This window comes from Hyperoodon ampullatus (assembly GCF_949752795.1).
Source record: "Hyperoodon ampullatus genome assembly, chromosome: 18".
In the NCBI taxonomy this organism is placed as follows: domain Eukaryota; kingdom Metazoa; phylum Chordata; class Mammalia; order Artiodactyla; family Ziphiidae; genus Hyperoodon; species Hyperoodon ampullatus.
The window spans coordinates 58,705,427-58,848,006 of NC_136931.1; the positions used below are offsets into that span (position 1 = coordinate 58,705,427).

Sequence of the window (142,580 nt, forward strand, 5' to 3'; positions counted from 1 at the left end):
GCAAAGTGATTCAACTATCTACATTCTTTTCTATTACAGGGTGTTACAAGATAGTAAACATTTCCCTGGGCTGTACAGTAAATCCTTGCTCTTTATCTATTTTATATATGAGTGGTTATCTACCAATCCCAAATTACTCATTTATCCCTCCCTCCTTCCGCTTTTGTACCATAAATTTATGTTCTATGTGTAGGAGGCTGATTCTCTTTTGTATATACATTCGTTTGTACTGTTTTTTTAGCTTCCACAAGCAGGCGATATCATATATTATTTGTCTTTTTCTGTCTGTCTGTCTTTATGTAGTATGATAATGTCTTGGTCCATCCATGTTGCTGCAAATGGCAATGTTTCATTCTTTTTTATGACTGAGGAATATTCCATTGTACATATATACCACACCTCCTTTATCCATTCATTCATCTATGAAGACATTTCAGTTGCTTCCCTGCCTTTATGGCCACTCCTTCTTCAACCCCAGTACTAATATACCTTCAGTAACAAGATGCATCCCAATTTTAGAAATGCTGACGTGTGAGGAAAATGTGCATGTAGAATAACTCTCCCATCAGTTAGTTTTAGGAGAAATTCTTCTGGGCAAAGTTCGTACTTACTCTTGGGGCCAGTGCTAGCTCTCCTGATAACTCTAATGACCCACACGTGAATGTAGTCGAGAGAGTTGATGAAAACGCGAGGGAATCAAGGCATCAGCTTTTCCATGTGAGCAGATGGAGGCTGAAGTTGCCTAGTTAACAGATCAGAAATTTTGGAAATGCTAAAGTTGAAAAAAAATTGTGCATGTAGAAAAGTTTTCCATCCAGTTAGTTTTAGGAGAAACTCTGCTGGTCAAAGTGAGTACTTAAGACTCTTCGGACCAGTGCCAGCCCTCCTGGTAACTCTCTAAATCCCCACACGTGCATGTAGTCAAGAGAGTTAATGAAAACGGGAGGGAATGTAGGAGTCAGCTTTTCCATGTGAGCAGATGGAGGCTGAAGTTACCTACTTAACAGAACCTGCAAATCAGAAAGAATTTTATCTTAATTGTCCAGCAGTCGATTAGGGCAAGAGAAACTTTTTTCTTTTAACTTGGAGCTTCCTCGGACGGTGGTAATCCAATTTTGAATCATTTTCCAAGGGCACTGTAAAAAGTGGCCCTATTTTGAGCTTTACCGAGGGACCTCTGACCTCGTCTCAGGGCGCCAAACCAGGACTGACCCGAGACTGCAGGGGATTAGTATCACCACGAGAGGGCGCTCCAACACCACAGGAGCAGGCACAGCCAGCCTTGCAGCAGGAGGAAGGGAACCTAACCAAGGATTGCCCCATGTTCTTTCTTTGTTAAATGAAGTGTAGTTGCTATGCAATATAGTGATAGTTACAGGTGTCAGCAGGTTACTTCACTTTTAATATATACGCCTCTATATTCTTTCATTTTTGATTCCTTTTCATTATAAGGTTATCGCAAGATATTGAATACAGGCCCCTGTGCTCTACAGTAAATCCTTCTTGTTTATTTATTTTATAGATGATAATAGCGTGTATCTGTGAAACCCAAACTCCTAAATTGTCCCTCCATCCCTTTCCCCTTTGGTAACCATATGTTGTATGTTTGTGACTGTTTTGGTTTTCTGCATAGGTTCATTTGCATTAGTTTTAGACCACACACTTATGTGATATCATATAATATTTGACTTTCCCTGTCTGCCTTACTTCACATACTATAAAAATCTCTAGTTCCATCCATGTTGCTGCAAAAGGCAATATTTTGTTCTTTCTTATGAATGAGGAATATCCCATTGTACATATGTACCATACCTTCTGTACCTATTCATCTATGAAGGGCGTGTTAGTTGCTTCCCTGCCTTTATGGCCACTCCTTCTTGAACCCCAATAGTAATAAGCCCTCAGGGACAACATGCATCCCAAGTTTAGAAATGCAATATCTGAAAACAAAAAGTTCATGTACAAGAACTTCCCATGCAGTTAGTTTTAGAAGAAATTGTACTCTTTAGAGTGAGTGCTTAGGACTCTTCGGACCAGTGCCAGCCCTCCTGGTAACGCTCTAATTCCCCACACGTGAATGTAGTCAAGAGCGCTGATGAAAACGCGAGGGAATGTAGGAGTCAGCTTTTCCATAGGAGCAGATGGAGGCTGAAGTTATCTAGTTAACAGAACCTGCAAATCAGAAAGAATTTTACATAATTGCCCAGCAATCGATTAGGGCAAGAGAAACTTTTTTTAGTTTGGAGCTTCCTCGGATGGTGGTAATCAAATTTTGAATTATTTTCCAAGGGGACTGTGAAAAGTGGCCCTATTTTGAGCTTTATCGAGGGACCTCTGACCTGTGTGTCAGAGCTCCAGGCCAGGACTGGCCCCGGCCTGCAGGGAATTAGTGTTACCACGAGATGGCGCTCCAACACCACAGGAGCGGACACAGTCAGCTTTGCACCATGAGGAAGGGAAACTAACCAAGCGTTTCTCGTAATATTTGTTTTTTAATTGAAGTGTAGTTGATTTACAACATTATGTTAGTTTCTGGTATACAGCAAAGTGATCCAACTATCTACATGCTTTTCCATTACAGGTTGTTACAAGATAGTAAACATTTCCCTGGGCTGTACAGTAAATCCTTGCTGTTTATCTATTTTATATATGAGTGGTTATCTACTAATCCCAAATTACTCATTTATCCCTTCCTCCTTCCGCTTTTGTACCATAAATTTATGTTCTATGTGTGGGAGGCTGATTCTCTTTTGTATATACATTCGTTTATACTGTTTTTTTAGATTCCACAAGTAGGTGACATCATATATTATTTGTCTTTTTCTGTCTGTCTTTATGTAGTATGATAATGTCTTGGTCCATCCACGTTGCTGCAAATGGCAATGTTTCATTCTTTTTTATGACTTAGGCATATTCCATTGTACATACATACCACACCTCCTTTATCCATTCATTCATCTATGCAGACATTTCAGTTGCTTCCCTGCCTTTATGGCCACTCCTTCTTCAACCCCAGTTCTAATATACCTTCAGTAACAAGATGCATCCCAATTTTAGAATGCTGACGTGTGAGGGAAATGTGCATGTAGAATAACTCTCCCATCAGTTAGTTTTAGGAGAAATTCTTCTGGGCAAAGTTCGTACTTACTCTTGGGGCCAGTGCCAGCCCTCCTGATAACTCTAGTGACCCACACGTGAATGTAGTCGAGAGAGTTGATGAAAACGCGAGGGAATGTAGGCCTCAGCTTTTCCATGTGAGCAGATGGAGGCTGAAGTTGCCTAGTTAACAGAACCTGTAAATCACAAAGAATTTTATCTTAATTTCCCAGCTGTCGATTAGGGCAAGATCATTTTTTTTTAATTTAGAGCTTCCTTGGATGGTGGTAATCCAATTTTGAATCATTTTCCAAGGGGACTGTGAAAAGTTGCCCTATTTTGAGTTTTAGAGGGACATCTGACCTCGTCTCAGGGCGCCAAACCAGTTCTGGCCCGAGACTGCAGGGGATTAGTGTCACCACGAGAGGGCGCTCCAACACCACAGGAGCAGGCACAGCCAGCCTTGCAGCCGGAGGAAGGGAACCTAACCAAGGGTTGCCTCATGTTCTTTCTTTGTTAAATGAAGTGTAGTTGCTGTACAATATGGTGATAGTTACAGGTGTCAGCAGGTTACTTCACTTTTACATTGGTATATACATGCCTCTATGTTGTTTCATTTTTTATTCCTTTTCATTATAATATTATCGCAAGATACTGAATACAGGTCCCTGTGCTCTACAGTAAATCCTTCTTGTTTATCTATTTTATATATGATAATAACGTGCATCTGTGAAACCCAAACTCCTAATTTGTCCCTCCCTCCCTTTCTACTTTGGTAAACATATGTTGTATGTATGTGACTCTGTTTTAGTTTTCTGTATAGATTCATTTGCATTAGTTTTAGACCACACATTTATGTGATATCATATAATATTTGACTTTCCCTGTCTGCCTTACTTCACATACTATAAAAATCTCTAGTTCCATCCATGTTGCTGCAAATGGCAATATTTTATTCTTTCTTATGACTGAGGAATATCCCATTGTACATATATACCACACCATCTGTACCTATTCATCTATGAAGGACATTTTAGTTGCTTCCCTGCCTTTATAGCCACCCCTTCTTGAACCCCAGTAGTAATAAGCCTTCAGTGACAACATGCATCCCAATTTTGGAAATGCTAAAGTTGAAAACAAATGTGCATGTAGAAAAGTTTTTCATCCAGCTAGTTTTAGGAGAAATTCTGCTGGTCAAAGTGAGTACTTAAGACTGCAGTGCCAGCCCTCCTGGTAACTCTCTAATTCCCCACACGTGAATGTAGTCAAGAGAGTTGATGAAAACGCGAGGGAATGTAGGAGTCAGCTTTTCCATAGGAGCAGATGGAGGCTGAAGTTACCTAGTTAACAGAACCTGCAAATCAGAAAGAATTTTACATAATTGCCCAGCAATCAATTAGGGCAAGAGAATTTTTTTTAGTTTGGAGCTTCCTCGGATGGTGGTAATCAAATTTTGAATTATTTTCCAAGGGGACTGTGAAAAGTGGCCCTATTTTGAGCTTTATCGAGGGACCTCTGACCTGTGTGTCAGAGCTCCAGGCCAGGACTGGCCCCGGCCTGCAGGGGATTAGTGTTACCACGAGATGGCGCTCCAACACCACAGGAGCGGACACAGTCAGCTTTGCACCATGAGGAAGGGAAACTAACCAAGTGTTTCTCGTAAAAATCGTTTTTTAACTGAAGTGTAGTTGATTTACAACATTATGTTAGTTTCTGGTATACAGCAAAGTGATTCAACTATCTACATGCTTTTCCATTACAGGTTGTTACAAGATAGTAAACATTTCCCTGGGCTGTACAGTAAATCCTTGCTCTTTATCTATTTTATATATGAGTGGTTATCTACCAATCCCAAATTACTCATTTATCCCTCCCTCCTTCCCCTTTGTACCATAAATTTATGTTCTATGTGTGGGAGGCTGATTCTCTTTTGTATATACATTCGTTTGTACTGTTTTTTTAGATTCCACAAGTAGATGACATCATATATTATTTGTCTTTTTCTGTCTGACTGTCTTTATGGAGTATGATAATGTCTTGGTCCATCCATGTTGCTGCAAATGGCAATGTTTCATTCTTTTTTATGACTGAGGAATATTCCATTGTACATATATACCACACCTCCTTTATCCATTCATTCATCTATGAAGACATTTCAGTTGCTTCCCTGCCTTTATGACCACTCCTTCTTCAACCCCAGTACTAATATACGTTCAGTAACAAGATGCATCCCAATTTTAGAAATGCTGACGTGTGAGGAAAATGTGCATGTAGAATAACTCTCCCATCCAGTTAGTTTTAGGAGAAATTCTGCGGGCAAAGTTCATACTTACTCTTGGGATCAGTGACAGCCCTCCTGATAACTCTCTAATGACCCACACGTGAATGCACTCAAGAGAGTTGATGAAAACATGAGGAATGTAGGCCTCAGCTTTTCCATGTGAGCAGATGGAGGCTGACGTTACCTAGTTAACAGAACCTGCAAATGAGAAAGAATTTTATCTTAATTGCCCAGCAATTGATTAGGGCAAGAGAATTTTATTTTATTTTGGAGCTTCCTTGGATGGTGGTAATCCAATTTTGAATCATTTTCCAAGGGCACTGTGAAAAGTGGCCCTATTTTGAGTTTTAGAGAGGGACCTCTGACGTCTGTCTCAGGGCGCCAAACCAGGACTGACCCGAGAGTGCAGGGGATTAGTATCACCACGAGAGGGCGCTCCAACACCACAGGAGCGACACAGCCAGCCGTGCTCCAGGCGGAAGGGAAACTGATTTAGTGTTGCCTGTAATGTTTTATTCATTTATTTATTTTTTCCTACTTGGTCAACAAGTTTATTATTTTCTTTATCTGAAAAATCTTCACAGAAATTGTGGTTTGGTTTATTAACTCTCAGCAGCCCTTTCCTGAACTCTAAGGAAGCTTGCCGCCTTCTGAGCCACCCTATCTTTCTTCTGGGCAAGTGACATTTTTGGACGGTTCCACCTCTTCTCTTTAACTTCTTTCTCAGGCTTCTTCTCATTCACTGATTCTCTCGTCTTGCAGCATGAGCTTTCTTATCCATCTCCTCCATCGTGTCTGGAGTTATGCTGTTCTTTATGTATTGAGAGAATTGTTTTTTGTAAGCGTCTCATCTCCTTCAATCAGTTAACACGTATCATCTGCAACTTTCTGCCCCAGGATGTGCTTTCGGTGTACCTCAGCAGTGAATTCTTTGCTTTCTGAACCATAACCAGGGTACCCTTTGGTACTGTGAGGGATAGACCAGCCTCCATTTACAGCTCCCTTCAGGGCCCCCAAAACTTTATCCCCAGTAGTAGTCCTGGGAAGCCCTGCATCCAAGTCACAGGTGAAGGCACCAGGTTGACCATCAATGCTTTCCACATTGTATTCATCTCCAGCCACCTCGACTTGGCCTTCATAAAGTTTGTCCATACCAAACCTATTAAGAAGGCTGCGGGCCAACAGCAGGCCAGTACAACATGGTGCAGCATAAGTTGTCCGGCCAACCTTCACGCCATACTTTGGGAGCTCGCAAGCATAAGCTGCACAGACTATAAGATCTCCTTCTATACGGGCACAAGCAATCTGACAAATGATGTCTCTATTGGCTACGCGTACTATCCTTCTGTATCTGGGTGTGTTGTACTTATTTTTATCTTGGATTACCAATCGTTTCCAAGCATAGTAGTCAGTTTTGCCCTCTCGCCGTCTTCTAAATTCCACTTGCTATCTCTTGAAGTAGGCCTTATTCTTGACAACTTTAACAGACCCCATCCTGTAGAACAGAGGCCCTAGGCGCCACGGAGCCGCAGAAGCAGCACGGCCTGGGGTGGGGGAGGGGAGAGCGCCTGTAATCTTTTAAATGACTCACCCCTGAGTAAAGCTGAGTAATTGAGAGCCAATCGAAATAATCTCAACAAACCATGGCATTACTCGCCACCTAGCAGAGTAGAAAAGTTCGGATATCTTAGTAAAGCACTGAGAAATACAAGTTTTAAGGACTGCAATGTTCTCTTAGAGGGCAAAAAAAAAAAAAAAACCCTTCTTAATTGTTAAAACCCAGTGATTACCAGCAGAGCAAAGCAAGTTCACAGGGTCAGGTGGCAGTTTGGAAATCAAGGTGGTCACATGTTTAAGATCTTCAGCAGGGCTTCAATACCTCTTCAGCCAGCTTTTTGTGTACTTGATTCTGGTAAGTGGTTCAACACTTTACTAAGGGGACAGATGGTTTCAATGCTACTGGATAGAATGTATCTTTAAAGGCAAGGCGAGCATTTAACGTCTTAGTTTGGAAGGAGGAAGGGGGAGGAAGAAAACCTCAGCTAAGGAAGTGTCCTCTCTTCCCTCCCCTAGTTCATAGCTGTATCAAATTGTGCATTGTGGTACCTTGAGAGTAACCCCACAGGTCTGCGTCTGGGTCAGAGAAAGGAATAGGTTTATGCTCCCTGCATGGTTTTCCTCAGACAATGCCAACTGGAGTCAGGAAGAAAGTCACAGCTATTCATCCTGGCAGGAAACAAAATGGAATGTGGGGTACAACTGTCAACCTGACCACAGGATCATCTTCTATTCCAGCTCACTGTGTTATCGCTTGTACCTAAAAGAATGCCTGAAAACTGTAGGCATGTAAAGAATATTTGGCAAATGAATGTGCTGAGTCACTTAAAACTGAATTCCTTTCACCTGTTGGCTGTGTGATACCCAGAACAATCTCAGGGCAGGTGAGTGAGATCTCATTAGATTTTTGCACAGTGAAAAACATGTTCTCTGTGGTAAACAGCAGTGAAAATAGTGGGCATTCTTGTCCCTGATTGAAATGTAGACACTAGTGTCTTTTGTATTACAGCCTCTAATATTTGCTCATTGAGATCCTGAATTTTGGGCTATCTATCAATATTTTAAAGAACTATCACTTCATATTTAATTGCATGTTAAAGTGAACAGTTATTCAATTTTGTCAAATGTCCTTTTAGCATATTGGGGATGATCATGTGATTTTTTTCTTCTTAGCTCTGTTAAGATGATAAATTTTATTAATGATGTCCTAATTTTGACCATCTTTGCATTGCTAGAATAAACCCCACTTGGTCAAGATCTTTTTTTTTAATATGCTGCTAAGTATCATACAATTGTTAAACCACTCTCTCCTAGAACATCAAAAAATCTGTTGCTAATCTGCTTTTCTTTCCCTTCTAAGTTAATGTGATCTATTGCTCAGATGTGCAAATAATTATTTTCCCCTTAAAAAAACCCCAATAAACTAGTAGTTCTCCTAGAGTGTGTCTTACGGATGACTCTTTTTAGCCAATTTCCTAGTTATATTCTTGGCCCTTCAATTTCAAATTCTTTCTTTCAGGAAAGTTTATTAAATTATGATTTTTATGACTTGTCTTGTTCCATTGTTTTGGTTTTCTTCTTCAGCTATTTCTTTCTTTTTTTTTGGCTGTGTCTTCATTGCTCTGTGTGGGCTTTCTCTAGTTGCGGAAAGCAGGGGCTACTCTTTGCTGCGGTGTGAAGGTTTCTCATAGCAGTGGTTTCTCTTGCTGCAGAGCACAGGCTCTAGGTGTGCCGCTTCAGTAGTTGTGGCACGTGGGCTCAGTAGTTGTGACTCACAGGCTGTAGAGTGCAGGCTCAGTAGTTGTGGCACATGGGCTTAGTTGCTCGGTGGCATGTGGGATCTTCCTGGACCAGGGCTCGAACCTGTGTCCCTTGCACTGGCAGGCGGATTCTTAACCACTGTACCACCAGGGAAGTCCCTTCAGCTATTTCTGTTATGGTATTTTGGGATATTCTTTGTCTCTCCCTTATTTCTATCACTTTCCCTTGAATAGTTTTAATCTCTTCATTCATATTGGATTGTTCTTCTTTCTGACATCAGTTTCACTTACTCTATTTTCTGTGCGTCTGTTCATTCTCGTGCTTCCTATAGTTTGCCTGGCATTTTGTAAAATGTCTTTTTTAAAGTTTCTAGTCCTTTTCTGACCCTTGTCATCTCCTGTTTATGTCATTTCCCCCCCCCACCCATCTCCTTTCTGAGATTTCTTAATTTTACATATTTGTTTGCTCATAACTGCTATTATTTTATTTGTGATTTAGAATAAGAAATATGTATTTGGTTGAGCCCATCTGCTTGTATTCTAGGGTTCACTGGGGTTCACCTAGTTTTACCGAAAATGTTGTCTGTAGGTCTTTTTACTTGCTATGTTTGCTGGGTTTTTTTTTTTTAAGGGGGGTGGTGTTTTTTTTTTAATTTTTTAACATCTTTATTGGAGTATAATTGCTTTACAATGGAGTGTTAGTTTCTGCTTTATAACAAAGTGAATCAGCTATACATATACATATGTCCCCATATCTCTTCCCTCTTGCATCTCCCTCCCTTGGTGTTTGGATTTTAATGAAGGAATTAGGAAGATTCAAAAACAAGTCACCCTTATTTTTCAAAATATTTTTAATTGTTAAAATGTATTTTATTGAAGTATAGTTGATTTACAATGTTGTATTAATTTATGCTGTATAGCAAAGTGATTGAGTTATACATTCTTTTTCATATTCTTTTCCATTATGGTTTCTCACAGGATATTGAATATAGTTCCCTGTGCTATCCAGTAGGACCCTGTTGTTTCTCCATCCTATGTATGATAATTTGCGTCTGCTAATCCCAACCTCCCCGTCCATCCTTCCCCCACCCCTCCCCCCTTGGCAACCACAAGTCTGTTCTCTGTGTCTGTGAGTCTGTTTCTGTTTCGTAGATAAGTTCACTTGTGTCATATTTTAGATTCCACATATACATGATATCACATGCTATTTGTCTTTCTCTGTCTGACTTACTTCACTTAGTGTGATCATCTCTAGGTCCATCCATGTTGCTGCAAATGGTATTAAAAAACAGGTCATTCTTACCTCTCTTTAAATGTATTCATAATTCCTCGAAAATATATTCATGATTTCCATTCATTCATTCAATTGTTTATTCATCAAATACTCATGCACTTACTGGATGCACAGTCATTCATATAGGCATATATGATTTGATCGACAAATGTGTATGGAATGCTCACAAGATCTGGGCAGGGGCTTGGAACATATAGCAGATGCCGCCTATGTGTTGCAGAGCAAAACAATTACTCATGTTTTCTCATCAAATCAAAGACCCAGGAAGAGGAATATAAACAGTTGGCATGTGGAACCCTCACTCCATTCCGCTCTTTCTAGAGCTTTTCTCACAGTGCATTTTGAACATCTGGGTCTTGAGTCAGCCAGTTATATCAGATCAAATGCCCACCCCCCACATCCATCCAGGTTGCATCTGCCCCCGTGTTCCGTTGCAAGGTCTGGAACAAGAAAAGTCTACTGAATCAGGAAACTATTTATTTAATTAATCAACTGTTAATTGGGGAAATAAGGCTTTGCATTTTGCTCTGAACCAGTATTTCTCAACCTCAGCACAACTGACGTTTGGGGCTCGCTCATCCGCAGTTGGGGGAGGAGGGCCGTCCTGGGCATTGTGGGACGTTGAGCGACATCCCGGGTTTCCACCCGCTAGACACCAATAGCACCCCTCGTCCCTCCTCTAAATGGCACCAACCAAAAATGTCTCGTGACATTGAACGTGTCTCCTGGTGGGGGGAGGATGTGTATTAATTCTCTCTGTTTTTTCTGTGATTTTGATGCTTTGACGTGTTGGGGTCTTGCTGACCCTGGAGGGACTGCCCATGTCAGGACTAGCTAATTCCTAGAGATAGCAAACAACCTGCCTTTGTGCATGTCTTTTGTATGCAAACCATCCAATCCAGAGCCCCAACCCTCAACCGCCTCCTTTATTAGGCTATTATACCCTGGGCCACTATTTCCCTGTCCTAGTCACCCCAGGGCCAGGTACCAGACAGCTAAGGGCTGTCCCTATGCCATAGAGTCTGCTGCAGTTATTCAAACTAGACAATCCTAAATCTATTTACCCTGACTTACCTGTTCCTTCCCATGGAAACCACAGTAAGGGCACTTGCCCTGTCTTCCCCTTGCTCCCCTCTGCCTCCTGGCTGCCCCTGGGGCTGCCCCAGGGCATGGCGGGCCCCCTCCTCTTGGGATCTGTGACTATAACCCTACTTTTTTTTTTTATATAAATTTTTTAATTTATTTATCTTGGTTGCATTGGGTTTTCGTCGCTGTGCACAGGCTCTCTCTAGTTGTGACAAGATGGGCATACTCTTCCTTGTGGTGAGCGGGCTTCTCGTTGTGGTGGCTTCTCTTGTTGCAGAGCATGCGCTCTAGGTGTGCGGGCTTCAGTAGTTGTGGCTTGCAGCCTCAGTAGTTGTGGCACACGAGCTCAGTAGTTGTGGCGCATGGGCTTAGTTGCTCCACGGCATGTGGGAATCTTCCTGGACCAGGGCTCGAACCCCTGTCCCCTGCATTGCTAGGCGGATTCTTAAGCACTGCACCACCAGGGAAGTCCCCAAAAAGGCATTCTTATGACTCTGGAGGGTCCAGGGTTTTATGAGCTGTCTTGGACAAAGACCAAATATTAAAACAAATGATGCACCTCTCACCCCCATCACTCAGGAAATTACAAGGGTTTCAGAAGCTATGTGTCAGGAACTGGGGACAAACATCAAATACATATTTCTTACTGTATCACCATAACAAGCTGTGTTTTCAGTGGCAGTGGTACCCTGATCTGTTGGCCTCACCATACCTGGATAATAACAAAGCCTATATTTTTAAAACAGGGAACAAAATTATCCCCAGTTGAGAACCATTGTTCTAAACTTACCTGTCAGTCATTTATTTATTCTACGCACAGAATAACTTTGCAAGGAAGAATGACTTTATATTTGTTCCAAATTCTAAGATAATCTATGCAGTCTTTTTTTCTTTTTTCTTTTTTTTTTTTTTTTGCGATACGTGGGCCTCTCACTGTTGTGGCCTCTCCCGTTGCGGAGCACAGGCTCCGGACGCACAGGCTCAGCGGCCATGGCTCACGGGCCCAGCCGCTCCGTGGCATGCGGGATCCTCCCGGGCCGGGGCACGAACCCATGTCCTCTGCATCGGCAGGCGGACTCTCAACCACTGCGCCACCAGGGAAGCCCTATGCAGTCTTTTATACCGGTTAAGATACTTAAAACTATATCAGCAATGTTCTAGAATGACAGCAGGCAGTGGTGCGTTGTCACAAGTTTGTTTAGCAAACTTACCTTCATTTCACAGGCATGGTTCACAGCCTTTCATCAGCAGAATATTTCACAACAAACATCTTAACATATTTCATTACTAAAAGTCATAGTTTCAAGGTTTCAAGTTTATAATCCTTGGGACTGTTAAAAAATCTATGCATGTTGTAAAAGTATTATCTTTTGTGATGGCAGCTATGGAAGAAATGTGTTTTGGACTCTAATTTTAAGACATTGGGTATATAAATATCTGCAAACATTTTTCTTTGCTATCTACATAAAGACGAATGACTAACCCAGTGTTCACTTGGCTCAGTGGTTTCTGTACTTAGAGATTGTCTGCTAGATGGGAAAAGAATCGGAAAAAGAATGGATGTATGTGTATGTATAACTGAATCACTTTGCTGTACACCTGAAACTAACACAACATTGTAAATCAACTATAATCCAATATAGGGCTTCCCTGGTGGCACAGTGGTTGAGAGTCCGCCTGCCGATGCAGGGGACACGGGTTCATGCCCCGGTCCGGGAAGATCCCACATGCTGCGGAGCGGCTGGGCCCGTGAGCCATGGCAGCTGAGCTTGCGCGTCCGGAGCCTGTGCTCCGCAATGGGAGAGGCAACAACAGTCAGAGGCCCGCGTACCGCAAAAAATAAATAAATAAATAAATAAATAAAAACTATAATCCAATATAAAATAAAAATTAAATTAAAAAAAGATTGAAGGTTTTCTTACTAACTGCAAGTTGAAACCTTTGGCATCTGGTTTCAATGATTATTTTGATAAATGATAGGGCTGATCATCCTTACTTCTTTTTTTTTTACTTTATTTATTTTTGGCTGCGTTGGGTCTTCGTTGCTGTGCGCAGGCTTTCTCTAGTTGCGGAGAGCAGGGGATACTCTTCGTTGCGGTGCGCAGGCTTCTCATTGGCTCTACTCAAAATATTGGCTCTACTGAGCCTGTGCTCTAGAGCCCACAAGCCACAACTACTGAGCTCATGTGCCACAACTACAGAGCCTGCATGCCACAACTACTGAAGCCCGCACACCTAGAGCCCGTGCTCTGCAACAGGAGAAGCCACTGCAATGAAAAGCCCACACCCCACAACAAAGAATTGCCTCCACTCGCCGCAACTTAGAGAAAGCCCATGTGCAGCAAGGAAGACCCAATGCAACCAAAAATAAAATTAATTAATTAGTTAATTAATTAAAAAAAAAGAAAACAGAAGTCACAAAGCTTCTCAAGGCTGGTAAGTCACACAGTGTCACTCCACCATATTCTACTGGCCCAAACAAGTCATTCAAGGGGAGGTGAACAAACTCCATTACTTTTCTTTTTAAATTACAGTATAGTTGATTTACAGTATTGTGTTAGGGACTTCCCTGGTGGTCCAGTGGTTAAGACTAGGCACTTTCACTGCTGTGGGCTCAGGTTTGATCCCTGGTTGGGGAACTAAGATCTCACAAGCCGCACGGCCAAAAAAAAAAAGACAAAAACACAATATTGTGTTAGTTTCAGCTGTACAGCAAGGTGATTCAGATATATAGATATAGATATAGATAGATATAGATATATAGATATATCAGATTATTTTCCATTATAGGTTATTACAAGATATTGAATATAGTTCCCTGTGCTGTACAGTAGATCCTTATTGCTTATCTATTTTATGTCGAGTACAAACTCCACTTCTTGATGGAAGAAGCCACAGGATTACCCAGATCTGGGAGGAGCTGTCTGCAGCCATCTTTGCAGAAAATATGTAACAGGCATTTCACTGTTAAATGGTGGAGACAGGGTTTGAACCTAGGCTGTCTCCACTGGTGCCCTTGCTCCTAACCATGAGGCTATTCAGCCTGTCCCTGCACACTTCCAAAGACATGTATCAAGGGAAGTTCAGAAGCAGAGCTCGGTCCTCTGAAGCTCAGAATAAAGGTTGAGTGTGATGGTTAATCCAATGTGTCAACTTGGGTAGACCACGAGGTGCCCAGACATTACTCTGGATGTGTCTGTGAAGGTGTTTCTGGGGGAGATTAACATTTGAATCAGTAGACTGACTAAAGCAGATTGCCCTCTGTAATAGGGGTGGACCTCGTCCAGTCAGGTGAAGGACTGAAGAGAAGAAGACTGAGTGAGGAAGAACTCCTTCTGTCTGACTGCCTTTGAGCCGGGATACTGTTTTGTTTTGTTTTTCCTGCCTTTGGACTCAGACTAAAATATGGGCTCTTCCTGGGTCTTGAGCCTGACAACTTTTGAACTAGAACTACACCATCAGCTCTCCTGGGTCTCCAGCTTGCTAAAGGCAGACCTTGGGACTTGTCAGTCTCCATAATTGCACGAGCCAATTCCTTAAAATAAAATCAATCTCTATTTAGATATAGATATAAACACAAATAACCATGCTTACCATCATCCTATTAGCTATGACCACTGGACGAGCAACTTTTCTGAGTGTAAGAGGACAGACTCCCAAGTGAATTCATCTGCTTCCCAGACTACCTTGGCCCAAATCCCTGGCCATGTTCAGTTACTTCCCAGAAGATCCTCAGATGAGCCCTTCGTCCTTTTAATGTACGCATCTGCACTCCTTAATAACAATGCTAAGGAGAACAGTGCCTTTCTTTTAACCTTTTTACCATGTTCCAGGCATTCTTCCAGATCTTTCAGGGACTGATCTCTTAACTCTGAATGGGAGCTATGACTCTGTCACTCACAGTCTGGAATGTAGAGTGTCTGAGCACACACCCACTGGGGAACCTCTCAGAGATCTTAGCAATCCATTTCTCAAGGGCTTATTTACAGGGTCCAGGATTTTACAGTGGTACAAACAAATAAGTTATCTTGTTCCTGTTTCATGGATGCCAGCGGAAGATACGAGACTCCTGGGTCAGAGACAAAAGATGTATTGCTCACGGCACAGCAGGCAGCACGAGCACCATGTTTATGTCAGTTCTTCTAGTCCCCAAATCCCACCCGGGCAACACAGAGGGGCCCAGCTGGCTTCCACACTTGCAATCCTTTGTGTCGTAGCTGAAGGACACTAAGCTTGGGAGAATCCGCCTCTTTGCTGGGAGCACTGTTCTTTGTTCCAAAAGGAGACATTCCCTCATCCATCAAGGTCACTTGTGGCAAATGCCACCCTAAGAAATGGCCAGGTAAAGAGTGGCAAGGCCGGGCTCCCCTGGTGGCGCAGTGGTTAAGAATCCACCTGCCAATGCAGGGGACACAGGTTCGAGCCCTGGTCCAGGAAGATCCCACATGCCGCGGAACAACTAAGCCTGTGCACCACAACTACTGAGCCTGTGTGCCACAACTACTGAAGCCCGTGCGCCTAGAGCCCAAGCTCTGCAACAAGAGAAGCCACCGCAATAAGCCCGCGCACCTCAACGAAGAGTAGCCCCCGCTCGCTGCAACTAGAGGAAGCCCACACCCAGCAACAAAGACCCAACACAGCCAAAAATTAAAAAACAAAAAAAGAGTGGCGAGTCCTTGTGTTCCTGACATACTGAAAAACAACATGCAGGGATGTTCAGGTCCACAGAAGATTTCTCTCCTGACAATATTGCCTTCCTTATACACCTGACTGAGTAACTATGCAATCTTATTTTGAATAGATGTCTCTAAACTCTCAGAAGACTGAGTCAGCATTACCTGGGACTATGGGCTTCTCAGATGATCTCAGCCCATAATCCCTGGATGGATTTATTCTTGACAAAATGAGTCTATAGCCCCCCTAAAGTTAGTCTCCTCTAATAAGACTATCTGTCCATGTGTGCACACACGCACATATATGTATTTAAGCTCATATTCCTCCAAAACGCCTTATGAACTAGGATTGCCAGAGAGAGGGGACTTCACTCCTGACAACGTGAGTGACCGCTGTCAACTAACTTGAGTTGTTCACGGGGTAGCTCCGCTGGGACCCATAGCTGAGTCCTCTCGGATCTATTGAATTGGCCAAAAAATTCGTTCGGGTTTTGCTATATAACATCTTACGGGTTACGAAAAACCCGAACGAACTTTTTGGCCAACCCAATGTTTTGCAAATGTATCTCCCTTATTTTGCACATGTATCTCCCTCTAAATCTGGCAAGGACTACCTTAGCCAGGTGATTAAAGTCAGCATCATCAGTAGTAAGTCATGTTGATAGCACGCATCCTTGACATGATCTGATGAGAATGGCACTTCAGCTGTGATCTGCCTTCCAGAAACCCATAACCACAATCTAATCATGAGAAAAACATCAGATAAACCCCAGTCAAGGGGTAGTCTACAAAATTTTTGACCAGTACTCCTCAAAACATTCAAGGTCATCAAAAACAAGGAAAGTCCGAGAAACTGTCACAGCTAAGAGGGACCTAAGGAAATATGAGAACTAAATGTAACGTAGTTTCCTGGAAGGAACCTGGCACAGAAAAAGGACGTTGAGGAAATCTGAAAAAGTATAGATTTTAGTGAATAATAATGTACAAATATTGGTTCATTAATTGTGACAAATATGCCACACAAATGCAAGATGTGAATAGTGGAAATTGGGTGTGAGGTATATGGGAATTATGTACTATGTCACATTTTTTCTGTAACTCTAAAACAATTCTAAAATAAAATATGTATTTAAAAATGAAAATAAAAATGTATCTCCCTCCAACTGTGCCAGCTCTCAGACCTCATTTTTTAAAAAATATATTATTATTTTTATTAGTATAGTATTTTTTATAAATTTATTTATTAAATTTATTTAATTAATTAATTTATTTTTGCCTGCGTTGGGTCTTCATTGCTGCGCAAGAGCTTTTCCTAGTTGCAGCGAGCAGGGGCTACTCTTTGATGCAGTGCGTGGGCTTCTCTTTGTGGTGGTTTCTCTTGTTGTGGAGCATGGGCTCTAGGCACGCGGGCTTCAGTAGATGTGGTCTGTGGGCTCAGTAGTTGTGGCACGTGGGCTCAGTAGTTGTGGCACGTGGGCTTCAGCAGTTGTGGCTTGGGAGCTCTAGAGCTCAGGCTCAGCAGTTGTGGCACACAGGCTTAGTTGCTCTGCAGCATGTGGGATCTTCCCAGACCAGTGCTTGAACCCGTGTCCCCTGCATTGGCAGGCGGATTCTTAACCACTGTGCCACCTGGGAAGCCCCAGACCTCATTTTTTTTATTCCTCTTGCCCTTTTTTACTTTCCTCCAACCACACTGTCCATTTCACTCTTTTTAGAACAAGCCAATCCCACTCCCACCTCCACACATGTGAACTTCCTAGTCCCTCTCCCAGGAATTCTCTTCCTCAAGTCATTCAGGCCCCAGGTCAAGCATCATGTCTAAAAAGGCCTTTTCTGATCACCTGGCCTACAACTGCTGGTGACTTGGAATCCTAAGCCCCTCCTATTTTTCTAGGCTGCTTTATCTTTCTTCATTGCCTGTGTCACTGTCTGATGTCATGGGCTATGCCTACGTGCTTGTGTGGTTAATTATCAGCCTCCCCAGGACTTCCCTGGTGGTCCAGTGGTTAAGACTCTGCGCTCCCAACGCAAGGGGCCCAGGTTCGATCCCTGGTCAGGGAACTAGATCCCACATGCCGCAACTAAGACCCAGCACAGCTAGCTAGCTACCTAAATGAATGAATGAATGAATAAAAAATATATATATATCAGCCTCCCCTTGTAGAAGAGGAACCCCCAGGAGGACAGGGACTTTGTTCCCTTCATGGCTTTATCTGCAGTGCCCTTAACAGGGCACAATGGACTCTATAAATATTGGCTGAGTGAAAGAATCTTCCGTTACCTCTCTGTCCCCTGCAATCACCCACTGTAGATCACCAACATCTTTCCCTTAAGACCCCAAAGACATTCCCAAGGTCTGCTCTGGCCTCCTCACCTGGCTTTCTGGCTTCACTGTCACCACTTTGCTGTCTTTTCTCCACCCAGCAAGACTTTCTCAAGCACAGAAATCAGATTATGTCATTTCCAGTTTAAAAAGCATCTAATCGCTTCCCCTTCCTCTCTGAACAAAAGCCAGAGTCTTTATCATGTTCTAAAAACTCCTTCGGTAATCTGGCTCCTGCTAACTGGGGCTGCTTCATTTCCTACATCCTGGCCCATTGTCTCTCTCCAGTGGCCCCGCTACAATAGCCTTGGGGCTGTTTTTCATCCACTTAGATCGAATCCTTTTTATGTAGGGTCTTTGTGCTAATTCTTCCCTGTGTCCAGACTCCCTTAGGATCTTTAGGGGACTGGTTCCTTCTTATCCTTCAGTTCTCAGCTCAGATTTACCTTCTCAGATGTGGCCAGTGCCTGCTAGGTCAGTCTAAAGTAGGATCCCCTCCCTCCCAGGACCCCCATACATACTTACATTTATTGCACTTTTCACATTTGAAAGCATTTTATTCCTGTCTTTGTATTGTCTGTCTCCTTAGAATGTGGCCTTTGATGGACCGTATGGACTTTGTTTGTTTTTTGTTTTCGGGGGGTTTGTTTGTTTTTTGTTTGGGGTTTTTTGGGGGTTTGGGGTTTTGTTTGTTTGCTTGGCCAGGCTGCGGGTTTGTGGGACCTTAGTTCCCTGACCAGGGATTGAACCCGTGCCCTCAGCGGTGAAAGTGTGGAGTCCTAACCACTGGACCACTGGGGGATTCCCCCGTGTCTGTCTTTTTAAAAAAATTTTCTTCTAGTTTTATTGAGATATAATTACCACATGGCACAGTATAAGTTTAAGGTGTGCAGCCTCATGATTTGGTTTACAAACATCATGAAGTGATGATTACAATAAATTTAGTGAACATCTATCATCTCCTATAGATAGAAAATTAAGGAAATAGAAAAAAAACTTTTTCTTGTGATGAAAATTCTTAGGATTTACCCAACAATTTTCATATATAATGTACAGCAGGGTTAATTATATTTACCATGTTGTACATGACACCCTAGTACTTATTAATCTTATAAATGGAAGTTTGTACCTTTTGACCCCCTTCATCCGGTTCTCCCCACTCCCCCCCTAATAACCACAAACCTGATCTCTTTTTCTATGAGTCTGTTTATTTGTTTGTTTCTGAAGTATATTTGACCCACAACACAATGTTAGTTCCTGTTACTCAACATAGTGATTCGATATTTCTATACATTTCAAAATGATCAGAAGTCTCGTCACAATATGTCACCATACAAAGATATTATATAGTTACTAACTATATTCCCCACATTTCACATTTCATACCATGACTCTTTTATTTGCAACTGGAAGGTATTTTGTACTTTTTTTTTTTTTTTACAGTATTTGTCTTTCTCTGACTTATTTCACTTAGGACAGTACCCTCTAGGTCTATCCATGTTGTCACAACTGACAAGATTTCATTCTTTTTTATGGCTGAGTAATATTCCATTGTATATAGGACTGTGTCTGTCTGATCCCCTGCCATATCCCCGTGCCTATGACCATTATACACAGTCAACAAATAATTGATGGAGGAAAGAATTATTACATCTTTATCAATGTCTGGGATAAATGCATTTTTCCATCACAGCCCCCTAGAGGGAGATCTCAGCATACAAGAGCCCTCACGGGACGCAGATTTGCATGTAAAACTTTGCCTTTCGGGATTTCCCTGGTGGCGCAGTGGTTGAGACTTCACGCTCCCAATGCAGGGGGCCCTGGTCAGGGAACTAGATCCCACATGCCGCAACTAAGAGTTTGCATGCCACAACTAAGGAGCCCAAGAGCTACAACTAAGGAGCCCGCCTGCAGCAACTAAGACCCAGCGCAACCAAATAAATAAATAAATATTTAAAAAACAAACAACAACAACAAAAAACCTTGCCTTTCTTTCCTGTAAGTTTCTTTCCTGAAAGAGCCTGCCCCAGACTCCTGCCCAGGAATATACAGAGAGCGACCACAGAGGTGAGAGACCCCAGGGCCAGCCGTGTCTCTCGCTCTCCAGGCTTAAGTTTATCTGGGAAATGACACATCATTCTGGAAACCTCCTAGGATCGCCATTCCAGGAGAGGAACAGGGTGTGGTGCCAGCCCTGAAGCAGCTCCCAGTCTGCGGGGGTGGACGCAGTCTGGCCCACAGAAACCAGTTCCCAGTGATAGGTGCTGGGAGAGAGCCCAGATCTGGAGATGTGGACCCTTGGGTTCAAACTCTGGCCTGCCTTCCAGCTCTTCCTTTGCCACGTCAGGAATCACTTTGCTATCACTATTTCTATCTTTGCAGTGAAGCTCGTGTTTTCTCCCCAGGGGTAAGCTCGCTAGGTCTCCTTCCAGACTCTGGGTGACAGAGAGGCATCTGCCTTCACTCCCAATCTCAAGGCTCCCTGCTGGCCAGATGAAATTATGTACCCAGCTTCTGACTCGGTAATAATTTACATGGTAAAGGACAAAGGACAAGACGGTGGACAAATAAGAAAAGAGGTTACAAATTGGTACAAACTTCCAGTTATAAGTTAAGTAAGTCCTGGGGGTGTAATATACAGCATGGTAACAATAGTTAATGATACTGTAGTGTATATTTGAAAGTTGCTAAGAGAGGAGATCTTAAAAGTTCTCATTACAGGAAAGAAAAAAAATTATAGGGAATTCCCTGGTGGTCCAGTGGTTAGGACTCAGCACTTTCACTGCTGTGGCCCAGGTTCAATCCCTGGTCAGAGAAACTAAGATGCTGCAAGCCGCCTGGTGGGGCCAAAAAAAAAAAAAAAAAATTAAAAAATAATAAATTTAGGGGCTTCCCTAGTGGCTCAGTGGTTAAGAATCCGCCTGCTAATGCAGGAGACACGGGTTCAAACCCTGGTCGGGGAAGATCCCACATGCTGCGGGGCAACTAAGCCCGTGCACCACAACTACTGAGCTTGTGCTCTAGAGCCTTCGAGCTATAGCTACTGAAGCTCGCGTGCCTAGAGCCCATGCTCTGCAACAAGAGAAGCCACTGCAATGAGAAGCCCATGGACAGCAATGAAGACCCAACGCAGCCAAAAATAAATAAATAAATAAATAAATAATTTTTTAAAATAATAATAAATTTAAAAACATTGTAACCATGCAGTGATGGATGTTAACTAGATGTCGTAGTGATCATTTTGCAATATATACAAATATCAAATCATTACATTGTAACCTGAAACTAACATAATGTAATAGGTCAGTGATTCCTCAATAAAAAAAAAGAAAAAGAAAAAAGATTGTGACAACAGAGAGCGACCTTGTGGGTATTATGCTAAGTAAGATAAATCAGACAGAGAAAGACAAATACTATAGGATATCACTTATATATGGAATCTAAAAAAGCTGGAAGTGATAAAAACAGAGTAGAATGGTGGTTACCAGGGCAGAGGGGTGGGGGAATTGGGGAGATGATGTTTAAGGGTACAAACTGGGTACCAGTAGATAAATAAGTGCTGGAGATCTAATGCACAGCACAGTGATTATAGTCAACAATACTGTACTGTAAACTTCAAAGTTGCTAAGAGACTAGATCTTAATTTTTCCCACCAGGAAGAAGAAATGGTAATTATGTGACCTGAGAGAGGTGTTTGCTAACACTGCAGTGCAATGTAATGATTTTGCAATAGATAAATGTATCAAATCAATACATATGCTATGGTGGCAATTTTATGGCAATATATCAATGTATCAATCAACACATTGTATACATTCAACTTACACAATGTTATATGCCAATTACATCTCAAAAAAAGTTTTAAGTCAAATAAGTCCACCCCCCACCATCCCAGTTTTCCAGTTTCTCAATCCCCATCCCTTTTTACCACCTTCCTCTATCTTTTTTCCAGAAATTCACTACATATACAAAAAATGGATTTAATAGTTAACAGGTAGCAAGATGTCACAATTTTGAGGCACTGTTCTAAATGCTTTACTTGATCTGAGTCTCCTAATTAATATAGAACTGCTAAATGGGTAACACATCTAGGGGTTTAAGAAATCCCAAGAATATGAAAAGGTATACTTTTTAAAAGATCTCATCCCTGCTGCTACACCTAAATACTTGGTCTCCCTTTCTTCCTCAGATGCCACCATTTGATGGGTTTCTTATGCATTCTTCCAGTGTTTACACAAAACCCAGGAAATAGGAAAATGTATTCCTATTTTTCAACTCTTCCTCACACACATGATGGCACAATCCTAAGCCACTCTGCATCTTGTTGATTTTACTGGACAACAGATCCTGGATGTTTTCCTACACTCTGGTCACACCTTTGTAAATAAAGTTAAACTCTCCTCCAGTTACCCATTCAAGTCTGCTCTGTTTCCTGACTCAAAGGGTCCTGGGACGTTGAGACATCTGAAAACCACACAACCTGTGTGGGATATACATAACCTGGAAGCCAGACCCATGTAGCCAAAACATATGTTCCCCCGGGAATGATAAGGCCAAGAAAATCTGTGGAGAGGATTTGGACATGAGAGGTCACTTTTTTTTTTTTTTTTGGCTGCGTTGGGTCTTCACTGCACAGGCTTTCTCTAGTTGCGGTGAGCTGGCTTCTCATTGTGGTGGCTTCTCTTGTTGCAGAGCATGGGCTCTAGGCATGCGGGCTTCAGTAGTTGTGGCTCACGGGCTTAGTTACTCTGGGGCATGTGGGATCTTCCCGGACCAGGGCTCGAATCCAAGTCCCCTGCTTTGGCAGGTGAATTCTTAACAACTGCGTCACCAGGGAAGCCCAAGAGGTGATTTTTAACTCACAGTTGCCTCTCCCACATTCCTCTCAACAATACCCTCAATCTCTACATTTCTCTGAAGCCTTCCAGATGCCCAGTGTCACTGTAACAGACTCTCCGCATCTTCTCCTATTGGGAGAGACTCAGTTTCCTCACTGTCACAGCACCCGGGGGTAAATCCCAATTCATGAGGAGGGTCCAGAGACAAAGTAGCTTCTTCTCTCCTTTTATAGCTTCTCACTTCTTCTTCAGCAGTTGCTTTGTGCCACAGTGATCTCCTGGCCCTCATCAAAAGTGACTTTTGGGGCTTCCCTGGTGGCGCAGTGGTTGAGAGTCTGCCTGCCGAGGCAGGTGACACGGGTTCGTGCCCCGGTCCGGGAAGATCCCACATGCCGCGGAGCGGCTGGACCCGTGAGCCATGGCCGCTGAGCCTGCGCGTCTGGAGCCCGAGCTCTGCAACGGGAGAGACCACAACAGTGAGAGGCCCGCGTAGCGCAAAAAAAAAAAAAAGTGATTTTTGGTGAAGAGATATCTCAGTCCATTCCGGCTGCTATAATAGAATACCACAGACCAGGTAACTTATAAACAAGACATTTATTTCTCGCGGTTCTGGAGGCTGTAAGTCCAAGATCAAGGCACCAGCAGATTTGCTGACTGGTGAGGGCCTGCTTCCTGGTTCATAGACGGTTTTTTTTCCCTGTGTCCTCACATAGCATAGGGTCCAGGGGGCGCTCTGAGGGGGTTCTTTTTTTATTTTCAATTTTTATTGGAGTATAGTTGCTTTACAATGTTGTGTTAGTTTCTGCTGTACAGCAAAGTGAATCAGTTATACATATACATATATCCACTCTTTTTTAGATTCTTTTCCCTTATAGGCCATTACAGAGTATTGAGTAGAGTTCCCTGGCCCTTATCTATTTTATACATAGTAGTGTGAGGGAGTCTTTTATTTATTATTATTATTTTTTAAATAGATTTATTTATTTGTTTATTTATTTCTTTATCTATTTATTTATATATTTTTGGCTGTGTCGGGTCTTCGTTGCTGCCTGCCGGCTTTCCCTAGTCGCAGTGAGCAGGGGCTGTCTTTCATCTGCGGTGCGCAGGCTTCTCATTGCAGTGGCCTCTCTTGTTGCGGAGCACGGGCTCTAGGCGCACGGGCTTCAGTAGTTGTGGTGTGTGGGCTCAGTAGTTGTGGCGCATGGGCTCTAGAGCGCAGGCTCAGTAGTTGCGGTGCATGGGCTTAGTTGCTCCGTGGGATCTTCCCGGACCAGGGCTCGAACCCTTGTGCCCTGCATTGGCAGGTGGATTCCTAACTGCCACCAGGGAAGCCCAGAGGGAGTCTTTTATAATGGCATCCATTCCATTCATAAGGGCTCCACCTTCATGATCTAATCACCTCCCAAAGCCCCCCACCTCTAAATACCATCATACTGGGGGTTAGGATTTCAACATATGAATGGGTTGGGGGAGACATAAACGTTCATTCTATAGCAATAGAAGTTCTAGTTCAATTTACCACTTTTCATTTGTACATGATGCTTCCACGTCCTGGTTAAGAAATCGTTGCCAATCTCAATATCCCAAAAATGTCTGATTCTTGAATATGCGCTGTTTTATCTTTCTCAGTTAGATCTAAAAACCATCTGGAAATGTATTTGGGGATATGGTGTGGGGTAGGCGTCACTGGCTCAGCAGAACCCCCCCCAAAAAAACCCCAGAAAAAACAAGTTCATCCTTTCTCCACTGCAATGCTGCATGCATTTGTCCATAGATCAGGTGGCTTTCTATGTGCGTATGTGTTTCTGAAATCTGTATTCTGTTTCATTAGTTGGTGTATCTGTCTTTGTGACAATACCGCCTTATCTGCCTCATTTCCCACCACAGTTCTGCTGTCACTCTGGATTCATCCACATTGGCCTTCCTGCTGTTTCATAAACACACGGGTGGTGGTGGTGGGAGGGGTCCATCTCCCTCAAGGCATTTGCTCTTTCCTTCTCTCTGGAATGTTCAGCCTTCCTTGGACTCTGGTTTCTCCTCATCCTTGAGCTCTCAGCTCAAATGTCACACCCTCCGAAGGCACTTCCACTCAGCCTGAAAGAGACCCCTCCATATCCTCCATATCCTTTTATTTCCCTACGCAAAAAAAACAAAAAAAACAAAAACAATGTGTGGGTGTTTGCTTACTCACTGTCTCCTTGAATGTGTGCGCAGAGCAGCGAGCATCTTGTAGGTCTTGTCCACTTGCTCTACCACTGCGTGGAAAGGAAGACAAACGCCCCTGTTCCACTTCCAGGCTGAATTGCTTTACCCTCACCGTCCGCTAGAGGGAGACCTAACACGGATGCGCTCCGCACCCCCCACCCCCACTCCACCCCCGCCCCTCAACCCCGGCAGGGCCCAGCTCTGCAGACCGTCTTGAGTTGTTTACGTGTGTTTGGCTGGCCAACGCCTTTTAACTACAGATTTAGAAAGAGAGACCGTAAGTGGTGAAAACTTGGGTTCAGCCCTAGATGACCTGAAACGACGTATTTTTATGGAAGCCTCCTGTGTTCTGAGGTCCCACAGGGCCTGCAGAGGTTACCTGGGCCAGGTGGCCGTCCTGGAGGTGACCCCAGCCTCCTGGGATCACAGAACTCTGTGGTTCACAGAACTCTGACACCCCATGATAGGTATGGGATAAATCCCATGCCTGAGGGTCATGGACACGGGGTTAAATCAATCTTGGCCTTCAAGCCTTCAAACTGTGGATGTTTGAGCCCCACTATTTTTATCTATGAAAGCGAACTGCGACATTTGTTGGTGGGCTTCCTCCAGTCTCCTCAAAGCTCAGTAGAAAAAGGCATCTGTATTCATTTGTCATCATAAGGCTCCTTGCCTGACAGATTATAAATAGCTCGTTAAAATGCATTCATCGTTATGTGGTTTGACTTGGTAATACATTTACCATGGTAGAGGATTCAGAAAATACACCGAAAAGGGTAGACAGTGTTCCAGGTGCCCAGCCCTCCGTTCCCTCTGGTCTGAACCCATTTCTTTTGTATCTTTCCAGAACCTCCCATGGCATGTTTTATATCATATTAATATGTATTATATATTTATAATAATTACCATGTACTGACATGGAGCCGTTGTTCTAAGTATTTTCCATGCCTCATATAATCTATATATAGATATAATTTTAAGTAAGTAATATGTTAATGTGTTTAAAATCTATACACATACCGGAAAAAGTTTCAGTTCCACACCTACACCCTACATCTCGGGTGGTTTTGTTTGTGCAAACACAATAAAATAGGAATACCTATTCTTATTTTTATATTTTCTCACACAGAAGGTTAAATCCTCATACATGGTTCTGTATCTTTGCCTTTTTCACTTAAGACTGTATCCTGGGAAATTCTCCATTTAAGTAACTAGAGCTTCCTAATTCTTTTTTTTTTTTTTTTTTTAGATACGCATATTGTCACATTATCTGGAGGTACGTAGTTTATTTATCCAGTCCTTTATAGATGGAGACTTGATTTATCTCCATCTGATAAGTACATTTAGCAGGGGAGTTTTACAAATCAGATAGATTTCCTTCCTTCCTCATCCCCCCTCCCTCCCACCAAATGCAGCCCACGTCTTCAAAACAGAAGACTTCAGTCTATTTTGCTTAAGATATCACGATGAAAGTCACCATCTGTTAATCCAATCTGCATCAGGAGGAGAAAGAAAATCGTCTCATGGGCATGAAACCTCCTCTCAGGCCGCAGGGAGGGGAATTCCTGAGGGTCTCCTGCAGTGGTTCTGGTTTGCAAATGACAGGCCTTGCTTCCGGATCTAAGAAGCCAAGGAGGAATTGAACGGAAGGCCACTGAACTAAGAAAATCACAGAGTGCATGGGAAGGCTGGAAATTGTAAGTTGGCAGGAAGCCAGGAATAGACAGCAGAGAGAATGTTCTTAAGTCCCACCCAGCCCACTGGTCACCCCTCCACTCAACACTGAACCAGTGATTCCTGCGCCCCTTCAGTTGTGTTCGTAATTTCCAGCGTCCTTGCCTCTTTCCTCCCTAATTCAAAGCCCCAGGAGGAAGCATTTGGTTGCCTACTCCATACCTTCCAGAGAGTGGGAAGTGCTCCCTTAGTTTTCCTAATAAATCAGACCATAGTGGGACTTCCCTGGAGGTCCAGTGGTTAAGACTCCGCTCTTCTGAGGCAGGGGGTGCGGGATCGATCCCTGGTCTTGGAACTAAGATCCCACATGTCCCGCAGCCAAAAAAAAAAAAAAAAAAATCAGACAATAACCCCCACCAGTGTGCTTACAGTGGGGAATTACCCCCCTGCAAATAAGCTGAGGGTTTAAATGCTGGAAAGTCCCCAAAACACCAGACCTGGACTATAGTGTTTACATATGCTGTAGTCTGCAGAGGGCTATCAACAGCCACCCTGAGTCCAAAGACCAGAGAAATCCCTTCACAGAGCAGGAGTCCTGGACAGCCACAGATGTCTAACAGCTTTAGGAACTCTAACTTCCTGTTTATTCCAAAAAAAAAATTTTTTTTTTCGGTATGTGGGCCTCTCACTGTTGTGGCCTCTCCCGTTGCGGAGCACAGGCTCCGGATGCGCAGGCTCAGCGGCCATGGCTCACGGGTCCAGCCGCTCTGCAGCATGTGGGATCTTCCCGGACCGGGGCACGAACCCGTGTCACCTGCATCGGCAGGCGGACTCTCAACCACTGCGCCACCAGGGAAGTCCCAAAAATTTTTTTTAAATTAAATTTTGTCAAATACTCTTCTAGCACATATGGGATAGTCACATGATTTTTTTTTCTACTTGGCTCTGTTCATAGCATAAATCTCATTAAAGGTGTCCAAATATTAGCCATCCTCCCATTCCTAAAATAAACCCCACTTAGTCACAAAGTATTATTTTTTAAAATACTGCTGGAATCTGTATGCTAGTACAGGCTGGCACACTCTGAAAAACTGAGAGTTCCATTCTGAGCAAAAGGAATTAACACATTTTAATCCAATATGATGGCCTCCTTGAGTGCTTGAAATGTGGCCAGTGGGACTAAGGAACTGAATTTTATTTATTTATTTTTAAAATAAATTTATTTATTTTTATTTATTTATTTTTGGCTGCGTTGGGTCTCCGTTGCTGTGCGCAGGCTTTCTCTAGTTGCAGCGAGTGGGGGCTACTGTTTGTTGTGGTGCGCAGGCTTCTCAGTGCGGTGGCTTCCCTTGTTGCAGAGCACGGGCTCTAGGTGCGTGGGTTTCAGTAGTTGCGGCACGTGGGCTCAATAGTTGTGGCTCGTGGGTTCTAGAGCGCAGGCTCAGTAGTTGTGGCGCACAGGCTTGGCTGCTCGCAGGATGTGGGATCTTCCCGGACAAGGGCTCGAACCCATGTCCCCTGAATTGGCAGGTGGATTCTTACCACTGAGCCACCAGGGACATCCTGGAACTGAATTTTAAATTTTATTTAAGTTTAACTAATTTGTCTAAAAGCGGATACTCGGTTTAGTTAGTACCTTTTAAGTATGTTTGGACAACTTGGCCATGTGAATTAACCTTTTCAACTGTCCATTTTATGAATTTTACCAACAGATGCCGCATTTCCCTTGAAACCTTAGCATCCGAATTGGGATGTACTCTAAGTACAAAATACCAGGACTTCCCTGGTGGTCCGGTGGTTGAGATTCCGAGCTTCCACTGCAGGGTCACAGGAAACTAATATCTCACATGCTGCTCGGCGCGGCCAAAAAAAAAGCACAAAATACCCACTGAATTTTAAAGAGAGTACAGGCTACCACCGTCATCATGGCCAACAAGTAGGTCTCATCGAGAAATTTTTTCCAAAAAAATCATGTAACACATATCAATAATTTGGGTTAAATATAATATGTGATTAAAGTTTACTTCGCCTGTCTCTTTATATTTTTAAATGTGGCTACTAGAAATGTGGACAGCGCTGCCCTAAGGGACACAGAAATCCATTCATCCTTTTGGTGCTTGGTGGTCTAAGAACCAGAGACGCCCAATCAGAGGAAGAGGGTTGCTTGGATACGGAAGATTCTAGAGATGTGCTTCTGAGGATGGGTTTTTTGAGGCACAGAGAACATAAGGAACTGAATCACTCTGAGGATTCCTTTTGTTCAGTCCAGCAAGTGTGGACCTGGCAAAAGTCCATCCCAGTGATATTTGGATAATTCCATTTACCATTCTCAAACATTCTAAAAAAAAATTTAAAAAGAGGTTCAGGCTATTAACAATCTTCTGTTTTCCTCTCTCCTTCCATTCTGATCTTTCCAGTCTGTTCCAAGGCTCTATCTGTCTAGCGTTGTGCCAATACCAAGTCATTCAATTACTTGGCTTCATAAATAAGTCTTTTGGGGGGGGGCTGCATTGGGTCTTCATTGCTGCTCGTGGGCTTTCTCTAGTTGCAGCGAGCGGGTCCTATTCTTCCTTGTGGTGCGTGGGCTTATTGCAGTGGTTTCTCTTGCTGCGGAGCATGGGCTCTAGGTACGGGGGCTTCAGTAGTTGTGGCATGGGGGCTCAGTAGTTGTGGCATGGGCGCTCAGTAGTTGTGGCTTGCGGGCTCTAGAGCGCGGCTCAGTAGTTGTGGCGCAGGGGTTTAGCTGTTCTGCGGCATGTGGGATCTTCCCAGACCAGGGCTCGAACCCGTGTCCCCTGCATGGCAGACAAATTCTCAACCACTGCGCCACCAAGGAAGTCCCCATGAGTAAGTCTTGAAACCAAGTAGCATAAGTCTTTCAGCTTCCTTATTCTTCTTTGAGATTGGCCAGGCTCCTCTTTCTTTTAACTTTTGTGTTAAAATACACATAACATAAAATTTACCATTTTAACCATTTTTGAGCATACAATTCAGTGGCATTAAGTACATTCGCATGGTGGTGCAACCATCCCCACTATACACGTCCAGAACTTTTTCATCGTCACAGACTAAAACTCTGGGTCTCTTAAATACTAACTCCCATTCCCCCTGCCCCCAGCCCTGTGTAAATACTATTCTACTTTCTGTCTCTATGAATTTGACTACTCTAGGTAGCTCATGTAAGTGGAATCCTACAGTATTTATCCTTTTGTGTCTGGCTTATTTTACTAAGCATAATGTCTTCAAGGTTCATCCATGCTGCAGCATGTATCAGAATTTCATTCCTTTGGGGAAATGTATTACCCAGCAACATGTGACTAAAAAGAGATGTATAGAAGTTGATGAATTTGAAAGAAAATATAGGGGACTTCCCCGGTGGTCCAGTGGTTAAGCCTCTGCGCTTGCAATGCAGGGGGTGGGGGTTCGATCCCTGGTTGGGGAACTAAGATCCCGCATGCCATGTAGCATGGCCCAAAAAAGAAAAAAAGAGAGAGAGAGAATATAGGAGGTGATGGGACTTGGTGATAGATTGGATGTGGGAGGGTATGAGAAATGACAATGTCAATGACAAGTCTTAGAATTCTGGCTTATGCAACAGGATGGCAGGTAGTGACATTTACTGGTGATACACACAATGCACTGGAGGAAAGATCCCCTGTTAATTTTGGATGTATGGAGTTTGGACCTTTGTGACATCCAAGTGGAGACTCAGTAAGCACCGGGATATGCATGTCTGTAGCTCAGAGGAGTAATCTGAGTTGCTGTATATTCCTGTGAGTCATAGCAGAGGTTACAGAGGTTACCAGTAGTTTCCCCTAGTTTCTTCCCTCTGTAATAGAAGATTTTTCTGGGTATCTATTTCCCCAACTGAAGACTGTATTTCCTTTTTTCTTTTTTTTAATTTTTAATTTTATATTGGAGTATAGCTGATTAAAAATGCTATGTTAGTTTCAGGTGTACAACAGAGTGATTCAGTTATACATATACATGTATCTATTCTTTTTCAAATCCTTTCCCATTTAGGTTGTTACAGAATATTTAGCAAAGTTCCCTGTGCTATACAGTAGGTCCTTGTTGGTTATTCATTTTAAATATAGCAGTGTTAAAAAAAAAAAAAAAGACTGTATATCCCAGTCTCCCTTACAGCTCTACGTGGCCATGCAACTAAGTTCTGAACAGTAAGATACACAAGGAATATGTGTAGCTTCAAGATCACACACTTAAAAGGAAAGAAGTATGCCAGCCTCTTCCCCTGTCCTCTTCCTGTGGCTGCAACGACAATATAGTGGTTTGATCTGGGTCATATGCTAGAGTCCAAATGGAAGCCCTTGTCAAAGGTGACAGCACAACAACAGAGAATGACTCCTTGAGACCATGGAGGTATCATATCAACCTTGGATTGCCAACTCTTTGATCGCTACAAGAAAGAAAAATAGACCATTACCTTTTCTAGACCTGCATTGTCCAATATGGTAGCCATGAGCCATGTGTGGCCATTGAGCATTTGAAATGCAGCTGGTATCACACACTGAAATGATAATATTTTGATATATTGGATTAAAATAAGGTACGTTGTTAAAACTAACTCAATTGTTTTACTTCTTTTTAATGTGGCTACTAGAAAATTTTAAATTGCTCATGTGGCTCACATTATTTTTCTATTGGTCAGCGCTGGTTTAGACCGTTGATATTTTCCCTTTGTTATAGCAGCTGAATGAGCATCTTCTCTAGTACATGGGTCATTTACTCATCAGGGCTTCCTGAAGCCAGGGGTGTATGGAATCCCCTAGCGAGAGTATGTCGTGAGAAGTGTAGAAGTCTGGGAAAGAGCCTTGAGGAGCTCTAGTATTTAAAGGAACATGAGCTTGGGGGCTTCCCTGGTGGCGCAGTGGTTGGGAGTCCGCCTGCCGATGCAGGGGACACGGGTTCGTGCCCTGGTCTGGGAAGATCCCACATGCCGCGGAGCGGCTGGGCCCGTGAGCCATGGCCGCTGAGCCTGCGCGTCCGGAGCCTGTGCTCCGCAACGGGAGAGGCCACAACAGTGAGAGGCCCGCGTGCCGCAAAAAAATAAAAAAAATTAAAAAAAAAAGAACATGAGCTTGTAAAGGAAGCCCAAAGAAGCAAAAGGAAAGCCAGGAGGATGACATGCCATACAATCCTAGAGGACAGTTTCAAGTTAGAAGGAGGCACTAACAGCATCAGTTACTTGCAAGGTCAAAAGGTTAAGAACTAAAAAAGAGGGACTTCCCTGGTGGTCCAGTGGTTAAGAATCTTCCTTCCAAAATATATATTTTATATATATAAGGTACACACATATACACACACACAATGGAATACTACTCAGCCTACAAAAGAAGGAAATTGCTTTTTTTTTTTTTGCGGTACTCGGGCCTCTCACTGTTGTGGCCTCTCCCGTTGCGGAGCACAGGCTCCGGATGCGCAGGCTCAGCGGCCATGGCTCACGAGCCCAGCCGCTCCGAGGCATGTGGGATCTTCCCAGACCGGGGCACAAACCCGTGTTCCCTGCATCGGCAGGCGGATTCTCAACCCTTGTGCCACCAGGGAAGCCCCATACGTTTGTTTTTGAAGTCTGTCAGTCTGTTTCTGTTTTGTAAATAAGTTAATTTGTTACCATTTTTAGACTCCACATATAAGTGATATCATGTGATATTTGTCTCTGTCTGCCTTACTTCATTAGTTCATCTCTAGGTCCATCCATGTTGCTGTAAATGGCATTATTTCATTCTTTTTTATGGCTAACAGTCCATTGTATATATGTACCACATCTTCTTTACCCATTCATCTGTCGATTGGACATTTAGGTTGTTTCCACTTCTTGGCTATTGTGAATAATGCTGCAATGAACATTCCAATGCATGTATCTTTTCAAATTATGGTTTTCTCCGGATGAACGCCCAGGAGTGGGATTGCTGGATCATATGGTAGTTCTATTTAGTTTTTTAAGGAACCTCCACACTGTTCTCCATAGTGGCTGTACAAATTTACATTCCAAACAACAGTGTAGGAAGGTTCCCTTTTCTCCACACCCGCTCCAGCATTTATTGTTTGTAGACATTTTTATGATGGCCATACTGACCTGTGTGAGGTGATACCTCATCGTACTTTTGATTTGCATTTCTCTAATAATTAGCTATGTTGAGGAACTTTTCACATGCTTTTTGGCCATCTGTATGTCTTCTTTGGAGAAATGTCTATTTAGATCATCTATAGATGGGCTTTTTCTTTTTTTCTTTTCAAAGACTGGAGTGATACAAAGACAGAAGGGCAAAGGAGTGTTAGATATCCTAACATGAAAAGAGGGTCATTGAAATGATGGACCGTGGAATCATATCTGAAGAAAGAGGAAAGCAAAGAAAAGAGAGGGCTGATGGACTGGGGGTTCCTATCAAGTTAAGAAAAGGTCATAAGTGGCCATTGCTGTGAAAGTAAGATGGAAGGAGAAATGGTTGATGTCTGAGAGGTGTGGAGAACTGAGTGGATAGGTGACTGCTATGGTGTGGAGGGTAATGTTCACGTGGCAGGTCTTCTAAGTCAGCGCTTCCCAACATTTTCACATCGTGGGGCAAATAAAAACATGATAATATTTTTTGTAGCTCATGGAGATGAACAGATGAGCCTGGCAACAGCCGGAGGCAACCAGGCCACTCTGAGGGCTGGGGAAAACAATATGACCTGTTCATGGCATATCTGGTGGGATGCTCTCTATAGAATTTCAGGAAACCATGATCTTTTCCCAGGCTAGAGATATGCTGTATGATACGGTTCCAGAATCACCAAATTCTCCTATAAAAGCAACTTGTGCTTTCAGTACCCCATAGATTCCGTTCTGGTCGATTGCACGGATGACATCATACTGATAAGACCCTGAAAGCAGGAAAGAGCAGATAGATACACTGTATGGATTAATAAAACACACACATGTGCCAGAACATGGGAGATAAACGCCATAAAAATTGGGAAGCCTATCACTCAGGGACATTCCTGAGAATCCAGTAGTCTGAGGACAGTGGGAATATCCCCTCAAAATAAAGGAGTTATTACCTGTTGAACCCTTTGCCACTACCAAATGAGATAAAATCTCCATTACAGCAGATATTCCTTAGCCTGTTTTGTTCTCACATAGGAGACACTCATAAATATATTTGTTGATAAATGAATGAAATTTTCCAGTGGACCCAGAGTAAGGAAGGGTCTGTGTGTTACAATGATATGCGATCTGTATATTTGGTTTTTGTCCTCAGTCTCCTGCACCAAGTTCCTAAAACCCTTGTAATTTCCTGAGTGATAGGGGTGGGAGGGTTGTCTTTTGTTATTCATAATAAGCCCCCTTCAACCCTACCTGAGTTTATACTAATGAGATGACTCTTGATAGGCCCCTAGTTAGCTCTGGATGGGGGTTGGTTGCACAAAGAACCAACCACATGATCAGAGGATTGGAAATTTCAGCTCCACTCCCTGACCTCCAGAGAGGCTTCCATAATGGAAATTCCATAAACATCCTGAACAATGGGATTCGGAGGGCTTCCAGCTTGGTAAATGCATCACGGTGCTGGGAGGTGGTGAGCCCAGAGAGGGCATGGGAGCTTTGCATCCCTCCCCCACACCTTGCTCTGTGTATCTCTTCTGTTTGGCTGTTCCCGAGTTGCATCCTTTATAAGAAGTCAGTAGTACTAAGTAAAGGGCCTTCTTGAGTTCTGCGAGCCATTCTAGCAAATTATGGAACCCAAGGAGGGAGTCCTGGGAACCTCAGTTTTCTAGCCAGTTGAAAATGAAAATTTCATTCATTTATGAACAAATCTATTTATGAATTTTTCCTATGTGAGAACAAAACAGGCTAAGGAATATCTGCTCTAACGGAGATTTTATCTCATTTGGTAGTGGCAAAGGGCTCAACATGTAATAACTCCTTTATTTCGAGGGGATATTCCCACTGTCCTCAGAAGTATGGGAGGCCTGGGACTTGTGGCTGGAGTTTGAAGTGGCGGTGGCCTTGTGGGACTGAGCCCTTAACCTGTGGGGTCTGATGATAACTCCAAGTGGTTAGTATACCCAGGTTCAGAATTGAACTGAGGACTTCCCTGGTGGCGTAGTGGTTAAGAACCCACCTGCCAATGCAGGGGACACAGGTTTGAGCCCTGGTCCGGGAAGATCCCACGTGCCGCGGAGCAACTAAGCCCGTGTGCCACAACTACCCAGCGCACGCGCCTAGAGCCTGTGCTCCGCAATGAGTAGCCCCCGCTCAGCAACAAACACCCAATGCAGCCAAAAATAAATAAATAAATTTATTTTAAAAAAAAAGAATTGAACTGAATCATTGGACGCTCATTTCGTATCCAGAGTTAGAGCAAAAACCAGTTCATAATCTGTACCCAGGTAAACTCTTCCCCCAAACCCTCCATTACAGAGAGTGCTATTAAGACTTAAGTAGATCAGATGACTTCTGTGGCTCTCGTCAGCTTCTTCCCCCAGTCTCCCCAGTACCTGCTTAATGGGCTTTTGAACAAAGCATCCATGGTGGGCTATGTATGGATTTGCTTCATCAAAGCTATGGAACTTTGTCACTGATGGAGGCCCACCTTGCTGGCAGCAGCAAGCAGTGCTGGGCCCCCAATGTGCTATGGTTTCCTAGGGAGACCAGCCAAATACCTGGTCACCCGAGGAGCACATTGGACCCTTTCCATCATGGATCGGGCAATGACTTTTTCCTGCCTGGGTTGTGATTAATTCTGGGTTGTATTTGCTTTCCTTGCCTTCCTCACTGCTGCCGGTGGCAGCATGTGTGTACACGTTCAATGATCCTATTCACCGTCATGTTAACACACACAGTATTGCTTCTGATCAAGGAACCCAGTTTATTTGGAAGTTAGGGGGCGGGGCCGTGTACTTGATCACCTGAAAGCAGCTACTCACAGAGAACAGAGGCACGTCCTGTTTGAGACGGGGTTTCAGTGCCAGGTTGGAGGCAGCATCTTTGGGGTTGGGTTGCTGTCCTGCAGGACGGGTAAGCACTCTGAACAAGGGGCACATACATGATGCCAGATTACACAAGACCTGGGAACCCTACGGGGTCACACCTGATGACTCACTCTTTAAATGTTTGCTGCGTGTTCCTGCTACCCTGAACTCTGCTGCTTTGAAGTTTCAATGCCTTAAAGGGGGAACACTTCCACCGGAGAGCACAACTGCAGTAAATTGTGAGTGGTGATGGCCCCTGGACTATTTGGGGTATCTCAGGAGGGCCACTTCAGGGTCAAGCAAAGAGAGTGATTGATTTGGGCAAGAAGCAGGTAGGAGATGCTTCTACCCCGGGGGGGTCAAGGAGGTGCGTGAATAGAACCTGGGGTCGACCCTGGAGAACCTCCAACGGATACCGTGTCCTGACTCCTTCCACATCCTGATGCGGGGCTCATAGAGACCCCCCCTCCCCTAGGCAGGGCACATAATGACAGAGAGGGTCTGTGTCTACCGCCTTTGCAGGGCACAAAAGTGGGCATTACAGGCTCCACACCCCTCCCACCCCAACCATACCCCCCCAACTTCTGCAGAGCACACAGCGTCCAGGTGCCCCCCCAGCCCCTCCCACCTCCGTAGGGCACGCAGCCGGGGACACCGAGCTCCCGCATCCCTTCGGACCCCTCCCTTCGCGACGCGAGAGTCTTCCATCCTGGGACTCGGCCTCAAAGCCTTCTCAGTAGTCGGCCTGGAAGACACCCAGCAGTAGCAACGCGGGCAGCTGCCGGTCGCCGAGCCTCCACAGCCGCCACGAGGCCCCGCCCAGCGGCAGCCTAGAGCAAGGCCGCGCCGGGGACGACTGCAGAGCGCGGTGAGTGAGCCCGGACAGCAGGGAGGGACCCGGGCGTCCCGGTCCCCGCCCCACCCCAGCCCCCGGCAGTGCATCCCGACCTTCAGCTCCCGCTTGCTTCTTGGCTCTGTCAATCCGTCTCAGGGCCCCAGAGCCGCCCCTAAAAAAGGACCCCCGTGCCCTGGGGCCCGGGCAGACCAGCCCCTTGGGCCCTCCCCTCTTGCAGGAACCAGGAATCTGGCACCCCCAGCCCCCAGTCTCGTCCTCATTAAGCTTCTGAGCCCCTCCCTCTTTCCAGGAGCCAGGATTGCAAGCCAAAAATATCTCTCCCTTACAGACCCAAGAGGCTTGGCTAGCAACCACATCTGCTCCGAAAACCCAGGAGCCTGAGCCGCAATTGCTCTTTTGAGCCAAGATTCTGGGCCCGCGGCCTGGGAGTCCAAGCCCCCAACTCCTATGACCTCGATCTCAGAAGTCCTGCTACCAACACCCCCACCTCCCCTGCCCCCATCGACAGGGACATATGGGACCTAGGGGTCTGGCCCATCAGTCCCTTACACCGCGAATCCCAGTGTAAATGAGGATTAGGAGACCCATTTTGCTCTTCCCTCAAATTCCTTACTTACCGGAATCCAACCACTGTTCTTTTGGGGACCCAGGAGTCGGGGACCTCAGCCCAGAAACCCCCTAAAGCCTAGGGATCGGCACACCCTCAACTCTTTCCTATTTCAGGGACCCAGGAGACACAGACCCTAGCAAACAGACCCCATTAAATTGAAAGGCCCAGTCCCCCAACCCACCGCGACCTAGATGTCCCAAATTTCGTCCATCCTGGAAGAGCAGGGCCGGACCAGAGGAGGAGGGAGGGGCCAGGAAGGGAGAGAGAGAACGGATTGAGGTGAGACTGGGGTGGGGACCTGAGCTGGGGGGCTCTGTCCTAAACAAAGTCTAAACAGACAGGGTTGCCATGGCAACGGCCTTCCCCGGGCCTGCTCTGGAGACTTCTCCAGTGCTGTGTCGAGGAGGGCACCCCCAGGAGCATCCACTCCGCCAGCTGTTGTGTCTTCCTGTTTTGTCACCACGGAAACAGTGACCTCAGCCCTCCACCCCTACCGCTCGGGGCGGGAGAGCTGCTGTGTATTTATCTCTGGGGATGTGGTCTTATCTTGGCCCCGCCCTCGGGGCGGGACTGGGATAGCCCTGGCAGGGGGTGTCCCTTACTCGGCTCCAGCCCAGAGCTCCGGCCCCGCCCCCAGCCCTGCCCGCGCTCACTCCTCGGCCCTCCAACCGCACCCAGACCGCAGACCCTTCTAGTCTGCAGCTGTCGCTGCTGCTCCAGCCGCAGCCGCCACAGGCCCGTAAGGTGAGGCTGCGGGAACCCCCGAGAGTGGGAGCAGCGTCCAGGATTCTTGGGTGCAGAGGGATTCCAAATGTCTTCAGTCCCTAGAAAGATGGGCTGGGTCAGGACTCGGGTTCTGGAGAGGGCTGGGGACCTGAACTCATACGGGTCATTCCTCTGAAAAAGGAGGGGGGTTGGGCCTGGACCCCTGGGTCTGAGGGGGGAGGGGCCGGGGGTCTGGATCCTGGGTCTGAGGGGGCAGGGGCTGGGGGCCTGGAGAAGCTTAGAATTGGGAGTCCTGGGTTTGAGAAAGGGAGTGGCTGGGGTTCAGAATTACTGACCTCCTCCCCATCCAGGGGGCAGAATCCGAACTTTAGACTCAAAAGGCCACAGACGGGGTTTCAGCGCCCGTGGTCCCAAAGTGAAGATGGAGCTGGGCCCCTTGGTGCTGAGAGCACAGGCTGGGGGCTCAGGGCGCGCTTCTGAGTCTGCGGAGTGATGGGGTGTGGTGTTTGGCGTGGAGGTGGGGAGAGCACTGGGCGTGGCTAGCGAAGTCCTCAGCTTCTCCAGGAAGCCAAAGGGTGTTTTCCTCTCCCTCCTCGGGTCTCTGGCAGTTCTTTCCTGAGCTCTGACCTCAGGCGACGGCTGGGGGCTCCGAGAGTGGAGACGGACCCCTCCCCTCCGGGTGGTCCGTGCGCTAACTTACCTTGCAGGGGAGACTTAACTGACTGTGGCCCGCCCTCTGCCTCCTGGGCCTGTCCCAACTTCCTCCTAACGGGTCGGGGGAAGCGGGAGGTGGCCCGGGAGGTCCAGCTGTGGCCGGGAGACCAACCTTACGGGAGGTGCTGGGAGGTGTGGCCACTCTCTCTGGACTGGGTCCCAACACTGTGCACAGTTTCCCGCCGCGGGGCGGGAGGCGTCCGCAAGGCGAACCCAGGGGTCCGGGTACACAGCCACTCCTCTCTTAGAGACCCTCTTGGGGGGGTTCGGGCTCCCGGCCCACCTTATGGGGACCCAGAACTCACATTTTGAAGGACCCAGAAATTCGAACGTGCAGGCTTCTCTTCCTGGGACCTGGCGTCCGGGCTCGGCCCCGCCTTCCCCCGCCGGAATCCGCGAGCAGGGCGGGGGTCCCAGCACCGCCTCCCGGTCCCCGCCACATTCCAAATGGCTGGGCTGACTTGAATCCCTTATAAGGACGGAGACGCGGCGCCGCCCGGGCCGCCCGCCCCCTCAGCCACCGCCCAGGGCCCTCCGGCCGCCGGCCCCGCGGCTTTCCTGGCGGGGGCAGGGTTACGATCATACACGCCCACGCCGGCCCGCAGGGCGTGCACTTTGGCTAGGTTCCCTCCACTCCCGTCCTCGCAGTTTGCGGAAAGAGGAGGAAAGAAGGGGCGGGGCTTCCCCGGGGTCACCATCCCCGACCTCTTAGGGGCTCCGGGCCAAATCCCCGCCCTGGCTAGGAGGCGCGCCCAGGGTCAGCGGAGCCTCACCGCGCGTTCTGGGCGAGCCCCGGGCAGTAGGCCGGCTGGTTGCCTGGGTCCCGGGAGGGTGGAGCCGGGTCTGAGCGGACGCTGACGTTGTTTCTCCCTCTTGTGCTCTGACTAGCTGTTTCCAGGTGTCTGACTTAATCCGCCTCCAGAGCCGGATCTTTCTCTGGTGGGGTCCTCAGCAAAGACCGCTGGTGAGTGGGCTGGGGGCTCTGACTCTTGGGTCTGAGGGGGGAGAGGTTCTGAGGTCTGGACTCCTGGGTCTGGGGGAGAGGGACCTGAGGCCTGAGCTGCTCTGTCAGAGGAAGGAGCGGGCTGAGGGCCCTGAACTATGGGGTCTGAGATAAGAGTTGGGGAGTGCAGTGCTCCTGGGTCTGAAGGAGGAGGGGCTGGGGACTTGGACTCCTGGATCCTGAGACCTGGGACCCTGGGTTCCAAAGGGAGGGGCCCAGACACCTGTGTATATGAGGAAGAAGTATGTTCAGCAGCTGTGGCCTCCTGTGTCCCCAGGAAGCTACTGTACAGGGACAGCTGGGCTAAAGGCTGTGACACTGCTCTCCTGACACTGGAAGGAGGATGTTGCATTGCCTTGGGGCTGAGAGAGGCCTTCTGAGCTTTTTAGAGGTGGCAACCAAGAGATTAGCTATTTTAGGGCCTGAGGGAGGACCTGGACACCTGGTCAGGAATTGAGGCCAGGCCTTCATTCCTGAGGGTCTTTAGGACAAGGACATAAAAGTCAAAGGTTCTAAAGGGATAGAAGAAAGAAGTTGATTTCCCTGAGTCTGGTGTGCTCACAGCTGAGGGCCCAGAGCCCTGGGGTCTGAAGCTGTATTTCTGAATGAGGGAGGACTAGAGATTTCAGTGGCACTGGGCCAGCTGAGAGAATCTGGGGAGCTGAGTTTCCCAGAAGTTGGGGAACTAGGGGGCTGGACCTCATGTTGGGGGAGGGGGAGAGGCTTCCTTTGGGTTGAAGTACTCCAGACCGACCTAAATCCATTTGGCCATAGCAGGAGTGTTGCCAAGATTGGTAAGACCCAGTTCCAGCAGGCAGAGGGGGCTCTTGTCTTCCAGGAGCTGGGGCCAGCCTCCTGCTCAGTGAGAGGAGACAGGCTGGAAGGATGGAAGCTCTGATCAGATGTGGGTCCCTGAGAAGGTTTCCATGTAGAGGCTGGACTCCTGAATGTCTGGAGGCTGGAAATGTTTAGGACGGTTAGGTGAAAGAGAGGCTGGGCTGCAGCGTCCTGGGTACCCAAAGGGAGGAAGTGCAGAGATGGAGTTTCTAAGAGGCCACAGAAGGCAGGGCCTCTTCTGCTGCTGCTGCTACTTCTTTTTTTTTTTTTTTTTTTTAATATTTATTTATTTATTTGGCTGCTCTGGGTTTTAGTTGCATCATGCGGGCTCTAGTTCCCTGAGCAGGGATCACACCTGGGCCCCCTGCATTGGAAACTCAGAGTCTTAACCACTAGACTGCCAGGGAAGTCCCTAGAGCAGAATCTTGAGTGGCTGGGTTGCTGAGTCCCTGAGGGAAGGAAGGCAGCTTTGTCTGTCTGGAGTGGGAAGAAAGATACATGGTTTTACAGGAGTTGGCTTTTGGGGAGAGGAAACGGGGGCTCTGGGAAGAAAAGAGATAGGGGACTACACTCCTGAGCTCTGCCGTGAGGCTGGAGGGAGGAGGAGGCTAGCACCGGGTGACCACCTCATCCCTGGAGGGCTGGGACTGGCCCAGTTTGAAAACTCGCATCCTGGGTACGCCTCAGCTAGAGTCCAGATTATGTTGTCCACACGCCCCCTCACTCTAGGGAGGCAAGTGCTGGGGGCCTGGATCCTCCAGTTTGGAACCTTCTTAGGACACCTTCTTTCCCCTCCCCCCAGCCATGCCGGTGACGGTGACCCGCACCACCATCACGACCACGTCGTCGTCCTCGGGCCTGGGCTTCCCGACCACCGTGGGGTCCGCTCGGGCACTGACCCAGCCCCTGGGTCTCCTCCGCCTGCTGCAGCTGATCTCCACCTGCGTGGCCTTCTCGCTGGTGGCCAGTGTGGGCGCTTGGACGGGCAACATGGGTAACTGGTCCATGTTTACCTGGTGCTTCTGCTTCGCTGTGACCCTCGTCATCCTCATCGTCGAGTTAGGCGGGCTCCAGGCCCGCTTCCCCCTGTCCTGGCGCAACTTTCCCATCACCTACGCCTGCTACGCTGCCCTCTTCTGCCTCTCGGCCTCCATCATCTACCCTACCACCTACGTCCAGTTCTTGTCTCACGGCCGCTCCCGGGACCACGCCATCGCCGCCACCGCCTTCTCCTGCATCGCTTGCCTGGCTTATGCCACCGAAGTGGCCTGGACCCGGGCACGGCCCGGCGAGATCACTGGCTACATGGCCACCGTGCCAGGACTGCTCAAGGTGCTGGAGACCTTCGTGGCCTGCATCATCTTCGCCTTCATCAGCGAGCCCTACCTGTACCAGCACCAGCCGGCCCTAGAGTGGTGCGTGGCCGTGTACTCCATCTGCTTCATCCTGGCGGCCGTGGCCATCCTGCTGAACCTGGGCGACTGCACCAACATGCTGCCCGTCCCCTTCCCCAGCTTCCTGTCCGCGCTGGCCCTGCTCTCCGTCCTCTTCTACGCCACGGCTCTGGTCCTCTGGCCGCTCTACCAGTTCGACGAGAAGTATGGCGGCCAGCCCCGGCGGTCCAAGGATATGAGCTGCGGCAACAGGCACACCTACTACGTGTGCTCCTGGGACCGCCGACTGGCTGTGGCCATCTTGACAGCCATCAACCTGCTGGCTTACGTGGCCGACCTGGTGTACTCGGCCCGCCTGGTTTTTGTCAGGGTCTGAGGCTCTGCCCTGGAGGGGCGGCCGATTCCCTCTTCTCAGCGGAGGTTCTTTACCAAGTTCTGAGGCCCTCTTCCCGGCTCCCCGCTCCCCTGCGTTTCTCATACCCTTCCCAACTCACCCTCCTCTCTTTTCTGTTTCTTTCACTCCTCCTTCTGCTCTGTCTCCCTTCCCGTGCTGTTTGGTTACCACATCCTGTTTGGCTTCCTTCTCTTTCTGCTCTCTTCTTTTCTACACGTTCTGCTTTGGGGCTCTTTTCTGGTCGTCCTGTTTGTTTTCTCAACTGCCCGTTGCCTGACCACCTCTTCCCAGTTTCCTTCTGATCGATCAGGAGCCCTGAGACTTCTTCCTTCTCTGCCCCACAGCCCACTCCCACCTCCAAAGGTGCTGAGCCCCACATCACACACCCCTTTTGCAGCTGTTCATACCCTGGGCCTCCAGAGGGGCCCCATTGCCAAAGCATGCCTGCCCACCCTGGCTGTGCCTTAGTTGGTGTGTATGTGTGTGTTTCTGGGGGGTGGGGGTGGGTAGCTAGGGATTGGGCCCCCCTTCTCCCAGTGGAGGCGGGGTGTACAGTGTACCTCCCCTTTAAGTTAAAAAACAAAAAACAAAAACTCTGGAGGTCAATAATTTCCAGTGGGTGGGAGGCTTAAAGCATAGACCCTCAGTCCCTAGACCCCGCCTGGTGCTCAGCCTCGCCTGAGATCGGCTCCAGAATTTTTGCCAGGCTTACTAAAAACCCACTGCCTAGAGGCCATCTTAAAGGAAGCAAGGGGTGTATGACTGCCATCCCAACTACTCCCTGGGGTATCAAAACACTGGCAAAAAACTGCATGGTCTTGAAGACAACTGTCTGAAGCATTTGTAAGGGCCAGTGATGTAGCCCTCCAGCCTCAGTGTCAAAAATTGCATCTCCTGCCTTTGCAGGGAGGAGAGGAAAATGGCCACTGCCAGCCTTAAAGGTGATGTTAGCCTGTTGTTTTTTTTTTCTTGTCACGAGGGCAACAATCACTGGGTGGCTCTTTTCTTCAAAGGGAAGTTGCTTTTCAAAAAAATTTGGGGGGGGGGTTGGGGGGGAATTGCTACTGTGCCGTAGTCAAAGGAATTGCATTGCTTGAGTGTGTGGTGTACACACGTGTGTTTCTGCGTGCTAGTTGCTTTCTGCTGCTGCTTCCTGCTTCTCTAGGACTCACGTAACATGATCTATATAAATGTATAAATATATATTTTATTTTTTTTTAATTCCCTGGAGCTTCTGGTTCCCATCAGCCCCTGCTGTCAATCATAGAGAGAAGCCTTGTCCCTTGTCCCACATCCGTAATGTTCTTTTTTTTAAAACCCCAATATAAAGATAAAAGAAAGACTTGTGCTTGCTTTATTAATGGGGAGGGCTCCAAGAGAGAGGGCAAGGCCCAGGTTGATGGGTCTGGTCGGAGAAAGGGGCTGGGGTCAAGACAACTTTGGCCCCATCAGAAAAAAAACTGAGTCTGGATCTTACACATTACTCTCTCTCAAATGAGGAGAGCTAGTTAGGATAGAAATGAACAAGATTTTTCCCTCCTTGGAGTCCCACGAGCACCTCAGAAATACCGTGTCCCATTCTGAGTGCAGCATCTTGCCTCCAAAATCAATGCTTTCAGGTTCCCATTTCTCACGGCGAGAACCCAGTCACCACTTCTTACCATCTGCCCTCTCAGTCATCAAAAACTGTATTTTTCCTCCTAAATCCTATTTATATCTCTCCCCTCCTCCAGGTTCCTTTCGTTTCACCTGAGCTATTGTCCCAGCCTCGTCCTTGGAGCATCCTACCTCCAGCCCACCCTGGCCCCAGAGGGATGCTTTCCAACATTCAGATCTGATCCTGTCCCCCTCTGCTCAAATCCTTCCATATCCCACTCCACATTGCCTATAGGTAATACCAAAGCCCCTCAGTCAAGGCCTTTGGGATCTGACCCTGCCTATATTCCCACTCTCAGCTCCATTTTACCCTTAGTTCTAAGCTCCCTGACACACGTGGTCAATAGAACACTTCGATGAAGATCAAATGAATTACTCCTGCCATGAATCTCTGTCCCACAGGTCATCTTATCGGTTTCTCCAAGACAATGACAACTACATAAACACATGACTCTGGGAAAAATCAAGGATCATGCAACCCACTTTCTGCATCTACACCCGCAAAAGCAATTGGCAAGATATATTGCAAGGGAGGTAAGGGTCCCGCTGGAAGAGGGGGAAGGGTTAACTAGAGCAGGCGCACATCTTTTTAGTGAGGAAAATCTTCCTTTCGATGTCTGCAGTGTCCATCCCAGAATTCTGACCTACACCAATCCCTACCTTGTCGAAGGGCGTCTCGCACCCCCACCCCTCCCCCATCCCACGCTTAAATCCCTTCTAGAAGGCACCAGACAGAACAGCTGTAGAACCTTGGGGTGATATGCTGGTGATGCGGGAAAGAACCCAAGCTGAACTAGAATAGAGCGCCGTGGGATTCCTAGGTCAGTTTTCGGGGCCACTCCCGCCCCCTATCCTCTCTCCTGGGGTACGGCGGACGCCTGGAGGTGGCTGGAAAGCCAGTGGACCCCATGTTTTGGGGTTTAGGAAAGTACTCGGATTCTCTTATCTCCCCTTCGGCTTCCAGAAGCTGGACCCCGACCCCCAAAAGTCGCAGAGTGGATGTGGCGGCCGGTCCGAGTCCCCAGGCTCCGCCTCAGCGGGCCATCCCGCTTCGCGGGGCATGCCGGGAGAGAAAGTTCTCGGTCGCGCTGCGAGAACAGCTGATCCGCAGGCCCAGACTACAAGTCCCAGAACACATTGCGCCCCGCAGCCCCGGGCGGGCCGTGGTTGTCCTTGGCAACAGAGCGGGTCTACCTGTGGAGCCGGGACTAGGAAGCGCTCGGGAGCTGGGGGAGGGACGGAGCGCAACCAGAGAGAGGCAGAGACTCAGGTGGGGCGACGGAGGGGAGAGACAGGAGGAGACCTCACCGGGCCAACGTTCGGAGAGACCCTCCCATCTCTGTGCAACAGAGATGCACAGAGTATTCCAGAGCCAGCGGGGGAAAGAGATTGAATCACTGAGAGACGTGGAGGGAGAGAGAGAACCCCAGAGACGAGAGGGATTCACAGAGCCAGAGAGATAAATAGAGTGGGTGAGGAAGGGACAAAGATAGAGTTGGAGAGGGGAGAAGGAGAGGGAGAGGGAGCAACTTAAACATTCCGAGAGAGACCCCCAGCGATTGACAGAGCCAGAGAGTGGGTCAGAGAGAGCGACAGGCACAGAGAGATACAGAAGGAGGAAGAGGCACGCACGAACGGAGAGCGAGATTCGTAGAGACACGGGAAGGGAGAGAGACAGAGACAGAAGCATCTGCAAAGACACGGACACGGGGAGGAGGGGAGAGAAATCGAGAGAAATAGAAGAGGACATGGAAATGAGACAGGGAGAGAGACAGAGATTGACTCTCAGAGAGAAAGAGACGGAGGGAGGGAGAGACAGAGATCCACAGAGCCAGAGAGACAAAGAGACAGGGAGAGGAAGAGATTCAGGGAGACAGAAATGCAAGAATTTATGAGATGGGGAGAGACACAGGGAGACCGATTCACAGTGAGACGGACATGGAGTGAGAGAGAGACACACACCAGGACCCAGAGGGGGTCACAGGATGAGTGACAGACATAAATGGAGATACACAGCGAAGAAAACAGGAAAATAAAAACAGAAATTCTCGGGCTTCCCTGGTGGCGCAGTGGTTGAGAGTCCGCCTGCCGATGCAGGGGACACAGGTTCGTGCCTCGGTCCGGGAGGATCCCACAAGCCGCAGAGCAGCTGGGCCCCTGAACCATGGCCGCTGAGCCTGCGCGTCCGGAGCCTGTGCTCCGCAACGGGAGAGGCCACAACAGTGAGAGGCCTGCGTACCGCAAAAAAAACCCCAAAAAACCCAGAAATTCTCAGAGATAAGGAAAGGAACCCAGACCCACCCAGAGAGACAGAGAGAGCGCCAGGACTAGGGAAAGGAACAGAGGCCCCGGGAAATGGACACTCTCAGAGGGAGACCTAGAAATACAAATTCACAGAAGCCTAGAGAGAGAAATCAAGACTCGGGTGGCATCAGAAAAAGTGAGACACCAAGCCTCCCTGCTCACCATTGGACCCCAGCACTAATACAAAGTTTGTGCAATGAAACAGTGACACAATCAGACACAGAGATCGGAGAGGAGCTGCAGTGGCCTAACAGGACTCACCGAGGCACCCTAGTCGGGGAGGAAGACGGAGCCGGGCAACAGATTGGAGAGGGGGCAGGGCACGGCTCGGAGGATGCCCCCTCCCTTCAGCCAGCCCCCGGCGTGGGTGTGCGCACGTGTGTGTGTGTTGGAGGGGAGGGCATTTGTCCCAGGTCTCAAGGAGGGGGACGCCTTTAAGCCGAAACCCCGCCTCTCGGTCGTCATGGCAACGCCTCCCCCCACCCGGGGCTCCCACATTTCAGCAGGTGCCTGAGCTGGAGCTCCCACCACCGCCGCCGCCCGTGCCTCCGGCTCCTCCGCGCCCTTGCCCTCGGCTCTCCGCCCCACTCGCCCGCTCCCCCTGGCGGAGCCGGCGCGCCCCGGGGTGCCGCTCCCTGTCCTGCGCGCTCCGCTCCCGGAGGTGCCTCGCCCCTCTCCTTCCCACCTCGGAATCTCCCGCCGGCTCTTTTGCTCTTCCGAGCCTTCGGCTCCTTGCCTTTCCACCTGTTTCCCGAGAAAGGCAGGATCCTGGTCCCTGCTACGTTCCTGGGGCCATGGCAGGCCTGGGCCCCGGCGGAGGCGATTCAGAGGGGGGACCCCGGCCCCTGTTTTGCAGAAAGGGGGCTCTGAGGCAGAAGGTGGTCCACGAAGTCAAGAGCCACAAGTTCACCGCTCGCTTCTTCAAGCAGCCAACCTTCTGCAGCCACTGCACTGACTTCATATGGTGAGGGAAGGGGGCTGGGGCCCTGAGGGATAAGGAGACTAGGGCTAAAGACCCCTGACGCACCAGACCCCACAATGATAAGGAAAGAGGGGGCTGCAGCCCTGGCTCCTGGCCCTAGGGTAGGAGGGGTCTAGGGGCCTGGGCCTGGATTCCTGGGTCAGAGAGAGGAGGGGCTGGGGCCCTGGACTTCTGGATCTGAAGGAAGGGGCTGGGGGCCTGGGCTCCTGGGTCTGAGAGAAGAGAGTCTGGGGAGCCAGAATTTCTAGGTTCTGGAAAGGAGAGGCAGCTGGGGCTCAGACTCCTGGGTCCTGCAGGAGGAGGATGGGAGGACTCAGGCCTCCTATGACTGGCAGAGGTGAGAGGTCTGGACCTCTCTTTTCTGCACTGACCTCAGATCCTTGACTCTTACAGGGGGATTGGAAAACAGGGCCTGCAGTGTCAAGGTAAGAGCTGGGGACCTGGACTACCAGGACCCTCAGGAGGGTGGAGGCTGGGGCCCCACAGCCTAGGCTGCTTGACACACGTGTTCTCTGGTCCCCAGAGAGGCGCGGGGGAGCCCGGGGCGGGGGGGTGTGGCAGAGACACAACCTGCAGTGGGGAGGGTGCTCTGACGGCGGGGCCAACGCGGAGGTGGTGCTGGGGGCCCCTCCCTCGGCCGGCTCCAGGTGGGGACAGATATTTGGAGAATCTGTTGCCATGGGAACAGTGAGATTTGGAAAAGGGGAGCTGAAGGGAGGGGGGGCTGGAGATGCAAAGTCAGAGCCCCCCCCAGGCTGCCGTTGCCATGACAACACCACCGTCCTAGGCAGGGGCCGGCCGGGTGGGGTCACCGATGGGCGGATGGGGGCCGGGTGGGGCCGGCAGTTATGGGGGCCGGGAGAGGGAGCCGAGTCCTAAAGCACCAGCTGCTACTGCTGAGATCCGAGTGAGTCAGGGAGGGGGGCGGGCCGGCAGCGGCGCCCCCAGACTCACTTCTGCCCAAGTTGACGCTCTCTGTTCTGTTGGAGGATCTCTCCCTGTGTTTCCTCTCTTCTAGTTGGCCTGCCTCTCTCCTGGCTTTCTTATCGCTGTCTGTGGGTCTGTGTCAATGGGATCCTGTTTTCTCTCTCTGTCTCCATCTCTTTCTGTCTTTCTCTGTCTTCCTCTCTCGTTGTCTCTCTGTCTTTGTCTCTCTCTCTGTCTCTCTATCTCTGTGTCTCTGTCTCCCTTTGGCTGTGGGTATGCATTGGGCTCTCTGTGCTTTCTCGGTTTTTGTGATTCTCTGCATCTCTGTTGCTTTCTTTGGGTCCACGTTTTGAATTTCTGTCTCCCAGTGTCTCTGTCTCTGTCTCTCTGCATGTCAAGGTCTCTTTGATTTTCTCTGTATTGAACTCTATGGGGATCATCCTCTCCTGGTTTTCTTTCTGTCTGGGTCTCCTCTGTTTCTGATTTTCTGTCCATTGGGGTCTCTCTCTGTCTCTGTGTCTCTATGATTCTCACCTTCAGTCTGCAGCTTTGTGGTTCATCGACGATGCCACGAATTTGTGACCTTCGAGTGTCCAGGCGCTGGGAAGGGCCCCCAGACAGACGTGAGTGCCCAGACACCTGGTTCTTCCTCCTCGGGCTGTGCCCCCGCCCTCACCCCCTCGGCGTCCGTCCCAATTTCTCCTGCTATTTTTAAGGCTGGGAGGGGAGGGGGGCTGGAGAGATAGGGAGAGCTAGTCTGGCCCAGATTCCCTGCCCTTGGCCTGGAAAGGGGGAATGAGAGGGGACCAAGACAGGCTGGGGACCCAGGCGGGGGACAAAGAGGAGGCGGGGTGAGGGGACCTCAGCGTGGATGTGAGCTGTGATCCAGGAGTCAAGAGATTTAAAAAATAGAGAGCTGAGGGACAGAGAGACAGACAGAGGGACAGAGAGAGAAATCGATGCAAGCACCGAGATCCTGAGATGAGACAGAGAGAGAACCCAGAGGTGCAGAAAAAAACAGAGACCCGGACAGAGAGGTTGGGGCAGAGAGAGTGAGAGCAATGGAACGGAGGCAGTGACACAGGAGGAAGGAAAAGGGGACCCAGAGAGACTGGGAGAGACAGAGACAGAGGAACTCAGAGAGACAGGGCGGTAGATACCCAGAACGGGAAACTAGACTAGAAAATGGTAGATAAGGATAACTGCTTAGGAGGTGCTGAGAGAGGGAAGCCCAGAGAGATCCTGTCATACACATGCACATACATGTGCATTTTCAGACACCCTGCCCGTGTGCACGCACACACACACACACACATATGCATAAACAGACCCCTGTGTACACACACACACACATATATATATATATATGCATATTAGACCCCCGTGTATGCACACACACGTGCATGTGCAGATCCCCCAGGTGCGCTCACACAGATACACACAACCGTTCTCTCCCTCCCCCAACCCCCCAACATCAGGGGCTTACAAGAACTGTCCACCTTGCCTGCCTACCCCTGATCCCTCCTTCACTTTCTTTCTGGCTGTGGGGCTCTTCTCTCTGAGCCTCAGTTTCCCCCTCTGTATAATGAGGCTCACCGTGCACTGTTGACCAATAGAACTTTCTGCAATGATGGAAGCGTTCTGTATCTTCGCCATCCAGCTGCCAGCCACCACAGCTAACTGCCGAGGGACAGAAATTTAAATCCCATTTAATTTGAATTGATTTCAATTTATGTTTTTATTGAAGTATAGTCGATTTACAATGTTATGCCAATCTCTTGCTGTACAGCTAAGTAACTCAGTTATACACATATATACATTCTTTTTTTTTTTTTTTTTTTTTTGCGGTACGCGGGCCTCTCACTGTTGTGGCCTCTCCCATTGCGGAGCACAGGCTCCGGATGCGCAGGCTCAGCGGCCATGGTTCACGGGCCCAGCCGCTCTGCGGCATGTGGGATCCTCCCGGACCGGGGTACGAACCCGCGTCCCCTGCATCGGCAGGCGGACTCTCAACCACTGCGCCACCAGGGAAGCCCTATACATTCTTTTTTAATATTCTTTTCCGTTATGGTTTATCACAGGATATTGAATATAGTTCCCTTTGCTATACATTAGGAACTTGTTTATCCACTGATTTCCAGTTAAATAGCCACCTGTGGTTAGGGCTACCATGTGGGACAGCACGAGTCTAGATGCCCCCAGTCTTGTTTATTTTTAATTTATTTAATCAATTTATTTATTTTTGGCTGCATTGGGTCTTCATTGTGTGCAGGCTTTCTCTAGTTGCAGTGAGCGGGGGCTACTCTTCGTTGCAGTGCAAGTGCTTCTCATTACGGTGGCTTCTCTTCTTGTGGAGTACGGGCTCTAGGCCTGCGGGCTTCAGTAGTTGTGGCACGTGGGCTCAGTAGCTGTGGCTCGCGGGCTCTAGAGCACAGGCTCAGTAGTCGTGGCCCACAGACTTAGTTGCTCCGCGGCATGTGGGATCTTCCCGGACCAGGGCTCGAACCCGTGTCCCCTGAACTGGCAGGTGGATTCTTAACCACTGCACCACCAGGGAAGCCCGGGAAGTCCCCCACCCCCCCACCCCCACCGCGCCCAGGCTTGTTTTCAGGGAAGTCAGGCAGGATAAGAGCCCAGGGTCTGACACAGGGCTGGAAATGGTTTTATGGTTAGCAGATGGAGAAAGAGGCAGAATGAGAGAGAGGGAGAGAGAGCACCACGGAAGTCCATGAGGCATTTTGCCAGCTTGTCAGGTCAAGAAAACTGAAGTTTACATAGAGGATGTGACTTCTGAGAACACATATGGAGCACCACTGTCTACCAGCACCTATACATGTTATGATTGGCTGCCTCGCCTGCCTGCCTCCACCACCAACAAACACTACATCTGATTCATCCAGGGCTCATTGCGTGCACTCATCAGGTATCTTGTATATAGTATAGGACTGAGTCTGCTTAACAGCTTATAAGGTTAGGTGTTGTTCCTGTCCTCATCTGACCGAGGCTCCTGGGCCAGGACACCTGGGCTTGAATCCCACCTCCACCGCGTATTGGTTCTGTGACCTTCCAAAAGTTTATTTACCTCTCTGCACCTCTGGAGTTCCTTGTATATAAAATGGGGATGGTAACCATGCCCTCATCTTATAGGACTGTTTTAAGGACTAAATGAGTCAAATACTTGGGACAGCACCGGGTACATAGCCAGACACAAAGTATTAATTATTATCATTGTAAAATGATTGCTATTACTGATGAGGAAACAGAGGACAAGGTCTTTCCTCTATATCGCTCTGGCTTTCTTTTTCTTTGTGACGCACTAAGCTTTTAATCTTGTTGTCAGCGACACAGATCAAAGGCTTAAGAAATGCTCAGGGCTTGACAAGCATGATTTCATTCAATCTTCACAAGAACCCTTTCAGGGAGGGCTCACGGCCCCATTTTATGGGGAGGAAACCTGAGTCTCTAAAAAGGGTGGTGTGGCGGGAGGCCACACAGCTGGGTGGTCGGCAGAGTCAAAAATCTGGACCCTAATCTTTCGAACTGGAGCCCCAGTACTGTCTCCTTTTTAATAGCTACTTTCACCTTGAGAATAATTGCAACAGCTTCTATGTCAGGTGCCCTGCTGGGAATTTTCACCCACAGCATCTCATTTCATGCGGCAGGAACACTTTGAGCTAGGGTCAGCTGAAGATCTTTAGAGGTCCAGCACATGCAACTGCCAACACCCTCCCTCCGTCCAAGTATAATTCAAAATAGAATCCCCACTAAACTGTAAAATAAGTAAAAGCCCAAGAATGTCCTGAATTTTCACCCAAGGGATAACTCTTGCAATGCATTCTTAGAAAAAGGCAAATATCAGATTATTTAACACTCAGACATTGCTGAGGGTGGAAGGAGGAATGCTTTTACTGGTGTCTTAAATTCATGCTTAATTGGACTCGACATTTAGCATCTCTTCAAGATATACATTGTTTATTTCCACTGGGCAGAGGAGGGCGCTGAGGCTCAAAATTGGGCACTTGTCTGAAATCACGCAGCTGGGAAGTGGCCCAGCTCTTGATTAAACCCAAGGGTATGTGGGGGCTGCAATAAAATCACTAATAATAACCATGGCAGTAATGACAGTGGTAACACTACGGAGCACATCTAACATGCCAGACACTGCTCTGTTGTTTACACTTAATGTTTCATTTAGGACGCCTGGGTCCCTAAAACTGAGAGGTCATATGCTCCATCCCACACGGGGCTCAGAGTAGGCAGATCATCAGCTGGTAGACATTGACAGAGGCTGACAGTGAATGATCTGAGGTTCATGGTGGCCCACAAGTCCTTGGAGAACAGCTTGTGGAAGCTTGGGGATTAGGGACTATGGGACTTTGGAAGCCTACACTTCCTTCAGGTTCTTCCCAAATGCCACCTTGTTAGTGAAACCTTCGCTGATCACTCTATTTCACAATCCCCTTCCCTACTTCATTTTTGTCCAGAGCACCTATTACCATCTGTAATACTATATATTTTACATATCGTGTTTATTTTCTCTCTCCCTCCATTAGAAAGTAAAGTCCACGTGGACAGGAGTTTTCCTTTGTTTTGCTCAGGGCTGGGTCCCGGCACCAGGAACCGTGCCTGGCACACAGGATGTGCTCAATAAATATTGTAGAGTGAATGAGTGAGGTGGAGCCGCAGGAAGACTGGGACAGCAGGGCGGAAGAGAAAGAGTTCAGGGGGCTGTTCTTTTAGGACGCCCTGCAGACCCCTTCTGACCGGCTCCTCCCTGCCCCCAGGATCCCCGGAACAAGCACAAGTTCCGTCTGCACAGCTACAGCAGCCCCACCTTCTGCGACCACTGTGGCTCCCTCCTTTACGGGCTGGTGCACCAGGGCATGAAGTGCTCCTGTGAGTCTACGCTTACTGCGCCCGCCAGAACTTGGCGCTTCCGGGGCCCCTGCAAAAGTGCAGTGTCTGGGTTTCCGGTAAATGCTGGGGAATGGAGTCAGGGGTTAAGGGCGGGACCTGAAGTGCTACCCTCAGTTCTGTCCCCCCAGGCTGCGAGATGAACGTGCACCGGCGCTGTGTGCGCAGCGTGCCCTCTCTGTGCGGTGTGGACCACACGGAGCGCCGCGGCCGCCTGCAGCTGGAAATCAGGGCTCCCACTTCGGATGAGATCCACATCACGGGTGAGACCCCGCCCCCTCGCCTGGCCCTGCCCCTTTACGGGAGCGTGAGGGACCGATTGAATTCCCCTGAGCTGCCCACCCCGCCCCTCCCCCTGACTCAGAAAGGCCGCGCCCCTCGCGAAGGTCGCACCCACACTCCTGACCCCACCTGCAAAAGCTGAACACCACTCGGCCGCGCTCCTTCTAGCTCGAGGCCCCTTCTCCAGCCAAGCCTCTGGCGACTTTCAGCGCCTCTTAATGGCTGTTCTGGGCATCAAGGTCCTGGGGGTGGAGGGGTGGGGGGTGGGGAATGAGAGAAGAGCTGGTTCCGAAGGAGGTTCGGGTTTACTAGTGGTGATATGGCCAGGGTCCCGACTCCTGGGTCCTGATGGAGCCAGGGGCTTTGGGTTTGATTTCTGGGTAACTGGCTGGGGAAAGGGCTTCATGCCCTGTCTTCTGGGCACTGGAGAAGTGAAAGATCAAAAACACCTGGGTCTTGAGAGAGGATGCTGAGAGACTGGAATTCTTGATTGCTGGCTGGGGGAAGGCTCGGGGGCTTCTTCCTGGATCTCTAACCCCATCTACCCTCCTTCCCCTCCCGGCTCAGTTGGCGAGGCCCGTAACCTCATCCCAATGGACCCCAATGGTCTGTCTGATCCCTATGTGAAACTGAAGCTCATCCCAGATCCTCGGAATTTGACAAAACAGAAGACCCGGACGGTGAAAGCCACGCTAAACCCTGTGTGGAACGAGACCTTTGTGTTGTGAGCCTCGGGTGCAGGGGAGGCTGTAATGACTGATAGAGAATGATCTGAGGGTCCTGGTGGCCCAGAACACCCCGGAGAGCAGGTGTTAGGATTGGGGGAATCCCAAAAAGGGCAGAAGAAGGTGGTGGGGGAAGAAAATGACGTGGTTGAGGGAGAGGGACGGAGACACAGAAGGCAAGAGACAGACATCTGTGTGTTTCATCTCCATCAAAGCTCACCACTTTAGATTGAGACAGGGATCCGAGAGAGAGGTAGGCAGACCCTGCGACTCAGAAGAAGAGACATAAACCCAAAGAGACACAGAAGGAATGGCGATGGGTGGGTGGCAGGGAGGGAAAGAGAAGGCAAGTAACAGAAAGACAGACGGACAGATCTGGAGGGAGGAGAGGGGCCCCGCGAAAAGGAGAGGCCTGGAGAGAAAGGCCAGGAGACAGAGACGGGGAAGAGCCAGGGAGGGAGGGAGACTGAGAGCGCCGTCTAGGTTTACTTAGGGCCCAGACAGGGAGAGAGACGCTCTTCCGCAGGACCTGGGGCGGGGGGGCAAAACACTTCACGGAGCAGGAAACAGGCCCCAGCTCACCGGGTTTGCCTGCTCTTCCCCAGGGCGGAAAGGTGGGCAGCCAAGAGCTGGGCCCCTCACCCTGCCACTCCCTTCCCGCAGCAACCTGAAGCCGGGGGACGTGGAGCGCCGGCTCAGCGTGGAGGTGTGGGACTGGGACCGGACTTCCCGCAACGACTTCATGGGTGCCATGTCCTTTGGCGTCTCGGAGCTGCTCAAGGTTCCCGTGGACGGCTGGTGAGGGCGGGGCGGGGGCGGGGCCGGGCGGGGCTGGGGGCGGGGCCCCGGCATCTGCGTCGACTTCCGTGGGTGGTCTCTCTCCTCTAGGGCACTATCTTTTCCACCTCCCTGTGCTTCTTTCTCTCTTCCCCCCCGCCCCTCTCTCCTTATCTCACTCTTTCTCTCCTTCTCTGTCTCTCTGTCTCTTCCCCCCTTCTGATGTCTCTGCCCCTCCCGCGGGTGCCCCCCCTCCCCGTCCGTCTCCCTACTCCTGCCCCGCTCTGGTCTCCGTCTGTATGTCAGGTACAAGTTACTGAACCAGGAGGAGGGCGAATATTACAATGTGCCCGTGGCTGATGCTGACAACTGCAGCCTCCTCCAGAAGTTTGAGGTACCCAGACCCCGGCTTCCCCGCCAGGAGCCCAGCCCAGTCACCCACAGTTCAGAACTGGCCTTTCCCAAACTCCATCGCTCGTTGCCCACTGGCCCTGGGACTAAAATTCCCAGAAAACCCTGGAGTTCTTTCTGCTCTTCTAGGGCACTGCTGGGAATTAGAGTTCCTGTCCATCCCCCTGGCTTGGGGGTCTGGGGACCCCCATCCCCTGCTTTAGGGCAAACTCCTCCCTCTCTGGGGGCTCTGACTCTGGCTTTCTTCTCCCCCAGGCCTGTAACTACCCCCTGGAACTGTATGAGGTGAGCAGAGCTGGAGGCCTGGAATGGAGACAGTTTCCTTTCCTGGTGGTCTGTATCTGTCCCCCCACCTCTCTCTCCTCCAATATCTGTCTTCATTTCCACACACATGGATTGAGCACATACTTGGTGGCAGGTCTTGTGCTTGCTGAGTAATCCTAGCTCTCCGGAGCCGAATCTGACCCTCAGGCAACTCCTCAAGGTAGGGACACAGTCACAAATACTCAGATTCCAGCATGATGTGCTAAATTAGAGGTAGCCCAGGGAACAAAGAAGCATAGAGGAGGCACTAACCCCAGCCTGGGGCCAGGGGGTTGGGGTGGAGGTGGTTAGGGAGGACTTCCCTAAGGAGGTGACACCAGAATTGCTCCTTGAGTTTTGCTGCCTATTTATCGCTGTGCCTTTCTCTCCTCCATTGGTTTTTTGACTTGCTGAACACCTATTTCCTGAGGTTTTATGTAAACCAAGCCCTATTCTGGGAGTAGAATCAGGCCATTCCCTGGGGAGCTCCTCTTTCAATATAGGAGAAAGTTACAGATAGGGAAGGAATGTGTTTGATCATGGAGATGGCCTCAGGCACTAGGGAGTCCTAAGCCTCTGTCAGGACCTGGGGGAGTCAGAGAAAAGTTCGTAGACAGGAAGTGCAGGATTCCCCAGGCAAAGGACAGGAAGACGAGATTTCCAGGCCAAGGAAGGAATAATGCACTCGTTCTCTCTCTCTCTCCCATTTATTCTTTCAAAAAACATTTTGTTGAGCCCTCTGTGTGCAAGGCATGGTTCTAATCACTGGGGATAGAGCAGAAAACAAGCGAGAGAGAGAGAGAGAGAGAGAGAGAGAGAGAGAGAGAGACAACCTCCTGCCCTCATGGGGCTTACACTTGGAGGAAGGCATTCAACAAAATAAAGGAGTGAATGATCCTATGTCAGAAGGTGGTGTGTGATTATGGAGAAAAATAAATGCTAAAGAGGATAGGGAGTGCTGTTTTTTGAGATTTTAATAGCAATAAGCAGAGAACCCTTTACTGAGAAAGTGACCTTTGGGCAAAGACGTAAAGGAGATGAAATAGCGAGCAGTGAGGATAGTGGAGAGCCTTCCAGGCGGAGGGAAGATCACGTGCAAAGGCCCTGAGGTGGGCCCAGCCCAGCAGTGAGGCTGGAGCAGAGGGAGGGATGAGGGATGAGGGTGGGAAGAAGTAGGAGATGGAGTCAGAGAGAGAAGGGGTGGGGGTAGCCTCGTCATTTATTGGACGGATTTTGGCTTTTAAACCAGGTGAGATGGGAGGGCATTGGAGGTGGCCTGAGATGATTTCCATTTGGACAAGATAACTGCCTCTGTGTCAAGAACAGATGGTGGAAGGAGGTAGAAGGCTATTGTGAAGGCCCAGAGGGGAGTTGCCAGTGGCTTCGCCCGGGGGGACAATGATGGTGTTCAGATTCTGGGTGTGCTCTGAACATAGAACAACAGGATGTGCATTCAGCACTCATCTCCTGAGACCTTCATCCACTCAACACACTCCTGCTGAGACCCAAGTCATGTGCTGGGTGATGGTAGAAAAACAGAAAGGAGGGCGACACAGTCTCTGACTTTAATGGACTTTGATTTCTGGCTCTGTTTTTTACCTGCTGTGTGACTTCGGGCAAGTTACTTAATGTCTCTGTGCCATCTTCTCGAAAATGGGGGGTGGGGTGGGTGACAAGGGTCTCCTGGAGGATCCATGGCATATAGTAAGCTATCTGAGTGCTAGTTGAATCATAAACCCTCCAGGCTACGGGAAGTCCGAGAAAGTTCTTAAGCCAAAGAGGGGGGTGGAGACAACTTTTTTTCTCTCTCCATCTTTCCATCTCTCCCCGTCCCTTTCGTTCTTGGGTGCTGTCTCTCTGAGGGGCACCTCCTTATCCCCGTCTGGGGCCTGACTAGCTTCGGATCTCTCCCCTTTCTCACAGAGGGTGCGGATGGGTCCTTCTTCCTCTCCCATCCCCTCCCCATCTCCTAGTCCCACCGACTCCAAGCGCTGTTTCTTCGGGGCAAGCCCTGGACGTCTGCACATCTCTGACTTCAGCTTCCTCATGGTTCTAGGAAAAGGCAGTTTTGGGAAGGTTGGATTCCTGGGGCTCTGGGAGAAGGGGGAGAATGTCTGGGGGTGGGGCTCAGGTTTTTGGTTCTTAGAGAGGAAGTGCAGGGGGGAGGGAGCTAGGCTACTGAGTCCCCAAAGAGAGTTTGATGGGGCCTCTTGAGTTCCTGGAGGGGAGAGGCATAAAGATGTGGATACTTTCTCTGAGGGAGTAGTTGGCAAAGTCAGGGCACCTGGTCCCCTGAGAGGGAGAGGGAGGACCTGGGACTCCGTTTGTTTGTGTCCTTGAAAGGGAGGGGTAGGGACCCGCACCTCTGGGTTCCCAAGATGGACTGGGCCTTTCCCGCCTCTGCCCCTAGGTGATGCTGGCCGAGCGCAGGGGCTCCGATGAGCTCTATGCCATCAAGATCCTGAAGAAAGACGTGATTGTCCAGGATGACGACGTGGACTGCACCCTGGTGGAGAAACGCGTGTTAGCCCTGGGGGGTCGAGGCCCCGGAGGCCGGCCCCACTTTCTCACCCAGCTTCACTCCACTTTCCAGACCCCGGTAAGAAAGGAGGTGGCAGAGGCCGGCTCAGGAGCCCTGCCTCATCCCCGCTGGAGGTATCAAGCATTTGCTTTGAGATTCTGAGTTTTTGGCAAGGCGGGAGAACCCTGTGAACTCTGATTGGGTGTGGCCAGCTCCTCAGTGGGCGTGGCCAGAATGCAGGTGCCCTGGAGGGCGTGGCCACGAGGCTAGGATCCTGCGTGGGAGTGGCCTGAATCCCCTAGGTCTTGAGTGGGTGTCTTTTGAGTAAGGGCTTCTGGAGTAAAAGAATTCGTGGAGAATGTCTTCTAAGTGAGCATGCCTACAAGTGGGCTCTGAGGGATGAGGTTGTCGCTCTTGGATTCTGAGTTGAGGACTTGTCAGAAACAGGGTGTTTCCCGAAGTCTGTGGAATGGGACGAGTCAGAACTGTCAGGGGTTAGAGAGAGCGTGACTCTACTTCCAAGAGCTCTGAGTGGGCGTAGCCAGCTTCCTGGAGGTTTTGTTTTGTTTTGTTTAAATTTTTATTCATTTATTTATTTATTTTTGGCTGCATTGGGTCTTCATTGCTGCACATGGGCTTTCTCTAGTTGCCGCGAGGGGGGGCTACTCTTCGTTGCGGTGCGCGGGCTTCTCATCGCGGTGGCTGCTTTTGTTGTGGAGCATGGGCTCTAGGTGCGCGGGCTTCAGCAGTTGTGGCACACAGGTTTAGTTGCTCCACGGCATGTGGGATCTTCCCGGACCAGGGCTCGAACCCGTGTCCCCTGCATTGGCAGGCTGATTCTTAACCACTGTGCCACCAGGGAAGTCCCCTTCCTGGAGTTTTTTAAAAATTAGTACTGTATCGGGAATTCTCTGGCAGTCCAGTGGTTAGGAAGGACTCCATGCTTCCACTGCAGGGGGCGCAGGTTCAATCCCTGATCGGGGAGCCAAGATCCTGCAAGTGGCACGGCACGGCCAAAAAAATAAAAAATAAATTAAAAATTACTATCATTTGCTAGTGAGGCCCGAACAACTTTGGTTCCTAACAGGTGGCCATGATCGCATATGCATGTGAGTGGGTATGGAAAGAGGTTTCAGTATCCCAGGGATTTCAAGCAAATGGTGGGCCTCAGTCTTAAATTCCGAGAATGGAGGACTGGAACACCTGACAGTTCGGAGTAACAGGGGATGGGAGGGTGTGGAGATTCTGCAGTGGCTGAGAATCTTCGGGGCCTCCCTGTGGGCACAGACAGTTGCTCTGGATGTCTGATTGGGTGGATCCAGAGCCTTTGTCTCAAGTGGGCAGGGACGGATGTTTCCAACCCCTGGTGGGCGTGTCCTTGCCTCTAAGTCCCGTCCACTCCTCCCCAGGATCGCCTGTATTTTGTGATGGAGTATGTCACTGGGGGCGACTTGATGTACCACATTCAGCAGCTGGGCAAGTTTAAGGAGCCCCACGCAGCGTGAGTCTTGGCCAAGAGAGGAGGGTAGAGGGAAGGTGGAAGGGAGTGGGCTCCAGTCTCGGGCCTTCTGACTCCCCACCTCCGCCTCCAGGTTCTACGCAGCAGAAATCGCCATCGGCCTCTTCTTCCTTCACAATCAGGGCATCATCTATCGGTGAGCAGTCCCAGGCCTTTCACGGGAGGGAATCAGACCCCCAGAAGAGAAGGAACTTGAACTTAAGGCTCCAGCCCGTTGAACTGTACCCTTCCCATCCCCAGGGACCTGAAACTGGACAACGTGATGCTGGATGCTGAAGGACACATCAAAATCACTGACTTTGGCATGTGTAAGGAGAACGTCTTCCCTGGGACCATGACTCGCACCTTCTGTGGGACCCCAGACTACATAGCCCCCGAGGTAATCCTACCTCCGCCGCTTGGGGTGCGCTCCAAATTCACCGAGTAGGTGCGGCTGGTCGTCTGGTATTCAGGGTATGGGGACTTGACCCTGTGGTCTTTACCTGAGTCGTGGGTGTTCCGACAGCAAGCAGCGCAGAGAGGCTCGTGCGGAGCGTTGTAAGTGGGCGGAGCTGAGTCTCTAAATAGGCAAAGTGGGGTGACCTGTGGGTGAATGTTCGAGAAGATCAGGACCAGCTCTAGGGCTTCTAGGAGGACGGGGCCTGTTACTGGACTGTTCTAAGGAGGTGGAAATGATTTCCGGTGTACTCTGAGTGGGTGGGCCCCATCCCCCTAGAACATTAGGCATGTGCAGGGTGTCCCCTGAATATTTCAAGTGGGCACAGTATGCTCTGATTTTGTTAGGGGGGGTGAAGCTAATGATCGGACTGTATATAAGTAGACTGAGAGCACGTCCTGACTTCTCACTTGATGGAGGAGGTGGGGTTGCTGGTGCCCTCCTTGATCTTGCCTGGCGATCCTATGATAGTGCCCAAGTAACCAATGCCAGTGGTTTCAAAACATAGCTGGTAATCAGAATCACCTGGGGAGATTTTGAAAAATACACACATCTCCCTGCCTCTGACTCTGGCCTATTGTGGCTGGAATTCTTCAGGGCTGGGGACATCTCTCTTTAAACAGTCCCCTAGGGCTTCCCTGGTGGCGCAACGGTTAAGAATCCGCCTGCCGGGCTTCCCTGCTGGCGCAGTGGTTGAGAGTCTGCCTGCTGATGCAGGGACAAGGGTTCAGGCCCTGGTCCGGGAAGATCCCACATGCCACGGAGCAACTAAGCCCGTGCGCCACAACTACTGAGACTGCGCTCTAGAGCCCGTGTGCCACAACTACTGAAGCCCACATGCCTTAGAGCCCGTGCTCTGCAACGGGAGAGGCAACCACAATGAGAAGCCCGCGTACTAAAAGGAAGAGTAGTCCCCACTCGCCGCAAATAGAGAAAGCTCGTGTGCAGCAACGAAGACCCAACACAGCCAAAAAAAAAAGAATCTGCCTGCTAATGCAGGGGACACGGGTTCGAGCCCTGGTCCGGGAAGATCCCTCATGCCGTGGAGCAACTAAGCCCATGCACCACAATTACTGAGCCTGCGCTCTAGAGCCCGTGAGCCACAACTACTGAGCCCACTTGCCACAGCTACTGAAGCCCGTGCACCTAGAGCCCGTGCTGCACAGCGAGAGAAGCCGCCACAATGAGAAGCCCGTGCACCGCAACGAAGAGGAGCTCCCGCTCGTCACAACTAGAGAAAGCCCACGTGCAGCAACGAAGACCCAACGCAGCCAAAATTAATTAATTAATTTTATTTTTTAAAAACCCAAAAAACAGTCCCCTAGAAGAATCTGATATGTGTCCAGATTTAAGACTCTCTGGTCTCTGAAATTCTGCCCTATGCACCTGATATTGTAAGGAGAGAGTCCAGTTACCTAGATTTTCTGGATGGGTGGAACTTGCGACTTGGCCTTTAGATAGTCTTTATATTTGGGACCAAAGGAATGTTCCAAGTAGGTAGAGTTTGTTTCCCAAATTTTCCAGAGGATGGAGCCAAAGTGTTCTGAATGGGAAAAGTTTGTGCTGAAAACATTTAAAGTGGGTAGGGTTCCCAGGTGGTGAAGCCAGGGGGGCCCTAGGTTTCTGGAATCACAAATCATAATCCCTTGCCTTCCTTCCTCCCCTGCTAGATCATTGCCTACCAGCCCTATGGGAAGTCTGTCGACTGGTGGTCCTTTGGGGTCCTGCTGTATGAGATGTTGGCGGGGCAGGTAAGGGAAGTGGGGGAGAGGCTGGTCTGACTAAAGGCGACACGGATGGGGTGCCACCTGTTACGTGGCCATTATCTCAGGAGGAGCAGGTCAGGAAGGGATGTCCGTCTACAGGCTAATAAGGCGTGCTAAGCTGTGGGGAAGGCCAGCCAGATAGGAGAGCGCTCTCCGTGGTTCTGAAGCATTGTCTTCCCACAGGCTAGGGGTTCCTCACCTTTCTTGTGTCACGGACCCCCTTCTCAGAACAATGTTTTTAAACACATGAAGTAAGATAATAGCATTACAAAAGAAGCCAATCATATTGAAATATGGTTATCAAGATGTTAAAGGTTTAGTTGAGTAATTTAACCAACTAAATAAATTTAACTTAAATGCGTACGGTTGTCTAAACATATTAGAATATGGACCTATATGTGATATCCTACTAATGAATTAAATGGTAATATCTCACAGGAACAGGAAGTAAATAGGAAGGTCTACCAGTAATTTTGAAGTAGAGATGACTGATTTTTTGAGATATTTACAACTCTTACGTGCTAAGAAAATATCTGTGATTTCCATTGGTGATGAAGTCACAGTTACGACTATTTGGGTTTGTTTCCTATAATTGCCATGAATGTTGAATTTCAGTTTTAGATTTTAAACAATAAAGATGCATGTTTTTTCCCATCCAAATTCATGGCCCCCCACAATGGTATAAACAGACTCCCTAGACCTCACATTAAGAATCTTTGCCTGGGGGCTTCCCTGGTGGCGCAGTGGTTGAGAGTCCGCCTGCCGATGCAGGGGACACGGGTTCGTGCCCTGGTCCGGGAAGATCCCACATGCCGCGGAGCGGCTGGGCCCGTGAGCCATGGCCGCTGAGCCTGCGCGTCCGGAGCCTGTGCTCCGCAACGGGAGAGGCCACAACAGTGAGAGGCCCGCGTAACGCAAAAAAAAAAAAAGAATCTTTGCCTGGGTACTGCTTTTGCTAATCCCAGAAGACTGGAGGCCACTCATCCAACCGGGAGAATGCTTTTACAGCTCTTCCTGCAGTTTTTTCTCTCTTCTTTTTAAATGACACATTGCCTAATTAATACCCTGCCAGTTTACATAGCAGAGAGAGACAGAACAGCAGAGAGGTGCAGAGAGCTGAAGCATCTGAGATAGAAAACAACAGAGTCTGAAAGTGAGAAACATACAGCTTTTGCGGTTTGGTCAAATTTTTCCCTAGGAATTTGGGGGCCCAGGCGCGGGCTGTGTTCATGGTGGGCAGTGAGGGTGTGGAAGGTGCGGCCAGGTAGTTTGCTAAGTCTCTGACTATCCTCTCTACTTCCTTAGCCCCCCTTTGATGGGGAGGACGAGGAGGAACTGTTCCAGGCCATCATGGAACAAACTGTCACCTACCCCAAGTCGCTTTCCCGGGAAGCTGTGGCCATCTGCAAGGGGGTGAGAGACCTAACTCCTAGATTCTCCAGACCCATAAGCCACATGCCCCACTGCTGCTGTCCAGGGCTGCCCACACATTGTCTATGTGCACCTTAGGAAAAGGCTTCCGTTCCTCAAGTTGCTTTACTCCCGTCTGCTGAAAAAATTTATATAATACAGAGATTTTGTTAGAACAATAACATACTGCCCTGCTGCCACCTGTAGTCCAAGGATGGCCTCTATCCTGTCCTCCTGTGCTAGGCCCTGTCCCCAGCTCGTGGCAGGAAGTGCTGGAAGGCCAAGGCCTGCCTCTCCAGAACTGGCTGGGTCAGGTGAACCTAACTCCTGCCACTTTTCTTCCTTTGGGATCTCGGTTGGGCAAGTCACCAAAACTCTGGGAGCCTCCGTCTCCTCCTCTGGGGTTGTGGAGTTAAGGCAGGAGGAAGACTAGCCTACAGCAGCCGTTCAACAGATGTTAGGACACTTCTGCTTCTAGCTCCCGTCTCCATGTCTCTCTGACTATCTCTCTCTGGGCTTCTGTCTCACCCCTCTGCCTCCATCTACATATCATGGGGCTTTCTGTGTTGCTACCTTTTTTTCTGTGTCCTTCGGGAATCTCTGTCCACCGTTTGCATCTTTGTTCTCCTCTCCCTGGGTCTCTGTCTCCCCTTTCTCTGAGTCTCCGCCCTCATATGGGGTCTTCCTCCCTCTCTCTGGGCATTTGTCTCCTGGGTCTCCATCCTCTTCTCCTTCCGGGCCTCTGTGTCCCCCACCCCTGCCCCTGCTCGTCTCTTACCTTCTCTGGGTATCTGTCCTCCCTCTGAGTCTCCTCCTCTCTCTGGATCTCTATACCCGCTTTTCTCTGTGTCTTCAATCTCCTCTCTCTCCCCCCTTCTCCCTCTCTGACACTCTCCCTCTCTCCCTCCATCCCCCATCTGGGATTCTTTCCATTTCCCTTCCTCTCTTTCTGGGTTTCTCCGCCCCTCATACCCTCACACCCTAACTTGGCTTCTTTCTTTGTCTCTCCCTGGGTCTCTGGATCCGGGTTCCGTCTCCCCCATCTCATTCATTCCCCCTCTTCCTCTCTCCCTTTCTTCTTTCCACTCCCTCCCCCCATCTCTGTCCCATCTCCCCCCCCCCTCGCCACCCCACCCCCCATTCTGCTCTTTCTGGATCTCTATGCTTGTCTCCCTGTTCCTCCTTCCTTGTCTTCCTCTCTCTCTGTCGTTCTCTGGGCCTCCCTGTCCGGGACTCTGTCTGTCTGTCCGTCTCTCTCTGTGTTTCCTGCAGTTCCTAACCAAGCACCCAGCAAAGCGCCTGGGCTCGGGGCCAGATGGAGAACCCACCATCCGAGCTCATGGCTTTTTCCGCTGGATCGACTGGGAACGGCTGGAACGATTAGAGATCGCGCCTCCTTTCAGACCCCGCCCGGTCAGTCACCTTCTGGGAACAGAATCTTGGCCCCTAGAGGGTGGAATATCCATCCATGAGCTCCAGTACTTCATGTTTCCCTCCCGGTGTTTCCCACAGTGTGGCCGCAGCGGCGAGAACTTCGACAAGTTCTTCACGCGGGCGGCGCCAGCGTTGACTCCCCCAGACCGCCTAGTTCTGGCCAGCATCGACCAAACCGAATTCCAAGGCTTCACCTATGTCAACCCGGATTTCGTGCACCCGGATGCCCGCAGCCCCATCAGCCCAGCACCTGTGCCAGTCATGTAATCTCACCTGCCGCCACTAGGTGTCCCCATGGCTCCCTCCGCCGCGCCAGCCTTACCCCTACCCCACGCGTCCCCCACTTCACCACCCCCTCTCCAATTCTAGATCTTGCTGCCCAACGTTCTGGCCTCTGCCCTCCCCCTCCCTGCACCGGGTTCCAGATGCCCCTCCCAAGCGTTCCTGGCATTCTAAACTGCATACAATCTCTGGAGTCTTACCGTGTTCTAGATTTCTGCTGGGCTGAGCCCTAGATTCTGACCTGCCTCAGTGTTCTGGATTGCGCTCCACCAAGTTACAGAGCCACCAACACCATCCCAACTCCAAGGAGTTCTAGACTCCATCTTGGTAGAATCTACGCCTCTTCTTCTTCTTCTTCTTTCTTATTTCTGGGAAATAGCGTCACGGGGCGGGCTGTTTCAGACTGGGATTTCAGAACAACCCCCCCACCTCGAGGCCCCACTCACCTCCACTCCATTCTGGAGTAAGTGGGAAGCTGTGCCTCTGTGCTCCAGTGCCCCTCTTCTACACTCTGGGGATTCCTGGGATGTATGGAAGATTCTCTCCCCAGCTGTTCTCAGTCAGCTTTTGTCCTAGACTCCCCATCCTAAACCCACCACTGCATGGCTTCTCCAGTCCTGCTCGGAACCCAACCCCTACCCCAGTGCCTGCCACTCTCGGGGACTCTCCCCACCCCCAATCCTCTGCCTCTCCCACCCTGCCACAGCTGCTGGAGAATAAATGTGGGATGCTGATGCTGAAGTGTTTGGATGTTTTCTTCTAAGCTTGGAGAATGAAGGGGGTGTGCAGGTGGGACAACGACTGTACATAGAAACAAACAGAGACAGAGGCTGAGGAGGGGTCAGCAGAGAGAGAGGGAAAACGCAGAGACCTATAAACTGAGAGATGATACCCACAGCATGAGAGTAAAGAACAGAGACCTGGAGAAAGCACAGAGAGAGAGAGAGAGAGCGAGCGAGCTACACACAGAGTGCCATAGAGAGGACCAAAGTGGACACGTGCAGGAAGAGGCAGCGGTCTACTCATAGACCACTGAGCGTGTCAGGTAGAGATCCCGGGCACAAAGACAAGCACGCACATATTCGCCCAGAGCAATAAAGCTCACACACTGGCACACTGAGACCCAGCGACTGGGAAGTCCTAAGAGGGAGGATGAAAGGCAAGCCTGCTATTGAAAGACCCCCCAAGACAGAGACACCCGTGAGCTTAAGAATCAGAGACTGAGGCAGAGGGCAGGCAGACGCGCCCTCCGGGCCTCTTTCCCTTGACCCACTTGCGAGTGAGGGGCGTGGAGAGGGCAGTCCAAATAGACTACACTTCCCAGCAGACACTGCGGCGGACCCTTCCCCCAAGTGCGGCCCCCGCCGCCAGGGCTGGTGGGAAGTGTAGTCCCTGCACAGGGACAGGCCAATGGAATGGTGTGCCTCCGTCTGTGTATTTGGAGGTGACTGAGCTTCAAAGCTTCGCAGGCTCCCTCGGGGAACCCCGGCGTCTCTTCGTCCCTGCAGGCTCTTGGGTTTCCGGGGCTCGGTCCAGTTGGCTGCTGGGGCTTCTCCTCTCTTTCCCAGCACCGCCGCGGTACCCCCATCCGGTGCCCGCGGCCCCCAACCCCTGCTCCGACCCTCGGCGGGCGGCCTGCCCCTTTAAGAGTGGCCCCGCTGACATCACGGCGGGGGGGTGGGTGCTGGCCCGGCTCCCGGCTCCGCGGCGGCTGCAGGACCCGGCTCCGCTCTGCGCCCGCCTGCTGCTCAGGGGACCCCGGCCCGGGACGCCCCCTCCAGCTTCTTCCAGCCGCCCAGACCCCAGGCTCCGCCCCACGCCTGGGCAGAGCCCCAGTCTTCATCAGGGTACCCCAGGATTGCCCCTGCTGTCTCTTCTTCTCAGGGTCTCTTCCCTCTCTCTCTCTCTCTCTCTTTCTCTCTCTTTCTCCCTATCTCAAGGTCTCTGGGTCTCAGCATCTCTCAGCCCAAAGGTCTTTGACGGTCTACCTGTCTCTCTCTGTCTGTGACCTCTCCACTTCCAGGACCCCAGAATCTCTGAGCCTGGAGGAAGAGGAGGGATCCTAGGTCAGATCTCTGCCTCTCCATTTCTCTCTCTGTCTCTTTTAGGCCATCTCTGTGTCTTCTCCAGTCTCCAGACCTGCGAGTCTCAGAATTTCACAGCCTCGAGGTCTCGGTGTGACTCTGGATTCTCTGCTCTGTCTCTCTGCCGCTCTGTGTGCCCCTGCCCCTCTCGGGCTCTCTACCTCTGTTTCTATTCTCTCTCGCTCCCTGCCTCCCCCATTCTCGAGGCCCGTCTCCCTCCCTCCCCGCATCCTTTGCCCCCTCCTTCCCTGCCCCTCCCCTCCTCCGCAGTAGCCAATGAGCGGCCGCCGGTCCCAGCTCCCGGCGTCGAACGCCGAGTGAGGCCGCGGGCGCGGGGGGTGGGGGGTGGGAGGCCGGGAGGGGGCCGGGACGCCGGGCTCCGGGGCGGGGGCGGGGGGCGCGGGCACCGGCGACCCCGGTGGCGGCGGCGGCAGCGGCGGCGGCCGGGGGAAGCCGCGGGGCCGGTCATGCGGCTGCGGGGCCCGCGGCCCGGAGCGTCCGCCCAACCCTGAGCGAGGTGAGTGTGAGGGGAGGGTCCTGGAAGGAGGTGGGCGCGGGGGGTTCCTCTGGAGGTGGCTGGGAGACGGAGCTTGGGGCTAAAAGGGGCCTGAGTGGCTCCGGGGGCTGAGATTCTGGCGGTCGGACGCCCGAGTTCGGGGGCAGTGGGGGATGGAGGGACATTTGGGCCTAAGGAATCCGGGAGGACGGGGTCCGAGGGTCCCAGAGTGGGGCAACTGTACTCTTAATGTCCGAGTCTTGGACACCGTGGGCACCGGGGAGGGTGCAGGCCAGGTCCTTGAGGGAGGCGGTCCTGGCTGAGGGGGGAGGGCCCGGGCCCGGTAAAGGCAGGCTGTGAGTCCGAGAAGGGGTCCCCAAAAAGAGGGAGCACGTCTCCCAAGGTATTGAAGGGAGGTGGAGTTTGGACTTGGGGCTTGGAGAATGGGACCCCAGGGATCCAGAAGCCTATATCCAGGAAAGGCTGGGATAAAGAAGGATAAGAAGGAGGCTCCGGGCCTTGGGGGGAGGGGGGGTCCCAAAGGAGGAAGGGCTGGAGGCTGGAGGAGAATGAGGAGATCTGGGCGGGCCATTTAGAGTGAGGAGGAATCAAGCAAGGCAGGAGGGAACCGCCAGAGGGGAAGTGAGAAGGGTGACGTTGGCAAGGTCCCAGCTGGGAGTCTGAGAAGACAATGGGGGGAGCTGAGGTCAGCTACCTGGGACTAAGACAGTCAGGGTGACAGGGTTTTTGATGCTGGTTTCTGAGGTGAGTGGACTGGAAGAGGAGCAGACAGCTGGCAGTCAAGCCCTGGAGCCATGGGACGGGGGATGGGAGGAAAAGCTGGTCGGAGCCCTGCCAGTCTCGGATTCCTGAATCCTCCAGGAGGCTGGGGGCATGGCGGGTGGGCTGGGGGCACCAGATGCTGCAATGGTGGGGGGGGGGCAGGCGGGATGAAGATTGTCTCAAACTCCAGGGTTCTTACAGGGGTGGTGTCAAGTTTCAAGGCTACAAGAGTTCTGGTTAAGGAGAGTGGGGTCTCAAGTCTTGGCTGCATTGTAGGGGGGGGTGTTGATTAGGGGTCTTAACCTTCATAGTTAAAACGGTGATGGAGGTTGTGGTATTCATGTAGGTTGAGGTCTCTGGTTGAGATAGGATGGGGATCCCAGTTTGAGCCCCCAAATCATGAGACTGTGTGGTTTAGGGAAATGTTCTTGATAAAGGGTGAGTGTGGTGGGTAAGGGATTAAGAGCTCCCTAGTTGGAATCTCCAGATTTCTGACTGGAATTTTGGAGGCCACAGCCTTGAACTGAGGATCTCTTTTTTGAGGGTCCAGTGTTAGGGAGATCTGGGTTCCAGGTTGGATGTTGTAGAGGGTCTGTATTTGGAAGTCCTAGTATGGGAAGTTGGAGTCCAGAACCTCTGGTAGGGAATCTGGGGATCTTGTAATGGGGATGGGGGGAGTGGGGACCCTGGGCTTCCTGATCCGGGTTTTAGAGTTCAGAGCACTGATCCCTAGTTTGAAGGAAGGTCACTTGTTTGACTGGAGTGCTCTGATTAGGATGCTGAGATGGGGGACTCCCAGATCATGGTTTTGACATTCTGGAGTCTCTAGCCAAAATCCTGGCTCCAGGTCTCTGGGCCCCAGTATTCTGGGATCCAGCAACATGGGGTGGAGTTCTAACATTCCAGGTTCAGGGGCCTGTGGGGACTTGGGATGGGTGGAGGGGGGAATTAAGGTTCTGGAATCTTGGATCTGGGTCGTCGTCCATGATCTCAGACTGGGATACCAAATTGAGGTCAAGACACCATATCAGAGTTAGAAGGTCAAGGTCTTGGTATTAGAATTGGATGTTAAGGGTCAAGATACGAGTCCAAGGGTTTAAACTTCGATGGGAGGTCTGAGGTCAGGGCTAGCAGGGTATGGGGTTAGGGTCCTTGGCTAGCGACCCACTTGGGGGATTTCTAGTTGCTATTCAGAGACAGAGTCCAAAAGAAAGCGGTCAGGGTGTCAGGTCTGGGCATGGAGTCAGGATTGGTGGCCTAGGTTAGGGTTTCTAGACAAGTTACTGGTTCAAATCCAGGGATGGAGTCGTAGGTCAGGGCACAGAGGTCAGATCTGAGAGGGTTCAGTTTGGGGATTGTTGTTTCTGGCCTGGGTCTGATGTCCCACGTGGCTGCATGGGGTTTGGGGACTCTAGTGGTCCCATCAGTGCCCTCCACTGCAGCTTCCCGTCCCTCAGGCCCCGCAGGGCGCCCCCCGCCGCTGAGGATGAGTCACTGCAGTAGCCGCGCCCTGACCCTGCTGAGCAGCGTGTTTGGTGCGTGTGGCCTGCTGCTTGTGGGCATCGCGGTCAGCACGGACTACTGGCTGTACATGGAAGAGGGAACGGTGTTGCCACAGAACCAGACCACGGAGGTCAAGATGGCGCTGCATGCCGGCCTGTGGCGCGTCTGCTTCTTCGCAGGTACAGACCTCACCTGCCCACCGGTCAACTGTCCCTGCCTTGCTTGGGATCCGAGAGTCTTTATCCATAGTTCCATCCCATGGGTTTCAGAAATCCAGAAATCAGTCCTGTTTCTCTCCTGGAGAGTCGAATTTCTACCTGGAGATTCAGTTTCTAGCCCTTTATTCCCTGGATCTAAGAACCCTAATGCTCACACAATCTCCAGATCCCTAATCCCCGTAACCTCCTGGAGCCCCTGGCCCCATAGAAGCAGTAGTTAAGTTCAGAACTTGTCTCCTGGACAGTTCCAGAGCTGAACGGGAAGAATAAAAAAAAATTTTAAAAAACCCACTGTGCTTCCCAGCTACCACAGAGACCGCTCCTTCTAGGAATCCTGTCCGACCTCACCCCCCAGACCTTACCTCTTTAGAGATCCAGGAGTCCTGGCCCATAGCCCCTCTGGCCCATAGTCCCCCTGGGACTCAGTCTTCCAGCCCTGTCCTCCTCCATCCAAGGGACTCTAAGGCAGCTTGCAGTAGGAGCTCTCGGACTCCTGCCCACCCCCATCTGCGACCCCCTAAGAGTAGTACAGACCATGACCCTTGGATTAAACCTCACATTCCCATCCTGGGGTCTCTCTACTGTGCGTCCTGCCCCTGACTGCCTCTCCAAAGCTCAGGAGCCTCTCATCCAGCCCTGCCTTCTTATCTTCCCCTCAGGCCGGGAGAAGGGTCGCTGCGTGGCCTCAGAATATTTCCTTGAACCGGAGATCAACTTGGTGACGGAAAACACAGAGAATATTCTGAGTGAGGGGAAGCAGGGGGTGGGGAGGGCTAGGCAACAAGGGGGCAGGGTGACAGGGCGGGTCCTGGGAGAAAGGGTAGGACCAGAGAAGGGGTGGGGTGGGAGGGAAGGAGTGGAGGCTTGAAAGCAGGCAGAGTGGTTGGGTAAGGAGGAGGGGCCAGGTTGAAGGGGTGGGGCCTGGGAAGTGGGTGGAGTCAATAGGTAAGGGGTGGGGTCAAACCAAAGGAGGGGTGGCCTGTGTGAAGGGGTGGGGCCAGCAGTGGAAGTTTCAGAAAGGGGAGGAGCCACATAAAAGAGCGGGGTCAGGGCGGGGAGGTGGGGGGTGGAAGTGGAGAGGTCAGGAGAATGGGGAGGTGTCCTCCTGGAGAGTCCCCCCTCACACGTCTTTCTTCTTACCCCTCCCCCAGAGACAGTGCGCACAGCCACCCCCTTCCCCATGGTCAGTCTCTTCCTCGTGTTCACCGCCTTCGTCATCAGCAACATCGGCCACATCCGCCCACAGAGGACCATTCTGGCCTTCGTTTCTGGCATCTTCTTCATCCTATCGGGTAAGCCCGAGGAAAAGACTTACAGGCCGCGGGACTATTTTAGGTTCCAGGAACCTGTGGTTCCTCTTCCAGTAGGAAAGCCACTTCCTTGCTGTGTAATCCTGGAGGAGTTGCAGCACCTCTCTGAGCCCCACTTCCCTCCTCTGTGAAATGGAGCTAGCCGCCAAATCACAGCGAATGCCTGTTGGGTGCTAATTAGGTGTCAGGCTCAGTTCTGATACTCACAACAACCCTGTGAGGTAAATGCTATGAATAGCCCCATTTTACAGATATGGAAACAAACACTCAGAGAAATGAAGTCATTTGCTCAGGGCCATACAACCCGTGAGAGGCAGAGGTGGGATTCAAACTCACGCACTTCTCCTCCAGAGGCTGTATTTTTAACCACTCCTGATATTTTAGCAATTAACAGCTTACAAGGCTCTTTATATTCTGTGCATCATTTTACTTGAACATTTTTCAACCAGAAGAGTTGAAAGAACCCTGTGCCCACCTCTTACAGTCGACCATTACTGTACCACAAGATTTGCTTTATGCTGTATCTGTCCATCTGTCTCTCTACCCATCCATCAGTCTATCTTATTATCATTTTAAAATGCATTTCCAAGTGAGTTGCAGGCATCAGTACACTTTGCCCTAAATTCTTCACCATGCGTGTCATTAGCTAGAGTTCGACGTTTGTTTATAGTTCTTGTTTCTTTTGAGATTCAGGGTTCTTTTGCATGAGTGATCTCATAACCTTCTCATGACATCTCTGCCCGGGAGCTATTATTAGCACTCATTTGATAAAATGGGGATACCGAGGCCTGAAACTGTGCAGGGAGTTGCCTAAGATACCAACGTAATGCTGGCTCCCCAGGGACCCAAGTGTCCTGAGCTCCAGAGTAGAGCTGTTTCTGAAGTGTTACCCGCCTCCAAATTTCAGCTCAGTCCAGTCCAATTTGGTCCAACTCAGCTCGGGTCAGCCCAGATCACCTCAGCTCTGACACACTTAACTCCATGAATCTGGCCCAACTAATCCCAATCTATTCTGACTCATTTCTTCAGTTCAATTCGAATTAATTCAACATGATTTAATTAAACTCCATTCGGGCCCTTTTAATTCGGTTGATACTTTATGAACAAACCCTGCTGTTTGTCTCGTTTCCGTTCTGTCCCTTTGGGCCCACATTCGGCTGCCTCTTTTGAGTTGGCTCTGCAAATAATTGAAGATAGATCTTCAAATATCCTCTCCTCCAGTCTCCTCCCTTTTCCTCACCCAGCTTTCTCCAGGCTAAACCTCCCCCGTGTTTCCAACCTAACCTGACGAGACCTTTTCCCAGGGAAACCAGGGTGCAACCTCTGTGCAAATTTGAATCACAGCATGTAGAGCCAGACACAGAGCTAAAATAAGACACGTAGAATATCTACATCCCAGAGTGTCAGATGGAAAAATAGTGGCCTAGAGAGACAGAAAGTGGGGCAAGGGTAAGGAGTATGGGAACATTTATTCAACCCACCTGAAACATTAGAAGAAGGAAAATCCCGTTGTTCGTGGTTCACAGAAGTTGAAACAAAAGAGGTGACGTAGCTGGTAAATGGCAGCGCTGGCATTAGAAGCGAGGATATTCTCTTCCCAAAAGCCATGCATCAGGACCTGACTTCCCAAGGTCAAGCTGAGGATCAGTGGTGCCATCAGGGCTGGAAGTCAGGCCTCTGATGTAATAATAGAGTAATGGGGGGGATTGAACCCCACTTCCTGAACTTCATTTCATAGACTAGGACCTATGCACCCCACCCAAAGTATGCAGTTGTGTGCTTTTTTTTTTTTTTTTTTTTTTTGCGGTACGCGGGCCTCTCACTGTTGTGGCCTCTCACTGTTGTGGCCTCTCCCGTTGCGGAGCACAGGCTCCAGACGCACAGGCTCAGTGGCCGTGGCTCACGGGCCCAGCCGCTCCGTGGCATGTGGGATCTTCCCGAACCAGGGCACGAACCCATGTCCCCTGCATCGGCAGACGGACTCTCAACCACTGCGCCACCAGGGAAGCCCCATTTGTGTGCTTTAAATGTTGTAGGGTGTAGTGGCTGAAGGCACGTGCTCCTGTGAACCTAGAAAGACCTGGGTTAACATTCTACCACTTACTCAGTGTGTGAGTTACAGCCTTCCTTTCTGGAGCTGTTGAGAGGACCAATCTTGTTCAGGGCTCAGCAAACTTTTTGCTTAGGGCAAAACAGTAAATATTTCAGGCTTTGTGAGCCATAGGGTTGGAGTGCCAAAGCAACCAGAGGGGAAGCAATGGGCCTGGCTGTGCTCCAATCATCCTATTTATGGACCCTGAAATTTGAATTCAGTGTAATTTTCATGGGTTATGAAATATTATTCTTCTTTTGTTTTTTTTCCCCACCATTAAAAAAATGTAAAAACCACACTCAGCTCGCAAACCATACAAAGACAGGCAGCAGGAGAAATAGTAGTTTTCTGACCCCTGGTCTAGATCACGGATGTGAAGGGCCAACCCAGTGCCTGGTCTATAGCAGTAAGTATTCAACACGTGGTAATTTAAACTAAATACATACACACGTACATTCATAAATAGCAGTAGTAGCAACAACAACTATTCTAATAAACACTTTATTGAGTGCCATGGTTTGGGGAAGTTCTAAGTGCTTTGTGCAAATTAAGTTATTTCTTTTTCTTCCCCTCATAAGGCAGATGTTATTATTATTCCCATTTTCCACTTGAGGAAACAGAAGCACTCAGAAGTTAAGCTGCTCCATAGTGGAAGAAGGATTCCAACCCAGACTTTCACCCTGGCACTCTGCTGCCCTATCACAGTTAAAAATCATAAAGACAAAGCAGATTAAAAGAGAGGAAAGGGGGACTTCCCTGGTGGTCAGTGGTTAAGACTCTGCACTTCCACTGCAGGGGGCATGGGTTTGATCCCTGGTCTGGGAAGCAAGATCCTGCATGCTCCGTGATGGGGCCAAAAAAAAAAGGGGCGGGGGAAGAATGGAAATAGTACCAACAATATCTTAGATCTTGGAATGGAATGATCTAGTCCAACCACCTCATGCTCCCAATGAGGAAACTGAGACTTAGAAAGAGACAAGAGTTGCCCGAGGTCGGGTAAATGGTGAAGTTGGCATTCAATTTTGGAGAAAGTGGTGAGAGGGCTGGGGCAGGAAAGGGATAGGGTCACACCTGGACGTTAAAGATCCCTCAGGGACTTGTGTTTGGAATGCACTAGAAGGAAAGAGACTGGAAATGGGCAAACAGAGGAGGAGGCTTATGCATTGGTCCAGGCAATAGCAGATAAGGTTTCAGCTGGGAGGGGGTGTGGAAGGATAAAGGTGACTGGATGGCTTTGAGAGAGAAGGATATTGACAGAAGAATCAATAGAGCCAGATGACTGACTGGATATGGTTGGTGAGAGAAGGGGAGGAGGCTGGAGTGACATTGATTTTCTTTTTCCAGGTCATAAGAGGCGTGCTTCCCGTGCACGGCTCATATCAACCCCTGATCCTCAATCACGCTTTATGCATCTGCTCATTCATTCATTCACCATCAAACATTTACAGAGACACCTTACATGCCACGCCCTGTGCTGGGCGCTGGTGACATACGGAATCTTTTTTTTTTTAATGTGGTGACAGTCACATAATGTAAAACATACTATTTTAACCATACTTAACTGTCCAGTTCAGTGGCACTAAGTACATTCACGTTGCTGTGCAGCTCTCACCGTCATCCACCTCCCACAGTTTTCACCTTCCTAAACTGAAACTGTGTCCCCATTCAACAAGAACTCTCCATCCCCCTCCCCAACCCCCGCCTGGCCCCTGGCATCAACCAGTGTACATTCTGACTCTATGCATTTGACTATTCTAGGTACCTCGTGTAAGTGGAATCACACAGCATTTGTCTGCACCTAATGTATATTGGAATGCATGGCAGTCTCCAGGCAGTCAGCCACAAAACAGCTCCCAGCTGCATGTGCGTCAGTGCTTGTCACACAACACTTAACTCCCTTTTATGGATTTCCATTGCACTTAGAATACATCCCACCTCCTCGTGCTGGCTTACACAGTCTTCCATGATTTGGCTACTGTTCGGACCTCTGGCCTCATTACCTAACTCACTAACACTGTCCCCATTGCTTGTAACTTCAGCTGCACTGGCCTCAGCCTGTTCCTCAAAAGTGATATCTCAACCTCACTTTTACACTCACGAGCCCTCCCTGTTTGGAAGTCTCTTCCCCCTAATTCTCAAAGACTCCAACTTTCCCTCTTCAGAGTTTCTTCCTCTGACAATGGTACCCCATGTTGCTTTGCCCCCACTATACTATCCATCACATTCCCTATTTTATATTTGTTTCATAGCACTTATGGCTATTGTCATCTTATTCATTTTCTGTCTCCTCCTACTGGAATGTAAACTCCAAAAGGCAGGAACATGCTCTTGCTTGTATCTTCAGAGCCTAGACGAGTTGCTGGCACAAAGTCCACAATGCAATATTTGTAGAAGGGATGCATGGTAAAGACAGCTCAGGGCATTCTGGGAAAAGCGAAGATGCATTAAGCTGACACAAGAAGGTGGTGGGAAGGGTGGGAACGACCACAACTTCAAGAGCAGGTGACATCTGAATTGAAGATGCAGAAAGGGCGACGGGAAGTTTTTCAAGTGAAGAGAGAGAAGTGCCTTGTACGGACGGGATTCACAGCACGTGTTAAGACCCTAGAAAGCAGCTGAGACAGATGTAGCCAGCTGTGTAGCTCTCCGTGGTCCTGAAACTCTTTGCTCTAAAGCCAGGTTGTTCCTATTCAGCTTGGAATGTAGGTGATTCTTGCCTACTGTGCTCTAAGTATTCTGAAGCAGATGTAGTGGAGGGGGGAGGGAGAGAGTTGGATTACAGAGCAGGGAAGGGGGAAGGGAGAGAGAAAAAGAGAGAAGGAGAAAAAAGGGAAAAGAACGTTATTTTTTAGAGAACCAGAGCCACTGTAAAATGACCAGGAAGGAGAAGGAATGACAAGAAGAACTTACCTTTTGACATTGTTTTTAGATAACTTTCAATGACTAAAAACAACAACAAGGGTGAAAAACAACAACAAAAAGCTCTTTCTCTTTGTTTCTTTTTTTTTTTTTTTTCTTATTTTTCTTCTCTTTGGAAAGATTTGTTTCCTTCTCATCAAACCTGCTCCTGACTCTCTGTATGGAGAATGCTTGTTATTTACAACTGAAATGTGAAACATAGGACTTGAGGTGAGGCAGGAGTGGTTAGCAGGTACGGGTTTTAGAAAGAACCAGTATCTAAAACAGGGGGATACAGATTTCTAGGCAGTGGGACAGGCATAGGGAATAAGCCTTAGCTGGGTCAGAGGACTTGGGAATGCAAAAAGGGGTTTAGATTTTGAGAGATTCAGGAAGTAAAATAGACATTACTTGATGATGGACCATCCGTCTTGGATGGGGGACTGGGAATCAAGAGGATTCCCCTGCATTTGACTAGGGTACTCTAGTCAGTGTGGTTTCTGGACTTATTTAGGTATTGTTTCTTTCCTTTTTTTTTTTTTTTTTTTTTTTAAGGATCTTGTTTAGAGTCACGCATTGCCTTCATTTTATTTTATTTTATTTATTTTTGGCCATGCCGCATGGCTTGTGGGCTCTTAATTCCCAGACTAGGGATTGAGCCCGGGTCCCTGGCAGTGGAAGCGCCTAGTCCTAACCATTGGACTGCTAGGGAATTCCCTAGGTATTCTTTTGCTATAAACCTGCTCATCTTTCAAGACCTATAGCAGATGCCTTCACCATGTAACACTTCATGGGCCCCCTCTTCTTGAACATCAAAATTATGGAATACCAGAAGTTGAAAGTGCTATGGAAGTTCAGCAAAGGCTAATTCTTAAAGGAGGCAGAGGAATGGGGACTTGGAGTGGATTTAAAAGGGAAAAGCAGCTAACGAGCTAGAAATTCCAGTTGCATGGCAAGTATATTCATCCATTCAACTAGTATTTATTATCTGCTGGATCTCGCACCAGATGCTAGGAATGCAGTAGGAAACAAGGTAGACTAGTTTCAAGCATCCTAGAGGAAGTGGAGGAGAGTCATGACTAAAAAACTACAAATAGACAGAAAATATAATGTTAGGTAGTGATAAGTGCAACAAAGATAAAACAGTTAAGGGGAAGGAGATTGATGGGAACGTCATTATTTAATCTTACCTCAATCACTCCACTTTTTTTTTTTTTCGGTACGCGGGCCTCTCACTGTTGTGGCCTCTCCCGTTGCGGAGCACAGGCTCCAGACGCGCAGGCTCAGCGGCCATGGCTCACGGGCCCACCCGCTCCGCGGCATGTGGGATCTTCCCGGACCGGGGCGCAAACCTGTGTCCCCTGCATCGGCAGGCAGACCCTCAACCACTGCGCCACCAGGGAAGCCCAATCACTCCAAATTTTTAATGAAAACTTTGAAATCTATAGAATAGTACAGTGAACGCTGGTACTTCTTCCACCTAGATCCACATAGATACTTGCATTTTGCTAAAGTTTTGCCATATTCTGGCTCTCTCTTTACACACAGTGTGGTTTTTGTTTGTTTCTGGCTTTACCGTTTGAAAGTAAGTTGCAGGCATCATGATCGTTCATCTCTAAACATTTTAATATGCATCTCTTAAGAGCAATGACATTTTCTACACAACTACAACACCATTATCAAATCTAGAAATTTTACAATAATTCCGTAATATAATTCATTCCATTTTCAAACTGTGCCAGTTGTTCTAAGAATGCCTTTTATAGCTTTTCCTCCAGAACCAGGATTCAGTCTGTTTATGCACAGCATTTAGTTAATTCTCTTTTAGTCTAGAATAGTTCCCATACTATACTTTTTTACAACACTGACTTTTAAAATATATTTCTTTATAAAAATATACAAAGGATAGTATAATTTGCCATGTACCCTTCACTCAGTTTCAACAATTATCAACATATGGTGAATCTTTTTTTAGTCGTACTGCCATACCTCCCTTCTGTACTTCACTACATGATTTTAAAGTTGGTCCCAAACATTAAATCGTTTTATCCACAAATACTGCAGTATATCTCTGAGAAATTAGTACTTTGTTATTTAACTAGCCACAGTGCCACTGTCATGCCCAAACAATTAAGAATAGCTGCTTAATATAAATTAATATCTAGTTAGTGTTCAACTTCCCCACTTGTCTCATAAATGCCTTTTTTTTTTTTACCATTAGTTTCTTGCAGACCAGGATCCAAATTCCACTTGTGCATTTAGTTGATAGATCTCTGAAGCCTCTTTTAATCTGTAACAGTCCTTCTCCTTCTATTTTTTTCCTTGCCATTTATTTGTGAAGAAATTTAGTCATTTGTCTCATAGAATTCCCACACTCTAGATCTTTCTGATTGTGTTTTTGTGATTTAATATGCTCATCCATCCTGTGTTTTCCTGTAAAACTGTAGATCAGATCCAGGTTTGATTTTTTGGGGGGGGGTGATAAAATACTTCATAGATAGGTGGTGCTATTATGTCCTACTGTATTGCATCAGGAGACCTAATACTATCTGGTTGTGTCTCTTTTTGAGATGTTAAGATCAGTCACTTAAGTATTACAGCTTGGCTCATACCATTGTCATTTTGAAATCTGCAGGACAGGGTGTCTTGTAGAACACCCCACATCCCACATTTATTTGATTGTTTCCTTGTGGCATCCTTTGATTTGTTCCTCTTTCTTTGTATTTTCTGTAGCCTGGAAGTTATGTCCAGGGTAGAGACTTGATTAGATTCTGGTTAAATATGTTTGGCAAGATTTAGAGGTGGTGCCATGTTCTTTATAGCCCATGACTTCAGGTAGCAAATAGTGTCAAGTTGTTCCTACCAGGAGTGGAACAAAGTTTGAACCCTTGGTACAGGGGGTGATCATTAGAGCTCTCCATTGAAAAGGTACATTTTTCTCTTTACAATGAATAAGTCATTTGCAGGGTAACATTTTGGCACCTTGGGGGAAAAATCCTGTTTGGAGATGTCCATTTTATTCAAAATGGGTTGCTTTGGAAAAATTTTAAACATACAGAAAAGTTGCAAGAGTTATACAAGGAACTCTCATATATTCTTCACTGGGACCAATTTATAACATTTTCCACATTTGTATTTCTGTTTCTTTGTATCTTACATGTATATATCTATATGTGTATGTATTATATAATTTATATTATATATTATATTATATTACTTTATATTATATATAACCACCTGAACATAAATTGCAAACACTTCACTCTTAAATACGTCAGCAATTATGTCCTAAGCACAAGTGCATTTTCTTTCCTAACCACAGTACAATCGTCAAATTCAGGAAGTTTAACACTTATACAGTATTACAGCTGATACGTAGTTCATATTCAGATCTCACCAATTGTCTCCACACTGCCTTTTATAGTCAGTTTTTCCCCTGATTCAGGATCCAGTTCTGTATTTCCTTGCTGTGTCTCTTTCGCCTCCTTTCATCTTTTATATAGTTCCTGTACCTTTAAAAAAAAATCTTTCATGTTGATGTTTTTTGAAGAATGCAGCCAGTGTTTTGTAGAACACCCCACAGTTTCCACAGGAGTGGATCCATGTTACAAATTACCAGCAGGGACACTACATAAACGAAGTAGTGTCACGATCACATCAGGAGGTCGGGGTGTCCGTTTGTCCCATTATTGGGATTGATGTTAGCTTCGGTTTCTTGGTTCAGATGGTATCTGTCAGATTCCTTTATGATAAAGGAAGTTTTCAAAAATCTCTTTGTAATTAATAGATATTCCATGGGGAGATTCTGTCATACAGTGATTTAATGTCCACTGTCGACGATGCTCGCCTAAATCCTAATATTACTACAAGGGTTGCAGAATGGTGTTTTCTTAACTCTGTTGTTCTATCTACATGGATGTCACTGAAAAGAAGAATTTTTTTTGGTGGGGGGGCCACATGGCTTGTGGGATTCTAGCTCCCAGACCAGGGATTGAACCTGGCCCCTCAGCAGTGAAAGTGTGGCGTCTTAACCACTGGACTGCCAAGGAATTCCCAAATGTTCTCTTTTCTTTTATTATTTATTTCCTTAAAGAATATATCAGTATGGATTCACATTTTTAAAGAATTCAGCGTATTGTATGCCATTACTTTTAGTTTTCATTTTGATGTTCAGATTGTCCCCAGTTGGGCTATCAGGAAGCTCCTTCAAATGAGTTCCTGGAAATGAGTTCCTGGGTCCTTTTTTGACATGTCTCCAACATTTTGTTTCTGAGTACTTCCTTATTTTGTGGTACCAGTACACTTTTACCGCCCCTGCCTCAGGCTTCAGATGAGCTGTTTCTTCCTAGCTCCTGATGTAGTGGGGGTGATAGTAGAGACCAAAATCTGGGTGCTAGGTGTGCTCATTGCTGCTGGGGTGTCACTGCTCCTAGGATATTTCAGGATACGAGCTGGGAAATTACATATATTTGTAAAACAGGAGTTTATACTGACACCACAAGGGTCTTTCTTGACTTGCCCCATTCTGATTTGTATCTTCCTTCTTTCAGAATGAGATCTCTACCTCCCCAAAACATCCGTATATTTGCACATTTGCTCAACCCTACTATTCACACAGAATAACTTAAGTACTGCTACCCCTACACCACTCCCAATAAAAATCTACTAAATACGGTTCAAGATTTCTTCACAGACCTTTTTGTCTTTAAACTGAGATATATATTCAAAGTACTTTGCCCAAAAGTTACTTGGATTGCTACTTTCCCCCCTCCTGTGGTTGTATTATTCATCTGATATAAATTAGCTTCATTTATTTTTGTTTATATTCAATTTTAGTTGTTTTCCCCATCCTTGTTTTTGTTTTTTTTAATAAATTTATTTATTTTATTCTTGGCTGCGTTGGGTCTTCGTTGCTGTGTGTAGGCTTTCTCTAGTTGCAGCAAGTGGGGGCTACTCTTTGTTGCGATGCATAGGCTTCTCATTGCGATGGCTTCTCCTGTTGCGGAGCACGGACTCTAGGCGCGCGGGCTTAGTATTTGTGGCGCACGGGCTTAGTTGCTCTGCGGCATGTGGGATCTTCCCGGACCAGGGCTCGAACCCATGTCCCCTGCATTGGCAGGCAGATTCTCAACCACTGCACCACCAGGGAAGCCCCAGGTCCTTGTTGATTTTATCTTTTGAATATATAAAATATTAGCATAGTTCCAAATGTCAAAATTATGCAAAAATATATACTCAGAGGAGTGCCACTTCCTTCCCATCTCTTCCTTCCTATTCTCACCTACCTAAAGTAATCAACTTCATGTTTGTTTCCCCTCCTATGTCTCTTTTTGTAAAAATAAGCAGATGCATATATGTACTTTATGTACCTTTTTGGGGCTTAAAAGCTAGCATTCTGTATACTCTTTTTAAAAAATTAGTGATACGGTCTGGAACTATCACTGAACTCCATATCTGTTCCTAGAGATCTTCCTCATTGTCCTTTCATAGTGGCACAGTACTCTGTTACGTGATGTTTTATAGTTTATTCCATTAATCTTCTATGTAAGGGCATCTAGGTCATTTTTAATATTTTGCAATTATGAATAATGCAGTGAATTAACTTGTACATATGTGCTTTCATACTGTTGGACAGGTATCTTCAGGGTCAATTTCTAGAAGCGGGATTGCTGGGTTAAAGGATAAATATATGTGTGGTACTGTTAGACATGGCCAAACTCCCCTCCATAGAGGTTGCACTATTCATTTTGCATCCCCACCAGCAATATATAAGAGCTTCCATTTCCCTGCCTCACAAAGAGTATGTTGTGAAGCTTTTTAACTTTTGACGATCTGATGGATGAGAAATGGTATGCCCTCATCGTTTTCACCTGCATTTCTCTAATTCTGAGTGAAGGGGCAATTTTTTAAAACAAGGAGATCATAGAAGTCCTTTGTAAAGAGGTGACAAGGAATAAGAGATCTAAATGAAGTGACAGATACCAGGGGTTAGGATGCCGTGCTTCCACTGCAGGGGGTGCAAGTTCTATCCCTAGTCGGGGAACTAAGATCCCACATGCCATGCAGCCAAAATAATAATAATAATAATAATAATAATAATAAATAATAATAATAATGAAGTGACAGAGAGAGACATGTGGAAATCTGGGGGAAGCAGCATTCCAGTTCAAGGGAACAGGGAGAGCAAAGGCCCTGAGGCAGAAATGAAATTGTGTTCAAGCAAGAGTGGGATCTAAGTAGCAGGTGCAAGGAGAAATGGCTAGAGATGAGTTTGGCAGGTGACTTTGTAGGCATTGCAGTCCAGGGGTCAGGAACGTGTTTCTGTAAAATGCCAGATAATAAATATTTTCAGCTTTACTGACCATACAGTCTCTGCCGCAACTACTCAGTTTTGCCGGTACAGCCATAGGCTAAATGTAAACAAATGGGTGTGTCTGTGTCCCAACAAAAGTTTATTTATGGACCCTGAAATTATAAATTCATATGCTTTTTAACCTGAGATATTATAATTCACATAACATTAAGTTCATATATTCAGCAGTTTTAGTGTATTCACAAGGTTGTGCAACCATCTCCATTACCTAATTTTACCACATTTTCATCACCCCAAAAAGAAACCTCACTCCCTTTAATAGCTAATCATAATCCCCCCTCCACCCCACCCCCTGGCAACCACTAATCCACTTTCTATCTCTATGGATTTGCCTATTTTGGACATCTCATATAAATGGAACCATACAATATGTGGTCTTATGCCTCTAGCTTCTTTCACTGAGCACATTTTCTAGGTTCATCCATGTGGTAGTATACATGCGTGCTTCATTCCTTTCTTTGGCTGAATAATATTCCTTTATGTGGCTATACCACATTTTGTTCATCCATTCCGTTGATAGACGTTTGGGTTGTTTCCACTTTTTGGCTATTATGAATAATGCTGCTGCAAACATTCCTGCACAAGTTTTTGTGTGAGCATATGTTTCCAGTTCTCTTGGGTAAATACCTAGGAGTGGAATCGCTGGGTCATATGGTAATTCTATCTTTAACACTTTGAGGAACTGCCAAATGAAATTCATATACTTTTTACGTGCCACAAAATATTCTTCTTTTGATTTTTTCAACCATTTAATTATATAAAAGCCATTCTTAGCTAGTAGGCCATACAAAACCAGGAGGTGGGCTGGATTTAGCCCTGGACGGGCATTGTTTGCTAACCTCTTTTGTAGGCAGTGGAAGGAATTTAGATTTATTCTGGGTACGATGGGCACACAAATGTTTATTTGTAGGATTCTAGGGGAAGATGCTGATGAGGATTACTTGGATTAATTGGGGGGGGAGGGATTTTATAGCCTCTTTAAGCCACCCTATGTATGGCTATCACTATGCATGGCTACTGTTTAAAAGAAAGTTCACCTTGAAGAAGTGATAGCTGCCTCTTAAAATTTTTCAAATCAGACCTCTCCTCTCCACCTTCTCCATGTGCCTCTATTTCCTCAGCTGTAAATGGAGATAAAAATGGTACCAATTTGAAAGTGTCGTGAGGTTTGAATGAGTTAATGCATATATAATACTGAGAATGGTGCGTAGCTTAGAGCAAGACCTATATAAGCAGTTGCTATTATTATTATTGTTATTGATGTTGTTGTTGTTGCTATTATGATCTATACAGCTTCAGCTCAGCTTCATCCTCCTCCCCTTGGAATATCACAATATCCAGTTTCTCCCTTCCAATCTCTTCCCAGAACCAATCAGCCCCAAAAGGATCTTCTAACACTTCCATCTGGCCTTGTCCTTCCTCTGCTTCAGACCATCCATGGCTCCCTAGTGCCCTTGGCATTGATGCCAAGCTCCTCAGCCTGGCATTCGAGCCTCATCATGGCAATGCCCCTGCCCCCTTCTCTGGCCTCATTTCTTGTGGCTGTGGTCCATGTTTTAGCTACGTGGATGGATCAGTTCATTGTTCCCCCTCCAACTCTTTGCCTATGCTGTTCCCTCTGCCCCGCCTGGACTGGTATAATGGTAAACCCTAATTCTTCCCTGGGCCTCATCCTTTAGGACTTGGACAAAGTCATGCTTCCAGGAAGCTTTCCTTGACTCCCTCCACCCTTGCCCCAGGTGGGTTTGGTGCCTCTTCTGGACCCACAGAGCTCTGTGCTACTGTTTTCTTTACAGTACATGTCACCATGGATGTGACTGTTGATCAGTGTTCATGTTTGCCTGCCCCAATTGCATTGTGAGCTCCTGGATAGCAGATTAGGGATGGGGGTGGGAGGGAGCAGGAGGCTGTTGATTTATCTCTGGGCTCCCTGCACCCAGCTGAGGCCAAGCACACAAGGAACTTCAAAGGATGGAATTTAGTCCAGGGTAGAGCAGGGAGGAGAGGGGAGAGGATGGCAGTGAGATGCAGGGGGCTGGGGAAAGGGGTCCACTGCTAACGGACCAAGGGCACCCCCCTGCTCCCCACAGGCCTCTCCTTGGTGGTGGGCTTGGTTCTTTACATTTCCAGCATCAACGACGAGGTCATGAACAGGCCCAGCAGCTCTGAGCAGTATTTCCACTATCGCTACGGGTGGTCTTTTGCCTTCGCAGCTTCCTCCTTCCTACTCAAAGAGGTGATGTCTGTGGGGCCCAGACTATAGAGTTTTGAATAGGGGGGGGGTTGGGGGGGAGGGCATGATTCCTGGGTCCAGGAGGAAGAGGAGGCTGTGGGTGTAGACTCTGAATTAAAAGGAGGTGGTGGCTGAGGTCCTAACCCCTGGGTCCTGGAAGAGGAGGGTCTGGGAGCTCCAACTCCTGGGATCCTGGGGAGGAGGTGACTGGGGCTCTAACTCCTGGGTTCTGGGAAAGGAGGGACTGAGGGTCTTGAGTTTTGGGATCAGAGGGAGCCCGGGGCCAGCCTCTGCGACTCTGACCCTGCCTTGCCACAGGGAGCTGGCGTGATGTCCGTGTACCTGTTCACCAAGCGCTACGCGGAGGAGGAGATGTACCGTCCGCACCCGGCCTTCTACCGCCCGCGTCTCAGCGACTGCTCCGACTACTCGGGCCAGTTTCTGCAGCCCGAGGCGTGGCGCCGCGGCCGCAGCCCCTCCGACATCTCTAGCGACGTATCCATCCAGATGACGCAGAACTACCCTCCAGCCATCAAGTACCCGGACCACCTGCACATCTCCACCTCGCCCTGCTGAGGCCCCGCCCCCGGGGAGCCCCTCTTCCTCCTCTTCCTCCTCCTCCTCTTCCTCCTACTCCTCACGGGTCTCCCCACAACGCAGCTCCCCCTCAAGTCCTCGGGACTCCTCGTCCCACCCGGAGGACGCTGCGCACGCGTTAGCCCCGCTCTCTTCCCAGTGGCCCCGCCCCGTCACCATAACCCCTCCCTCTTCCCTGACCGCTCCACTTCATTGGTCCCTTCCACTTCCAGATGACGCCTCCTTCTAGATGACCCGCCCCTTTTCCTTAGGCCACTCCCCTCCCGGCCTAGTACCGCCTCCCAGGTTCCTCTGCTTCTTGGGCAGAGCGGCCGAGCGCGCCCACCTCCGCGAGCCGCCCCCAGCCTTCCGCCTCGCTGCAGGGGCTCTGGTCAGGAGAGTAGGTTCCAGCTGACGCCAGAAATGCCAAGCATCCTCTTCTGCTCTCTGCCCCGACTTCTCTCTTTCCCGGCCCAATCTCACCTCTGGACTTTCGTGGTCCTCGGGTGTAGTGCGGCCGGGGTGGGGCTGGAGGCCGCAGGTATGTGTCCCCTCCCCCACTTCCCCACCCACGGGAGACCCCATTCTTTCTCACCTGCTGGACGCTTCTCGGCCTTTTGAAGGTTACCTGCCTTTTCGAGGGCCCTCTCTAACGGCTTTTCTTGCTCTCTCAGCTGACCTTGGCTTCTTTTCCTTCCTCTGTCTCCCGGCCTCCTCTTCACCCGCTCATCCAAAGCCCGTCGGTGCATCCAGCCCCACATACCACGCGACAAGAATGGAGACCCTAGGGTGGAGGGAATTCCTCCACGCCATTTCCACGCCTGTGCCCGCCTCTTCCCCCTCGAGGCCCCGTCGGGGGAGGGAGAGGCAGTAGCGGGGGTCGACACCCCCCAAACCTCGAAGTCTTCCATTTTCTGGCCCTCCCCTTCATTGAAGTCCCCCTTCCCATCTCAGACCCCCAACTCTGGCCTCTTTCAAGGGTCCGTCCGCCCCCTTGGACAGATGGGGGGGTCACCAGAAACTCACCCACCCCCTTATTAGGGGAGGAGGGGCGAGGTAGCACAGTGTTGTACACGGAACTAGAAAGGCCCCCTGGGTGGGGGGAGGGAGGCAGGGGAGGGACGGGGGCTTTTAGTTTGCATCTTAGGGGGGAGGGGGGACCGCAGCAGTTAACCTGTCTTTACGCAGCAATTTTTAACGAGGCTGGGGGGAGGGGGACTCTGGGGTGGGGAAGGGATGGGGTGGGGGGCCCGGCTCTGTTATTTACCGTGTATCATATGTAAATACCGACAGAAACTTCAATAAACTTTATTTCAAACACGTCTCTGCCTGCCCAGGGGGAGGGCATTGGATACCGAGGGCGGGTCCAGGTCTCTACCCTGGCGGGGTGGGGGAGAGGCGGTGGCTCGAGTGCTACAAAATAAGGTTAGATGGTTGTTTGTTAAATTGCTTAATCATTGTAATTAACAGCCTCACTTTATAATTCAGGCCATGTAAAGCGTGTAGGACAGCAAATGACACAGGTCCGGATCCATAAAAATTAACTCTTGGTATCACTTTGACCACTTAGAGAACAGTTACTGTTACTCACCTTCCTTGCTTCATTTATTTATTTTAAAAAATGTTGTTTTTTCTTGGCTACGCTGCGCAGGCATGCAGGATCTTAGTTCCCCAACCAGGGATCGAACCTGTGTCCCCTGAAGTGGAAGGGTGGAGTCCTAACCACCGGACCGCCAGGGAAGTACCTGCTTCACTTAATTTTCTCCCCAAGCCTGCATGTTGAGTTTATTGGACTCATTTTGCAGCTAGGTCCATAGAGGTGAAATGACTCACCCAGGGTCACACAGGTGGACCTTGGCAGAGCTGTGAGTTGGGACTAGGTTCAGCTGGTTCCAAACCTTGAGCTTCTTTCCTTTTGTACCGGGGAGCAGCGGCTTCTCCTAATGCCTGGTCACTCTGTGAAGAGATAACTGCTACTATTTATTGCACCTACTATGAGTCACACACTTTCCTCCCATCCACGATCTCAGGAGATGTTCCCAGCAGCCCTGTAGGTAGGAATTATCACACACAACGAGCGAGTGCGCGCATACACACGTTTTACAGGTGAGGGATGGAGGTTCAAAGTGGTCTCTAAGATCTGTGATCTCACCTACCACACTGAGGGATTGAAAACGGCCTGAATGTTTGATAAGCTTATTTTTTTAAATTTATTTTTATTTTATTTTGTTGATTTTCTTATTGCATCGGGTCTTAGTTGCGGCAGGCGAGATCTTCACTGAGGCATATTTCCTTGCGGCGAGAGGGCTTCTCTCTAGTTGTGGTGGTGGGTTTTCTCTCTCTAGTTGCGGCGTGCGGGCTCCAAAGCGCATGGGCTCTGTAGTTTGCGGCAGGCGGGCTTTCTAGTTGAGGTGCCCGAGCTCAGTAGTTGTGGCGCGCGCGGGCTTAGTTGCCCGGTGGCATGTGAGATTTTAGTTCCCTGACCAAGGATCGAACCCGCCTCCCCTTCATTGGAAGGCAGATCCTTTACCGCTGGACCATCAGGGAAGTCCCAGATAAGCTTATTCTTGAAATAAAAAGGAAACACAGTGCTAGCCCTTGGATTCTTCACCTCTTCTAGATTTAGTCTCTTGGGGGCAATCAGAACAATGTCTGCAACCACTACCGCATCCTGTAATGGCCACAGACACATTGATCAAGCTGTTGTGAGGTGTCAGAGACTGTGCTGAGCCCTTTTCATTTATCAGCTCATTGGATTCTCCCAAACATCCTCTGAGCTAGGCATTCCAAAGAGCCCCATTTTGTAGATGAGGAAACTGAGACTTTGGGAGGTAAGGTCACCCAGCTTGAAAGATGCAAAGAATTCACATCCATTCCTTTCTAATCCCAGAGTCTCCTCCCTCCTGCTGCTATATCTGACTTCGAATTTGATGCAAACTCATTCTGTGACCTTGAGCAAGTCTTTTAATCTCTGGAGCTTCGGTTTCTTTTTCTGTAAAAAAGGAGGGGGATGGGCTAGCAGGACTCCAAATCCCTCTGGAACAGGAAGAGTGGTGGGGATAGGTTAGCAGAAGAGAACTAAGAGTCAGCAGGACCAGACTCCCTGAGGGAAATACTCTGAGTCATTTTCAATGATTTCAGGACTTTCTGGAGGTCATGCTCGAGAACTGGGATGGCAAATGTGTTTCCGCTTCTTTGTCAAGACTAACTGATTCCTAGTGGCTTCTTGGAGCACGGTGTTGAGAAGGATTTGAACATCTGCTCAGTGGGAAAGGATGTCCCCATCGACTGGTGCTGTCTGCCATTCTGATCATTTGGTGCTGTCTGTCTTGCGTGCAGGATGAGCAGTTGTGGTGCAAGTGCTGAGGTATTTGCTGATTTTGCCTGGAACTTAACAACTTAAAATCCTAAAGTCTGTGTTCTTTAAAAAAAAAAAATTAAGTTAGTGTTTTGGTGGTTGTTTTGTTTTTTACATTTTGAAAATACAATGGGATTCCATAGTTAAAGATTTATCTTTTTTTTTGAAGGAATGCTGTGAAAAGTCTGTCCTACTTCTGACCTCCTGACATCCAGAAATACCCTTCGCCCTAAGGTATTATTATCTTTTAATGTATAATCTCAAGAATACTATATGCATATCTAAGCATATATGTATGTATTTAAATCCACACACAGGTGAATCTGTAGCACATACATGTTTATTTGACACAGCATTTATCATAGTATGCACATAGTTCTGTACCCTCCAATTTCACATATGGATATCATTTAGCATCAGTTATATAACTCTACCTTTTGTTTTGTTTTTTTAATTTATTTATGTCTGCGTTGGGTCTTCATTGCTGCAGGCGGGCTTTCTCTAGTTAGGGCGAGCGGGGGCTACTCTTCTTTGCGGTGCGCGGGCTCCTCACTGCGGTGGCTTCTCTTGTTGCTGAGCGCAGGCTCCAGGCGTGGGCTTCAGTAGTTGTGGCTCGCGGGCTCTAGAGCGCAGGCTCAGTAGTTGTGGCACACGGACTTAGTTGCTCCGCGGCGTGTGGAATCTTCCGGGACCAGGGCTCGAACCCCTGTCCCCTGCATTGGCAGGCAGATTCTTAACCACTGCGCCACCAGGGAAGTCCCTACCTTATGTTTTGTAAAGCTACTTAATAATAATAGTTTGCATAAATTAAGTGCATAGTGTACTGTTTTCTGTGTGCCAGACACTTTGCATTCAAGTCTTGAGCACTTCACATTGAATAACCCAAGGAGGTCAGTGCTTTTATTATATTATCATCCCCATTTTACAAACGAGATCCTGAGGCACAGAGAGGTTAATTAACTTTCTCCTGGTCATACAGGTAGTAAGTGGTCAAGCTAAGATTTGAATCCTGGGAATCTCCTGAGCCTACTGATATTTAACCCTAAGCGTATACCTCCGTGTATATTGAAGCCACGCAATCTCATCTTTTTATCTATCATCGTGTTTACAAAGTATTTTGTACTCATTTCATTTACAGAATAGTACTATGCATCCGTGGTTCTCAAAGTGTGGCCACCACAAGGTCAAAACCATTTTTATAATAATACTTAGATATTATTTGCCTTTTTCACTCTTAGTCTCTCATGAGTACATGGAGTCCAGAGGCTTTTGGAGGCTTCACAATGGCTGATAACACAATAGATTGAATGCAGAAGCAGATATGAGAACCTGACTTTCTTCTATTAGGCCAAACATTGAATAGATTTTCTTCTTTCTCCCCACTCCCCCACCTCGGCGCTGCAAGGCTTGCGGGGTCTTAGTTCCCTAACAGGGATCGAACCCGGGCCCTCCGCAGTGGAAGCACGGAGTCCTAACCACTGGACCGCCAAGGAATTCCCTGAATAGATTTTCAAAAACATAAAGCATACACCTGAAACTAACACAACAGTGTTAATCAACTATACTCCAATATAACATATTAAAAAGTTAAAAAAATAAACCGATACCACTATATTTTTTTGGGAAATAGTTATTTTTCACTAAAATAAGTTTGTTTATACAAACATGCAATGAATTTATTATTTTACTTAAGTAATACGTATTTTAAAATCTTCTCAGCTTCAATTTTGAATATGTTAAATATTGACAGACACAACACACATAAACAAAAGCTCTTTGGGGTCTGCTACAATTTTTAAGTGTATAGAGGGGTCTTGAGGGCAAAAGTTTGAATTATTGCTGCTTCATGCCATGCAGGTAATGTATCAGATGTAGATATTTGCCTGATTTTTTCAATGGCTGTGTAGTGGTCCCTTGAATGGAGGTAATTTATTTTAACAATAAACTCATTTTTATTATAAATGTAACACAGTCATGATTTTCAAATTTAAACAGCAGAGAAGTGTAGAAAGAAAAAAATAACTTTCTTTTCATTTTTCTCAATCCCAGGTTTGTTCCTCGAAGGGAAAAATTATTATCAGTTTCTTCTTCTAGATGAGCGGTTCCCTGCTCAGGGTGATTTTGCCCCAAGGGGACATCAGGCAATGTCTGGGGACATTTTTGGATGTCACAACTGGGGAGGGGGTGCTGTTGGCATCTAGTGGGACCAGGGATGCTGTTAAATACCCTACAGTGCACAGGGCGGCCCTCCACCACAAAGAATGATCTGGTCCAAGATGTGACTCATGCTGGGGTTGAGAAAAACCTGCTTTAGATATTACCTATGCATTTATATATTCTCCCTTGCTTTTTTTTTGTTTTTCTTTTTTTCTTTTTGGCCTTTATTTTTATTAACACAAATGAAATTTTGCTAAATCCATTTATAAGAAGTAACTCTTAACTTGTAGGGGATTAGGGATCCTTTTGTGAATCAGATAAAAGCTATGAACCCCCAGAAAACAATACCCATATTCACAAAATTTTGTACATAATTTCAGGGGCTTCACAGGCACCAAAAGAGCCCTGCCAGAATTCCTTGGAAGCGTAGTTTCTGAATCACAGTCCTAGAGCATCCCATCCAGAGGGAGATCACTAACTGCACCCCTCCATCCCTTTTTAGACAAGAGGATGAAGGGTCAGAGAGAACAATGTTTTGGTTCTGGGTCCTTTAGGGAGGCAAGGCAAAGCAAAGATTGGAACTCAGGCCACCTGACTCCCCAGAGCTGGAATATTTCCACTTCACCCTAAATGAGGACGTTTTAGAAACGCTGATCTTCCCTTCCTGGTACAGCGGGAAAACATGCCACCAGCACTCTGTTCCTCTTGAGAAGACACAAAGGCCCCAGCTGTTCTTGATGAGAAACACTCAAGCACCTGGGAAAAAGCACATTCAGGATGTGAGGCGGGGAGAGTGGTTGGGCAGGGACTGCTAGGGGGTAAGGACCCTGGAATATGTATCCACTCATTCCCTTCACCCATCCATCCATCCATTCATTCAGCACCTGTAAACTGAAGCTTCCTGTCTACCAGGGCTGGGCTCTGGGGGACACCAAAGTGAACCAGACACATGCCCGTCCTGAACAGATCCTACTCTCCTGGGGGAGACCGACCGATGTGCTGATTGCAATACAGGGTGACTGTGCTCTAATGGGAGCCCTATAGGGCGTGGTGGAAGCACAGCTGTAATCCTTGATGCAGCCTTGGGGGGGTCAGGGAAGACTTCCTGGAGGAAGAAGCATGTAAGCTGACTGTTCAAGAGCGGGTAGCGTGTTTGTCATATGGCTGGGAGATGGAAGAGTCCAGAAAGGGGAGCCACACTCAGAAACCTCAAAAGCCTGAAGGGGCTGGGCATAGAAGGGAAAAATAACTCCAGTTTGCAGGAGGCTGCAGTGCAGATGGCGTAAGAGGAGACTGATGACCTTGACAGAAGGACACAGGTGAGGAGCTTAGATTTTTCTCCTGAGGGCAATAGGGAGCCATAGGAGAATCTTGAGCAGAGGAAGGAAAAGGTCAGTTCTGAATGTTACAAAGGAACCAAAACCAAAATTGGACAGTGGTGTGGGCTGGTGGCACAGTCCAAACAAGAGCAGGACAGAGAGGAGGAAATAGATATGAACGTGATCCAGGAGGGAGAGGGGTCCACATATGGAGCCTGGCTGGTTGTCAGGAATGGGGGAGAGGAAGGCATTGAGGCATTAACGCAGTATAGCCTGAGTGGCCCCTGTGTGAACTTCAAGGTGCTGTGTGATTTACAGGGAGTATTAGCTATCTACTGCTGCTTTAAAAATTCCCACAAACACAGGGGCTTAAAACAACATGTATTTACTGTCTCACAATTTATCGTGGATCAGGAATCCAGTACAGTGCAAGGGGGTCTTACAAGTCTGAAACCAAGATATCGGCTGGCTGGGTCCTCACCTGGAGGTTCAGCTACGGAGAGATTCACTTCCATGCTCCCTCAGGTTGAGTAGAATTCATTTCCTGTGGTTGTATGACTGAAGATCCTGTGGGGATTGTTTGCTTTTTGTCTTTTTGGCTGTGCCATGCGGCAGGCAGGATCTTAGTTCCCAAACAGGGATTGAACCCATGCCCCAGATTGAACCCATCCCCCCTGTAGTGGAAGCACGGAGTCTTAACCACTGGACTGCCAGGGAAGTCCCAGAAGTCCCTGAGTTTTGCTAGCAGTTCCCACCCTTAGGTCTTGACCACGTGGGCCTCTTTACAATGGGGCAATTGGCTCCTTCAGGATAGCAGGAGAATCTCTTGCTATCCTTCAGAAGTCCCTCTGACTTCTTGACCCTCTTTTTAAAAATTGAAGTATAGGACTTCCCTGGTGGCGCAGTGGTGAAGAATCTGCCTGCCAATGCAGGGGACACGGGTTCGAGCCCCGGTCCGGGAAGATCCCACATGCTGCGGAGCCACTAAGCCCCACTGCCCGTGCGCCACAAGTACTGAGCCCGTGAGCCACAACCACTGAGCCAGCGTGCCACAACTACTGAAACCCACATGCCTAGAGCCTGTGCTCCGCAACAAGAGAAGCCACTGCAATGAGAAGCTCTTGCACCGCAACGAAGAGTAGCCCCCACGTGCTACAACTAGAGAAAGCTTGCACGCACAGCAACGAAGACCCGTCACAGCCAAAAATAAATAAATTAATTAATTAAAAAAAAATTGAAGTATAGTTGATTTACAATGTTGTGTTAGTTTCTAGTGTACAGCAAAGTGATTCAGATATATATATATACACACACATATACACACATGTATATGTATTACATATATATATACAATACATATATTTTTTCTTTTTCAGATTCTTTTCTATTATAGGTTATTACAAGACATTGAATATAGTTCCCTGTGCTACAGTAGGACCTTGTTGTTTATCTATTTCATATATAGTCGTGTGTACCTGTTAATCCCAAACTCCTAATTTATCCCTCCCCCCATCTTTCCCCTTTGTTAACCATAAGTTTGTTTTCTATGTCCGTGAGTCTGTTTCTGTTTTATGAATAAATTCATTTGTATCATTTTTTAAGGTTCCACATATAAGTGATATCATATGATATTTGTCTTTCTCTGTCCGAATTACTTCACTTGGTACGATAATCTCTAGGTCCATCCATGTTGCTGTAAATGGCGTTATTTTATTCTTTTTTATGGCTGAGTAATATTCCATTGACTATATATACCACATCTTCTTTATCCATTCATTTGTCAATGGACACTTAGGTTGCTTCCATGCCTTGACTATTGTAAATAGTGCTGCTATGAACATTGGGGTGGATGTATCTTTTTGACTTAGCATTTTCTCCAGATATATGCCCAGGAGTGGGATTGCTGGATCATACAGTAGCTTTATTTTTAGTTTTTTAAGGAACCTCCATATTGTTCTCCATAATAGTTGTACCAGTTTACATTCCCACCAACAGTGTAGGAGGGTTCCCTTTTCTCCACATCCTCTCCAGCACTTATTATTTGTAGACTTTCCATTCTGACTGGTGTGAGGTGATTCTTGACCCTTTTAAAAGAGATCACCTGATTAGGTCAGGCCCACCCAGGATAATCTTTCTTTTGACTAACTTCAAGTCAACTTATTAGGGACCTTAATTACACAAGCAAAATTCCTTCACCTTGCATATAATGTAACCTAATCATGGGGGTGGCACCCCATCCTATTCTCAAGTCTTGCCCACATTCAAGGGGAGGGGATTGCACAAGGGGGTGGGAATATTGGGGGTCATTTTGGAGTTCTGCCTACCACATGGGGTCAGGGGAAGTGAGGGTGGAGGACCTTCTCAAGGTTAGGGGCTTAGCAGACTTGTCTCTGAGTCTACAGCCTCTAGGTCTCCAGGTTAACGCCATGGGAGACCTCGGCTAATGTGAGATGAATTCATGAGCAAATTTAGAAATGAGAGCTGAAAGCGTCCGTAACCTGCATCTTCTGGGACACCCCTTCTGAAGAGTCCATCCATGAGCTGAAGAGTTGTTCAGTGGGTCTAATATTTCCCAGAATGAAGTCCAGAGATGCTACCTCATTTCTCAAAAGGATAAACATGTGATCCAGACATTCCACTCCTAGGTATACATCCAACAGATGTGAAAACATACCTCCCCACAAAAATGTGTACACAAATGTTCACGGCAGCATTACTCATAGTAGCCAAATCTGGAAATAACCCAAATATCCAATAGTTAAATGTGGTATATCCATACAGTGGGATATTATCCTTCAATAAGAGGAGATGAAGTATTGATTCATGCTACAACATGAATGAACCTTGAAAACATTATGCTAAGCAAAAGAAGCCCATCACAAATGAACATATATTGTATGATTCCATTTATATGAAATGTCTAGAATTGGCAACTCTATACAGACAGAAAGTAGATTAGTGATTACCTAGTGCTGGGTGGGGAGATTGGGGGTGTGGGGAGATTGGGGGTGACTGGCTGAGGGGTGTGTGATATCTCCTTGGGCTAATGAGAATGTTCTAAAATGGATCTAAGGTGGATGCCTGCACTATTTTATGATTATAGTTAAAGCCATTGAATTATACACTTTAAGTGAGTGAATTGCATGGTATGTGGGTTCTATCTCAATAAAGCTACTTAAAAAGGGAGAGAAAAGATATGCCCTCTGAAAGAAGAAATCATGATGTAAGTCTATTAGTTAATGCCACAAAATTAACCAATAGAAGAATTAAAAATACTTATAGGGAGGAAAAAAGAGGTCTCCATGAGTTAAATCCTTATCTGTCAGAGAGAAGAATCTACAATGTATATTGATGACACATCTACAAGATAATTATTATTTAGGGATGCAAAGGCAAGTAAGAGAAGAAACAGGTGAAAATGTTAAAAGACTTCCAGTATGGAGCAGGATTTGAGGTGGAACAGACTGAATTCTTTTTATTGTAATCCCTTGCTACTGGCATCTAGTGAGCAGAGTCCCTGGATGCTGCCGGACATCCTACAATGCACAGGACAGCGCCCTCCCCACGCCCCGCCCTGCAAATTATCCAGCCCGAATGTCAATGGTTCCGAGATTTAGAAACCTCAGCTTATTTTATCAGCTTCATGCTGTTTTCACCCTTTCAAAGTATTTGTTTTTGTGTTTGTTTATTTATAGTTCCCACATTTAGGATATAAACACCCCCCTCCCCCCACCAAAGAACTGAGAAGCAGTGAAAATAGCACAGGCTCTGGAATCTGAAGACTTGACTCTGATTTCCATTGTGACCGCTTCCTATCTGCAGGATGTGCTTACCTCTGTCAGCCTCGCATCTTTAAAATGGGGGCTAATAAGAGAACCTGGAACACCTAGTCCGTGCAGGCAAATCACTTAGAGTCTGTAACATTCAGCACTCAGTTTATATCAATTACCATTATTGTCCCCAGCTGTATCCTTCTCCCTGGCAAAAGAACGGGGGCGGGGTGGGGGGATGCTGAACAAATTTTTCTCAAACGAATGAATTCCAGGCCCCTTCCCTCGAGGCTGGTATTTCTTTGCTTCTAAACCAAGGGTGTCACAATGCTTCTCTAAACTCCTTTCCCCTGAAGAAAGTCCAGTGGAAATCTGAGATGCTCCTTCAGGGGAGGTGATCGAATGTGAGGGGAACTCAGATTTTTTCTGTCTTCTGTCAGCCCCCAAAAGGGAGGAGCTGACACAGGAATGGTTCAGTGGCTCTGAAGTTCACCTATTGCTGACTGTTCCTGGCAACTCCCCGCAAAGAGGCTGCTTCATCTCCAGTGCTGACTCTGTATTTCCCGGGTGATCGTGGGCAAATCACTGCACATCTCCAAGCCTCAGTTTGTTCACCTATAATATGGGAATATCAGTGCCCACATTACAAGGATTCTGCAAGAATTCCGTGAGACAGTATGCAAACTCCCTAGCCCAAGTCTGTGGTTATGGCTAGCTTAATTTTTGATCACGTTCCTGTGAAGACACAGTCTTGAAATAACTGCTTGTCTAGAGCAGCATGCAAAGACCTTTTCTCACCAATGTTCCCGTTTAATTGCAGGCAGTTTTTTTTTTTTTTCAGGCAGTTTTTGCACCCATTATGACTGAGTCTAGAAGAGAGGAAATGTTTTGCCCAAGGTCACACAGTGGCTACAGGCATCTCTGAGATTTGAACCCAAGACCAAACTTTCTGACTCTCATCTGAGATTTTCTCCCTGGAGTTGTCCCACCTTCTACCCACTGGCTAGTTCTAGAACTTGCAAATCCAGTCTTCTCAAAACTGTTGCATAGCCCTCTGACCCAACCCCAGACAGACTACTACTTTAAAACTTATTTCCACTCAAGCTTTGCACATCCTACTTTTCTCCTCACTCCCATCCCCATCTTGGGGGAATCTTAACTCTTTGAGCTAGGGATGGGTTGCCGGTAAGAAGAAAAAAAAATTCTTGGTGAAACTGAAAAGGCTTTCTATCCTTGTAAATTTAGTATAATTTTATTTTCAGTGGCTCTTTGCCCTTGCCACTTGGTGGGGGGGGATGGTGGGAAGACTCGGGGAGGTGGAGCTTTCCCTTGGATTTTGGGAAAGGGGAGAGCTCCTGGGGTCCTTTTTAAAAGGCCCTCCCCTCATTTCCGGCCGCTGCTGCCAGCCTTGGCTGGGCGCCTGGATCCTGTTGCTATGACGACAGGAAGAGGCGGTGGCGGCGGCAAGCGATGCTGTGGAGAGATGGAGGCTAGTGGGGGTGGGGGGTGGCTTTGAAATGGGGATGGGGGTAGGGAGCAGGGGCTGGGGATGCGGGTGGGGGAGGAGGCAGGGGTATCCTTTATCTCCGACCTCCTTCATTCATCCGAGACTGGCCCCTCTCCTATTTTTCTCCGGCTTCCTTTTGATGCCTCCCCAGTTTCTACCTCTGTCTCGGTCCCTGGGTCTCTCTCTCCCCCAGTGTCAGTCTCTCCCCATCTCTCTCTCTCTCTTTGGGTCCCTCTCTTTCCTTCTGCATCTGCCTTTCTGTCTCCAGGCACCTTCTGCCACTCAGACCCCTCTCCCCTAAATTTTTAAAATTTTCTCTCTCTTCTCTCTCTCTCTCTCTAGCATTCTTCTCTCTGTTAAGACCTTTGCCCCATCCCCAATTTCTCTCCCCACTTTCTTTCTTCCTCTCCCTCTCTCTCTCTCCATCCTCGCAGTCTCTGTCTTTCTCTCCCCATCTGTCTCTCCTCCCCCTCTCTGGATGACTCTCTCTCTGTCCCTTCTTTCCTTCTGTTACCCAGATCCTGACCCCCCCATCCTCTCCCTCGCCCCAGTCTTTCCCCATCCCCCATTTCTTCCCCAGTCTCTGCGTTTCTCTGTTTGCATCTCTGCCTCTGTCCCCTTCTCTCTCTGGATATTTCTCTGTGTGTGTGTGTGTCTCCCTCTCCAACTTCCTTCTGCTACCAGCCGCTGCCTCCCCCCAATTTCTCCCTCCCCCATTTCTGTTTCTCCGACTCTGGGTCTCTCTCTTCCCGCTTCTCCTGGCTCTGTCTCTCTCCCTCCCTCTCTGGGTCTCTCTCTTTTTCCCCAGCTTCTTTCTGCCACCCAGACCCTGCCCCCCATCACTTCCCTCCCCCCATCCATCTCCTCTCCGTGGCTCCCCCATCCTCAGCGGCTCCCCTCCCCCTCCCTCCCTCCTCCTTCCCTCTCCCGTCCTCCAGCTCCGCACTTTACCCAGCGACACGGGAACCAAATCGTCTCCTCACCTTCTTTTCCCCCATCCCGACCCCCTCTCCCTTGGGGCCCGAGCTCGGAGCTGCCCCTCAGCCTCCCCTCCCACCTCAACACCCCCATTCCCCGGACGCCTCCTCATCTCCACCCCCCAACCAGGTCGGACGCCTGGGTCCCTCGCTGCTGGGGGAGGGGGAGCAGTGAGAATTGGGAGCCACAAGGGTTTTCCTGGGGGGGTTGCCGACAGGGGGGCTCAACGTCCCCTCCCCCGTGCATCGGAGAGTTGACCTATCGTTAACAGAGGTGAGAGAGATCTTTTTATTAATCGGAGGTGGGTGGATGTAAAATGAAGGCTCTGTGACCCCCCCTAATTCTGGAGGAAGGAGCTGGTCCCCTCCAGAGGGAGAGAGGATGATGACCCCTCTCACATCCCGGAGCTTTCGAATTGGGGGGGTCCCCTGCTCCCTCCTTTGCTGCCGCTGACGGACTAAAGGAAGAACCCCTAAAACCAAGCAGAGTGCCCCCCAAATCGACAAAATGAAAAGATCTTCGAATCTTTATATGATGGAGAATTTCCATCATTCGCCTCCCCTCTCCATCCCCTCCTTATCCCGGGTCCTAGGGGCCCAGCAGGGGAGGGGGTACATCCTTCGGTCACAGGCTCACCCTCCCACCCCCCCTTGGAGACAGTTATCTGCTAGGACAGTGGAGGTGGTGGTGCTGGTGGTGAGGGGGCACAGAAGCCGGGAGAAGAGGCCGAGAGATGGAGTGGAGAGGAAAGACAGGAAGGGGCCAGAAGTGAGGCCAGGGAGGCCGGGATGTCAGCGTCCAGGGCACTGTTGAATGGGGCCAGGGCAGGGGCCGTGCGTGGGCAGGCAGGAGGGAGGTGAGGACAGAGCACACGTGTGGGGCACTAGGTCCAGTTGCCATGGAGACACCCCCCCCCCCGTAGACAACCTTTCCAGCACCCCTCCTTGGAGCAGACCCAGTGAGGGCCAGCTGATGGGGGCGGAAGAGGCCAAGGTCACCCTGGTACTGGGACCCAGAATCAGGTTTGTTTGTTTGTTTGTTTGTTTCCTCCTCTAAGGCTTCCAGGCTCTTAACTAGAATAGGGGGTTTGGGGGAAGAAGTCTAGGATAGATAGAGTGAGTGGCGGAAGCTGCTAAGGGATGCATGCCTGGAAGGAGGGTTGGGGTAAGGTGGAAAAGGCAGGGCAGGGGGCGTGGTGATGGGGTGCTGTGGGAGAGGAAAATGAATGGACCCTTGGTGGCTGCAGAGTGGGAAATTATTCCCAACTGAAAGAGAGTTGTGGTCTTGTGGATCCAATTTTTCTAAGGGGCACTGTCTATGGAGGGGATCTTTTGAAATCTGGAAGAAAACAGTGTATGGTGTACGTTCCTGCACAGGTGAAATAGAAGGGGGAGTTCTGGGGGTGTTCCCAAGAAGGGAAGTCTGAGGGAGACTTGAAGGGGATTCTCCTGAGCAGAAGCGATGCTGGGAGCTGGAGTAGGTGGAGGAGGGTGGCAAGAGTGAAGGGGATTCTTTGTGATGTCAGAGAAGTCAGGGTGTGGGGGGGCGAGGTCCCTATAAGTTCAAGAGACAGCGGGAGGTCGAAGTGAGCCGGGGAGATCTGGAGTTGGGTTCATCCCCGTAACAAGGGCTACAGAGAGGAGATTTGGAGGTCGTGAGAGATGGTGGAAGGGCAGAGGAAGGGGGTGGGGGGATGCTGGGTAGAGTGGGGGGACTTCCTTCCACAACAGTGAATATGCAGGTCAGAGCTTGGGAGATTTCTGAATGGAGAGCAATTTGGGGTCTGGAGAAAGGGATTCCTGTGAGTAGAAAATGCCGTGCAACTCACGGAAGAAATTTTTCTTAATGGAGGAGAAAGTGATGGCTAGGATGAGTTTGTCTAAGTTGTAGAGATACTGAGGACCAGATTTGGAAGACTCCTATAAGCAAACGAAAGAGTGGGGTATTTTCCTTGAGTCAAAGACATAGTAGGGGATGGGAGAGTGGTCCAAGGAAGACAAGTGGGGCGGTTAGAGGGAATGTGATGGAGATGGGGGGCATCCTTCTAAACCAGGGGGTCCAGCGGTGTTGGAGTCTTTAAAAGAATCCCCCAGGGAAGTTTTAAAAACCTAGATGCTCAGGGCCACACCCCAGACCAGTGAAATCGGAATTTCTCAAGTATCAGTATCCTCTGGTGGCTTCAAGGTGCCACCAAGGTTGAGAACCCTGGTCCAGAGACATAGGGTTCTGAGTGGGGTAGGGGTTCCCATGCAGAGGAGACTGTGGAGGTGGTGTGGTAGTGATGACAACGGTGTGGTTTTCTGAGTTGTGCAAACTGTGGGGACGAGTTTGGAAGATCTGGGTTTTGTTGTGTTTGTTGTTTTTGTTTTTGTTTTTTTTCAGCTGAGGAGAGATTGAGAGAGTTATTTTTCCTAAGTAGAGGCCATAGTAGGTGAAGAGGTGGGCCTCGCAGGGGAAGGTAGGGAGTGGGTAGGACTTTATGAGAACATTTTATAAGAAATGAGGAACAGGACAGGGGCTCCTGGGGAGGAAGAGGCGCCGGGGGCTGGAGTGAGGGCCGCTTTCCCTGTGGGGAGGACGGTGAGACGGGGGGGCGGAGCTGGAGGGGCCTGGAGGCGTGTCCTACGACACTCAGGGATGTGAAGGGGGGGGATGCCTCAGAGTGGGATTAGTGGGAGGAATTTGTTGGACACAGGGAGATTGTTTTTCAGAGAAGTGGCGGTGGCAGGCAGAGTGGAAGGAGTTTCTTCAGCCGAGGAAAGAGTAGGGTTTCTTTGGGGGCTGGGGTGCAGGGAAAGGGGTATCCAGGGAGGTGCGCCTTCCTGTCTAATCCTTTATCTCGCTCCCTGCCCTCCACCAGCTGGCGACCATGGCTGCCTTCTGACCCCGTCCCCGGCCTCAGCCTCCTCCTCGCCGCCCCCTCCCCAGCCCCTGGCCCCGGGCCCCCCACTTCTGCCTGCGCTGTGATCCCCCCAGCCGCCGGCACGGCCCCGCCCCCGCTGCCCCGGTGGTGGCCCACGGCCCCCCGGCTGCCCGTGGTCAAACTGGAGTCGCTGAAGCGCTGGAACGAAGAGAGGGGCCTGTGGTGCGAGAAGGGGGTGCAGGTGGTGCTGACCACGGTGGGCGCCTTCGCAGCCTTCGGCCTCATGACCATCGCCATCAGCACGGACTACTGGCTGTACACGCGCGCCTTCATCTGCAACACCACCAACCTCACGGCTGGCGACGACGGGCCCCACCACCGCGGGGGCAGCGGCTCCTCGGAGAAGAAGGACCCCGGCGGACTCACCCACTCGGGCCTCTGGAGGATCTGCTGCCTGGAAGGTAGGGTGGAGGGGGCCCCGGCCTCGCGCCCCTCCATTTGCGGCCCTGCCCCTCGTCCCGTCCGCGGCCGGCTGGGCTTCCTCCCTGGGAAATCTCCCGGTTTCCTGTGGTCCCACTGCGGCCTCCCGTCTCCTCCTGGGGCTCCTTGCCACTCCTGCCCACACACCTTCCCCGCCACGCCCCTCCCGTCCTGACCCTCTTCTGAATCCCACCCCCCTCGCCTCGACCCTCCCCATTCACGCCTCTCCGTCACTCGGCACATCCTGCGCCTCCTTTCCTTCATCCGTGGGGAAAGCCCCCTCTCCTGCCTCCCTCTCACCCCTGTGGGTGCCTGCCTCCCCGCGTGAGGGGCTCCCTCCGCCTGGATTCCAGCACTGGCACGCTCTGTTTTTCCTCCCCGCTTCCCGCTCACCCTTGAGCTTGACCCCGCTCCTGCTTTCACCCTTTGCATCTTCTCTCCCCCACGTCCTACCCCTGCCCTCTGAGCGCCCCTACCTCTTATGGACCCAGTCACGGCGTCTTCCCCATCTCCTCCGTCCCTTTGGCCTCGCTTTGGCTGTTTCTCTCCTAACACATCCTGCCCTACCTGCCCATAACTCATGGCCCTCTCCTCTCTCCTCTTTGTGGCTTGTCCTCCGGTGGATCTTGTCCTGCTCGCCTCTCCCCATCAGGCCTCCCAGCCTCCCCTGCCAATCCTTGTCCTCCTTGGCCTTTAGATGCTTCTGCCTCATCTCCCCTCCATTCATCCTCCCTTTGACCTCCTCCTTCCAGACCCTGTTCCTGACGCTGAGGCCACCGCCTCTTCTCATCTCCATCTTTGCTCTTTGCTTGGTCCTACTCTCCTTCTTGCAGGCTCCCTCCCAGCTAGCTCCCTCGGCCTCCCATCTCCCCACGCCAGGCCTCTTCCTCTTAGCAACTCCTCTGTTCTGCTCTCAGCTTTGCCATTTCTTTCCACATAGCGTGGAAGTGATGCGCTGGGAAGCAGGACACCTGGGTTCCAGTCCTCCTGTGCATCTATCCCCCTGCGTGATCGCTATCTTGTCACCTCCCCAAGCCTCAGGGCCCTGGTCTGCAACATGAAGGAATGGGACCAGCCAACCCCCAATTTCCCCCTCCAGGGCCCAAAAGATCAAAATCCCTTCACTTCTCTTTTTATCCCTCTCTTTTCCCCATCTTTTCCTCCTCCGTTTTGCTGGGCACTCTTTTTTTTTTTTTAATTTTTGGCTGCGTTGGGTCTTCATTGCTACGCGCGGGCTTTCTCTAGTTGCGGCGAGTGGGGGCTACTCTTGGTTGAGGTGCGCGGGCTTCTCATTGAGGTGGCTTCTCTTGTTGCAGAGCACGGGCTCTAGGCGCGCGGGCTTCCGTAGTTGTGGCACGAGGGCTCAGTAATTGTGGCTCACGGGCTCTAGAGTGCAGGCTCAATAGTTGTGGCGAAGGGACTTAGTTGCTCAGCGGCATGTGGGAATCCTCCCGGACCAGGGCTCGAACCCGCATCCCCTGCATTGGTTGGCAGGCGGACCCTTAACCGCTGCGCCACCAGGGAAGTCCCTTGCTGGGCACTCTTGATGAGCAAGGAATGTTATTATCTCATTTAATCCTACGGGGGGTGGGGGGCGGCAGGGCACCACCCTCCTGTTGAGGATGAGGAAACCGAGGCTCAGAGATGTTAAGCTACTTGCCCAAGGTAACCCAGCTGTGACTGGGGAAGAGCCAAGAGAACTCAGGTTTGATGGATGGGATTTGCAGATATGCTTTGTCTGGTGTGCGGAGTGTTTAAAACTGAAACCAAAATCTGAATCGGTTGCCAACATTTAAAAATAAGGAGATTGCACATTGAAAATCCGATTTCCAGCTTCTTTTGAACTAGTGGAAGATCTGACAACACGGGGCCAGTATCCTGCAGTGGCCACGGTTGGCTGGATCCGAGTAGCAGCTGCTTCCTCAGATCAGGCATGAGGGTCTCCCTTTCTCCCGTCACCTCTGGTCCCTGTTGCCTCACACCCATCCAATTTTCTCATTATGTTATAATTTGACACCCAGTTTCTCATTATACACTGCTGGACAGTGTACAGCAAATAGTCATCATTCCATGTATTCATTCCCTCCTCAACAACCACTATTTATTGAGTTTATACTATGTGCCAGGCACTGTTCTTGATTCTGGAGCTATAGAAGTGGAAGGAGAAAAAAACCCAACAGCAAAGAAACCTGTTTTGTTTTTTTTTTAACTTTTTATTTTATATTGGCGTATAGCCAATTAACAACGTTGTGACAGTTTCAGGTGCACAGCAAAGCAACTCAGCCATACATATACATGTATCCATTCTCCCCCAGACTCCCCTCCCATCCAGGCTGCCACACAGCATTGAGCAGAGTTCTCTGTGCTCTACAGTAGGTCCTTGTTGGTTACCCATTTTAAATATAGCAGTGTGTACATGAAAGACCCCTGTTTTTATATGTCTTATATTCTAGGAGAGACAGATAATAAGGGAGATAAGTAAATACAACATCTAGGGTGTTAGAGCTGAGTGCAAAGGAGGAAAAAGAGCAAGGGAGGGGATGGGAAGTGTTAAGGGCAAGGGTGTGAAACTGCAGAAATTGGAGATAAAGGAGACTGAGCAGGTGACATCTGAGCGGTAGGCTAAATGAACCCAGAGATGGAGCCATGTGGCTTCTGGAGGGAAATGCTTCGGGCTGTAGAAACATCGCTCAGGCTCTGCAGTGGGAATGTGCCTTGTGTTTGACCATCAGGGGAGGCCCTCGTGGCCCAGGCAGAGGTGGTGAGGAGGAACGTGGTAGGAGGTGCAGTCAAGGCGATAACACGAACTTCCAGGTCCTGGAATGTAATTTGCTTTCCACATCGGAGGTTCATGAGTGGAGGAGTGACAGGAGCTGGCTTAAAGGTTAAGGGCATCGCTGTTGCTGCTGTGTTGAGTATTTAGGAGGAAAGGAAAAGGGAGAATGGGAGGTGGCTTATCTGGGGTGGGAGCCGTAGAGTTTGGGTTTGAACTGCGAATATATTCTGCCGCTACAGCGGGCAGGAATTGCTGATGGGGCAGTTGTAGGATATGAGAGAAAAGTGTTGGGGTGTCTTGAAAGTGGGGTTTCCCAACCTCAGCGCTGTTGACATTTGGGGATGAATAATTCCGTGTTGCGGCTGTGGGGCTGGGTTTGGGGGGTGCGTCCTGCGTGTTGTAGGATATGTAGCAGCATCCCTGGGCTCTACGTTTTAAAACACCAGCAGCATCCACCAGTGTGGACACCAAAATTGTCAACTGTCTCCAGACTAGGAATCAAATCGCCCCTAATTGAAAGTCACTGCTGTAAGGCTGTGGCCTGAGCACCGGAGAATGTGGTGGGGTAGGGGTGGGGGAGATTCATCTGCTGGAACAGCTGGTATTTTATTGTATTTGTTTTATTTTCTCTTACCCAATTTATTACAAGGAGGGCTATCATGAGCTCAGTTTTGGACATGTTAAATTGAGGTGACTTTACCCCCAAAAATTACAAAAATAAATTGAGGGTGCCTATTTGAGCTACTGTGTAGGACAGGAGTCAGGATAGGAAAGGACCCACAAAGTGCCGTACAGTCAGTTTCTTAGGCTTTGTGGGGCGTGTGATCGCTGTTACTGCTACTCCTTAAAATAGCCAGAGATGATGCGTGAGTGGATAAGTGTGGCTGGGTTCCAATTAAACTTCCTTTACAGGCACTGACATTTGAATTTTGTATCATTTTCACGTACCACGAGATAGTCTTCTCTGACAGTTTTTCAATCATTAAAAAAAAAAAAAAAAAGTAAAACCCACTCTTCGCTGGATTTGGCAGGCTGGGTTCAGCCTTTGGGTCATAGTTTGCTGACCCCCTGATCTAGGATGTTAGCAATATGATATATGAGGTCAGAGTTCAGGGGAGAGTCTGGGCTGGTGGGCGGGTCATGGCATGTGGATGGATGAGCCGAGACAGAAACAAACCAAAAAATTAGTTGAAGGGCTGAAGCCTGAGCTAGTCCAGTATTCAAAGACAAGCAGAGAGATGAGAAGAGCCAGCAAAGGGAGCTGAGAAAGGAGTGACCGCAGAGGTTTGGGGCAAATGAGGTAACTGGGTCCTGGGAGCCAAAGGAATTGTGTTAAGCAGGGGGTAAATGAAGGTAGACTTTATTGTTATTATAGTCATCATTCATGTGTCATTGGATGCTCACAATAACCCTGTGCACTATGTACTGCTATTACCCCCGTCTCCTAGAACTCAAAGCTTAAGGCTCAGAGAAGGGAAGCACCTTTCCCAAGGTCACACAGCTAATATGCAGTAGAGTCTGGATCTGAATCCAGGTCTCTTTTGTTTCCCAGGAGTCAAAGCAATATAACCACTAGTCTCCATCCTATCGGGAATCCAGGAGTGTAGAAACTGGCCCCCTCCAGGCCATGGCCCCCTGAAGACACTCTGTCCCCAGGAATTCTTAGGTCCCATCCTCATCTCCCTCCAAGTCTTTCTGAGAAGTGCGGTAGAAAGTAGTGATTGGGACATAGACTCTAGAACAAGACTGATGGGGTTACTTCCTGTCTGCCATGCACAGAAAGGTGACATTGAGCCATATATTCTACTTCTCTGTGATTTATTTCCATCATCGGTGAAATGGGGATTATAATAGCCCCTAACCCACAGGGCTGTGGAGCGAATTCAATGAGTTATTACATGTAAAGCATTCAAAAGGCCAGCAGGCACAGGGTAAAGGCTAGACTATGTCGTTTATATTCTGTTCTTCTTCTTCTTATTATTATGAATTCAGATGACCAATCCCTGAGTTTCCCCACCTTGATAACCCAGAAGTCCCAGCCTCCCAACCAGCACTGCCCAATAGAAACATCACACACGCTGTCTATATAACTTAAATATTTCTAGCAGTGGCATTAAAACAAGTACAAAGGGGAAGGTTCAATGAATCTAATTTAATAAATACAATTTATACAATATAATACATTAATATAAAGGTTAGTAATACATTTTATCTAACCAAGCGTAGCCAAAATATTATTTTAACATGTTAGCAATATAACGATTATTAATGAAATGGTATGCATTTTTCTTCATACCAAATCTGAAATCTGGTACCTATTTTACACTCACACGCCGTCTCAGTTGCCACATTTCAAGTGCCCCAGAACCAGCCCCAGGGCTGGGGGATCCTTATGGGTCTAGCTCCCTTCTCAGGAATTTCAGCCTCCAGAATCTGGACCCACAGCCCAATTTATTCGAGCGGACTCTATAAAGCCCCTGTTCTCAGCACTTTGCGTGCCTTATTATCTCATGGAATCCTCCCAGCTGCTCCAGGGGGAAGGTATTATTATCACCCGAGTTTGTCAGAGCAGGAAGCTGAAGGCCAGAAAGGGGAAGTGAGTCAGCCACATGGCCACCCAGCATACGAGGGGGCAGAGCCCTAGTCCTCACCGCAGTACACACCCCTACACACTGCCCCCCATCCCGCTTCCCCACTCCCCGCCACCGCTGCCTGCCTGGGTCTGTGTTAGGCGGGCCCTGGGGAGACTCAGAGACGCATCACCGCCACCCCTGCACCTAAGGAGCTCCCAGCCCAGCTGGTCAGATAACACGCCAAGGTGTGCCGCATAACCCCCATGCATTCTGTGCTTGACTCTGTCATTCGTGTGTCACTGAATGCTCACAAACCGATGTGGTCGTTGTCACCATCCTCATTTTCCAAACGAGGAAGCCGAGGCTCAGGGGTGTTCAAATCCCCAAAGCCACACAGCTGGGAAGTGGCAGCCCTGGCATGTGAGTCCAGAGAATGTGATTCCAAAGCCCGTGCTCGTTGACAGTATAACCACTACACTCTACTACCATAAATATGCTCACCTCGGGGACTTCCCTGGCGGTCCAGTGGTTAGAACTCTGCGCTTCCACTGCAGGGGGGTTGATCCCTGGTTGGGGAACTAAGACCCACGTGAGCCGCATGGCTTGGCCAGAAAAAAAAGAAAAAGAAAAAGAAATGCTCACCTTAAAAAAAAAAAAAGCTCACCTTTGAGGCCCAGAGTCTCCTCCCCATGATTTACCATCTATAGAACTGAGCAATTTCTTCAACTCTATACCTCAGTTTCCTCACCTGTCAAGCAGGGATACTATCACTGCCTAGTATTTCTAAGGGTTGGTCACGCATACTGTGTTAATACCTACCTGTCAAATGCTTGGAGCCGCGCCTGGTGTGTGGTTAGCCCTCAGTAAGTACTAGTTATCACTACCGCCAGCATGACTAGTCTGTGGAGAGCCTGCATGCCGTGTAGCCTCCATGCTCAATCTCATTGAATTATCACTCATGTTTTGAGAGAAGTACTATAATCCCACTCAAGAAAGGAGAGAACTTGACCCCCCCTACCACACCATACTGGATGTGCTGATGGGTAAACATCTGCACTCAGAAGGTGTATCTTCATTCATTCATTCAATGGCTTTTTTTTTTTAAGTAAAATGCACAGAATGTGAAATGTACCATCTTAACCATTTTTAAAAGCACAGTTCAGTAATGTTAAGTAGATTCACATTGGGTACCCAAGCTCCAAAACTTTTCATCTTTCAAAACTGAAACTCTGTACCTATTCTTCCCTGCTCCCAGCCCCTGGCAACCATCATTCTACTTTCTGTCTCTGTGAATTTGATGACTTGAGATATCTCACATGAGTGGAATCATACAGTATTTGTATTTTTGTGACTGACTTATTTCACTTTGCATAATATCTTCAAGGTTCATCCAGGTTGTAGCATGTGTCAGAGTTCCCTCACTTTTAAAGGCTGAATAACATTCCATTCTACGTATGTGCCACACTTTGTTTATCCGTTCATGCATTGATGGACACTTAGGTTGCTTTTGGCTGTTGTGAATAATGCTGCCACGAAAATGGACGTACAAATATTTCTTAGAGACCTTGCTTTCAGTTCTTTTGAGTATATAACCAGAAGTGGACTTGCTGGATCATATAGTAATTTTAATTTTTTGAGCAACCTCCATACTGTTTTCCATAGCGACTGCACCATTTTATATTCCCACCAACAGTGCACATGGGTTCCAATTTCTCCACATCCTCACCAACACTTATTTTCTGTTTTATTTTGTTTGTTTGCTTGTTTGTAGTAGCCATCCTAATGGGATGGTATCTCACATCTATGAGAGGGTATTTCCCTGTTGTTTTGATTTGCATTTCCCTAATGATTAGTGATATGGAGGATCTTTTCATGTGCTTGTTGCCCATTCAATCATTCATACATAAAAATATTTATTGGGCTTCCCTGGTGACGCAGTGGTTGGGAGCCCACCTGCCGATGCAGGGGACGCGGGTTCGTGCCCCGGTCCGGGAGGATCCCACATGCCGCGGAGCAGCTGGGCCCGTGAGCCATGGCCGCTGGGCCTGTGCGTCTGGAGCCTTGTGCTCTGCAGCGGGAGAGGCCACAGCAGTGAGAGGCCCGCGTACCGAGAAAAAAAGAAAAAAAAAAAAATTATTAAGCACTTACTATGTGTTAGGCATTGCTCTAGATGTTGAAGAGTGGTGAACAGCCTATAAGCTTACATTCCAGTGGGGGCAAACTGCTGTGTGTGTGAATTCTGCTTCCACCACCCATCAGCTGTGAACTGACGAACCCTTGTTATGCCTCTGCTTCCTCATCTGGACAATGGGTATACAGCGTGGTATCAGCTGAACAGTTAATTGTGTTCCAGGCAAAGTGCTAAATCTCTATACCTGGATTCAACCCTCATAACAACCCAGTGAGGTAGGTCCTAGTAGCCCCTTGTTATAGGAAAAGGGATTGAAGCAAATTGGCCCAAGTAAAGCCAACAAGGTCACAGAATAAGGACAGGTTGGATTTGGGCTTCATTATCAAGCAGTGCGACTCCAATTCTCAATGTTTGGTCACTGCACGACACCAATAACATCATCTATTTCGTGGATCCCCTGTGAGCTCCGGATGAGTTAATCCACCTGGGAAGCACTTAACAAATGGCAGCTCTTAGTGGAATCATTCACTGCCTTGTAGTCCTTCTTTCCAATCTTTCCCTTTACCCCCATTTCTTTCCGTGTCATCTTTTGCCTCGAATCTCCCCTTCTGTCATCCTTATGTTCATTCATAATTTAATTCTTTCAACACTCATTTCTTTTTTTTTTTTTTTTAATTTTTTTTTTTTATTAGTTTCTGCTTTATAACAAAGTGAATCAGTCATACATATACATCTGTTCCCACATCCCCTCCCTCATGCATCTCCCTCCCTCCCACCCTCCCCATCCCACCCCTCCAGGCGGTCACAAAGCACCGAGCTGATCTCCCTGTGCTCTGCGGCTGCTTCCCACTATCTATCTACCTTACGTTTGGTAACACTCATTTCTTGAGGCCTCCTTTGTGCCAGGCAATGCTAGGGACACACGGAGGAATCAGACCCCATGCCCTCCCCCTGCAGGAACTCCTAGCGTGCTGAGGAAGAAGATCATAAATCAAACCAATGTATGCTAAAAAGATGGTAGTGCAGGGAGTTGCTACACCCCAGAATGGGCGGGAGGTGTGTGTGTGTGTGTGTGTGTGTGTGTGTGTGTGTGTGTGTGTGCGAAAGCTTCCTCAAGCCGGTGTCCCGTGCACTGCTCGCTTGCAAGGGTAAGTTTTTGGCCAATGAAGAATGTGAGCAGAATGCCCTGCAGCATTGGGCAGTGGCCTGGAGGTTGGAAGGAGTCTGGAGAATTGAGGAAACAAAATGTATTTAAATTTATACTTATTTATACATCGGTCTGCAGCTGTGTAAGGATGTGGGTTCTTGGGGGGAGGAAGGGGCTGAGACTGTAGGACCACTGGAGGCATCCTGCACCCCTAGCGTGCCTCTGCTAGCTCTGACCTCTGCATCTCCTCCCAGAGGACCCCAGGTGCAGTGCGCAGAGAGCCGGGGAATCCCTCTCCCATATGGAGGATTGAAGAGACTACAACCCCGGTGACCCACTGGGGCTTCTCTCTCCTCACAATTGGACTCGAAGACTTCATAGGGCCTCATGGGAAGTGTAGTCCTCCTCGCCCTCTGCCGCCTCTTCGTTTTCCCACGCATTTTCAACCGATTTTGAGTTGAAGGATGACGACATGGCTGAAACCAACGCCTTCTTTCTTACAGAGGTGGAAATAGAGGCCAGAGAGACTGTCCCCGTACAGGTTACAGGGCAAAAGTTCTTGTGGCCTTTTAGTGAGTGTTGGATGATTTCCTTCCTTCCTTCCTTCCTTCCTTCCTTCCTTCCTTCCTTCCTCCCTCCCTCCCTTCCTTTTCCTTTTTTCTTTTTTTAACTGGTAGGGAAACTGAGGCCCGGGAGGTTGAAAGTTTGTCTCAGGTGCACAGACAGGCTCAGGAGCCAGCACTTCCTGTCTCCCAGTCAGAAGGGGTTTGAGGAGGGTCTTTTCTCACCCGGGGTTTCCCCACTCTTAAGTGCCCACGACTATCACCTCCATTCCCTTCCAGGGTTGAAAAGAGGCGTCTGCGTGAAGATCAACCATTTCCCGGAGGACACGGACTACGACCATGACAGCGCAGAGTATCTGCTCCGTACGTGGGGGTCGGGGACAGAGTCGGGGAACTGCCGGGCTTCGGCAAGTGCGAGGGGAGAGGGGGCTGTGCTTCGGCACTTAGAACCACACGCTGAGATGAACTTGTCAGCCAATCCAAGCCCAGATACTGAGATCCTCTGGTCACCGATTGGCTCAGTGGTCTCTCTCCCGCCCCCTCCTCTCACCTTGGGGCGGGCTGAGAAGGGATCCCGGGAGCTGATTGGCCGTCGTGACTCTCTGGGTTGGGATTGGCCACTGCGCCCTGGGGCCGTGCGGCAACCTGAGGCGCGGACGGCGCGAACGGGCCATTCTAGGGAGCTGACTGGGGAAGCCTGTGGTGAGTTTGGTAGCTAGCCCAAGAACGTGGCAAATCCAGAGTTAAGATTGGCTGCGGCCTCAACCGGGCTCAGAAATCGCAGAATCTGGTTGCCTAGGGTATGGGAGACGGTGGAAAGGGCTGCAGAGAGAGGGGGAGAGAGAGAGAGAAGGGAGAAAGTAAGAGAAGAGAAACCCAGAGCTACAGATGAAGCCAGGCAGAAAGGGGTGGGGGGAGGGACAGAGAGGAGGAAGGGAAGAAGAGAGCGGGAGAGGGAGAGAGGGAGGGGGCAGGGGAAGAGAGAAGAGAAACCCAGAGAGATAGGTGAAGCCTGGCAGAAGGGGGGTGGGTGGGAGGGAGAGAGGTATTTAGAGATTTGATTCAGAAAGCTCTGGAGGAAGGAAAAAATGCGCAGAAGAGAGGAAGGGAAAGAGCGTGCGAGAAGGAAAAAGAGGGAGAGGGTCCACAGAGAAGTTCCGAGGGGAAAAAAAAGAGAGAGGGAGAGTGATTAGAGAAATAAAAGGGAAGAAAAATATGCCAGGAGAGAGAAAAATAGAGGAAGAAAGAAAAAGACACAGAAAAAGAGGCAATCAGATCGAGAAAGAGAGAAATTTTAAAGAGGAGAGAAAGTGAGACAATAACAGAAAATAACCAGGCAGAGAAAGAGAATTGGAGAACCAGCGAGAGAGAAGCGGAGACGGAGGCAGCAGGAGGCGCGGGGCGCCGGGGGGTGGGGCAGGCGGCCGTGTCTGACGCCCTGGTTCCCACCCCCCCCGCCCCATACTCTCCTTTCTCCAGGAGTCGTCCGGGCCTCCAGCATCTTCCCCATCCTCAGCGCCATCCTGCTGCTGCTCGGGGGCGTGTGCGTGGCGGCCTCGCGAGTCTACAAGTCCAAGAGGAACATCATTCTGGGAGCAGGGATCCTGTTCGTGGCAGCAGGTGAGAGGCAGAGGGAGGGGGCGGCCCACCTGCGAGCGCGCACGTGTGTGCGCGCGCGCGCGCGCCTGCAAAGCTGCCCTGCCCGGGCGCTCCCTGGGGCCCGGAGCCTTCCTAGGTTCTTCCCAAGTTCCATCGCCACCCGCTGGGCGAAGTAGGTGTCGCCTTCCGGTAGTCTTCTGGGCGAGTGAACACAGCACAGACAGGTGTCTGTCTGCCGCGTAATCCGGGATGCCAGGAGTTTAGAATCCAAAGCTCGCGGTCCAGGAGACGGAAGGGGAGCAGCTTGGGAGAGGGGGTGGGCCCTTGAGGCTGAATTGCGGCCTTGAAGACAGAGACGACAGACCTGAGAGGGAGAAAGTGATTTGGATTCAGATGGGGAGGAGCTTGCTCTAGGGGGCGGGGCCTCGTGGGCTCCGGTGTACCCAAAAAGGGTCTGGTCCTGCGAAAGCATCCAGACCAACTCGGTAGTGAGGCAGGGCATTAAGGGGCACGACCCCCTTTCTACTCGAAGTGAGTAGTAGTGGGAAATTCGAGGAGTCAGAGCCTTTCTGAAGGGACGGAATCCAGAGGAGAGGGGGAGGATTTAGCATAAACAGCAGGGGATGCTTTGGAGATGGATCAAGATCTGCAGGGGGTGGGGCTTGGAGGATTTGAAAGACCGGGCTAACTACACCTGCGACGGGGGAGGAGCCTGGCCGCGATCCTCAGGGGGCATGGTTTAGCAAGCCGGAGGCGGGGCTTAGAGTAGACGGGAGACCTGCTTTAGTAAGAGTAGTACGGGGGAGACCTAGAATAGAGGATAATCATGAAAGAGTTCAGATCAGCCAGAGTCAGGGCCTAGAGAGTCAGAGCGGGACTACCTCATTAACCAAACGAGCAGGGGGTGAGGCCTAGGGAACACCAAGATTTATAAAGTTAAGAGTGGAGTTAGACCAATCAGGGTAGGGCCAGGAAACCCCAGCCGGGGTCATCTTATCAAGGGCAGAGTTTAGGCCAGCGAGGGAAGGGCCTGGACCATCTGGGGAGGAGTTTAGACCATCTGGGGCAGGGCTTGGGCCATCCCGGAGGGATCTGGACCATTAAGGGTGATCCTAAACCTTCTGGGGTGGGCCCTGGACCAACTGGGGCGGAGTTTAGACCAACCAGGGTGGGCTTTCGACCAACAGAGTAGGACCTGAATTAGCTGGGGATGGTGGACCATCCGAAGCAGGATTTGGGGCACTTCGGGGCGGGGCCTGGGCCACCTGGGAAGAAATTTAGACCATCTGGGAAGGGGCTTGGACCATCTGAGGGTGGAGCTTAGGCCAACATGGGGCGGGGCCTGGGCTGGCCAGTGGGCGGGGCTGTCTGGACCATCGCGGGTGGGGGATGCTCAGACCAGAGCGGGGCGGGGCCTGGGCCGGCGGGGACGGGCCGGGGGCGGGGGCGGGGCCAGGGGTGGCCTCGAGGCTCCCGTCTGACCGTCCCCGCCCAGGCCTGAGCAACATCATCGGCGTGATCGTGTACATCTCGGCCAACGCGGGCGAGCCGGGCCCGAAGCGGGACGAGGAGAAGAAGAACCATTACTCGTACGGCTGGTCCTTCTACTTCGGCGGGCTGTCGTTCATCCTGGCCGAGGTGATCGGCGTGCTGGCCGTCAACATCTACATCGAGCGCAGCCGCGAGGCGCACTGCCAGTCTCGCTCGGACCTGCTCAAGGCCGGCGGGGGCGCGGGCGGCAGTGGCGGGAGCGGCCCCTCGGCCATCCTCCGTCTGCCCAGTTACCGCTTCCGCTACCGCCGCCGCTCCCGCTCTAGCTCCCGCTCCAGCGAGCCGTCGCCGTCGCGGGACGCGTCTCCCGGCGGCGCCGGGGGCCCGGGCTTCGCCTCCACGGACATCTCCATGTACACGCTCAGCCGCGACCCGTCCAAGGGCAGCGTGGCCGCGGGGCTGGCTGGCGCCGGTGCCGGCGGCGGGGCGTACGGCGGCGCGGCGGGGGGCGCGGGGGGCGGCGGCGGCGGCGGGGCGGGCGCCGAGCGGGACCGCGGGGGGGCGTCCGGCTTCCTCACGCTGCACAACGCCTTCCCCAAGGAGGCGGGCGGCGGCGTCACGGTCACGGTCACTGGGCCGCCCGCCGCGCCTGCGCCCGCCGCGCCCGCGCCCGCCGCGCCAGCCCCCGGGACCCTGGCCAAGGAGGCCGCCGCCTCCAACGGCAACACGCTCAACAGGAAAACCACGCCCGTGTAGGGGCGCTACGGGGGGCGCCGAGGGGGGCGTGTCCGGGGCGCGTGCGCGGGCGCGCGTGCAACGAGGCTGCCGGGGGTCGGGGGCGGCCCCCTCCTTCCCCGTGAGCGCGCTGGAGACTGCTTGGTGCTCCCCCGCGCCCCTCCCCACCTCTCGGGCGTGGGGAGCGCCCGTCACCCTCCGAATCAGGGACCCTGAGGGAGGGGGAAGGGAAGGGAGGGGGCCGTTGCGAGGGAGCGTCGTGTTTTATTTATTTTTTTGTGTGGGGGGAGGGGGGAGGGCTGTGGTGTTTTCTGCAGTTTTGAGATGTTTTCTTTTTAATGTTTTGCTGTGTGCATGTGGGGGTGGGGCACGGGGGAGGGACTCCCAGCCTAGCCCAACTCCTGGAGAGGGACCCATAACACAAGACTATATAGTTATACCTGCAGACTAATATATATGCTCTATGTAAAGAGACAGAAAGATAAAAGAAGGGATGCAGAAAGGCAAAGTGACAAGGGACAGACGTGGGCATTCGTTCACTTCTTCATTCATCCTTCCACAAGGGTTTTAAAAGCACCTGCTATGTACCAGGATGGCGCTGGGGAGGAAATGTAAACAGTCCCAGAGACAGACTTGATCATTCATTACCAGCAATTTATTTGTGTACTTAAGTGCCAGGCATTGTGCCAAATGCTGAGCCTACAGAAGGAGGGAAGTCAGATAGGGTCCCCAACATCCTCACAGAGTTTACATCTTGTGCATGAGACAGACATTAATCCAAGAAATGCATATACCACAGTAAGTTACAGTTAGGGCAAAGGAGAAATCCAAAATGCTCCTTCAGGGAGGCTTAGCTCAGTTAAAAAGGAAGGGGTATTTTAGCTAACACAAAAGGATGACAAGAAGCCAGCCAGGTGAAGCTGGAGGGAAGTGTCTTAGCCAGAGAACAGCATATGCAAAGGCCCCGGGGCAGGAAGAGCTTCCAGAGAAGGCTAACATGTAGTAGTGAGCCACCTGCAGGTGGAACAAGATGAGGCTGGAGATGAAGGCAGGGCCAGACTGCCCAGGGACTTGTAGGTCAGGTCAAGAGTTTAGATTTAATTTGAGGGCAGTGGGGAGACTTGGAATGGCTTTAAACAGGATCATAACATGAATGGTACAGAAGGGGAGGAAGGAACTCAGAGATGAGAGTGAGAGGCAGACACATGCTGAAATACAGCATCAAACACAGGCACTGGCCCTTCAAACTCTCACTCGTGGGAGGGAGCAGATAATCACACAAATACTGAAGCACAGGGCACAGGCATGGTGTCTGGTGTGCAGGAGAAACGCTAGGACTTAGAGATTCATGTTTCACTCATCCATAAATTCAGCCATTCACTCGACGTTTTTGAGCATCTGCTAATGTACCAGGCAGTGTATGAGTATCAGGATCCCCACTGGTGCTCTCAAGGAAGAGTCAAAAACCGAACTCCAGGCAGGGCGATCGGTGCTGTAACAGGGACCAGGATGGGCAGCTTGACCAGAGAAGAAGAGACAGAGTGACCAGCTGACAAGAGTGGGTACTACTTGGGGAAACTTCCTGGAGAACATTAGACCCAGGCTGGGTTTCAAAAGGATGAGTGATGAACGGGGTGAGGAAAGCCTTCATGGGAAAAAAACAACTCGAGTCGGCTTGAGGGGGGTGGGGATATAAGAACATGATGTATTGGGGACAGGGCTCATCCTTTGGGGATGCAGAAGGTCAGGGTAGCGGTGGGAGATAAGACCAGAGAAGCAGCTAGAAGCCAGAGTCTAAGGATGCTAGAGTTCCAGGCTGAGGAGGTTGGACTTTATTCTAAGGGTAGCAGGAGACACGGGAGAGCTTGGAGCAGGTGAAGAGCAGGATCAGACGCGGGTGTCAGAAGGAGACACCTGGGACGTGGGAAAGGGCTAGACAGGAGGCCAGTGCTGTGGGATAGATGAGAGAGGATGGCAGTTGAGCTGGGAAAGGGCTCTGGGGGTAGAGGGACGGGGGGAATGGATTTGAAGGTCACTGAGGACACAAAGGACAGTGCTTAGTGGGTTTCCCTTCATTTGCTCAGCAAAGATTTCCCAAGGCCCCCCATCTGCCAGGTCTTGTGATGGACTAGAAGACTGGAGGGCAGGGGACCAGGGAGGGATTCCATGGGGGCAATGTTGGAAAGAGATGCTGGGCAACAGAGGGAAAGGAATACAAGTAGCGGGACAGAGGGGAACTTAGTGTAGGGCTGATAATGGAGGGAAGGACAGGGAGAGACAAATGTGGTGGGAGACGGGGCAGTGCTGGCTACGGGGTAGTGGGTTCTAGAGTCCAAAGGCCAAACATAAAGCAAGAAAGAGGTGGAGGGTGGGCAGAAGGGAGAGCGGTGGGAAGGAGGGAAGGTGGAGGAACGATGAGGGCAACCGAGACCAAAACTAGGTGAGTCACAGGGACAAAAGGAAAGGTCAAAGGCGCAGGAAGGTGATCCAGGAAGGAAAGGAAAACGGACAGGAGAGAGACTGCCACCAAGATACACAAGTCAAAACAGAGAAGTCAGGCTTCCCTGGTGGCGCAGTGGTTGAGAGTCCGCCTGCCGATGCAGGGGACGCGGGTTCGTGCCCCGGTCTGGGAGGATCCCACATGCCGCAGAGCGGCTGGGCCCGTGAGCCATGGCCGCTGGGCCTGCGCGTCCGGAGCCTGTGCTCCACAGCGGGAGAGGCCACAACAGTGAGAGGCCCGCGTACCGCAAAAAAAAAACAAAAAAAACCCCAGAAAAGTCTCAGAGATGCAAATATATATATACACAGAAATGGAGGGGTAAAGCTGCAGAGAAAAATGCAGAGATGTGCCCAGAAAGAAATGTGGAGACTCAGAAGCACGCACAGGGTATAGGATCCATCTGTTTCTTTTGTTTGTTTGTTTTCAGTATTCAAGAAAGTTATCGAGCCCCAACCTGTTCTAGACCAGTCTAGGTGCAAGGAATGTGGTAGAACAGATAGCCAAGGCTTTGCTCTCCTGGAACTCACAGGAGAGACAAACAATAAACGATAAGAATTTCAGTTACAGAGAAGTGTTTTTCAAATGAAGCAGGAAAGAGAGTTACCTGGTAGCCTAGTGGTTAGGATTCCGGGCTTTCACTGCCATGGCCAGGTTCAATCCCTGGTGGGGGGAACTGAGATCCCGCAGGCCACACAGCACAGGTGGGGATGGGGTGGGGGAATAGCAAAGCAGAATGTGGCGACCTTAGGGGAGGAGGCTCAGGAAGAACCCACTGCAGCAGTAACAGCAGTGGGTTGTGAGAAGTAAAGGCACTTGACAAGCATTCTGGCCAAGCAGAGACAGCACAAAAGCCCTGAGGAGTCGCCGATTTTTGAGGAGGCCCCATGGCGAGCAGATGAACAGGATGAGAAAATTGGGGGTGAGGTCAGAAGCGTGCGCTGGGGGCCTGTCATGTGGGGGCTTGTAGCCCTGGGAAGAAATTGGAATTTTATTCTAGACTCTGTGGGATGGGCATAGGAATGACATGCTCCTGTTTTTATTTATAAAAACAAAACAACATAACAGAACCGCGTCGCTGTGCTGAGAATAGATTTCGGAGTGAAGGTGGAAGTAAGGAGTTAAGAGGCTGTCGTCCTTGGCTAGTTGAGGCCTGGACCAATGTGGAACTGGTGAGGGTGGAGAAAAATGGAAGAACAGGAAATGGGATTTTGGAGGCAAAGCCCGTGGTGGTGGCGAACTGGATGTAACAGAGGAGGGAAAGAAAAACCAAAGAGAGAGAAGAGAAAAACTCTTTTAACTGTGTGAAGTTGGGTGGTGCTATGTGTTGCCTGGAAAGGGGTCACTGGAGGGAGGGATCAGGTGGGAGGGGTCAAGCATCCTCTTTGGGCCATGACAAGTTAGAGAGGCCTGTGAGAAATCCAAGCTGGGGTATCAGGTAGCCAGTTGGATATGTGAGACTGGAGCTTGGGGGAGAGGTCGTGGTTGGAAATACAAGTTTTGGAAATGCCCGCATATAGGAGACAGCATATTTAAAGCCTGAGGACTGGATGAGGTGACCTAGGAGATGAGTGTGGTTGACAGAACCCGGCCAGAGCCTCGGGGGCATCTGCATGGTAGGGGGCGGGGAGGAAGATGTCGTTAAGGGGGCAAGGAGTGACCACGAAGTAGGCAGAGACCAGTGCTGAGAACCAGAAAAGGATCAGTGGAGCAAAGTAGCCACGGGTTAGATAACATGACCCTGACTTGAGGTCATCGCTGTGCAGTGGTAGGGACTGGAGTTTTGCTTGAGTGAGTGGAAGGAAGAGACTGTGGGAGGGGAGGTGGAGGGAAAGGGAGGCCAAGCCATCCTTTTGGTATGAAAGTGACAAGAACTTTCCCACCAAAGAAAGTTCATACCCTTTCTGTGAAAGGAGAGAAAGGAAGGCTGGCAGACAGGGAGATGGAAGAAAGAAAAAGAACCCCCGAAAGGAGAGAGCCATTACAGCAGGCAGAAAGATGGGGAGGCTCAGGGCCGGGAGGGAAAGATGGATTCGGGAGGCAGGGCAGAGGTACTGCAGGAAGGTGTCTGATTTCTCAGATTGGAGACGCTGGTGGATGTCACCCAGCCCAACTCCCTTCTCCCGTTGCTGCCAGCACCAGGCACTTTCTCAGATTCCCCTCTGAGTCCTGCCAAGGCCTGGGAATACCCGGTGAGGTGAAGGAGAGAACAGGTTTCACTCATTCATTTAAGAAATCGTCCCTGAGCCCTTCCAGCCCCAGGCCTTGCAATCTCAGAGCTGGGAACTGAGATCTGAAGACAGGCAGTGCGGCCAATCGGAATGCAGGGGAGGTGTGCTCTGAAGGGGGGCCCTTCCCTCGCTTGGGAGGGGATGTCTGTGTGTCACCATCTCCCTTCATCCATCCATCCATTTGCTCATTCATTCATTCATTCATGCAGATCACCTACGCACACTTCCTAAGGCCTCCTGTGTACGCATTTTGGGCTGGGTGGTGCTGAGGACAATGAGATGGGGTTCTCTTGCACCCGAGCCCTGCCAGAGGCTGATGGGAGAGCCAGACACAGATGTACACAATCACAATCACATCCCAGGGCAATGCATGCTCCAACGGAAGCAGCACAGGGCGGCCGGTGGACAGAGAGGATTAGGATGCACCGGGCCGGCTGGAGCAGTCAACCATGGGCAAAGGAGTTGGTGAAAGGTGGGTCCCCCCTGGGCCATCGCAGAGGGGCTGAGGGAGGGGGTGAAGGGGTAAAGATCAGGCCCTGCTGCCATTCCACACGGCTGTCCCCGTCCCTGTCCCTGGGGGAGCTGAAACTGCATGGAAGGTCCCCCGGGGGTGCCCCGTCTAATAAACTCGATGAAGAGGACTGTGGCTCTGGTTCCCACGCCCCTGACACCAGCTTCTCCCTGAGGCCTGCCCTTTCTACCTCCTGGGGAGCTGAGGACCCCAGCCCGGGACTCTCTTTCCATCCTTCAAGATGCAAGGGATTTGGGCCCCAGTCTTCTCCTCAGACGAGGGGTCCAGGCCCCCAGGCCCTCCTCCCTCAGACCCAGGGGTCCAGGCCTCCAGCCCCCCCTCCAGTCTCACGAGTTAAAGTCCCCAGTTTCTTCTCTTTCAGGGACCCAAGACCCCCGGCCCCAGCTTTCTCCTCCCTCATACCCAGGAGTCCTGCCTCCCCGCCCCTCTTCCCCTGGACCGAGCAGTTCGGGTTCCCAGCCAGGCCTGCTCCGGACCGAAACTCCTCGTTCCCCGCCCTGCCTCCTCTCCCGCCAGCTGGGAGATGGGACCCTCCGCTCCCGCCCTTGCCCCTTAGGGAAGTAAAAGTCCTCTCGGTCTCCAGCGGCTCTGGACCTGGCCCCCAGCCCCTCCTCCCCGGGCAGCCGTCCTTCGCCCCGCCCCTCGTTCCCTTAAAATACCCGGGATCCTATGGCAACAGGCGGCGGCAACAGGTGTGGGTGTTATTTACGGGTCGAGCCCGAAATAGCCGGCGATGGTGAAGCGGGTGGGCGGAAGGGGGCGAGGCTGGGAGTGAGCGGAGCTGCCGGGCCGGCGGGCGGAGCGGGCAGTGGCGTGCAGAACCGACGGCTCGGAGGCATCGCGGAGCTGGGGTCGGTGCCGCGCAGAGGCAGGAGAGCGAGAAGGGTCCCTACCCAGGAGACGGGGGTGGGAGGCCTGAGGGAGGCGCCTGGCCTGGAGCTGAGCCTGGAGCCGTCCCGACCCGGCCGGCCCTGGGAGCCCGGGGGAGGGGGAGCCGAGTGATCCCAAAGGGACACCGAGTCCCTTCCGGGTCCCAGTTGTCCTTTGAACCGCGTGAGGGGACTTAGTCCCCATTTCCTGAGCCGCAGTGAGGACCACAGCCCCTTCATCTGAGCCCCAGCAGGGACCCCACGTCCCCCTCCTGAGCCTTGGGGGTGTCCCCCAGCCCCTTTCTCTCAGCCCCTAGGGCAGACCTTCTCTGGTCTCTTCTCTGAATGTCCAGGGAGACCACCCCATCCCCTCTTCCTGAATTCCAGCAGGTCCCCAGCTTCCTGTCTCTGAACCCCAGCCAGGACTCTGCTTGTCCCCCCTGTGAAAGTTGGGGGAATCCTACTGCCTCTCTGAGACTCCGAAGTAATTCTGACCTCCCCTTCTGAACTCCCTGCACCCCAATTTTTCCTCTTCTGAACCCCAGGGGGACCCAACTTCTCCTTCCCCAGACTCTGAGCCCCAAAGAAGCCAGGAAGCATCTCCTCTCAAACACAGAGAGGACCTCAGCTCCCCATCCTGTGTACCCCAAACTTTGGGCCCTAGTGGGAAGCTCGGATTCCCTCCCCCCAAGGAAACACAGCTTCCCTTTGGTGATTCCCTCCAGAGGGGACCCCAGAGCAGCCCCTCAGAGCTTCAGCTGACACTCAGTTCTCCTGCTTCTGGAGCTCTCAGGCCCCCCTCCTGGGTACACAGGTTCTAGCCATGAGGCTGGGGGAACCTAGCGTTACCTCTAGTCTCATCTTCTTTGCTGAGCTTCTGTGGGTACCCCAGGCTCTTCTCTGAACCTCAGAGGGTTCCCAGCAGAGGATCTAGGTCCCAGAAGTGACCTCGGTTTCCTCATTTGAGCTTCCAGCGAGGATTCAGATCTTCCCATTTCACAGACCAGTGGAAACAGCCCCTCACCTGCTTCAAGACCCCAGGCGCTTCCCTCCCCACTCCCACCCCTCAGGAGCCCGCCTCAGCTCTGCCTCCTTTGCACCTGGGCCCTGTTGCCTGCGACAAGGATGATGATGTGGCCCAACTTCTTCATGCACGAGGAGGGCCGCCGGCGAGCTCGCGGGGCGCGCCAGGCCGGGATGACCCCTGAGCACGAGGGGAAGATCAAGCTGGCGCTGCTCCTGACCTCCGTGGGTGCCACGCTGGCAGTGCTGGCCGTGGGCACCGAGTTCTGGGTGGAACTCAACACCTACAGGGACAACGGCAGTGCCGTCTGTGATGCTGCCCACCTGGGGCTCTGGAAGATGTGCACCAAGCGACTGTGGCAGGTGGACGTGCCCGCGGGCAGAGACACCTGCGGCCCAGTGGAGCTGCCCGGAGGTGAGAGGCCGCCGCCCCCGCGCAGGGCTTGTATCCCGTGTCTGAGAAACCCGTGCCTGAGCCCCGAGGGGAGAGAGCTTGCATCCTCAGAATGCACCCCTACCCACATCAACCTGTGCTCCGGGGACAGCCTCTGCCCCAGGCACAAACTGTGCAGAGAGGGAGTCTGTACCCCCAAACTAGCCTGCACCCCCAGGCCAGTCTGTACCTCTAGACCAGCCTCTGCCCCCAGAGCAGCCTGTTCCCCCAAACCCGTCTGTGCTCCTAGACCAGCCTGTACCTCCAGACCAGCCGGTGCCCTCAAACTGTCCTATGACCTCCAGAGCTCCTATGCTCCCAGCACAGCGTGTGATCCCAGACATTTCTGTGTCCCCAGACCAGCCTGTACCCCCAGCAAGCCCATGTTCCTAGAGAAGCCTTGTGCCTCTGCACACAGCCTGTGCCCCCGGACCCAGCCGATGACTCTGGACACAGCTGGTGCCCTCAGACAGCCTTTGTCTCCCAGAAACGCTCGCGCCCCTGAGACAGCCTGCACCCTTAGAGAAGGACTCTGGGTTCCTGGTGTCAGCTTGCTATTCCCACACTGGAGACAGCCTGCACCCCCATCCTGTGGGCCCTGGGGAGAAAGGTCACCTAGATGCCCACCCCAAAGTGCCATCTATGCTCTTCCCTCCTGCCGATTCCACTACACAGCTCTCACCATACACCTCCCAACATCCCAGGGCAGACCTTGTACTTCCTGGAAAATCTTCTTCATTTCCTACCCATTTCACCTCAAATTCCCCGACTGGACACTCCAGTCCTTCTCATTTTCTCTTCCAGGCACCCCGACACCCCTCACTTCCCTACAGAGTGGCTGTTTCACCCCTACCCATGCCAGAGAGCTATCCCGTACCTCTCACTCTCCCAGACAGGCCACGCCATGCCCTAAACTTATACCAGAGAGACATCCTATACCCCTAGGGAACGGGAATGGGATCTCACTCCGCCTCTACTGACCCCAGGAAACTATCTGACACCCCTCAGAGCCCATTTAGGATGTTGCATGCTTGATCACCCGTATGGCATCTGCAACACTCTTTCCTCTCCAAAGGATGTCCTATAATCTCAGTACCCCTCAAAGAAGCTCTCCTATCCCTCTGGGCTCCAGAAGGGATTTCCCTCCTCCTTCACTTTTGCAGATGTGATCTCTTACATCCCTAGGGCCCAAATAAGGATGTTCCAAGCCCTTGATAGCAAAGTGGGATGCCAAGCACCCTTGTTATCTGAGGTACCACCCACTCAGCTTGCAGACCGGCTAATTCTTACCCCTCAGAGCCTCAAGCAGGAAGTTCCCAAATTTTTGAGAAATGGGATGGTCTGGCAATAAGAAATATTAGATGCTAATGTAGTGCCCGGCTCTGTTCTAAGTATTTCACTTGCATGAACTCGTCAATCCTCATAGCAACCCTATGAGTAGTTATTATCATCCCCAAAATTAGGAGCAAGAAATATAAATGTCAGAGTCTATGCACCCAGTCTAGTCATATGGGGTTTGAACCCTGGTCATCTCCGTTCTTTCTTTCTTTTTTTTTCTTTTTTAATTTAAAAAAATTTTAAAAAGTGTATTGGAGTATAGTTGATTTACAATGTTGTGTTAGTTTCAGGTGTACAGCAAAGTGAATCAGTTATACATATACATATATCCACTCTTTTTTAAGATTATTTTCCCATATAGGCCATTACAGAGTATTGAGTAGAGTTCCCTGTGCTGTACAGTAGGTTCTTATTAGTTATTTATCTTATATATAGTAGTGTGTATATCCCAGTTTATCCCTACCCCCCTTATCCCCTGGTTACCATAAGTTTGTTTTCTACATCTGTGACTCTACTTCTGTTTTGTAAATAAGTTCATTTGTACCCTTTTTTTAGATTCCACATATAAGCTGTATCATATGATATTTGTCTTTCTGTGTTTGACTTATTTCACTCAGTATGACAGTCTCTAGGTCCATCCATGTTGCTGCAAATGGCATTATTTTGTTCTTTTTTATGGCTGAGTAATATTCCATTGTATATATGTACCACATCTTCTTTATCCATTCCTCTGTTGACAGACATTTAGGTTGCTTCCATGTCCTGACGATTGTAAACAGTGCTGTAACAAACATTGGGGTGCATGTATCTTTTTGAATTATGGTTTTCTCTGGATATATGCCCAGGAGTGGGATTACTGGGTCATGTGGGGGCTCTATTTTTAGTTTTCTAAGGAACCTCCATACTGTTTTCCGTAGTGGCTGTACCAATTCACATTCCCACTAACAGTGTAGGAGGGTTGCTGGTCATCTCTGTTCTTAACAGCGACACTATATTGCATCTCGCTAGTCCATAAATATGTCCCACAGGTCCTCACTGCACTGGGGGGGGCTGTCCCGCCCCACCTAACTGCATAATATGGGGTCCCTCACATCCCTTGATGTCTCCCTAATGGTCAGAAAGAGCTTCAGTCTCCTTAAAGGACCATCACCATCATCGCACAATCCTGACCCTTCAGAGGACGTCTCACAAATTTCAAGATTTTAGAAATATCCCACACATCCCATGGCCCATCAAAGGACATCCCAAAGTGGGGTGACCCATATCCTACTCTTTTCCAAATGGGATATGCCATATCCTCTGGGGTCAGAGACAAGATGCCCTAAATCATTAGTAGCCAAAATGGGATGCCAGACACCCCATACTCTCTCAGAAAGATGTACCACACCTTCTTATTCTCTAGTTGAGACTTCCCATTTCCCTTGTAGAGGAAGACCGCTTTCCCCCCACCGACTTGTGGCAGATAGCATCCTCACCGTTTGTTCTGCTGCATGAAGCATCCTTTACTTTTTGCTGCTGCAGGGTCAGGACTCACATTTCCCACAGCTCCTGCCAGGACAACTCATGCCCTCTTCTTTCCTTGAGAGTACCAGGTGGAGTGTCCCACACCACCTCACCTGACTCTGGGGTTTAATCTCTTGTCCCTCAGCAGCCCCCTTCAATTCGGAAAGTTCCTTTCCACTTCCCCAGACCACCTGACCTGTCTCCTATTTCTTATACCCCTCTTATTCTCGACCTCTCTCCTCCCTTTCCCTCTGTTCTCTCCTCAGTTTCCCCATCTGTGGAATGAGAAAGTTGGAGTAGGTGAATTCTGTGGAAGTTCTGGCCTTAAAATGCAATTTAGAAAACGCCTTTTTTTTTTTTTTTAGCGTGGGGTTTCTTGAACTTCAAGTACACAAATTTGGATGAATCATACTTTTCAGTTTATGCCACAAAATCATTACCAGCCTTTGCCAGCTCCTTCTTGTGCTTTATTTTACTTCTTATTCTTTTTTTCCATTCTTTCCTAACTCATCTCTTTAATGCATTTGATATGCATCCATGGATATGTATTTTAACTTAGAAAAATAGTGTTTTTATATATGTATGTATTTTAATTTCCATAAATGACATCGTGCTGTAGATTTTTTCCTACTTTTGATTTTTTTGCTCAACGCTGTTTCTCAAATCTCTCCGTGCTGCTTTCTGTTAGTCTAGTTTGTGGCTACTGTGTGCTGCAGAGACTTGCCCAGGAAGCATCCATCACATTTACTTGTCTATTCCAATAGAGAGGGGCACCTAGGTTGATTCCAACTCCCTGTTTATCTATTTATTTATTTTTGGCTGTGCCGTGTGGCATTCGGGATCTTAGTTCCCGGACCAGGGATCGAACCTGTGCGCCCTGCAGTGGAAGCGCAGAGTCCTAACCACTGGACCACCAGGGAAGTCCCCCCAACTCCTTATATTATTATAAATAGTGTTGCAATGAACATTATGCAACCCATATATGTTCCTGCACGTGGTTTTTTTCTGAACGTATACCTAGAATGAAACTGTTGGGTTATAGGCATAAACATACTTCACTTCATAAAGTATGTCAGAGTGCTTTCCAAAAAGACTAGTACCCATTTACACGCCCAGCTGTTTCCTCTTATCTTTCCAATGCTTGATATTATCCTTTTAATATTTGCCAATCTAACTGATCTAAAGTGCCATCTCCCTGCTGATTTAAGTTGCATTTCTGTGATCCCTGGTGAGGTGGAGCATCTCTTCACGTACTTATGAGTAATCCACGCCTCCTCTTCTATGAATTGACTATTCATATCCTTTGCCCATTTTTCAATTGGGTTATCTCTCTTTTCTTGCTGATCTGCAAGAGTTCTTTGGGTAGTCTGGACATGAATCCTTTCTGAGATAAGAATCTCTTCTGAGTCTGTTAGCCTTCTGCCTGGATCTTGGGGTGCTTTGTTAAATAAAGTGATTATCCATTTCTAATCTCACTGGACCCTACACAAACTCATATGACAGAGCCAGGAAAGAGACTGTTAACTCACTTTATACAGGAAGAATTGGAAGCTCAGAGAGGTCAATAGCCCACTCAAGGCCGCAGATCTGGACCTCAAAGCTCTGGATTGGAATCCCAGCTCCTGTGATAGCAGGTGGTTTTACTTCTCTGAGCATGATTTCTCTCTGTCTATCAGGGATGCTAATTTCATATTTCTAGGTTATTGTGAGCTATGTTAAGTGTCCAGCCCTGAGCCTACACTAGGGGCCTCCATGTCATTGCCTCTCTTTTTCTCTCTCCTGCTGCCACAGAAGCAAACTGCACTTATTTTAAATTCTTCACGACGGGAGAGGATGCTCACATCTTCCAGAGAACCACAAAGAAAGGTAAGAACTTTTCGCCCGGTGGAGGGGATATGCTGACCACACTAAAGGATTTCTTTTCTTTCTTTTTCTTTTTTGTAAATTGAAGTCTAGTTATTTCCAATATTGTGTTAGTTTCAGGTATACAGCAAAGTGATTCAGTTATTTTTTTCAGATTATATTCCATTATAGTTTATTAAAAGGTATTGATTATAATTCCCTGTGCTCTACAGTAAGTCCTTGTTGCTTATCTATTTTATGTATAGTAGTTTGTATCCATGGATCCCAGAGGGGTTCTTGATAGCACTGTCCTCTTCTCTGCTTTGCCGCAGGATGGGCACAAGCTCCTAAATCCTGGGGAGGTCTCCTCTTTGGAGAGAGGTGGTTCTCCAGAGCCCTGTGTCCAGCATTCCTGCCTCAGCTCTGCTTCATGCCGTGTTACTTTGGGCAAGTCCCAGCCCCTCTCTGTGGATAGTACGTTAACATCTCACAAGTGTGCATCTCCCACATGCTAAACGCAGCGCTGGGTGTTTCATTTATAAGAGTTCCAGTCCTTACCATGACCCTTCAGGGCAGGGGCTTTATCTTAATCTTCCAGATGAGAAAACACAAGTCCATAAATGGTTTAATTTATTTCCCCAGGAAGTGACAGAGGCAGAGGCAGGTTTCGAACCCAAATCATTCCAACTCTAAAGTAGTGCTCTTCAATAAAATATTCCATGAGAATGGGAATGTTCTGTATCTGCACTGACCGATATGGTAGCCACTGGCCATGTGTGGCTGGTGCACCTAAGACACTGAGTTTTAAATTTTGTTCAATTTAAATCCAGTTAAAATGAAAAGACCCTCCATGGCTAGTGTCTACCATACTGGACAATAAAACTTTTAAGACTTTACCCTTTCTACTCTAACCACAGTCTCTCCATCACCCCAGTATGTCAGTATCCCCACCAGTAAAGGAATTGCAGTCAGTATGTCAATATCCCCACTAGTAAAAGAATTGTGGTATGTCATGAACCTTATCTGGTCTTTGTAAGGATTTAATGAAACGATGCAGCTAAAACATGCAGTGTGGTGCCTGGCACATAGTAGGTCCTCCATAAACAGTGGAGGACTCATTATGGAGGACCTACTTACCCTCTCCACACCTTTCTTTCTTATCTTGGTGCTAAGTGAGCTTGGGCAAGTCGCTGTGCTCCCCTAGGATAGCAAAATAATCACAGGGTACACATATGGAACAAGTGCTGTGTGCCAGGTGGTGCACTGGGTATATTACATATGTGATTTCTAATCCTCACAGCAGTCAAGTAGAGAGTTTGATCTTGATTTTCCAGAGGAGGAAACTGAGGTTCAGAGAGGTTCAGTGACTCTACCAGAATCTTCCAGCTAGAAAGTAGCTGGGGAGAGTTCTGACTTGGGTCATTCCGCTGTAATGTACCACCTTCTCTGTTGTCTCCCACACACCCCACTGCCTCAGTTTCCTCACCGGTAAACAAATGGTGACCAGATCATAAGTAATACTTGGTAGTTCCCATCTCCTTCTAATCCTGGCTGTGTCCTTTCTTTGCTCTGTGACCTTAAGCAATTAACTGACCCTTTCTGAGTCTTAGTTCTTCCTTCAACAGTATAAATAAAGCATTGAACTGGATGATCTTCTACTTGAAAATTCTTCTCTAGTCCTGGATCTTCTGGGTCCCTATATGGGAATTCTCTCTACTTCCTACATCCTGTATTCTCTACTTCCCCTTCCCCTCCTCACAGAGGTGAATCTGGCAGCTGCGGTGATAGCAGTGCTAGGCCTGGCAGTCATGACCCTGGGGTGCCTCTGTGTCATCATGGTGCTCAGCAAAGGTGCAGAGTTCCTGCTCCGGGTTGGAGCCATCTGCTTTGGCCTCTCAGGTGAGGGTTGAGAGCCTGCAGACTGAGGACATTGCATGCTGGGAGGTCGGGTCTCCAAACACCATTGCATGTTGGGAGGTCAGGTCTCCAAGCACTGTTGCATGCTGGGAAGTTGGGTTTCCAAGCACTGTTGCATGCTGGGAGGTCGAGGGAAGTCTCCAAGCCCCGTTGTAGGCTGAGAGGTTGGGTCTCCAAGCACTGTTGTTCGCTGGGAATTGGCGGAAGCTCAAAGGCTATAGAAGTCTCAAAGATGGGAGAGTTCTAAGTTCTGTTGCTGACTGGGAACTGGGGAGTCTCCAAAGACTTCTTTAGATTGGAATCTAGGGTCCCCAAGCACTGTTGCAAGCTGGACGTTGAGGGAGGTCCCCATGCACTGTTGTATGCTGTCAGGTTGAGGAAGGTCTCTAAGTACCATTGCATGCTGGGAAGCACAAGGCCTATAGTAGGCTCAAATAGGAGGATGGTCCAAGCGCTGTTGTTGGCTGGGAATTGAAGGTTCTCCAAACACTCTTTTAGATTTGGACCTGGAGTCTGCAAGAACTGTTGCATTTTTGGAGTTGGGGGTCCAAAAAAATTCTGCATCTTGTGAAATGTAGCCCTCATTGGATCAAATGTTTTCTAAGGTGGATAGATAAGTCATTAACTATATAAGCTTCATTTATTTATCTTTCGTGTATCTACTGAGCACCTACTATGTTCCAGGCACTGAGCCAAGGGCTGGAGATATAAGATTAATAAGACAGACACTGTGTCTGCCCTCATAGAGCCTAGATTCTGACAGAGATAAACAGTAACCAACAATTACACATATAATAATCCAACTATAATTGTGATGAGAGTTATGATAAAGCATATAAGGGGTACACACTGGGGTTGGGGGGCTTGTCAGAGAAACTTCCTGAGAAAGTGATATTTAAGCTGATATTGAAGGAGGAACAGAAATTATCCAGTCAGAATATGGAGTTGACAGTAGTGGTGGCAATGTTGGTGATGTTTGTTGTTGTGGTGGTGATGGTGGTGATGATGGTGATGCCCTTGATATGGTAATAGTGGTGATGGAATAGCATATATGTAGTCTGTAAAAGACTTGGCAAGTTTAAAAGAAGATGAACGAACAGAATGAAGATCAGAGCATAGAGCAGGGCAAAGTTTGTGCAAATGTACATGGTAACCTTAGTTAACAAATGAAGTAGAGGCTTGGTGCCAGATGAGTCAAGGGAGGTCCCTGGCGGTCCAATGGTTAGGACTCTGTGCTTTCACTGCAGAGGGCATGGGTTCAATGCAGAGGGCATGGATTCAATCCCTGGCTGGGGAACTAAGATCCTACAAGCTCCGCGCGGCCAAAACAAAACCAAAAATAAAGGAGACAGGGAGATACGAATGTTCAAGGGCACGCTCGAATCGAAATTATTAGTAATCACATTCTTGTTATTGTTTTGTGCCTTAGAGAGCTTCCTAAATAAAGGGGGAAATTCAGTCATTCCCTGTCTTTCATTTATTCATTAGAAAGGTGTCCGCCCTTCGTGAGATTATCATCTGGTTAAGGACAGAGAAATGAAACAGATCATCCCACAATTACAAACTGCAGTAAGTGCTATGAAGTAAAAGTAGAGTTCTGTGAGAATGCATAATGAGGGCACTTCATTTAAAGCAGAGTTAGAGAAAGCCTCTCTGAGGAGATGACACTTAAAACATCAGGGTATGGGTAACCAAGCTAGAAAGAGTTCGATGAATTTCGAGTCCTGAAAGAAAGCCAGTGAGGCTGGAGCATGGAGAGTAAGGAGGATACTGGTTTAAAAGACAAACCAGGGGCTTCCCTGGTGGCGCAGTGGTTGAGAGTCCGCCTGCCGATGCAGGGGACACGGGTTCGTGCCCCGGTCCGGGAAGATCCCACATGCCGTGGAGCGGCTGGGCCCGTGAGCCATGGCCGCTGAGCCTGCGCGTCCAGAGCCTGTGCTCTGCAACGGGAGAGGCCGCAACAGGGAGAGGCCCGTGTACCGCCAAAAAAAAAAGACAAACCAGGAAATCAACAGGGAATCAAAAGATCTGGGTTGGAGTCCCAAATTCCAACCCAGGGAGGAGATAGAAATTAGGCAAATAAATAATACTCATATAAATTAATATATGTTAACAATTACCAATTGCAGTAAATGCTATAAATGAAAAGTAAAGAGTCTAATGAAAATGTATTACAGGGAGACCCAACAGAGACTTGACTGGTGGTGGTCAGGGAAGCCTTCTCAGAAGAAGTGTAATTCAAGTAAGGAATTCTGTAGAGAATGAGGATGTGTAAGGTGGGCTCAGGGAGGGTAAGCAGTCAGTTATTCCAAGCAGCACAAAGGTCTCCAGGCTTGAACAAATTTGGTGCATTTAAAGTCCTGAATGGGGGCTTCCTGGTGGCGCAGTGGTTGGGAGTCTGCCTGCCAATGCAGGGGACACGGGTTCGAGCCCTGGTCTGGGAGGATCCCACATGCCGCGGAGCAACTGGGCCGGTGAGCCACAACTACTGAGCCTGCGCTTCTGGAGCCTGTGCTCCACAACAAGAGAGGCCGTGACAGTGAGAGGCCCGCGCACCGTGATGAAGAGTGGCCCCTGCTTGCCACAACTAGAGAAAGCCCTCACACAGAAACGAAGACCCAACACGGCAATAAATAAATAAATTTAAAGTCCTGAATGGGACTTCCCTGGCGCTCCAGTGGTTAGGCCGCCGTGCTTTCACTGCAGGAGGCTCGGGTTCAATCCCTGGTCCGGGGGACTGAGATCCCACATGCCACGTGGTACAGCCAAAAAATAAAAATAAAATAGAACAAAAATAAAGTCCTGAAAGAAGTCCTACTCCACACTGCTGTAGGATGGGAAGGGCACCTTGAGAGGAGGCTGAAGAAACAGGCAGGGGCCAGGTCATGTGGGCCCTTCTAGGTCATTCGAGGGAAGTCAGGTTCGATCAGGGAGAAAGTAAAGTGACGTGCCTAAGAGAAGAGTCTTGGAGTAGACCTGTCTGGGCTCGAACCCACATGGCTCTTTTCTAGGCTTCAATTTTCCCATCTGTAAAGTGGGGCTAATAATAATACCTATTCATAAGGTCTAGTGGAAGAGGTGAGGTGTGGGAGCATTTGGTTAGATTCTTGTTGCAAAGCTAGTGTGTCAAGGCCAGAGCTCCACAAACTACAGCCCATGGTCAAATCCTACCTGCCTCTTGTTTTGGAGTTAGTGAGTTTTTTTTTTTTTTTTTTTTTTTTGCGGTACGCGGGCCTCTCACTGCTGTGGCCTCTCCCGTTGCGGAGCACAGGCTCCGGACGCGCAGGCTCAGCGGCCATGGCTCACGGGCCCAGCCGCTCCGCGGCATGTGGGATCTTCCCGGACCGGGGCACGAACCTGCGTCCCCTGCATTGGCAGGCGGACTCTCAACCACTGCACCACCAGAGAAGCCCTGGAATTAGTGACATTTTAAAACCATAAATCATAGTGTGGTTCCTACCTAGATCAAAAGGCACGGATGAATTTCTACCACTAGAATAACGTGGCTCCGAGGTCTTATGTGGTGTGGCTCCTGGCTACGTCAGACTTCACCTCCTACCATTTGTTATCTCTGTTCTGTCCATATTAACCTCTTTGCTGTTCTCAGACCCTCCAAGTTCATTCCCTCCACAGAGCATTTTGCACTGCTGTCCCCTCAGCCTGGAATGCTCTTCCGCCAGCTCTTCCCATGTCTCATTTCTGCAGATCATTTCAGTCGCTGATCATATGTCACCTCCTCAGAAAGAACATTGTTGGCCACCTTGTCTAAAGTAGACCTCTTCCCTGCTGTGTCCCTACCTTGCCTGATTTTTCTTCGTAGAATTGATCACTGCCTGAACTTATGCATTTATGTATGCCTTTGTTTGCTAGGGCTGCCATAACAAAGTACCACAGACTGGGTGCCTTACACACCAGAAATGTATTTTCTCACAGTTCTGGAGGCTGGAAGTCCGAGATCAACATGTCAGCAGGTTCGGTTCCTTCTGAGGCCAATCTCCTTGGCATGTAGATGGCTGTCTTCTCCCAGTGTCCTCACATGGTCCTTCCCCATGCTTGTCTGTGTCCCAATCTCCTCTTCTTATAAGGGCACCAGACATACTGGATAATGACCTCATTGTAAGTGAATTACCTCTTAAAAGACCCTAACTCCGAATATAGTCATATTCCAAGGCACTGGCGAGCAGGACCCCAGTGTGTGAACTTTGGGGGGTATGCAGCTCAACCCACGTCAATACATTTACCTGATTTTTGTCCATCTCCCCTTTTGGGGTGAACTTCCAGGAGGACAGCCCCTTCGTTAGTTTTTTTTTTTTTTTTCTGGGCCGCGCTGTGTGACATGCAGGATCTTAGTTCCCCGATCAGGGATCGAACCCGTGCCCCCTGCATTGGGAGCACGGAGTCTTAACCACTGGACCGCCAGGGAAGTCCCTAGTTTTGTTCTTGTATTTTATATGTAATTTATAATGAGAGTTCAGTTAAGATCTATTGACTGAATGAGAGAATGCATGAATTAGCAGTGGAATGAAGGAGACTGGATGGTGTCTCTCCCTCGTCCAGATGCTTTTCCACCTCCAGTGCCCTGATGCTGACCTGCATGAGGTCAAGAAGGGATCTCAAAGGGACCATTGAGCCATGTTATGCAGACTCCAGGCTGTATTCTCCAGGCCCCTGACGTAAAACCATGGGGGAGGGCTTCCCCGGTGGCACAGTGGTTAAGAATCCGCCTGCCAAGGCAGGGGACACAGGTTCAATCCCTGGTCCGGGAAGATCCCACATGCCTCAGAGCAACTAAGCCTGTGCGCCACAACTACTGAGCCTGCAAGCCACAACTACTGAAGCCCGCACGCCTAGAGCCCGTGCTCTGCAATGAGAAGCCACCACAGTGAGAAGCCCGCGCACCGCAACGAAGAGTACCCCTCCTCGCCGCAACTAGAGAAAGCCCGCACGCAACAATGAAGACCCAACGCAGCCAAAAATAAAAAATAAATAAAATAAATTAATTTTTTTTAAAAAGTTAAAAAACAAAACCATGGGGGCACTGGGAGTGTAGGGAGGAAGGTCAGAGATCAAGGTTGAAGTCAGACTCTGGAGTCTGAGAGGGGAGGCAGTCCGGATGCATGAGCCATGTGTGACCATTGGAGGGTCCTATGTGGTCTTACTCCGCCCACCTCTGTACTTCACTGCCCACCACCCTCCCCTCCCCCATCCTCTTTGCTCCGCTGCACTGACTTTCCTTTTTTTCCCTCTAACACACTCTACTCCCCGCTACTGCAAAGCCTTTGCACCAGCCATTCCTACTGCCCAGAATAGCCATTGCTGTTTTGTGCATGGCTGGCTTCTTTTTTTTTTTTTTTTTTTTTTTTGCGGTAGGCGGGCCTCTCACTGTTGTGGCCTCTCCCCTTGCGGAGCACAGGCTCCGGAGCACAGGCTCAGTGGCCATGGCTCACGGGCCCAGCCGCTCCGCGGCATGTGGGATCTTCCCAGACCGGGGCACGAACCCGTGTCCCCTGCATCGGCAGGCGGACTCTCAACCACTGCGCCACCAGGGAAGCCCCATGGCTGGCTTCTTTTCGTCCATTTGGGTCTCAGCTCCAATGGCTTTTCTTATGACACCATGTAAAGTCCCAGCCCCACCCCTGGATGTCATGGCCCTTCCCATCACTCTGTTTTTATCTTCTTCCTAGCGTGCATCACTGTCTGAAATTATCCTGTCTTCTCATGTGTTTACTTTGGCAGTTACAACCTGGTCGCCCGCGGGCCAGCGACGGCCCATAAATGTGCTTTGTTTGGCAGGCAGTGTCTAAAGAGATCTCTGAGCCGATATTTAAAGATGGGGTGAATTCCCGTAAAAATCATAATCATTTAAAAAAACGCTAGCTGTTCTTGAAAAATCAGAAGATCTGGTCTACTAAGTTGCCGTTTCTGATGGGCTGCAGTTGGCTGAAGCCGGGTTTGGGCTACGCTTTGTCATTGTCCCCACCGCACCTGCCTGCTCACTTGTTTGTACTTTCTCACTGTCTCCTGGAGTCATATGAGCTTTGCAAGCCTTGGTTTATTTGTTTACCATTTGTCTCCTCCAAGTAGAACATAGGTCTGTCAGGTTAGGGTTCTTTGGTCTGTCTTGTTCCTTTTTTTTCTTTAATCAAATTGCGTTACTTGACTGATTTTCTTTTCATTTTGTAATCCACCATCACTCTTTTTTCTTTTCAACTTTATTGGGATATGATTGACAAGTATAAATTGTGTGTGTATATATATATACACACACATATATGTGTGTGTGTATATATATATATATATATATATATATATATATATGTATACACAATTGTATATAAGGTATACAATTTGCAGGATCTCAGTTCCCTGACCAGGGATTGAACCTGGGCCACGGCAGTGAAAGTGCTGAGTCCGAATCACTAGACCGCTAGGGAAGTCCCCTACAACTTGATGTTTTGATATATTTTGATATACATCATGAGGTGATCAACACAATCAAACAAGTTAACACATTCATCACCTCACATAGTAACTTGTTTTTTGCAGTGAGAACATTTAAGATCTACTCTCTTAGCAAATTTTATGTATACTGTATTATTAACTATAGTCACCATGCTGTACATTAGATCTCCAGAATTTATTCCTCTTCAAACTGGAAGTTTGTGCCCTTTGACCAGCATCTCCCCATTTTCCCCGCCGCTCAGTCCCTGGCAGCCACCATTCTCCTCTCTGCTTCTATGGTTTCAACTTAGATTCCATCATCCCTCTTTACTGAAGTCTCAATGGAGTCTTAATTTGACTTTTGTGATTCTTGATTCCTTGGTTTGCTTTGTTCTTTTTTTAAGTGGTGAAAGACACATTAACATAAAACTTACCATTTGAACCATTTGTAAGTGTCCACTTCTGTGGCGTTAAGTCCATTCACGCAGTTGTGCAGCCATCACCACCATCCATCTCCAGAACTTTTGCATCTTCACCAATTAAAACTCCACCCCCATTAAACACCAACTCCCCATTCCTCCTCCCCACCCCTGCACCCACCTTCTACTTTCTGTCTCTATGAATTTGTGTCTTGTTCTTTCTTTCTCTCCACCGTCTAAAATTGTGCCTGCTATAGAGGAGTAGGTGCTTAATAAGCAGTTGTTGAGGGGGTGCTAGTGAAACTGCAGAAATGCATCTCGGGGGTCTCCAAGGAGCTCCGGTTCTTTATGTCCCAGCACAGAAAGAATTCAGCGAGAGGCCAAGTGATAGATAAGAAGTGATTTATTAGAATAAGATGCTTGTGCACCTTACAAGCGGGTGAGCTAGAGGGTGCCACGCCGAGAACTTAGTGGGCTACAGTTTTGTAATCAAAGGAAAGTGGGGGAGGGGGAGAAGACCACCTTCTTCCTCATTCTTGAGTAGACGTCAAGCTTTCATCATCAGCTCCTCCTCCAAGTCAGGCGGGAGAGTTTTCTTGTCCCAACGTGGTCAAACTGGGACTGTCATGGCACAATGGAAGTGAGCAGAAAGGCGGTAACATATTCTAAAATATGATGAATCATCTCGGCTTTCAGCATAATGTCAACTTTTCCTTATATTTTTGTTTTTAATGTGCGCAGAGGAGTGTTATCTTAGGAATCATTAACTTCCTGAGCTCTCTGGGCAGGATGTGGGTCTTATTCCACCATTGTTTCATTGTCTGGGGGCATGTCTCAGGCTTCTGTTGCATGGTTGTGTTGCTAAGCGAACCTGCTTTCTTGAGTGATCATTAACTTACAGGGGTCTCCCATGCTTTTTTTTCTTTACTTACAGTCCCCTAGTGGGATTAACTATGTAATCACCTACTTTGTCCCTTTACTCTGTTCCTATCACTAGGGAGTCCCCCAGGTTTCTTGTCTGAGTAAGCATGTGATGGGGTATATTGGGGGAGAGGCTCAGACCTCCGTTGGGGACCCCAGGGGCCTGAGGGCCACATCTGTTCTCCTCTCCCCACAGGCCTGCTGCTTCTGGTCAGCCTGGAGGTGTTCCGCCATTCCGTGCAAGCCTTGCTGCAGAGAGTTAGCCCTGAGCCTCCCCCGTCCCCGGCCCTGACCTATGAATACTCCTGGTCTCTGGGCTGTGGCTTGGGGGCCGGCCTGGTCCTGATCCTGGGGAGTGGCTTCTTTCTCCTGCTCACCCTGCCTCCCTGGCCCTGGGGCTCCCTCTGTCCCAAGTGGGGGCACAGGGCCACCTAGGGCCACCGTTGTGCTTTCTCTAAGCAACTCCCAAACCCTTCTTTCTCCATTGTGCCCCTCAGAATCTTTTGCCGCATGTTCTAGAGAAACTGTGTTCTCCCTGCTCTGGGGGCCCATGCTGTTTGCACAGAACTGCCCCTCACGCTCTCATCTTTTTTCTCTGTAAATATGTTTTTCTCGGGGGCTGAATTTGGGTTGCTTAGGAGTGGGATGGGGAGAGGATTTTTGCAAACGAGGGTCCCCAGGGAAGGCTGGTGTGGACCTGATGGGGTAATTAGGGGGTGGGGGGGTGAGGTCAGGGGGTCTTGGGAGGGAGTTGGATCTATTTGTTCCACAGATTTGCATGTATTCGCTTGTGGGAGAGACTTCCTCCAGGGAAACAGGGGAATGGGGCAGGAGAGAATCTCTGGGTCTGACCTCACTGTGATCTGATTTGGGATTAAAGGTTTGGAAATTTAACAACTTTGATTTGGAGTCCGTTGTGATGTGATTTGTGCACTCCAGGGTAGAGAAAAGGAGTCACTTGTGCTCTCCAGAAGCCCACTGCATGTTACTTGTCAGCCCCAAAGTCACATGTCAATGAACCCATAGAGAGTGACAAAAAACTCAACAGTGTTATGGGTTGAAGGGGTCCCTCCTGAAAGTATATGTTGGGGTCCTAACCACCAGGACCTCATAATTGACTTCATTTGCAGATAGGGTCTTTGCAGATGTGACCAAGTGAAAATGAGGCCATTAGGGTGGTCCCTAATCCAGTAGGACTGGTGTCCTTATATGGAGAGATTAGGACACTGATACATGCAGAGGGAAGATGAGGTGAAGAGACGCAGGGAGAAGATGACCATCTACAAGCCAAGGAGAGGTGCCTAGAACAGATTCTCCCTTGCAGCCCCCAGAAGGAACCAGCCCTGCAGACACCGTGATCTTGGACTTCCAGCCTCCAGAACCGTGAGACAGTGCATTTCTGTTGTTTAAGTCCCCCAGTCTGTGGTACTTTGTTAGGGCAGCCCTAGCAAGCTGATACACCTGTTAGTCCCTGGAAGTGGGCTTCTGCTGTAACAAATACCTAAAAATGTAGAAGTGGCTTTGGAATTAGGGAATGGTTAGAAGCTGGAGGTGTTTTGAGGTGCATGCTAGAAACAGCCATGATTGCCTTGACAAGACTGTTGGTAGGAATATGGAAGTGAAAGGAAATTCTGAGGAGGACTCAGGACTTGCCATAGAGGAAGTGTACATCATCTTAGAGGATATACGGATCATATGAACGTTGGTAGAATATTGGTAGAAGCTGTTCAACCATAACTAACAGTGACCAGGCCATGCAGACCTGGTGTCAAGGGTTGAAATCCTTCAGCCCAAGGGCCCAGCCTCCCCTCATGAAGACCAGTGTATGTATTTCACCTCAAAAATCACAACTCGAATGAATTCTTCAATTAGATAGGAATTGCTGAAGCTGATCTCAAAGGCCAAAGTCTCTTAAACATTTAAAAATATTTAAAATATGGAATATGTGCCATCTTATGAATGCAAATATTGTGAGTGTGTTTCTCTTAAATGCTTCTATATTTAATTATAAATTATATTTGTAATTATATGTATCACATATATAATATATATAATACATATAATTAATATATATATTATATATGTGTAATTATATATTATATATTACATATATAATATATATAATATATAATTAATATATATTAATTATATATATTATATGTTATATAATATATATAATTTTAAATATTTACTATAAATTCAATTAATATATGTAATATTGTAAAATTAATATATTTAATAAAATAGAAGATTTATATTATAATATAAAATTCTAACAGAATATACTATATTTTAATATAAAATTCTATATAATATTATACCAATATTATATATAATACATGATTACATCATAATAAACAGATTATTATATTGATATGGATATTATTATATAATAATATATTCACATAAATGTTTTTCTAATTATAAATACAACTATATGTTATATAATCATATATAATTATAACATATTATAATCTTTATATAAAATATATTAATATTCTGTCATATTATATAAATAGAGCATTCATAGGATTACACCGATGTAATATAATATTTATACAATATAACATAAATAATACATATATAACATGATATTTATATAACTTATTATATAAATATAATATATATGTAACATGATATTTATACAATATAACGTGTTATGTAAATATAATACTTATATATATAAAGCATGATATTTATACAGCATATTATATTACATAAGTCTTATAACATTTATAACGTAATTATGACTTGTCCCAGGGTTGGAAGCAGCTTCCTCCACGAGGAGATCATTTGTCATCCAGGAGGTGTGGGGTAACCCTTTCTTGATTAGCTGAGGCTGCACCCCATCTTAGATTCAGTGGGGCACTCTGGCAGGACATTCTCTTTATTTCTTTATGCACTGAACTCAGCATCATGCTAAGGATACTGAGTGGAGAGCTGGGGATGTGCATTAGCTTCTGATTCAAGGGGCAGGAGAAGTGTCCGGCTGTGGTTGAGAATGGGCTCTGGACCCGGACTGTCTGGTATGAAACCCTGGCCCCCCTTTTCACAGCTTGAACAACTTGCTTACCCTCTCTGTTTCCTCATGCTCATTGCAGCGCTTACCTCCTAGAGTCCCTGTGAGGAGTGAATGCTGCAATAATCCCTGCAAAGCCCCTGGAGGACTGTCTGGCACAGGGTCATAACTCCATCAGCCTTGCTGGCACTATTATTTATTGAGTGGCACTTTGGGCTGGGCATACAGTAGAGTGTATAGGGACCCCTGCTGGGCTGACAGTCTGGTGATGGAAACAGATATTAATCACATAATCACACTAATGAATGTGTAATTATAAAGTGAGATAAGTGCTAGGAAAAGGGATCACGAACAATTTTTCTTTTCTACTTGACTTTGTGCCCAGCGGACTCAGGGAAGCCCCGAGATGCCTGCCTTGGGGTTGGGGTCCTCTGGTCTTGGGGGAATGACTCTTTGTCCAGTGGGGTCTTCACTCTGCACCCTCTTTCCCACTTGGGGTATTTGTGGATTTTCCAAAAGTGGGAGAAGGAAATAGAGACCCTCTGAGACAAATAACTGGAATCACATTATACTATGGGATAATTTATCAAAGCATTAACTTGCATCTGGTCACCTCATATATTTTTTTTTTTGCGGTACGCGGGCCTCTCACTGTTGTGGCCTCTCCCGTTGCGGAGCACAGGCTCCGGACGCGCAGGCTCAGCGGCCATGGCTCACGGGCCCAGCTGCTCCGCGGCATGTGGGATCCTCCCGGACCGGGGCACGAACCCGTGTCCCCTGCATCGGCAGGCAGACTCCCAACCACTGCGCCACCAGGGAAGCCCCCACTTCATATTTTTTGAAGTGAAGGAAAATAGAAGCTTCTTGAAATCTACCACCTTTTCTGTCCTTGTTGTTTACATTTACTTTTTTGAACAAAATTTCAAACTTACAGAGAAGTTGCAAGAACCAAAATTGCGTATAGAAGACCCACATACTCTATTCAGATTCACCTATTGCTAACATTTCACCTTACACCCAAATGTGTAGGTTTTTTTATTCAGCAAACATTTATTTTTAAATGTGAAGTGCACCATGTATGTGCTGACTTATGGATACAACTGTATGAATAGTCTGAGTTTGATTCTCTTAAATGCAGACTCAACATCCCATTGAAAGAATTAAAAGTAAAAACACCCACTAATCTCAGAACCCAGGCTAAGGAAAATAACTAGTATCTTGGAAACTGCTGGTATTTCCTTACTAATATCCCCACCTTAAGGCACAACTCTCACAGATAAACAGCCACACCCTGAATTTTGACTAAATCATTCCTTATATCTTCTTCATAGTTTTACAAACTAAAATTCTGTTCTTTTTTAAAAAAGCTTGTTTCATTTTGCTTAGGTTTGAACTTCATGTAAATGGAATCCTATTGTATGTACTTTTCTGTGTAATTGTCTTTTTTTTTTTTTTTAAAGTCCAAAGCTCATGGCCAGAAGGCTGGATAAGACCTACAGGCACATTTTATTTAGCCTTCAGAATGTTTACTAAGGTATTTATTTACAACCAAGTGGGGATCTAAAATACTTGGGGAAAAAAGTCCAGAGTTCCAAAAAGCAAAACTTGAATTTGCCAAGGCAGGCAACTATTTACATAACATTTACATTGTATTTACAACTATTTACATAGCATTCACATTGTGTCAGGTAATATAAGTAATCTAGGGATTATTTAAAGTATAGAAGAGGATACGTATAGGTTATGTGCAAATACTATGCCATTTAAATAAGGGACTTGAGCATCCTTGAATTTTGGTATCCTCAGCGGGTCCTGGAACGAATTTCTCTCATATATTGAGGGACAACTGTATTTAACTGAGGTAAAATTCACATAACATACAATTAACTATCAACCATTTTTTTTAAAGTCATACATTAAAAAATTTTTTTTTTACTTTAGTTTTGGCTGTGTCGGGTCTTAGTTGTGGCACGTGAGATCTTTCCTTGTGGCATGTGGGCTTCTCTCTAGTTGTGGCATGCAGGTGTTCTCTCTCTAGTTGTGGCCGGCACGCTCCAGAGAGCATGGGCTCTGTAGTTTGTGGCAGGCGGGCGCTCTAGTTGAGGCATGTGGGCTCAGTAGTTGTGGTATGCAGGCTTAGTTGCCCCGTGGCATGTGGGATCTTAGTTTCCCTCCCAGGGATCGAACCTGCATCCTCTGCATTGGAAGGTGGATTCTTTACCACTGGACCACCAGGGAAGTCCCAACCATCAACCATTTTTAAGTGAACAATTCAGTGGCATTCAGTACATTCCCAAAGTTATGCAACCATCGCCTCTACCTAGTTCTAAGTCCCTGTGCCCAGATATTTGGTCAAACGTTATTCTGGGTGTTTCTGTGAGGGTGTTTCTAAAAGAAATTATTGTTTAAATGGATGCACTTTGAGGACTTCCCTGGTGGTCCATTGGTTAAGACTCTGTGCTTCCACTGCAGGGGGTGCAGGTTTGATCCCTATTTGGGAGACTAAGATTCTGCATGCCGAGCGGCGTGGCAGAAAAAAAAAAAAAAAAAAAAAAGAAGGATGCACTTTGTGTTAAGCAGATTGCTTTCTATATGATGGATGGGCCTCATCTAATCAGTTGAAGGACAAAAACAGA

The 142,580-nt window shown here is 48.8% G+C and overlaps 5 protein-coding genes and 1 pseudogene across 7 annotated transcripts; 5 read left to right on the forward strand and 1 right to left on the reverse strand.

The window, feature by feature from the left end:
* Positions 1 to 5,979: 5,979 nt before the first annotated feature.
* Positions 5,980 to 6,871, reverse strand: LOC307066188 (large ribosomal subunit protein uL18-like; annotated as a pseudogene). Its single transcript has one exon. The product of its transcript is annotated as a large ribosomal subunit protein uL18-like (transcript).
* Positions 6,872 to 41,313: 34,442 nt separating this feature from the next.
* Positions 41,314 to 42,279, forward strand: MYADM (myeloid associated differentiation marker; the record flags this gene model as incomplete). The annotated part of the gene is made up of 1 exon (XM_079723552.1): positions 41,314 to 42,279. The coding sequence occupies one exon, from the start codon at positions 41,314 to 41,316 to the stop codon at positions 42,277 to 42,279; it is 966 nt and encodes a 321-aa protein (XP_079579678.1).
* Positions 42,280 to 47,051: 4,772 nt separating this feature from the next.
* Positions 47,052 to 64,931, forward strand: PRKCG (protein kinase C gamma; the record flags this gene model as incomplete). Of its 2 annotated transcripts, XM_079723627.1 has the most annotated exons (18): positions 47,052 to 47,221; positions 47,633 to 47,664; positions 48,707 to 48,789; positions 52,951 to 53,062; positions 53,212 to 53,343; positions 53,930 to 54,086; positions 54,751 to 54,885; positions 55,171 to 55,258; positions 55,531 to 55,560; positions 57,502 to 57,654; positions 57,989 to 58,177; positions 59,509 to 59,600; positions 59,692 to 59,754; positions 59,859 to 59,997; positions 61,725 to 61,805; positions 63,126 to 63,233; positions 64,503 to 64,643; positions 64,743 to 64,931. In XM_079723627.1, 18 exons carry the CDS (start codon positions 47,052 to 47,054, stop codon positions 64,929 to 64,931), a joined length of 2,094 nt encoding a protein of 697 aa, XP_079579753.1. The 2 variants fall into 2 exon arrangements, with proteins under 2 accessions (XP_079579753.1, XP_079579754.1); XM_079723628.1 differs by lacking the exon at positions 57,502 to 57,654.
* Positions 64,932 to 69,795: 4,864 nt separating this feature from the next.
* CACNG7 (calcium voltage-gated channel auxiliary subunit gamma 7) lies at positions 69,796 to 85,512 on the forward strand (the record flags this gene model as incomplete). The annotated part of the gene is made up of 5 exons (XM_079723697.1): positions 69,796 to 69,991; positions 70,690 to 70,776; positions 71,182 to 71,322; positions 84,794 to 84,939; positions 85,255 to 85,512. The coding sequence occupies 5 exons, from the start codon at positions 69,796 to 69,798 to the stop codon at positions 85,510 to 85,512; spliced, it is 828 nt and encodes a 275-aa protein (XP_079579823.1).
* Positions 85,513 to 101,654: 16,142 nt separating this feature from the next.
* CACNG8 (calcium voltage-gated channel auxiliary subunit gamma 8) lies at positions 101,655 to 114,980 on the forward strand (the record flags this gene model as incomplete). Its single annotated transcript, XM_079723766.1, has 4 exons — positions 101,655 to 101,925; positions 111,414 to 111,497; positions 112,614 to 112,754; positions 114,229 to 114,980. Exons 1-4 carry the CDS (start codon positions 101,748 to 101,750, stop codon positions 114,978 to 114,980), a joined length of 1,155 nt encoding a protein of 384 aa, XP_079579892.1. The 5' UTR covers positions 101,655 to 101,747.
* A 7,233-nt stretch (positions 114,981 to 122,213) lies between these two features.
* CACNG6 (calcium voltage-gated channel auxiliary subunit gamma 6) lies at positions 122,214 to 137,360 on the forward strand (the record flags this gene model as incomplete). Its single annotated transcript, XM_079723859.1, has 4 exons — positions 122,214 to 122,526; positions 127,177 to 127,251; positions 128,989 to 129,126; positions 137,122 to 137,360. 4 exons carry the CDS (start codon positions 122,214 to 122,216, stop codon positions 137,358 to 137,360), a joined length of 765 nt encoding a protein of 254 aa, XP_079579985.1.
* Positions 137,361 to 142,580: the final 5,220 nt, after the last annotated feature.